At 49.8% G+C, this 144,179-nt stretch overlaps 1 protein-coding gene and 1 long non-coding RNA gene across 9 annotated transcripts in view; both read left to right on the top strand.

Annotated features, from left to right (window-relative positions):
• Positions 1-62,397: 62,397 nt before the first annotated feature.
• Positions 62,398-117,088, top strand: LOC147121160 (uncharacterized). Its single transcript, XR_015077497.1, has 3 exons — positions 62,398-62,847; positions 84,050-84,133; positions 116,835-117,088. It is a non-coding gene; the product is annotated as an uncharacterized LOC147121160 (long non-coding RNA).
• A 15,362-nt stretch (positions 117,089-132,450) lies between these two features.
• The window catches only part of flvcr1 (FLVCR choline and heme transporter 1), a 49,455-nt gene continuing 37,726 nt past the window's right edge, over positions 132,451-144,179 (top strand). For 4 of the 8 annotated variants that reach the window (XR_015077476.1, XR_015077471.1, XR_015077496.1 and 1 more), the window contains exons 1-2: positions 132,451-133,274; positions 141,258-141,402. Coding sequence is in view for 2 of the 8 variants with exons in the window: in XM_085981243.1 (XP_085837369.1) it covers positions 132,642-133,274; positions 141,258-141,402 (778 nt within the window). In the remaining 6 variants the exon portion in view is untranslated. The remainder of the gene's footprint in view (positions 133,275-141,257; positions 141,403-144,179) is intronic. The other 4 variants (XR_015077494.1, XR_015077490.1, XR_015077493.1 and 1 more) reach the window with 1 other exon arrangement.

Raw genomic sequence — 144,179 nt, 5'->3', positions numbered from 1 at the left:
GGAAGAATGAGGAGCGGCAATAGAAACATAGAAAGGAGCAGGAGAAGGCCATTCGGCCCCTCGAGTCTGTTCCGCCATTTAATGAGATCATGGCTGATCATCCAAATTCAGTACCCTGTCCCTGCTTTCTCCCCATATCCCTTGATCCCTTTAGCCTTAAGAAATATATCTAACTCCTTCTTGAATATATTTAATGAATTGGCCTGAACTGCCTTCTGTGGTAGAGAATTCCACAGGTCCACCACTCTCTGGGTGAAGGAATTCCTCCTCATCTCAGTCCGAGTTGTTGGCCTTCATAGTGAGAGGATTCGAGTACAGGAGCAAGGATGCCTTGCTGTAGTTGTACAGGGCCTTGGTGAGACCACACCTTGATTATTGTGTGCAGTTTTGGTCGCCTTATCTGAGGAAGGATGTTCTTGCCATGGAGGGAGTGCAGCGAAGATTCACCAGACTGATACCTGGGATGGCAGGAATGACGTATGAAGAGAGATTAGGTCGATTGGGCTTGTATTCACTAGAGTTTAAAAGAATGAGAGGGGATCTCATTGAAACATACAATTCTAACAGGACTAGACAGACTAGATGCAGGAAGGATGTGCCCGATGGCGGGGGAGTCCAGAACCAGGGGTCACAGTCTAAGGATAAGGGGTAAGCCATTCAGGACTGAGATGAGGAATTTCTTCACCCAGAGAGTGGTGAACCTGTGGAATTCTCTACCACAGAAGGCAGTTGAGGCCAATTCATTAAATATACTCAAGAAGGAGGTAGATATATTTCTTAAGGCTAAAGGGATATGGTGAGAAGGCAGGGACAGGGTACTGAATTTGGATGATCAGCCATGATCTCATTAAAAGGCGGAACAGGCTCGAGGGGCCGAATGGCCTACTCCTGCTCCTATCTTCTATGTTTCTATGAAATGGCTTACTCCTTATCCTTAGACTGTGACCCCTGGTTCTGGACACCCTGCCATTGGGAACATCCTGCATCTAGTCTGTCTAGTCCTGTTAGAATTTTATAAGTTTCAATGAGATCCCCTCTCATTCTTCTAAACTCTAGCGAATATAAGCCTAATCGACCCAATCTCTCTTCATACGTCATTCCTGCCATCCCAGGTATCAGTCTGGTGAATCTTCGCTGCACTCCCTCCATGGCAAGAACATCCTTCCTCAGATAAGGCGACCAAAACTGCACACAATACTCAAGATGTGGTCTCACCAAGGCCCTGTACAACTGCAGCAAGACATCCTTGCTCCTGTACTTGAATCTTCTCGCTATGAAGGCCAACATACCATTTGCCTTCTTAACCGCCTGCTGCACCTGCATGCTTACCTTCAGCGACTGGTGCACAAGGACACCCAGGTCTCCTTGCACTTCCCCTTTTCCCAATCTATTACCGTTCAGATAATTGCCTTCCTGTTTTTGCCACCAAAGTGGATAACCTCGCATTTATCCACATTATACAGCATCTGCCCAATCACCCAACCTGTCCAAATCATACTGGAGTTTCTCTGCATCCTCCTCACAGCACACACGCCCACCCAGCTTTGTGTCGTCTGCAAACTTGCAGTTATTACATCTCGTTCCCTCTTCTAGATCATTAATATATATTGTGAATAACTGGGGTCCTAGCACTGATCCCTGTGGTACCCCATTAGTCACTGCCTGACACTCGGAAAAAGACCTGTTTATTCCAACTCTTTGCTTCCGATCTGCCAACCAGTTCTCTATCCAAGTCAGTATCTTACCCCCAATCCCATGTGCTTTAACTTTGCACGCTAATCTCTTATGCAAGATCTTATCGAAAGCCTTCTGAAAGTCCAAATACACCATATCCACTGGTTCTCCCTTTACCTATTCTACCAGTTACGTCCTCAAAAAATTCCAGTAGATTATCAAGCATGATTTATCTTTTGTAAATCCATGTTGACTTTGTCTGATCACAATATATATTATTGATCTGGACGAGGGAATTGGATGTAATATCTCCAAATTTGCAGACGACACAAAGCTGGGTGGGAGGGTATGCTGTGAGGAGGATGTCATGAAACTCCAGTACGATTTGAACAGGTTGAGTGATTGGGCAGAAACATGGCAAATGCACTATAATGTGGATAAATGTGAGGTTATCCACTTTGGTGGCAAAAACAGGAAGGCAGATTATTATTTGAATGGCAATAGATTGGGAGAAGGGGAAGTGCAAAGAGACCTAGGTGTTGTTGTGCACCAGTCGCTGAAGGTAAGCATGCAGGTGCAGCAGGCGGTTAAGAAGGCAAATGGTATGTTGGCCTTCGTAGCAAGAGGGTTCGAGTACAAGAACAAGGATGTCTTGCTACAGTTGTACAGGGCCTTGGTGAGACCGCACCTTGAGTATTGTGTGCAGTTTTGGTCACCTTACCTGAGGAAGGACGTTCTTGCTATGGAGGGAGTGCAGCGAAGATTCACCAGGCTGATACCTGGGATAGCAGGAATGACGTACGAGGAGAGATTGGGTCTATTGGGCTTATACTCACTGGAGTTTAGAAGATTGAGAGGGGATCTCATCGAAACCTATAAAATTCTGTCAGGTCTGGACAGACTAGATGCAGAAAGGATGTTTCTGATGGCCGGGTAGTCCAGAACCAGGGGTCATAGTCTAAGGATAAGGGGTAAGCCACTTAGGACTGAAATGAGGAGGAATTTCTTCACCCAGAGAGTGGTGAACCTGTGGAATTCTCTGCCACAGAGGGCGGTGGAGGCCAGTTCATTAAATATATTCAAGAAAGAGTTGGATATATTTCTTGAGGCTAAAGGGATCAAGGGATATGGGGAGAAGGCAGGGACAGGGTACTGAATTTGGATGATCAGCCATGATCTCATTGAATGGCGGAGCAGGCTCGAAGGGCCGAATGGCCTACTCCTGCTCCTATCTTCTATGTTTCTATCCTGTCACTGTTTTCCAAGTGCTCTGTTATTACATCTTTTATAATGGACTCTAGCATTTTCCCCACTCCCGATGTCAGGCTTACCGGTCTATAATTTCCCATTTTATCTCTACCACCTCTAGTGGGGTTACATTAGCTACCCTCCAATCCATGGTCTATAGAATTTTGGAAGTTGACCAGCAATGTATCTTCTATTTCAAGGGCCACTTCCTTAAGTACCCTAGGATGTAGATTATCAGGCCCTGGGGATTTATCAGCCTTCAATCCCGTCAATTTCCATAACACCATTTCCCTACAAATACTGATTTAAATTAATTCATCCCTGCTATTAGACCCTATGTTCCCCGACATCTCTGGGAGGTTATTTGTGTGCTCCTTTGTGAAGACAGAACCAAAGTATGTATTTAATTGGCCAGCCATTTCTTTGTTCCCCATTATAAATTCCCCTGATTCTGACTGCAAGGGACCTACGTTTGACTTCACCAATCTTTTTCTCTTCACATATCTATAGAAGCTTTTACAGTCAGTTTTTATGTTCCCTGCAAGCTTACTCTCATTCTATTTTCCCCCTCTTAATTAATCCCTTTGTCCTCCTTTGCTGAATCTGAAACTGCTCACAATCCTCAGGTTTGCCGGTTTTTCTGGCCAATTTATATGTCGTCTACTTGGATCTTATGCTATCCCTAATTTCCCTTGTTAGCCACGGTTGAGTCACCTTTTTTTAATTTTTATGCCAAAGAGGGATGAACAAATTCTGTAGTTCATCCATGCGATCCTTAAATGTTTGCCATTGCCTATCCACCATCAACCCTTTAAGTAATGCTCCCCAATTCATCCTAGCCAACTCGCACCTCATACCATCGTAGTTTCCTTTATTTAAATTCAGGACCCTAGTCTCTGAGTCAACTACTTAGAATTCTTCATTAAGATGGAGAATTATCATATTATGATCGCTCCTCCCCAAGGGGCCTCGCACAACAAGATTGCTAATTAATCCTTTCTCAATACATAATACCCAGTCTAAGATGGCCTGATCTCTAGTTGGTTCCTCGACATATTGGCCTAGGAAACCATCCCGTATACACTCTACGAATTCCTCCTCCACAGTATTGTTACTAATTTGGTTAGCCCAATCTATATGTAGATTAAAGTCACCCATGATAACTGCTGTGCCCTTATTGCATGTGTCTCTAATTTCCCATTTAATGCCATCCCCAACTTCAGCTTTACTGTTTGGGGGTCTGCATACAACTCCCACTAACGTTTTCTGCCCCATGGTATTTCTCAGCTCTACCCATACAGATTCCACATCATCAGAGCTAATATCCTTCCTTACTATTGTGTTATTCTCCTCTTTAACCAGCAATGCTACCCCTTCTCCTTTTCCTTTTTTCCTGTCCTTCCTGAATATTGAATACCCCTGGATGTTGAATTTGCAGCCTTGGTCACCCTGGAGCCATGTCTCCGCAGTCCCAATTATATCATATCCGTTTACATCTATTTGCGCAGCTAAGTCATCCACCTTATTACGAATGCTCCTCGCATTAAGACACAAAGCCTTCAGGCTTGTTGTTTTAACACTCTTAGTCCTTTTAGAATTATTATTTACTGTACCCCTGTTTGATTTACACCCTTGACTTCTCTGCCTTCCACTTTTGCTTTTCTCCTTCCTGTCTTTTGTTTCTATCCTTGCTTCCCTTTCCTCTATCTCCCTGCACAGGTTCCCAACCCCCTGCCATTTTAGTTTAAACCCTCCCCAACAGCAGTGGCAAACACTCCCCCGCTAGGATATTGGTCCCGGTCCCGCCCAGGTGCAAACCGTCCAGTTTGTACTGGTCCCACCTCCCCCAGAACCGGTTCCAATGTCCCAGGAATTTGAATCCCTCCCCCTTGCACCATTTCTCTAGCCACAGATTCATCTGTAATATCCTTCTATTTCCACTCTGACTAGCACGTGGCACTGATAGCAACCCTGAGATTACTACCTTTTGAGGTCCTATTTTTAAATTTACCTCCTAACTCCCTATATTCAGCTTTTAGGACCTCATCCCATTTTTTACCTATATCGTTGGTACCTATATGCACCACAACAACTGGGTGTTCACCCTCCCCCTCCAGAATGCCCTGCAGCCACCCCAAGACATCCTTGACCCTTGCACCAGGGAGGCAACATACCATCCTGGAGTCTAATTTGCTGCCGCAGAAATGCCTATCTGTTCCCCTTCCAATAGAATCCCCTATCACTATAGCTCTCCCGCTCTTTTTCCTCCCTTCCTGTGCAGCAGAACCACACATGGTCCCAGGAAGTTGGCTGCTGCTGCCTTTCCCTGATAAGCCATCTCCCTCAACAATATCCAAAGTGGTATATCTGTTTGAGAGGGGGATGGCCACAGGGGACCCCTGCACTACCTGCCTGCGCCTACTACTTTCCCTGGCGGTCACCCATTCCTTTCCTGCCTGTGCAGCTTTTACCTGCGGTGTGACCAACACATTAAACGTGATAGCCACGATGTCCTCAGCATCGTGAATGCTCCAGTATGTATCTATTCGCAGCTCCAGCACCGCAATGTGTTCTCCAGTAGCTGCAGCTGGATACACTTCCCGCACACATGGTCGTCAGGGACACAGGAATTGTCCCTGATTTCCCACATAGTGCAGGAGGAGCATGCCACGGGACCGAACTGTGCTGCCATGACTTACCCTTTAATTAATTTAAATTAAATCAAATCAATACCACTAATTACACTACAATTAAATGATATACTCAAGGGCCCTTGTTTACTAGCACTCCCTTCTACACAACAGAGACCTTAGAAAGTATAACCACAAAATTAAGACCTTCTAAACTTTATAAACTATTAACCTTAACTGTCAAACTTATAGAGTAGTATAAATACTCACCTGGCCGTACTCAATCAGTTGCTTCCTCTTGCCCACGTCACTTTTTGAATCATGACGTGGCTCTGGAATGCTGCCGCCGGTCTGCGAGATTGGTAAGCCTCTGAGGAAAAAAGCCCGCGAAAGTGAGTTTAAATCCTGACTGTACTGCCGCTCTCGACACCGGCCTCTGTAAAAAAAAAAATTTTAAAAGCCCGCAAAAGTGAGTTTAAATACTCACTGTTCTCTCCTGTTGCTCCCGACACCAGCCTCTGGGGGAAAAAAAGCCTGCGAAAGTGAGTTTAAATACTCACTGCACTGCCGCTCCCGACACCGGCCTCTAAATGGTATACTTTTAAAGGGAATGTAGAAACAGAGAGACCTGGGGGTGTACGTACACAAATCTTTCAAAGTGACAGGACACATTGAGATGGCTGTTAAAAAAGCATACGGGATCCTTGGCTTTATAAACAGAGGCATAGGGCAGGAATTTAACTCAGGTGTCGGGTGGGAGGTGGGACTACAACTTTCGGGGTTGTAGTCCCACCTCCATCGAGATGCGGCTAATCCACGCGATTTTAACTTGATTGACCTTGTTGAGCCCACCCAGCAGGCTCAGCAGGCCAATTAAGGGTCACCTGGCAACAGGTGAGGTCACAGACTGAAATTTCATCTGTCAAGAGCTTTTGACAGATGAAATATCAGTGTTTCACAGCTGTTTGAAGCTGTCAAACACTGACAGTCTTACTTCCAACCTGAGTCCTTCTCCACAGACTCAGTTAGAAATCTCTCCTGCACAGTAAGCTGAAGGCTGTCACTTTTGACAGTTCGCAGCCATTCTGCTTTCTGTGCCGGTGAGATGAGGGACTCCCAGAACCTAAAGGAAGGAAGGCTGAAAAGGTAAGAAAAGGTATGTAAAACTTATTTAATCACTTTAGGCACACCAAACACACTTACCTTTGCACTCATGCACCTATCACTCACCTGAACACTGACATCTCGACCCCTCCAAGTCCTTCAACCCGACGGCCTGCCTCCTCTAACTTGGCGTGATTTGGAGCTGTCGGGAATCCCACACTTCAACTTCAAAAATAGGGATTAGGCTAAAAACTGCCTGTTAACTACCTGTTAACAAGCAGTTAATTGGCACTAATCCCTTCCCGCCTCGGGTCGGCGGGTCCCAGTGCGGGGCGGGTACCCGCCTCCTTTGACACTGGCATGGAGGTGGGTTTGGGTGCGGGAAGGGGTCGGGACCCCTGATTTCGGGATTTTAACCTCACCCCGCGCCTCCAATCCCGACTCCACGGCACAATGAAAATCCTGCCCATAGAGTACAAAAGCAAGGAAGTTATGCTAAACCTTTATAAACCACTGGTTAGGCCCCAGCTGGAGTATTGGGGGCGATTTTCCCATTTGGAAGCGGGTTGGGAGCGGGTTCGGGGGTGGGCATGTTCCAAACCTGCCTCCACTGTCAGGTGGGAAAAAGTTGCGATTTTCCCCTAATTGCCCAATTAATTCCAGGCGTGTGGGTTCCCCGTTTTTGGACTGAAACTCGCCCCTGCTGACGTCACTTATTCAGCTTTATTTAAGGGCTGCTTGCTGCCTTGGCTCATTTCACTGCTGTTTTGTGGCTGCTGAACACTTCGCTGAGGAGAGATGGCCAACTTGAGAGCCAAGGCCTCCCCGAGGTTCTCCGATGAGTCTCTGAGTATTCTGGTTGAGGGGGTGAGAGGAGGTGCTCTTCCCCTCATCTGGGAAGAAGAAGCCTCCCAATCAAACCAAGGATGTCTGGGTGCAGCTGGCACGGGATGTAACCTCCAGATCGGTGTGCAGCAGAATATGGCTGCAGTACCGCAAGAGGCTCAATGACCTTGTAAGATCAGCCAAAGTGAGTAGACCATCAGCCTGACCCTCATTCAGCTCCCCTTCTCCTCTTATCATCGGCACTCTGCATTGTCAACCTCCTCCTACACATCCCACTTTACCCTTACAACCCTTGCACCCTTCACCATCCCTCTCGCTCTATGAACACAATCACTTCACTATTCAACTATGCTGTCCTCACACTCCCTAACAATGTTATGCAATGACAGCGATTAACATAGAAGATAGGAGCAGGAGTAGGCCATTCGGCCCCTTGAGCCTGCTCCGCCATTCAATGCGATCATGGCTGATCATCCAAATTCAGTACCCGGTCCCTGCTTTCACCCCATACCCCTTGATCCCTTTAGCCTTAAGAAATATATCCAACTCCTTCTTGAATATATTTAATGAATTGGCCTCTACTGCCTTCTGTGGTAGAGAATTCCACAGGTTCACCACTCTCTGGGTGAAGAAATTCCTCCTCATTTCTGTCCTAAATGACCTACCCCTTATCCTTAGACTGTGACCCCTGGTTCTGGACTCCCCGACTATCGGGAACATCCTTCCTGCATCTAGTCTGTCCAGTCCTGTCAGAATTTTATAAGTTTCAATGAAATCCCCTCTCTTCTAAACTCCAGCGAGTACAAGCCCAATCGACCCAATCTCTCCTCATACGTCATTCCTGCCATCCCAAGTATCAGCCTGGTGAATCTTCGCTGAACTCCTTCCATGGCAAGAACATCCTTCCTCAGATAAGGTGACCAAAACTGCACACAATACTCAAGATGTGGTCTCACCAAGGCCCTGTACAACTGCAGCAAGACATCCTTGTTCCTGTACTCAAACCCTATCGCTACGAAGGCCAACATACCATTTGCCTTCTTAACCGCCTGCTGCACCTGCATGCTTACCTTCAGCGATTGGTGCACAAGGACACCCAGGTCTCTTTGCACTTCCCCTTCTCCCAATCTATTGCCATTCAGATAATAATCTGCCTTCCTGTTTTTGACACCAAAGTGGATAACCTCACATTTATCCATGTTATATTGCATCTGCCATGCTTCTTCCCAATCACCAAACCTGTCCAAATCATCCTGGAGTTTCTCGGCATCCTCCTCACAGCACACACGCCCACCCAGCTGTGTGTCATCTGCAAATTTGGAGATATTACATCTAGTTCCCTTTTCTAGATCATTAATATATATTGTGAATAGCTGGGGTCCAAGGACCGATCCCTGCGGTACCCCACTAGTCACTGCCTGCCACTCGGAAAAAGACCCGTTTATTCCAACTCTTTGCTTTCTGTCTGCCAACCAGTTCTCTATCCAAGTCAATACCTTGCCCCCAATCCCATGTGCCTTAACTTTACATGCTAATCTCTTATGCGGGACTTTATCAAAAGCCTTCTGAAAGTCCAAATACACCACATCCACTGGTTCTCCCTTATCTATTTTACCAGTTACATCCTCAAAAAATTCCAGTAGATTAGTCAAGCACGATTTACCTTTTGTAAATCCATGTTGACTTTGTCCGATCCTGTCACTGTTTTCCAAGTGCTCTGCTATTACATCTTTTTTCATGGACTCTAGCATTTTCCCCACTACCGATGTCAGGCTTACCGGTCTGTAATTCCCCGGTTTCTCTCTACCACCTTTTTTGAGTAGTGGGGTAACATTAGCTACCCTCCAATCCATGGGTACTGTTCCAGATTCCATCGAATGTTGGAAGATGATCAGCAATGCATCTACTATTTCTAGGGCCACTCTATACAGCACACAGGGAGGGCCCTTGGAAATGGAACCTCACTCCATCTTTGTCTCCTTCTAAGCATCTATGCTCTGGACTCTCTACACTCACTCCATCATTCTCACTCAAACTCCACTTGTCTCCCTCATTGCAGGAAAAGAGAGCCCACAATAAAAGGGAAAGGGCAATGATTGGAGGAGGGCCACCTTCCCTCGCCCATTTGACCCAAGCTGAAGAGGCGGCCCTGGAAATTATTGGCGTGGAAGTGGGGGACGGACAGATGGGCACAGCAGAGCAAGCTGGTGACACAATAGTTTTGCCTCTCTTACATTGCAGGAGTCACTAAAATGGCTGCTGATGTACATTTATAGAATGGCAATTGATCATCTGCGCTATTGCATGTGCATGCCACACTACTGTAACATCTCTAACTCATTCCTTTGCTCCCCCACAGGACCATCGACCGCCCCCCTCTCCACTGTCCAGGAGGAAGAGCCTGAGGCGGAAGACTCCTCGGAGGAACCTGCAACCTCTGAGAACGCAGCGTCAGCAGATGGAAGCGCACCCAGCACCAGCGCAGATACGCATACCTTGGGGGGACCTTCGGGAGATAGAGTAGTGTCACTTGGTGTATCAGAGCTCACAAGTGAGCATCAGCAGGTGGTGGAGACAGGGACAGCAGTGGAGAGTCCTCATCGGAGGTCGCAGGACTCTCCTAGCTCTGCTCAGCTGCATGTGGACCCTGTGCCTCCAGGTCCATCCAGAAGGAGAGCGGTGCTGGAACTCCAGGAACAGGTGCAGGAGTCTCTGGCAGGCTTTGTCTCCAGGGTCACTGTGTGTGTGGAGAGGATGGAGGAGTCCAACTCGAATATGAGCAGAGCCTTCGTGGAGTCATTGGCGCATGAGCGCATCTCCTCGGAAAGGTTGGCTACCTCTGTGGTATTGATGGCTGCCTCTCTGCAGACGATGGCCAGGGCCATGGAGGAGATAAGTCGCCAGAGTGTTGAAAACATGGTCAATGTTCAGAATAGACTGCCATCTCTGGAGGAGTGATGGCCAGCTATTGATCAGAGAGACCAGAGCTTCATGGAAGTCCTCAGTAGTAGGACTGCCAGTGCAGACATGGGTCCTCATGGCCCCCCTGATGTGCAGCAAGGTGCTGTCAAGCCACTTGCTAGCGCTGAGGTGGGGCTGACTAGAGTGATGTTGGTGGCAGAGAACTAGGAAGTGGGGGCTCCTCTCCAAGCGCTCACACTTCCATGCCACTGCATTGCCCTCGGTCAGAGCCCCACCAGAGTCCTCACCCAACTGAGATGGGCATCTCAGCCCCTGCACAGCCACAGGAGGAGCAGACTTTTGGCGAGCTCTCAGGCTCGCAACCCCAGAGGACGCCAGCCAAAGGTGTCAAAGCAGGAACAGCATGAAAGTGAGCATGGGGCCTCCACTTCTGCTGAAGCCACAGGGGAAGCACCACATAGGAGCACGTGTAAGAGGAAGATAAAGCACAATTAGTCACATGGGCAGTCACTTGGGTGTTTTTTTGTGTTTAATAATTAAATGCCATCCCTTTGTGAATGTATTAAACTCTGGTGATGGCAAACTGTTGACATTATGGCCTCTGTGATTTTGGTTTTGGAAGTTCCACATTGCGGCCTCAGCGAGACTTGCTTGGTCAGGTTGGTGGTCAGAGTGAGAAGAAGCCAGAGAGTCCTGTCCGTTGTGTATCTTGTGCTAAGAAGGAGCCAAGTACATGAGCTAGAATGGGCAACCTAAGCAAATATGGCCAAGATGAGTGCATCCCTTGTATTCCGGCTAGCAATATGCTCGCATGCTGCTGCTGCTGCTGGTTGATGCGCCTTCGCTCGGTCATATTCTCCTCTTGCTCCTCCTCAGCCTCCTCAGATGATGATGATGATGCCACTTGCTCCTCAGGAAGCTGCAAGCCATGATGCTGTGCGATGTTGTGCAGCGCACAGCAGACCACGACCATTCTGGAGACCCTGGCTGCTGAGTATTGCAGGGCTCCACCTGATCTGTCAAGGCATCTGAATCGCATCTTCAGTAAGCTGATGGTTTGTTTGATGATGGACCTGGTCGAAATGTGGCTGGCGTTGTAGCGCTCCTCAGCTTCGTTCACTGGCCTCCTGATCGGCGTCATTAGCCACTTCTTCAGGGCTAGCCCTTGTCTCCAAGTAGCCATCCGTTAAGTTGGTTTGGTGGCTTGAAGAGCGGAGGCACACTCGACTGCCGCAGGATGAAGGAGTCATGGCAACTGCCACAGTACTTGGCGCAAACATGCAAAATCTCCTTCTTGTGGTTACACACCAGCTGTACATTGAGGGAGTGGAAGCCCTTGCAGTTGACAAAAATAGCTGGGTTGTGATGGGGTGCCCTAAGGGCCACATGTGTGCAGTCTATGACACCCTGCACCATTGGCAAGCCTGCCATATTTGTGAATCCAACCGCACGCGCGGTTATACTTGCTTGATCAGTTGAAAAGTTGATGTAATTGTGCGCCTTTGCGAAGAGGGCATTGGTAAATTGCATGATGCAACTGCGGCCGACTGGGAGATGCCGCTGATGTCTGCTGATGATCCCTGGAAGGAGTCTGAAGCAAAAAAGTTGTGTGGTGGTGACTTTGACAGCCACTGGTAAGGGGTAGCCACCGGATCCTCTGGGCTCCAGGTGTTGGTGCAGAATTGCGCAGATGTCTCTGACAACCTCTCGCGAAAGTCTAAGCCTCCTTTGGCATTGCTGCTCACTCATGTTGAGGCAGCTCATCCTCTGTCTGTAAACCCTGAGAGGGGGGTATCTCCTGTGGCGACTTGCTGTCATGCGCTGGCGTCTTCTGCCCTATGCACCATCAGGTGGGTGAGCAGGAGGCTGGCGCTCCTGCTGCTGTTCTGCCTGGTTCTGCTGCTGCCTTGGCTGCTCCTCGTCCGAATCTGAGGTCCATGATGAAAGGAAATAAATGTTTCCCATGCTGCTGGTAGATACCTCCGTTGGGGAAGCGGTCAGTCCAAGTGGGGAGAGGGTTTTCCCAAGAGGTCCCAAAGTAGATAGATCTCAGCTGCACCACCTCCGACTTCAGTAGGCCTGGAAAAAGTGCTCAAAGACCTGTGCAACAAAAGTCCTACCACCTGCAACTCATCCCTGTTGAACACTCCGTTTTTATATTGGAGCTGCAGCTGGGAGGAGGCCAGCCACTTGTCAACCTGCCAGGATTAGCTCATGTGGTTTAGGAGCGGCGTGCAACACGCTGTAAATGTGTCAAAATAACAAAGGCCTGGCAAAATAGGATTATAGAGGCCCTTAAGCGGTTGTTAAGGGTCTTAACTGCCTATCCCGCCTCTTGGAGGCGGGGCCGAATCGCACTCCTGAAGCCCGCCTCCAGCAAAGTTGCATGGAGGCGGGTTCCGAACCCGCACTCAATTTTTGCAATTTTGCCAACTGTCCCACCTCCAAAACCACTTCCTCAGGGCTGGGAAAATCACCCCCATTATGTTCAATTCAGGGCACCACACTTTAGGAAGGATGTCAAGACCTCAGAGAGAGTTCAGAGAAGATTTACTAGAATGGTGATTCCAGGGATGAGGGACTTCAGTTATGAGGAGAGATTAGAGAAGCTGGGTTTGTTCTCCTTAGAGCAGAGAAGGTTAAGGGGAGATTTAATAGAGGTGTTCAAAATCATGAAGGGTTTTGAAGAGTAAATAAGGAGAAACTCTAGTGGCAGAAGAATTGGTATCCAGAGATTTAAGGTAATTGGCAAAAGAACCAGAGGCGAGATGAGGAAAATCTTTTTAGAAATGCGCATTCCCATTCTGCTAGAAGATAGACCATCAGCTTCCTCAAAGGTCATGGTACAGTAGAAGCTCTTTATAATGCTGTGTTTGGAAACCATATAAATGGGATGCTTTATGCAGGCTCTCTGCTAAAGAGGTAGCAACAAAAACATGCATTGTACTAGAGGCCACAGTTAAGACAGCCCTATTGGTTCAGTGGACAAGTGCTATGGTGGCAGTGGGACATCACAATTGGCTTCAGTCCAAGGAGGGGAAAAACAACTATTCCTGATTACTATCCAGTGACTCAGATTGGAAATTGTATGTGTGGATACGATCAGGCTTGGCTATAGTTCATCCATGGTTGAATACCCTGTCACCATTCATTAACTAGATTCACAGATGAATAATATCCACTTTGACAAGATACTGGAGAACCCATGGAACCATGTACATGTCATTGCTTTCAGGAGAAGGGGAGAAAATAGAAGGAAAAGGCTTTAAGAGGGTGTTCACTTTTACTTTCCAAATAATTTTCATAGAATCATAGAAATTTACAGCATAGAAGGGGGCCATTTGGCCCATTGTGTTTGTGCAGGCCGAAAAAGAGCTATCCAGTCTAATCCCACTTTTCAGCTCTTGGTCCATAGCATTGTAGGTTACAGCACTTCAAGTGCATATCCAAGTACTTTTTTAATGTGATGAGGGGCCCCAGCTATTCACAATATATATTAATGATCTAGACAAGGGAACTAGATGTAATATCTCCAAATTTGCAGACGACACAAAGCTGGGTGGGCGTGTGTGCTGTGAGGAGGATGCCGAGAAACTCCAGGATGATTTGGACAGGTTGGGTGATTGGGCAGAAGCATGGCAGATGCACTATAATGTGGATAAATGTGAGGTTGTCCACTTTGGTAGCAAAAACAGGAAGGCAGATTATTATCTGAATGGCAATAGATTGGGAGAAGGGGAAGTGCAACGAGACCTGGGTGTCCTTGTGCACCAGTCACTGAAGGTAAGCATGCAGGTGCAGCAGGCGGTTAAGAAAGCAAATGGTATGTTGGCCTTCGTAGCAATAGGGTTTGAGTACAGGAACAAGGATGTCTTGCTGCAGTTGTACAGGGCCTTGGTGAGACCACATCTTGAGTATTGTGTGCAGTTTTGGTCACCTTATCTGAGGAAGGATGTTCTTGCCATGGAAGGAGTTCAGCGAAGATTCACCAGGCTGATACCTGGGATGGCAGGAATGACGTATGAGGAGAGATTGGGTCGATTGGGCTTGTACTCGCTGGAGTTTAGAAGAATGAGAGGGGATTTCATTGAAACTTATAAAATTCTGACAGGACTGGACAGACTAGATGCAGGAAGAATGTTCCCGATAGAAACATAGAAGATAGGAGCCATTTAGGCCATTCGGCCCTTCGAGCCTGCTCTGCCATTCAATGAGATCATGGCTGATCATTCAAATTCAGTACGCTGTCTCTGCCTTCTCCCCATATCCCTTGATGCCTTTAGCCTTAAGAAATATATCCAACTCTTTCTTGAATATATTTAATGAACTGGCCTCCACTGCCCTCTGTGGCAGAGAATTCCACAGGTTCACCACTCTCTGGGTGAAGAAAGTCCTCCTCATTTCAGTCCTAAATGTCCTACCCCTTATCCTTAGACTATGACCCCTGGTTCTGGACTCCCCGACCATCGGGAACATCCTTCCAGCATCTAGTCTGTCCAGGCCTGACAGAATTTTATAGGTTTCGATGAGATCCCCTCACAATCTTCTAAACTCCAGTGAGTATAAGCCCAATCGACACAATCTCTCCTCATACGTCTTTCCTGCCATCCCAGGTATCAGCCTGGTGAATCTTCGCTGCACTCCTTCCATGGCAAGAACGTCCTTCCTCAGATAAGGTGACCAAAACTGCACACTATACTCAAGGTGCGGTCTCACAAAGGCCCTGTACAACTGTAGCAAGACATCCTTGTTCCTGTACTCGAACCCTCTTGCTACGAAGGCCAGCATACCATTTGCCTTCTTAACCGCCTGCTGCACCTGCATGCTTACCTTCAGCGACCGGTGCACAAGAACACCCAGGTCTCTTTGCACTTCCCCTTCTCCCAATCTATTGCCATTCAAATAATAATGTGCCTTCCTGTTTTGCCACCAAAGTGGATAACCTCACATTTATCCACATTATAGTGCATTTGCCATGTTTCTGCCCAATCACCTAACCTGTCCAAATCGTACTGGAGTTTCATGACATCCTCCTCACAGCATACCCTCCCACCCAGCTTTGTGTCTGCAAATTTGGAGATATTACATCCAATTCCCTCGTCCAGATCATTAATATATATTGTGAACAGCTGGGATCCTAGGACCGATCCTTGCGGTACCACACTAGTCACTGCCTGCCACTTGGAAAACGACCCGTTTATTCCAACTCTTTGCTTTCTGTCCGCCAACCAGTTCTCTATCCAAGTCAATACCTTGCCCCCAATCCCATGTGCCTTAATTTTGCACGCTAATCTCTCATGCGGGACCTTATCGAAAGCCTTCTGAAAGTCCAAATATACCACATCCACTGGTTCTCCCTTATCTATTTTACCAGTTACATCCTCAAAAAATTCCAGTAGATTAGTCAAGCATGATTTACCTTTTGTAAATCCATGTTGACTTTGTCCGATCCTGTCACTGCTTTCCAAGTGCTCTGCTATTACATCTTTTATAATGGACTCTAGCATTTTCCCCACTACTGATGTCAGGCTTACCGGTCTATAATTCCCCGCTTTTTCTCTGCCACCTTTTTGAAAAGTGGGGTAACATTAGCTACCCTCCAATCCATGGGTACTGTTCCAGAGTCTATCGAGTTCTGGAAGATGACCAGCAATGCATCTACTATTTCTAGGGCCACTTCCTTAAGTACCCTGGGATGTAGATTATCAGGCCTTGGGGATTTATCGGCTTTCGGTCCCATCAATTTTCCTAACACCATTTCCCTACAAATACTGATTTCTTTCAGTTACACCCTTTCATCAGACCCTATGTTCCCCGGTATTTCTGGGAGGTTATTTGTGTCCTCCTTTGTGAAGACAGAACCAAAATATGTATTTAGTTGGTCTGCCATTTCTTTGTTCCCCATTATAAATTCCCCCGATTCTGACTGCAAGGGACCTACGCTTGACTTCACCAATCTTTTTCTCTTCACATATCTATAGAAGCTTTTACAGTCAGTTTTTATGTTCCCTGAAAGCTTACTATCATATTCTATTTTCCCTTTCTTAATTAATCCCTTTGTCCTCCTTTGTTGAATCCTGAACTGCTTCCAATCCTCAGGATTATTGCTTTTTCTGGCCAATTTGTATGTCCTCTCCTTGGATCTTATGCTATCCCTAATTTCCCTTGTTACCCACAGTTGAGTCACCTTTTTTGTTTTATTTTTATGCCAAACTGGGATGAACAACTTCTGTAGTTCATCCATTCGGTCTTTGAATGTTTGCCATTGCCTATCCAGCGTCACCCCTTTGAGTGCCATTCCCCAATCAATCCTACCCAACTCGCTCCTCAGACCATCGTAGTTTCCTTTATTTAAATTGAGGACCCTTGTTTCTGAGTCAACTACTTCATTCTCCATCTTAATGAAGAATTCGATCATATTATGATCGCTCCGACCCAAGGGGCCTCGTACAACAAGATTGCTAATTAATCCTTTCTCGTTACATAATACCCAGTCTAAGATGGCCTGATCTGTGGTTGGTTCCTCGACATATTGGTCCAGGAAACCATCCCGTAAACACTCCAGGAATTCCTCCTCCACAGTATTGTTACCAATTTGGTTAGCCCAATCTATATGTAGATTAAAGTCACCCATGATGACTGCTGTGCCCTTATTGCACGCTTCTTTAATTTCCCTTTTAATGCCATCCCCAACCTCTGCCTTACTGTTTGGAGGTCTATATACCACTCCCACTAATGTTTTTTTACCCCTTATTATTTACCGATGGTCGGGGAGTCCAGAACCAGGGGTCACAGTCTAAGGATAAGGGGTAGGCCATTTAGGACAGAAATGAAGAGGAATTTCTTCACCCAGAGAGTGGTGAACCTGTGGAATTCTCTACCACAGAAGGCAGTAGAGGCCAATTCATTAAATATATTCAAGAAGGAGTTGGATATATTTCTTAAGGCTAAAGGGATCAAGGGGTATGGGGAGAAAGCAGGGACCGGGTACTGAGTTTGGATGATCAGCCATGATTGCATTGAATGGCGGAGCAGGCTCGAGGGGCCGAATGGCCTACTGCTGCTCCTATCTTCTATGTTTCTATGTTTCTACCTCTACCACCCTTTCAGGCAGTGAGTTCCAGACACCCACCACCCTCTGGGTGAAGAAAGTTCTCCTCAAATCCCCTCTAATCCTTCTACCAATTACTTTGAATCTATGCCTCCTGGTTATTGACCTCTCTGCTAAGGGAAATAGGTCCTTGCTATCCACTCTATCTAGACAACACATAATTTTATACACCTCAGTCAAATCTCCCCTCAGCCTCTTCTGTTCCAAAGAAAAAAAAAACAGCCTATCCGATCTTTCCTTATAGCTAAAATTCTCAAGTCCTGGCAAAATCCTCGTAAATCTCCTCTGTACCCTCTCTATCTATATATATAAAGCGGCTCTTCTGTCCCGATGTCTGTCTGTCTGTCTGTCCGTTCTCTATACGTTTGAAAGTTACAGAGCGTACCGACGCGCGCGTCGCCTCAAAAGAAAGCTTGCGATTCCGGACCGGTCATAGGCGTATTTACGTTTCGGCTGCACAAAAATCCCGCCCGCGGTATCCGAAAAACGTTCAGCCTTCCGCTCATTAGCATCTCATTAGCGACCGTGTGACGTTGAGGTCGACCAATCGGACGGCGGGTTCCTTCCTACAGTTGAGTGTCGAGTGACTCGACGATTGACCAATCCTACGCTTCGGTGGCCTGACCGGTCGACCAATCGGTGCGTGTGTGGGCGGGCCTTATCCTTCTGAACCGAGGTGAGTGGCCGCCATCTTGATTTTTCACGATTTTTTCCCCACACTTTCAGTGTGTTAGGGAAGTAAGGTAAATATTTGAATTATGTGTTAGGGAATTAATTAACAATTTATTTGAGTTTTATATTGTGTTTAGCAACCCCCCCCCCCCTCCTCACCCTCGCGCAGGGGGGACTCGGGGCCTGAAGCTCAAAAAATTTCTCTCTCTCTCTCTCTTTCTTCCCTCTCTCTCCTTCTCCTCTTCCCTCTCTCTCCTTCTCCTCTTCCCTCTCTCCTCTTCCCTCTCTCTCCTTCTCCTCTTCCCTCTCTGTCTCTCTCTACTTCCCCCTCTCAGGTTTCACGGTGTCGCGGACGGAGCGCGGGCGGGCCGCCCGAAGTTTCCCGCTCGCTAACGGCCGCCAAGCCGCCCTTGCCTGCTCCCCGCGGGCCGCCCCGCGCCGCCCGCACTGACCGCGCATGCACCGCCTGCACTGACCGAGCATGCGCCGCCCGCACTGACCGCGCATGCGCCGCCCGCCCGCAGCGGCTGTCCATCAGCCGCGTGATACGCGGGGGACCTCAGCTCCGGTCCGTCCCGGCCTCAGAACCGACCGCGCCTTAAGCGCTAGGCCCCGCACGGCCGCTATCGCAACGGCACCGGACCTCAGGCGCTAGGCAGGGGGAGGGGCCGGAGAGAGGGACAGAGGGGAGTGGGGGAGGGGAGGGGTGGGCGAGGGGAGGGGAGGGGGTGGGGGGAAGGAGGGAGGGAGACGGGAGGGAGGGAGAGGAGGGGAGGGAGTGGAGGGGAGGGAGAGAGGGGAGGGGAGGGAGGGATAGGACAGGGAGAGGACATGACAGGGAGAGGGGGGACACACAGGGGCAGGGAGACCAAGCGCCCCAAAATTGCCCTCGCAACACGGGGCTCCCCAGCTCGTATATTATAGATTAAATTGCTTTACATGCTGCAGTGTTAAAAACAAATGAGTTGATCCATGTTCTGCTGGCCTCCTCTGCACTGCATAATCTTTTCAATAAATATCAGTTAGGGGTTAGTTATGTGGAAATGTTGTAGCTTATGAAAAGAATTCTTGGTATCTGTTCCTCCAGGCATAATATTGTTTACAATGGCCCGGATTTTGTGCTGGTAATGACGACGAAACAGTCCCCTCTGAAACTGACTGCAACTTCAGGATTTAGCACATGTGCAGATAAACTTGGAAATCCAGAAGTTGCGGTCAGTTGGTCGCTGCTCCGCCACAGGTTGCGCTGTGGAACTCCCCAGAGCCAGCAATCAATTTAAATCACTGGAACTGCTGAAAACCTTCCCTTTTACGCTGTTTAAACCCCCCCAACCAAAGTGTTAAGCCTTGTTGAAAGAGGTATGACTGCTGAACAACCATTCTGGCCCTGAAAAACTAATTTTATATTTGTGGAATGTCACATTTTCCATTAATATGATTAAGAATTACAAGTTTTTGATATTTTTTAAAGTTTGTTTTTAATATTTCAGCTTCTACCTTAATCCTATGTGTATGTCCCAATCTTTATTTTGCTCTCTAAAATTTATTAAAAGTAAATTATAATCTGTGCATTTTACTTCTTGATTTGCTTTCTGCGAGTATTTTTTAATGTGATTGATTGCTTAGCCAGCTTGGCGACATCACTATTACAGGACGCTGGCGATTTGCTTGATTTGCCCCAGATTAAAACTAAGGTCGGGAGAGATGAAATTGATGCGACAGAGATCATTAGATATTTGTGGGCAGCTTTCTTCGAGGTCAGTGGCGAGCCGCTGCCCGCAAATTCCGGGCCAATCTTTCCCATCTGATCATCCAAGGCCTACTCCTGTTCCTACATTTCTCCCGGTCTCTAACTCAATCTCTAGCTCAATGACTCTGAACCAGAGTGATTCAAGACGTAGACATTTCCAACAGGTGTGGTCATCCAGGACTGTCTCATTGACCACAAATTCCCACATTCTGCTGTCCCAACACACTGCCTGTGCCATTATCTGTTTGTTTATTTATCTATCTATCTATTTCTAGAGGTAACTGATTCACCTCCAATACTAAATTATAATTATCAGATGGATTTAATTTGATTTCTTTTAGTTATTGCTGTTGCTCAGTTTAGTTGATTTAGCTGGTTCTGTTGCTTGTTGATGTCAATTTTTATTACTTGTTAAAACTGCTAGTTAGGTTTTATCCCTTGCCTCTTATTTTTAATTGTTATTTTTTTTAAGTTTAGTATATCTACAATATAGTTAATTTATTAAAGTGTGAATAAATAATTGAACACTTAGATTTTGTTCCTTAGTTAATTTATTTAGCACCTCCTTCCTCCTCTGCACCGAATTCCCACTCTCACCAAAGGCTACTGTTTGGGGAAGTGGTCACTGAATAGAGGCTAAGTACATTTTACTGGCTGACTTTCTCTGCACTTCAAAAAGTACCTAATTGGCTGTAGAACGCTTTGGGGCGTCCTGTGGTCATGAAAGGCGTGATAAAAAGCAAGACCTTTCTTTAGGAGCACCAAAGCCAATTGGCACTCCAGCTGAGTAGGAGTTGAACCTGGGACCTTGCTGATCTGAATGGCCTGAATTTTAATCTGGAAGAGCGTGTGGGTTTGGGGAGGTTAAAACTGGACAGAATGTTAGTCTGTCGGGAAGCTGGCTCCAAGCCGACTTCCAAATTTAACTCAAGGGCATTAGGCTGCGTGCATGCAACCCCCTCGGGTGAGGCGGGTTGTCAATTACCATATGTTAATCACTCAATTAGAGCAATATTGACACACACTTTTTGACTTTAACGTTGGGTCCACAGGTTTCCCAGGCTTCCTGAAATTTGCCAGTGAAAGCAAGGTGAGTACACTGCGGCAGTTGAGGGGGCTGAATCAGTCTCAGAGAAATATGCCAATAAATACTCACTACTCAGCTGCTTTCTTACCTGCTTGTGGGAAAGTGTTTGTTCACAGTATTTGTGCTGAGAGATTACTCTCTACACTTTGGAGGTTACTTTCTGCACTTTGGAGGTTTGCTCTATCACAGCAGGATGGGTGCCACTTATGCTCCCTTATATTGGACCTCAAATGATGCTCACAGACCTGTAGCTCCACAGGAGAGAGGGGACCAGCAGAGAGGTGCAGCTTGCAGGAGGCAATACCCATGAAACAGGGTCTACAGGCAGAAGCTGAGTTTCCTTGACATGTCTGAACACCAGTGTCTCAAGAGGCTCAGGCTGTCATGTCAGGTGGTGGCAAACATTGTAAAGGAATGAGCCATACCTGTTCAGAAAAATACACCATCCTATGAACAGAATTCTGACTTTATTAAAACATGAAAAACTGGATTTAAAAATCTAAAAGCCTCAACGACACAAGCTGTAAACAGAATACAGGCTTTTGAGATAAGATAAGTTGTTAACACAAAGCTGTAAATACCATACAAGCTTTTGAGATAAAATCAGTTGTTGGCACTGAAACAATGGCCTTATTGAAGAGGGTTGGAGCTTCCAGAAAGTCTGAGCTTTATAAAAAACACAATAAGATTTACCCAGTAAAATTGTTTTAAACAAACACTTTGTAAACAGGCACATGAAAGAGCACAATGGTATAATGTTAAGGTGTCATAAAACCAACACTTTGGGAAACAGAAACACAGACCATTAAAGAACCATATGCCTTCATAAATATGACATCAAATGAAAGACAGGAGACAAGTCTGTAATACAACCAATTGAGGTAGCTAGGAAGACAATCATGTACTCGGTTGAAGTGTTTTTAATTTACATGTAAAAAGATACAAACAGAAGACTTTTTAGATATGACATCAATAGATGCACCAAGCAATCACACGGTTTTTGTATTGAACTTGGAACACATAGGAGATGCAAAGTTTGCTTACAACCAGCTAAGGTGATTTAAGAATTGAATAGAAGACCTTAGTAAAAATGGCATCAAATAGATACAGCTGTTATAACCGTTTTTTATAAGTTTTGAACACCTACACAGCAGACAGAATTCTGCAAGCTAACAGCTGAATTGACAGTAAGAATAGAAAGAAGTCAACAGAAAGATGACTAGAGATAATTAGCTTACATCAGCAGAAAACTTCAAAGGATATACTACTGAAAAAAGGGTATAAAATATAGAACTTTCAAATAGGAAGTCAGAAGTCGCTGGAAGGGGCAAGTGATTCTCGGCTTCAGAGAACCACTCTGTAAGCCTACAACTCTTTGAGTCTCGGGTAATCAAGGTATTTGATTTTGGTGGCTATCCTGGATTAAGAATAAGAAGTAGAAATGTAAAAATGTAACGAAGTTAAGATGTGAGAATAAGGATCTCTGAGAATAAGAATTGTAAGCTATTTGTATTTTGAACTGTTAATGTTGCGACTGAATCACCAGCTGTTAACTACATGTCGGTTCTTTAATAAATCTATATATTTTTAGAATTGTCTCACAGAGTACTTCTGTATCAAACTCGTGAACTGAATCTCTGTACACTCTTTGGTGAGGAGTTGCAGAATTCTGGAGGAGTTTTCCAGACCCTCATAATATCCGGAAGGTTACAGTCTAGTTAAACTTATTTAAAGTGCAATCTGGAGGATGGTATCATCTTCAAGTCATTCCTTTCCTTTAGGGAGAGATAGTCTGGACCTTTAGACCCAATTAAGTATCTTATAGGATTCGGCTATCTCTAACTTTAGTTGAAGGTGAATGTCTGGGGAGTATGCCTGATCTGGGGTAGCCCAAAAAGGGCTAGGACTAGTAATTATCCCTTCAACATCTGCAGCCTCCTAGAATAAGACCTGCTGCCTGCTGGACCTGGTGGCCACACGTTACCAGTGGCTCTCAAAGTCACCACCGCCCTAAACTTTTTTGCCTCCAGAACCTTCTAGGTCCTCTGCTGCAGACATATCCAGGATCTACTAGTCAGCCTCCCACAAATGCATAAGACAGCTTGTTTGCCAGGGCTGGCAATTATGTCAACTTTCCTAGTGATGATGCCAGTCAGAATGAGCGGCTGCTCGGCTTTGCAGTTCTAGCTGGCTTCCCACAGGTGCAGGCTGCCATTGACTGCACACACATGGCAATCCGGGCCCCCCCAGAACAACCAGGAGTATTCGCCAACCACAAAGGCTTCCACTTCATCAATGTGCAGCTAGTGTGCAACCACAAAAAGATGTTTATGCAGGTGTGTGCAAGATTCCCGGGCAGCTGCCATGATGCTTTCATCCTGGGCAGTCCAAGCTCCCTGATCTCTTCGGATCTGGAAGCAGACTTAAGGGGTGGCTGCTAGGTGATAAGCAATACACACTGCCAACTTGGCTCATGACGCCAGTCAGAAGCCTGACCACTGAAGCCCAACAGTGCTACAATGAATGCCATATCACCACCAGATTTGCAGCTGACACCAAATTGGGGGCAGGCGAGCGGGGTAGTCGATACTGAGGAGGACTGCAACAAATTACAAGAAGACATTAATAAACTTGCAGAATGGGCATATAATTGGCAAATGAATTTCAACACAGATAAATGTGAGGTATTACATTTTGATAAGAAAAATAAGGAGGTCACATATTAACAGAGACCAAAACTGTGCAAAGTTCTCCAGGTGTGGCCTCACCAAAGCCCTGTACAATTGAGGCAATACTTCCTTACTGTTGTACTCCAATGCTCTTGCAATAAAGGCCAACACACCGTTTGCCTTCTTAATTGCTTGCTGTACCTGCATGTTAACTTTTTGTGTTTCATGTACAAGTACACCCAAATCCCATCTGAGCATCTACATTTAATAATTTCTCACCATTTAAAAAATACTGGCCTAGAAATTGGACCACTTACCACCACAAGTCACTGCTGTGATCTGGTTGAAAAATGGCGGCCGCCACTTTGGCGCGGGACTCGGTGGTCGCCATTTTTGTCGATATTTTATTGAAGCAGTGGCTTGGTGCAATACATATTAAAAGTTTTTTAGGTGTGCAGAGAGTGCTGCTGGATGTTTGCAAGGTCTCGGATGGTAAAGGAAGGCCTCGGAGAAGACAGAAAATGCTAGAAATGCACAGCAGGTCAGGCAGCATCCGTCAAGAGAGAAAGAGAGTTCACATCTCCGGTCCAGATGCTGCCTGCCCTGCTGAGTATTTCTAGCATTTTATGCTTTTATTTCAGATTTACAGTATCCACACACAGAGGGAAGAGGAAGACGCAGAAGAGGAGGAAGCAGAAGGGAGGATGCAACCCAAACAGCTCCTTTGTGGCTGGGATATCTGGGATGGAATCATCCACCTGTGGTACCAGTGACCACAACCCCAATTCCCCTTTCAACATTTGTCCTACACCTTAACTTCCCTTTTACTGACCATCACAGAGTCCTCTTGGCCACAATGCTGAAATAAAAGCCACCACAAAGCCAACTTTCCAATTCAGCTTTATACAGCTATCCATCCAATATGACATCAAGAAATCAACTTCACCATTATGCATTCCCTTAGTTACTGTCTTGTGTGTGCCTTTGCCTATCCTACTGATGTCACGCAGTGCTACCCCAGTGGCTGCAGTATGGCTGGTGGAAGGCTGCTGACTTTCAGTGGGGGACACTGCAAATGGGCTTGCTGGTCGACCTTGAGGAGCTGGTGGTTGGGAGTGTGAAATCGAGTGATGGTGTTTCTTGTTTTTGTTCTTCACTCTCCTCTCCCTCCCACTCCAGTGCAGTGCCGAGGGAGTACTGCACTGTTGGAGGTGCCGTCTTTCAGATGAGACATTAAACCGAGGTCCCATCTGCTCTCTCAGGTGGATGTAAAATACCCCATGGCACTATTTCGAAGAAGAGCAGGGGAGTTATCCCCGGTGTCCTGGCCAATATTTATCCCTCAACCAGCATCACTAAAACAGATTATCTGGTCATTATCACATTGCTGTTTGTGGGAGTGTGCTGAGCGCAAATTGGCTGCCGCATTTCCCACATTACAACAGTGACTCCACTTCAAAAGTGCTTCATTGGCTGTAAAGCGCTTTGAGGTCATGAAAGGCGCTATATAAATACAAATCTTTCTTCTTGGTCACCCACTAGCTGGGCAGGCTGCATTTCTTGGGTATGTGAAAGGAAGGCACAAGGGTGGAGCGGTGGTGAAAGGGCGGGAAAGCAAGAGGTGCATGCGAGAAGGAGGATGACCTAAGAGGATTCCATCATCCCTTTAGTCATTTAATCTCTCCTGCCTTCCACCCTATCAGAGACCTTCCCTTTTGTTCTTTCCTCCCCTCCCCCCTCTCCCTGCCTCTGTATTTGCTTAAAACCTGTTACATCTCTAACCTTTTCCAGTTCTGACGGAAGGTCATTGACCTGAAACGTTAACTCTGTTTCTCTCTCCACAGATGCTGCCTGACCTGCTGAGTATTTCCAGCATTTTCTGTTGGATACATTGCACTCATTCCCTTCATTCAAGTCATTATTATAGATTGTAAATAGCTGAGGCCCCAGCACTGATCCTTGCAGCACCCCCCTAGTAACAGCCTGCCAACCTGAAAATGACCCGTTTATTCCTACTCTCTGTTTTCTGTCCTTTAACCAATCCTCTATCCATATTACCCCCAACTCCATGAGCCCTTATCATGTGCAACAACCTTTTGTGTGGCACCTTACCGAATGCCTTTTGAAAATCCAAATATGCTACATCTACTGGTTCCCCTTTATCTACCCAGCTAGTTACATCCTCAAAAAACTAATAGATTTGTCAAACACAATTTCCCTTTCATAAAACCATGTTGACTCTGCCTAAGCATATTATGATTTTCTAAGTGCCCTGTTACTACTTCCTTAATAATGGATTCCAGCATTTTCCCGATGACTGATGTCAGGCTAACTGGCCTGTAGTCAAAATTGGGGATGTTCGCTGATGACTGCACAGTGTTCAGTGCCATTCACAACTCCTCAGATAATGAAGCAGTCCATGCCCACATGCAACAAAACCTGGATGACGTTCAGGCTTGGGCTGATAATTGGCAGGTAACATTCGCGCCACACAAGTGCCAGGCAATGACTATCTCCAACAAGTGAGAGTCTAACCACCACCCCTTGACATTCAACAGCATTACCATCGCTGAATCCCCCACCATCAACATCCTGGGGGTCACCATTGACCAGAAACTTAACTGGACCAGCCACATAAATACTGTGGCTACAAGAGCAGGTCAGAGGCTATCTATTCTACACCGAGTATCTCACCTCCTGACTCCCCAAAACCTTTCCACCATCTACAAGGCACAAGTAAGGTGTGTAATGGAATACTCTCCACTTGCCTGGATGAGTGCAGCTGCAACAACACTCAAGAAGCTCGACACCATCCAGGACAAAGCAGCGCACTTGATTGGCACCCTATCCACCACCATAAACATTCACTCCCTCCACCACTGGCGTACCGTGGCTGCAGTGTGCACCATCTACAAGATGCACTGCAGCAACTCGCCAAGGCTTCTTCGGCAGCACCTCCCAAACCCGTGACCTCTTCCACCTAGAAGGACAAGGGCAGTAGGCGCATAAGAACACCACCACCTCCAAGTTCCCCTCCAAGTCGCACACCATCCTGACTTGGAAGTATATCGCTGTTCCTTCATCGTTGCTGGGTCAAAATCTTGGAACTCCCTCCCTAACAGCACTGTGGGAGTACCTTCACCACACGGACTGCAGTGGTCCAAGAAGGCAGCTCACCACCACCTTCTCAAGGGCGATTAGGGATGGGCAATAAATGCTTGCCTTACCAGCGACGCCCAGATCCCATAAATGAATAAAAAAAAGTTCCCTGTTTTCTCTCTCCCTCCTTTCTTGAATAGCGGTGTTACATTCACTACCTTCCAATCCACTGGGACAGTTCCAGAATCTAGAGAATTTTAGAAGATCAAAACCAATGCATCCACTACCTCTGCAGCCACCTCTTTTAGAACTCTAAGATATACTCCATCAGGTCCAGGAGATTTGTTGGCTTTTAGTCCCATTAATTTCTCCAGTACTTTTTCTTTACTAATATTAATTACTTTAAGCTCCTCTCATTAGACCCTTGGCTCCCTACTATTTCTGGTATGTACATCACGCCATATCCACATCACACCCGCTGCTGCTGATTGGATGGGAAACCTGGAAGGAAAATAATAATGAGGTGGCTGAGTTAAAAATCCACTGACAGATGCGCTTAACATATTTTCGGGTTTCCCAAGCACTATTGGAGCCCCCCCCCCCCGTGTCTGCACATTAAAATCCAGTCCTATATTTCAGTATAACATCATTTACCCATTGAGCCATTGGAGAAACTAGTAGAAAAAGCTCTTAAAGAAAGATGAACTTGTAATTTTCATTATTTTATGATAGACCTATCCTAATGTATTTGGAGAATTCAACCAAGGAATAATGAAGATCATACTGTACTGGCAAGTAAACTAACTTCACTGCTATATATTAGAACTATGCCTACATGATATACTTTAAATGGAAGACTTGGGGTGTGATTTTCCGGATGGAGGCGGGTTTCGGTTTTGGTGGGTTCCAAACCCGCCTCCGCTATGAGGTGGGAAAAATTTGCGATTTTCCCCTAATTGGCCAGTTAATTTCAGAGGAGTGGGTTCCCTGGGACCAATTAGTCTTTTGGGATTGAAACTCGCCTCTGCTGACGTCACTTATCCAGCTTCATTTAAGGGCTGCTTGCTGCCTTGGCTCTTCCACTGTTTTTTGGTCGATGGTGCACCACCCCCAAATTTTTATCTCCTTGAAGAATGGCCAGCTCCAAGGCAAGGGCCTCACCGAGGTTCTTGGATGAGGCACTGGGTATGCTGTTTGAGGGGGCGAGAGCTAGCAGGGAGGTGCTCTTCCCCTCATCTGGGAGGAAGAGGCCTCCCAAAGAAACCAAGGCTGTGTGGGTCCAGCTGGCAAGGGATATAACCTCCAGATCTGTGTGCAGATTGGGTGATTGTTTCTGTTTATTGATGAAATGCCATTCCTGTGTGAATGTATTAAAATTAGTTGATGGCAAACTGTTGGTGTGATGGCATCTGTTACTTCAGCTTAGGCAGCTCCACATTGCAGGCTCCGTGACACTTGTGTGGTCAGGTTGGTGCTCAGAGTGAAAGGAGGCCAGAAAGTCATGACCATTGTCTATCATGTGTTAAGAGGGAGCCAAGCACATGTGTCACAATGGGCAACCTATGCAAATCTGGCCAGGATGAGTGCATCCCTTGCATCACGGGCAGCCATGTGCTCGTGTGCTGCCGCTGCTGCTGGTCGACACGCCGTCGCTTGGTCCTCCTCCTCCTCATCTGAGGAGGCTATGAACTGAGCCACTTGCTCATCAGGAAGCTGCAAGCCACAACACTGTGCCATGATGTGCAGTGCACAGCAAACCACGACCATTCTGGAGACCCTGGCTGCTGAATACTGCAGGGCTCCACCTGATCTGTCAAGGCATCGGAATCGCATCTTCAGCAAGCCAATGGTTTGCTCGATGATGGACCTGGTCGAAATGTGGCTGGCGTTGTAGCGCTCTTCAGCCTCGTTAGCTGGCCTCCTGATCGGCGTCATTAGCCACTTCTTCAAGGGGTAGCCCTTGTCACCAAGGGGCCATCTGTTAAGTTGGTTTGGTGGATTGAAGAGCGGAGGAACACGAGAGTTCCACAGGATGAAAGAGCCTTGGCAACTACCACAGAACTTAGCGCAAACATGCAAAATCTCCTTCTTGTAGTTACACACCAGCTGTACGTTGAGGGAGTGGAAGCCCTTGCGGTTGACAAAGATAGCTGGGTTTTGATGGGGTGCCCTACGTGCTACATGTGTGCAGTCTATGACGCCCTGCACCATTGGCAAGCCTGCCATATTTGCAAAGCCAACTGAACGCGCGGTTACACTTGCTTGATCCCTTGAGAAGTGGATGTAATTGTGCACCTTTGCGAAAAGGGCATCGGTAACCTGCATGATACAACTGTGGGCGGCCAACTGGGAGATGCTGCTGATGATTTCTGGAAGGAGCCTGAGGCAAAAAAATTGAGGGTGGTGGTGACTTTGACAGCCACTGGCAAGGGGTGTCCACCTGCTCCTCTGGGCTCCAGGTGTTGGTGCAGCAGTGTGCAGATGTCTCCGAAAACCTGTCGCGAAAGTCTCAGCCTCCTTTGGCACTGCTGCTCACTCATGTTGAGGAAGCTGATCCTCTGTCTGTAAACCCTGAGAGGGGGGTATCTCCTGAGGCAACGTGCTGCCATGCGCTGGTGCCTTCTGCCCTGTGTACCATCAGGTGGGTGAGCAGGGGGTTGGGGCTCCTGCTGCTGTTGCTGCTGAGCTGTTTGGTTCTGCTGCTGCCGTGGCTGCTCCTCATCCAAATCTGAGGTCCATGGTGAAAGGAAATAAATGGTTCCCATGCTGCTGGCAGATACCTCCGTTGGGGAAGTGCTCAGTCCAAGCGGGAAGAGGGTCTTCTAAGGAGGTCCCACGGTTGAGAGATAGTAGCTGCAGCACCTCCGACTTCGGTCGGCCTGCTAAAAGTGCTGAAAGACCTTTGGAACAAAAGTTCTGCCACCTGCAACTGCTCCCTGATGAAAGCTCCGTTTTAATGGTGGAGCTGCAGCTGTGAGGAGGCCACCCACTTGTCAACCCGCCAGGATTAGCTGGCATGGTTTAGGAGGGTCGTGCAACACGCTGAAAATGTGGCAAAATAACAAAGGCCTGTCAAAATAGGATTATAGAGGCCCTTAACTACTATTTAAGGGTCTTAACTACCTCTCTCGACTGATGGAGGCTGGTCCGAATCGCACCCATCAAGCCCGCCTGCGACAAAATTGCATGGAGGCGGGTTGGAGGCAGATTCCGAACCCGCCCTCAGGTTTTGCGATTTTGCCAACTGTCCCGCCTCCAAACCCGCCTCCTCAGGGCTGGGAAAATCGTCCCCTTGTATTCCGTCCAAATGGTATTACTAAAATTAGCTTATTGATGCTAATCCTACTAATCAGTTTCCTTTTTCAGATATGTTAGAGTAGGAACGATTGAGCAGTTTTTCCTCAGTTTTCTTTGTTTATTTTAAGAACAGGCCTAAGTTTGTCCTTAATTCTGTACATTAAGTTTATGAAGGATGTAAAGTGACCATATCTTTTTTGTTTTCCAAAAATTTTATATGATGCAAATCTAACTTTTTTGGCATTATTTTTCCTTGCAAGTATGAGAAACTAGTGAAACAGTCGCCCTTTGACTGGAGACAGACTTTCCTGTGTTAGGTCCAGAGAAACAAGTATTTTTATTATGCAATGAAACCTATATAAACGGACACTCCTAAACAACGGACACCTGCAAAAAATGGACACTTCATGACAGTCCCAAATAATTTGCATTGTAAAAGATAGAAGAATAAAAGATGAATCGACGGATACTTGTAAATTACAAACTAAGAACAACCTTCAATGTACCAAGCCTTATTTACTCAGTGTATTTTACACCTCAAAACATGGAACACTGGTCATAGCCTGATGTCACACTTTAAAATGTTCAAAGTACTGTACCTTTATCTGAGTCAGAAGATTGTGGTCACTGAATTGTAAGGTTTCCCTGCCGGAGTTTGAATCCCCCTGATAAACACTCCAAGGGTAATCTGTTCCATCTACAGCGCTCTCTCAAACAATGGCACTATTGTACACAGTTCTTAAAACTCACACATTTAACTCATTGCAATTTAAAAAAGATATGAGGCCAGTCCCCGGGGTTTGAATTAGCCTGAGGCCGTTGTTCCTGCCAGTCCACCGGGGTTTGAATCACTCTGCAACCGGTGTCTGCCAATCCCCAGTATGTGACGCACCTCACGACCCGCTGTCACTGCCGATTCCTGCGGTTTGAATTCCCCGTGACCCGCTGTCACTGCCAATCCCTGGGGTTTGAATTCCCTGCCCACCATGGCTTCTGTCTCTGCTGATCACGGGTATCCGACTCCCATCGCGATCGCTGTCGCTCCCGATCACCGCGGTTTGAATTCCCTGCCCACCACAGCTTCTTTCTCTGCCGATCCCCGGTGTGTGACTCCCCTCGCGATCGCTGTCACTCCCGATCTCTGGTGTGTGACTCCCCTCACGATCGCTGTCACTCCCGATCCCCAGTGTGTGACTCCCCTCACGATCACTGTCTCTCCCGATCCCCAGTGTGTGACTCCCCTCGCGATCGCTGTCACTCCCGATCTCTGGTGTGTGACTCCCCTCACGATCGCTGTCACTCACGATCTCTGGTGTGTGACTCCCCTCACGATCGCTGTCACTCCCGATCCCCAGTGTGTGACTCCCCTCACGATCACTGTCTCTCCCGATCCCGTGTGTGACTCCCCTCGCGATCGCTGTCTCTCCCGATCCCCGGTGTGTGACTCCCCTCCCGATCGCTGTCTCTGCCGATCCCCGGTGTGTGACTCCCCTCGCGATCGCTGTCTCTCCCGATCCCCGGTGTGTGACTCCCCTCGCGATCGCTGTCACTCCCGATCTCTGGTGTGTGACTCCCCTCACGATCACTGTCTCTCCCGATCCCCAGTGTGTGACTCCCCTCACGATCGCTGTCACTCCCGATCCCCAGTGTGTGACTCCCCTCACGATCACTGTCTCTCCCGATCCCCAGTGTGTGACTCCCCTCGCGATCGCTGTCACTCCCGATCTCTGGTGTGTGACTCCCCTCACGATCACTGTCTCTCCCGATCCCCAGTGTGTGACTCCCCTCGCGATCGCTGTCGCTCCCGATCCCCAGTGTGTGACTCCCCTCACGATCACTGTCTCTCCCGATCCCCAGTGTGTGACTCCCCTCGCGATCACTGTCTCTCCCGATCCCCGGTGTGTGACTCCCCTCGTGATCGCTGTCTCTCCCGATCCCCAGTGTGTGACTCTCCTAACGATCACTGTCGCTCCCGATCCCTCGGTGTGTGACTCCCCTCGCGATCACTGTCTCTGCCGATCCCCGGTGTGTGACTCCCCTCGCGATCACTGTCTCTCCCGATCCCCGGTGTGTGACTCCCCTCACGATCACTGTCTCTCCCGATCCCCAGTGTGTGACTCCCCTCGCGATCGCTGTCTCTCCCGATCCCCGGTGTGTGACTCCCCTCGCGATCGCTGTCTCTCCCGATCCCCGGTGTGTGACTCCCCTCGCGATCACTGTCACTCCCGATCCCCGGTGTGTGACTCCCCTCGCGATCACTGTCGCTCCCGATCCCCGGTGTGTGACTCCCCTCCCGATCGCTGTCTCTGCCGATCCCCAGTGTGTGACTCCCCTCACGATCACTGTCTCTCCCGATCCCCAGTGTGTGACTCCCCTCCCGATCGCTGTCTCTCCCGATCCCCGGTGTGTGACTCCCCTCGCGATCGCTGTCTCTCCCGATCCCCGGTGTGTGACTCCCCTCGCGATCGCTGTCTCTCCCGATCCCCGGTGTGTGACTCCCCTCGCGATCGCTGTCTCTCCCGATCCCCGGTGTGTGACTCCCCTCGCGATCGCTGTCTCTCCCGATCCCCAGTGTGTGACTCCCCTCACGATCACTGTCTCTCCCGATCCCCAGTGTGTGACTCCCCTCGCGATCGCTGTCTCTCCCGATCCCCAGTGTGTGACTCCCCTCGCGATCGCTGTCTCTCCCGATCCCCGGTGTGTGACTCCCCTCGCGATCACTGTCACTCCCGATCCCCGGTGTGTGACTCCCCTCGCGATCACTGTCGCTCCCGATCCCCAGTGTGTGACTCCCCTCGCGATCGCTGTCTCTGCCGATCCCCAGTGTGTGACTCCCCTCACGATCACTGTCTCTCCCGATCCCCAGTGTGTGACTCCCCTCCCGATCGCTGTCTCTCCCGATCCCCGGTGTGTGACTCCCCTCGCGATCGCTGTCTCTCCCGATCCCCGGTGTGTGACTCCCCTCGCGATCGCTGTCTCTCCCGATCCCCGGTGTGTGACTCCCCTCGCGATCGCTGTCTCTCCCGATCCCCGGTGTGTGACTCCCCTCACGATCGCTGTCTCTCCCGATCCCCGGTGTGTGACTCCCCTCGCGATCGCTGTCTCTCCCGATCCCCGGTGTGTGACTCCCCTCACGATCGCTGTCTCTCCTGATCCCCAGTGTGTGACTCCCCTCACGATCACTGTCTCTCCCAATCCCAGATGTGTGACTCCCCTCGCGATCGCTGTCACTCCCGATCCCCAGTGTGTGACTCCCCTCGCGATCGCTGTCTCTCCCGATCCCCGGTGTGTGACTCCCCTCACGATCGCTGTCTCTCCCGATCCCCAGTGTGTGACTCCCCTCGCGATCACTGTCTCTCCCGATCCCCAGTGTGTGACTCCCCTCGCGATCGCTGTCTCTCCCGATCCCCGGTGTGTGACTCCCCTCGCGATCGCTGTCTCTCCCGATCCCCGGTGTGTGACTCCCCTCGCGATCGCTGTCGCTCCCGATCCCCGGTGTGTGACTCCCCTCGCGATCACTGTCTCTGCCGATCCCCAGTGTGTGACTCCCCTCACGATCGCTGTCTCTGCCGATCCCCAGTGTGTGACTCCCCTCCCGATCGCTGTCTCTCCCGATCCCCAGTGTGTGACTCCCCTCGCGATCGCTGTCTCTCCCGATCCCCGGTGTGTGACTCCCCTCACGATCGCTGTCTCTCCCGATCCCCAGTGTGTGACTCCCCTCCCGATCGCTGTCTCTCCCGATCCCCGGTGTGTGACTCCCCTCGCGATCGCTGTCTCTCCCGATCCCCGGTGTGTGACTCCCCTCGCGATCGCTGTCTCTCCCGATCCCCGGTGTGTGACTCCCCTCGCGATCACTGTCTCTCCCGATCCCCGGTGTGTGACTCCCCTCGCGATCACTGTCACTCCCGATCCCCGGTGTGTGACTCCCCTCGCGATCACTGTCGCTCCCGATCCCCAGTGTGTGACTCCCCTCCCGATCGCTGTCTCTGCCGATCCCCAGTGTGTGACTCCCCTCACGATCACTGTCTCTCCCGATCCCCAGTGTGTGACTCCCCTCCCGATCGCTGTCTCTCCCGATCCCCGGTGTGTGACTCCCCTCGCGATCGCTGTCTCTCCCGATCCCCGGTGTGTGACTCCCCTCGCGATCGCTGTCTCTCCCGATCCCCGGTGTGTGACTCCCCTCGCGATCGCTGTCTCTCCCGATCCCCGGTGTGTGACTCCCCTCACGATCGCTGTCTCTCCCAATCCCAGGTGTGTGACACCCCTCGCGATCGCTGTCACTCCCGATCCCCAGTGTGTGACTCCCCTCGCGATCGCTGTCTCTCCCGATCCCCGGTGTGTGACTCCCCTCACGATCGCTGTCTCTCCCGATCCCCAGTGTGTGACTCCCCTCGCGATCACTGTCTCTCCCGATCCCCAGTGTGTGACTCCCCTCGCGATCGCTGTCTCTCCCGATCCCCGGTGTGTGACTCCCCTCGCGATCGCTGTCTCTCCCGATCCCCGGTGTGTGACTCCCCTCGCGATCGCTGTCTCTCCCGATCCCCGGTGTGTGACTCCCCTCACGATCGCTGTCTCTCCCGATCCCCAGTGTGTGACTCCCCTCGCGATCACTGTCTCTCCCGATCCCCAGTGTGTGACTCCCCTCGCGATCGCTGTCACTCCCGATCTCTGGTGTGTGACTCCCCTCACGATCACTGTCTCTCCCGATCCCCAGTGTGTGACTCCCCTCACGATCGCTGTCACTCCCGATCCCCAGTGTGTGACTCCCCTCACGATCACTGTCTCTCCCGATCCCCAGTGTGTGACTCCCCTCGCGATCGCTGTCACTCCCGATCTCTGGTGTGTGACTCCCCTCACGATCACTGTCTCTCCCGATCCCCAGTGTGTGACTCCCCTCGCGATCGCTGTCGCTCCCGATCCCCAGTGTGTGACTCCCCTCACGATCACTGTCTCTCCCGATCCCCAGTGTGTGACTCCCCTCGCGATCACTGTCTCTCCCGATCCCCGGTGTGTGACTCCCCTCGTGATCGCTGTCTCTCCCGATCCCCAGTGTGTGACTCTCCTAACGATCACTGTCGCTCCCGATCCCTCGGTGTGTGACTCCCCTCGCGATCACTGTCTCTGCCGATCCCCGGTGTGTGACTCCCCTCGCGATCACTGTCTCTCCCGATCCCCGGTGTGTGACTCCCCTCACGATCACTGTCTCTCCCGATCCCCAGTGTGTGACTCCCCTCGCGATCGCTGTCTCTCCCGATCCCCGGTGTGTGACTCCCCTCGCGATCACTGTCACTCCCGATCCCCGGTGTGTGACTCCCCTCGCGATCACTGTCGCTCCCGATCCCCGGTGTGTGACTCCCCTCCCGATCGCTGTCTCTGCCGATCCCCAGTGTGTGACTCCCCTCACGATCACTGTCTCTCCCGATCCCCAGTGTGTGACTCCCCTCCCGATCGCTGTCTCTCCCGATCCCCGGTGTGTGACTCCCCTCGCGATCGCTGTCTCTCCCGATCCCCGGTGTGTGACTCCCCTCGCGATCGCTGTCTCTCCCGATCCCCGGTGTGTGACTCCCCTCGCGATCACTGTCTCTCCCGATCCCCAGTGTGTGACTCCCCTCGCGATCGCTGTCACTCCCGATCTCTGGTGTGTGACTCCCCTCACGATCACTGTCTCTCCCGATCCCCAGTGTGTGACTCCCCTCGCGATCGCTGTCGCTCCCGATCCCCAGTGTGTGACTCCCCTCACGATCACTGTCTCTCCCGATCCCCAGTGTGTGACTCCCCTCGCGATCACTGTCTCTCCCGATCCCCGGTGTGTGACTCCCCTCGTGATCGCTGTCTCTCCCGATCCCCAGTGTGTGACTCTCCTAACGATCACTGTCGCTCCCGATCCCTCGGTGTGTGACTCCCCTCGCGATCACTGTCTCTGCCGATCCCCGGTGTGTGACTCCCCTCGCGATCACTGTCTCTCCCGATCCCCGGTGTGTGACTCCCCTCACGATCACTGTCTCTCCCGATCCCCAGTGTGTGACTCCCCTCGCGATCGCTGTCTCTCCCGATCCCCGGTGTGTGACTCCCCTCGCGATCGCTGTCTCTCCCGATCCCCGGTGTGTGACTCCCCTCGCGATCGCTGTCTCTCCCGATCCCCGGTGTGTGACTCCCCTCACGATCGCTGTCTCTCCCGATCCCCAGTGTGTGACTCCCCTCGCGATCACTGTCTCTCCCGATCCCCAGTGTGTGACTCCCCTCGCGATCGCTGTCACTCCCGATCTCTGGTGTGTGACTCCCCTCACGATCACTGTCTCTCCCGATCCCCAGTGTGTGACTCCCCTCACGATCGCTGTCACTCCCGATCCCCAGTGTGTGACTCCCCTCACGATCACTGTCTCTCCCGATCCCCAGTGTGTGACTCCCCTCGCGATCGCTGTCACTCCCGATCTCTGGTGTGTGACTCCCCTCACGATCACTGTCTCTCCCGATCCCCAGTGTGTGACTCCCCTCGCGATCGCTGTCGCTCCCGATCCCCAGTGTGTGACTCCCCTCACGATCACTGTCTCTCCCGATCCCCAGTGTGTGACTCCCCTCGCGATCACTGTCTCTCCCGATCCCCGGTGTGTGACTCCCCTCGTGATCGCTGTCTCTCCCGATCCCCAGTGTGTGACTCTCCTAACGATCACTGTCGCTCCCGATCCCTCGGTGTGTGACTCCCCTCGCGATCACTGTCTCTGCCGATCCCCGGTGTGTGACTCCCCTCGCGATCACTGTCTCTCCCGATCCCCGGTGTGTGACTCCCCTCACGATCACTGTCTCTCCCGATCCCCAGTGTGTGACTCCCCTCGCGATCGCTGTCTCTCCCGATCCCCGGTGTGTGACTCCCCTCGCGATCGCTGTCTCTCCCGATCCCCGGTGTGTGACTCCCCTCGCGATCACTGTCACTCCCGATCCCCGGTGTGTGACTCCCCTCGCGATCACTGTCGCTCCCGATCCCCGGTGTGTGACTCCCCTCCCGATCGCTGTCTCTGCCGATCCCCAGTGTGTGACTCCCCTCACGATCACTGTCTCTCCCGATCCCCAGTGTGTGACTCCCCTCCCGATCGCTGTCTCTCCCGATCCCCGGTGTGTGACTCCCCTCGCGATCGCTGTCTCTCCCGATCCCCGGTGTGTGACTCCCCTCGCGATCGCTGTCTCTCCCGATCCCCGGTGTGTGACTCCCCTCGCGATCACTGTCTCTCCCGATCCCCAGTGTGTGACTCCCCTCGCGATCGCTGTCACTCCCGATCTCTGGTGTGTGACTCCCCTCACGATCACTGTCTCTCCCGATCCCCAGTGTGTGACTCCCCTCGCGATCGCTGTCGCTCCCGATCCCCAGTGTGTGACTCCCCTCACGATCACTGTCTCTCCCGATCCCCAGTGTGTGACTCCCCTCGCGATCACTGTCTCTCCCGATCCCCGGTGTGTGACTCCCCTCGTGATCGCTGTCTCTCCCGATCCCCGGTGTGTGACTCTCCTAACGATCACTGTCGCTCCCGATCCCTCGGTGTGTGACTCCCCTCGCGATCACTGTCTCTGCCGATCCCCGGTGTGTGACTCCCCTCGCGATCACTGTCTCTCCCGATCCCCGGTGTGTGACTCCCCTCACGATCACTGTCTCTCCCGATCCCCAGTGTGTGACTCCCCTCGCGATCGCTGTCTCTCCCGATCCCCGGTGTGTGACTCCCCTCGCGATCGCTGTCTCTCCCGATCCCCGGTGTGTGACTCCCCTCGCGATCACTGTCACTCCCGATCCCCGGTGTGTGACTCCCCTCGCGATCACTGTCGCTCCCGATCCCCGGTGTGTGACTCCCCTCCCGATCGCTGTCTCTGCCGATCCCCAGTGTGTGACTCCCCTCACGATCACTGTCTCTCCCGATCCCCAGTGTGTGACTCCCCTCCCGATCGCTGTCTCTCCCGATCCCCGGTGTGTGACTCCCCTCGCGATCGCTGTCTCTCCCGATCCCCGGTGTGTGACTCCCCTCGCGATCGCTGTCTCTCCCGATCCCCGGTGTGTGACTCCCCTCGCGATCGCTGTCTCTCCCGATCCCCGGTGTGTGACTCCCCTCGCGATCGCTGTCTCTCCCGATCCCCAGTGTGTGACTCCCCTCACGATCACTGTCTCTCCCGATCCTCAGTGTGTGACTCCCCTCGCGATCGCTGTCTCTCCCGATCCCCAGTGTGTGACTCCCCTCGCGATCGCTGTCTCTCCCGATCCCCGGTGTGTGACTCCCCTCGCGATCACTGTCACTCCCGATCCCCGGTGTGTGACTCCCCTCGCGATCACTGTCGCTCCCGATCCCCAGTGTGTGACTCCCCTCGCGATCGCTGTCTCTGCCGATCCCCAGTGTGTGACTCCCCTCACGATCACTGTCTCTCCCGATCCCCAGTGTGTGACTCCCCTCCCGATCGCTGTCTCTCCCGATCCCCGGTGTGTGACTCCCCTCGCGATCGCTGTCTCTCCCGATCCCCGGTGTGTGACTCCCCTCGCGATCGCTGTCTCTCCCGATCCCCGGTGTGTGACTCCCCTCGCGATCGCTGTCTCTCCCGATCCCCGGTGTGTGACTCCCCTCACGATCGCTGTCTCTCCCAATCCCAGATGTGTGACTCCCCTCGCGATCGCTGTCACTCCCGATCCCCAGTGTGTGACTCCCCTCGCGATCGCTGTCTCTCCCGATCCCCGGTGTGTGACTCCCCTCACGATCGCTGTCTCTCCCGATCCCCAGTGTGTGACTCCCCTCGCGATCACTGTCTCTCCCGATCCCCAGTGTGTGACTCCCCTCGCGATTGCTGTCTCTCCCGATCCCCGGTGTGTGACTCCCCTCGCGATCGCTGTCTCTCCCGATCCCCGGTGTGTGACTCCCCTCGCGATCGCTGTCGCTCCCGATCCCCAGTGTGTGACTCCCCTCACGATCGCTGTCTCTGCCGATCCCCAGTGTGTGACTCCCCTCACGATCGCTGTCTCTCCCGATCCCCAGTGTGTGACTCCCCTCCCGATCGCTGTCTCTCCCGATCCCCGGTGTGTGACTCCCCTCGCGATCGCTGTCTCTCCCGATCCCCGGTGTGTGACTCCCCTCGCGATCGCTGTCTCTCCCGATCCCCGGTGTGTGACTCCCCTCGCGATCACTGTCTCTCCCGATCCCCGGTGTGTGACTCCCCTCGCGATCACTGTCACTCCCGATCCCCGGTGTGTGACTCCCCTCGCGATCACTGTCGCTCCCGATCCCCAGTGTGTGACTCCCCTCCCGATCGCTGTCTCTGCCGATCCCCAGTGTGTGACTCCCCTCACGATCACTGTCTCTCCCGATCCCCAGTGTGTGACTCCCCTCCCGATCGCTGTCTCTCCCGATCCCCGGTGTGTGACTCCCCTCGCGATCGCTGTCTCTCCCGATCCCCGGTGTGTGACTCCCCTCGCGATCGCTGTCTCTCCCGATCCCCGGTGTGTGACTCCCCTCGCGATCGCTGTCTCTCCCGATCCCCGGTGTGTGACTCCCCTCACGATCGCTGTCTCTCCCAATCCCAGGTGTGTGACACCCCTCGCGATCGCTGTCACTCCCGATCCCCAGTGTGTGACTCCCCTCGCGATCGCTGTCTCTCCCGATCCCCGGTGTGTGACTCCCCTCACGATCGCTGTCTCTCCCGATCCCCAGTGTGTGACTCCCCTCGCGATCACTGTCTCTCCCGATCCCCAGTGTGTGACTCCCCTCGCGATCGCTGTCTCTCCCGATCCCCGGTGTGTGACTCCCCTCGCGATCGCTGTCTCTCCCGATCCCCGGTGTGTGACTCCCCTCGCGATCGCTGTCTCTCCCGATCCCCGGTGTGTGACTCCCCTCACGATCGCTGTCTCTCCCGATCCCCAGTGTGTGACTCCCCTCGCGATCACTGTCTCTCCCGATCCCCAGTGTGTGACTCCCCTCGCGATCGCTGTCTCTCCCGATCCCCGGTGTGTGACTCCCCTCGCGATCACTGTCTCTCCCGATCCCCGGTGTGTGACTCCCCTCGCGATCGCTGTCGCTCCCGATCCCCGGTGTGTGACTCCCCTCGCGATCACTGTCGCTCCCGATCCCCGGTGTGTGACTCCCCTCGCGATCACTGTCGCTCCCGATCCCCGGTGTGTGACTCCCCTCGCGATCACTGTCGCTCCCGATCCCCGGTGTGTGACTCCCCTCCCGATCGCTGTCTCTGCCGATCCCCAGTGTGTGACTCCCCTCACGATCACTGTCTCTCCCGATCCCCAGTGTGTGACTCCCCTCCCGATCGCTGTCTCTCCCGATCTCTGGTGTGTGACTCCCCTCGCGATCGCTGTCTCTCCCGATCCCCGGTGTGTGACTCCCCTCGCGATCGCTGTCTCTCCCGATCCCCGGTGTGTGACTCCCCTCGCGATCGCTGTCACTCCCGATCCCCGGTGTGTGACTCCCCTCGCGATCGCTGTCACTCCCGATCCCCGGTGTGTGACTCCCCTCGCGATCGCTGTCACTCCCGATCCCCGGTGTGTGACTCCCCTCGCGATCGCTGTCTCTCCCGATCCCCGGTGTGTGACTCCCCTCGCGATCGCTGTCACTCCCGATCCCCGGTGTGTGACTCCCCTCGTGATCGCTGTCTCTCCTGATCCCCGGTGTGTGACTCCCCTCGCGATCACTGTCTCTCCCAATCCCAGGTGTGTGACTCCCCTCGCGATCGCAGTCTCTCCCGATCCCTGGTGTGTGACTCCCCTCACGATCGCTGTCTCTCCCGATCCCTGGTGTGTGACTCCCCTCGCGATCGCTGTCACTCCCGATCCCCGGTGTGTGACTCCCCTCGCGATCACTGTCTCTCCCGATCCCCGGTGTGTGACTCCCCTCGCAATCGCAGTCTCTCCCGATCCCTGGTGCATGACTCCCCTCGTGATCGCTGTCTCTCCTGATCCCCGGTGTGTGACTCCCCTCGCGATCACTGTCTCTCCCGATCCCCGGTGTGTGACTCCCCTCGCGATCGCTGTCACTCCCGATCCCCAGTGTGTGACTCCCCTCCCGATCACTGTCTCTCCCGATCCCCGGTGTGTGACTCCCCTCGCGATCACTGTCGCTCCCGATCCCCGGTGTGTGACTCCCCTCGCGATCACTGTCTCTCCCGATCCCCAGTGTGTGACTCCCCTCGCGATCACTGTCTCTCCCAATCCCAGGTGTGTGACTCCCCTCGCGATCACTGTCTCTCCCGATCCCCGGTGTGTGACTCCCCTCGCGATCACTGTCTCTCCCGATCCCCGGTGTGTGACTCCCCTCGCGATCACTGTCTCTCCCGATCCCCAGTGTGTGACTCCCCTCGCGATCGCAGTCTCTGCCGATCCCCGGTGTGTGACTCCCCTCGCGATCACTGTCTCTCCCGATCCCCGGTGTGTGACTCCCCTCGCGATCACCGTCTCTCCCGATCCCCGGTGTGTGACTCCCCTCGCGATCACTGTCTCTCCCAATCCCAGGTGTGTGACTCCCCTCGCGATCGCAGTCTCTCCCGATCCCCAGTGTGTGACTCCCCTCGCGATCACTGTCTCTCCCAATCCCAGGTGTGTGACTCCCCTCGCGATCACTGTCTCTCCCAATCCCAGGTGTGTGACTCCCCTCGCGATCACTGTCTCTCCCAATCCCCAGTGTGTGACTCCCCTCGCGATCGCAGTCTGTCCCGATCCCCAGTGTGTGACTCCCCTCGCGATCACTGTCTCTCCCGATCCCCAGTGTGTGACTCCCCTCGCGATCGCAGTCTCTCCCGATCCCCAGTGTGTGACTCCCCTCGCGATCACTGTCTCTCCCGATCCCCAGTGTGTGACTCCCCTCGCAATCGCTGTCACTCCCGATCCCCGGTGTGTGACTCCACTCGCGATCACTGTCACTCCCGATCCCCGGTGTGTGACTCCCCTCACGATCGCTTTCGCTCCCGATCCCTGGTGTGTGACTCCCCTCACGATCACTGTCTCTCCCAATCCCAGGTGTGTGACTCCCCTCGCGATCGCTGTCACTCCCGATCCCCGGTGTGTGACTCCCCTCGCGATCGCTGTCTCTCCCGATCCCCGGTGTGTGACTCCCCTCGCGATCACTGTCTCTCCCAGTCCCCGGTGTGTGACTCCCCTCGTGATCGCTGTCTCTCCCGATCCCCGGTGTGTGACTCCCCTCGCGATCACTGTCTCTCCCGATCCCCGGTGTGTGACTCCCCTCGCGATCGCTGTCTCTCCCGATCCCAGGTGTGTGACTCCCCTCGCGATCGCTGTCTCTCCCGATCCCCGGTGTGTGACTCCCCTCGTGATCGCTGTCTCTCCTGATCCCCGGTGTGTGACTCCCCTCGCGATCACTGTCTCTCCCGATCCCCGGTGTGTGACTCCCCTCGCGATCGCTGTCTCTCCCGATCCCCGGTGTGTGACTCCCCTCGCGATCGCTGTCTCTCCCGATCCCCGGTGTGTGACTCCCCTCGCGATCGCTGTCTCTCCCGATCCCTGGTGTATGACTCCCCTCGTGATCGCTGTCTCTCCTGATCCCCGGTGTGTGACTCCCCTCGCGATCACTGTCTCTCCCGATCCCCGGTGTGTGACTCCCCTCGCGATCGCTGTCTCTCCCGATCCCCGGTGTGTGACTCCCCTCGCGATCACTGTCTCTCCCAATCCCAGGTGTGTGACTCCCCTCGCGATCGCTGTCACTCCCGATCCCCGGTGTGTGACTCCCCTCACGATCGCTGTCGCTCCCGATCCCTGGTGTGTGACTCCCCTCTCGATCACTCCCGATCCCCAGTGTGTGACTCCCCTCGCGATCACTCCCGATCCCCGGTGTGTGACTCCCCTCACGATCACTCCCGATCCCCGGTGTGTGACTCCCCTCGTGATCGCTGTCTCTCCTGATCCCCGGTGTGTGACTCCCCTCCCGATCGCTGTCGCTCCCGATCCCCGGTGTGTGACTCCCCTCGCGATCACTGTCTCTCCCAATCCCAGGTGTGTGACTCCCCTCGCGATCACTGTCACTCCCGATCCCCGGTGTGTGACTCCCCTCACGATCGCTGTCTCTCCCGATCCCTGGTGTGTGACTCCCCTCACGATCGCTCCCGATCCCCGGTGTGTGACTCCCCTCACGATTGCTGTCTCTCCCGATCCCCAGTTGTAATGATCAGTAACATGTCATTCTAGAATGGTACACTAGGTGGAGCTGTATGTTTAGTAGTGGGCTACCCACAAGGCAGTAGTCAAGGTGGATGCCTGTACACTAGTCCACATGGCTGAATAAATGACTAGCTCAAGCTAGCTGTTCATAATGAAAACGTCTATTTATTTATGAACATAACATTGGTACCAGGATTGGTAATATCTGCTGAATATTGCGAAACGCGACATGGAGAATTTAAAGCCACCGGAGGGTTTGAAACTCACGGGGAATGTCGACTGCAATTGGTGGACTTTCAAACAACAATTCGAACTCTACATTGCTACCATCGGGTTCGGTACAATGCCAGATGCAAGGAAAATAGCGTTGCTGCTCACGGTTGCAGGCCCGCAGGCGATAGAGGTATTTAATACATTTGTATTTGATCAAGAGGAGGACAGAGAAAAAATGGACGATGTGCTAAAGAAGTTTGATACACATTGTTCTCCAAAAAAGAACGAGACCTATGAGAGGTACGTGTTCCGTTCACGGACACAGCAGCAGCTGTCACTCCCGATCTCTGGTGTGTGACTCCCCTCACGATCGCTGTCACTCCCGATCTCTGGTGTGTGACTCCCCTCATGATCGCTGTCACTCCTGATCCCCAGTGTGTGACTCCCCTCACGATCACTGTCTCTCCCGATCCCGTGTGTGACTCCCCTCGCGATCGCTGTCTCTCCCGATCCCCGGTGTGTGACTCCCCTCCTGATCGCTGTCTCTGCCGATCCCCGGTGTGTGACTCCCCTCGCGATCGCTGTCTCTCCCGATCCCCGGTGTGTGACTCCCCTCGCGATCGCTGTCACTCCCGATCTCTGGTGTGTGACTCCCCTCACGATCACTGTCTCTCCCGATCCCCAGTGTGTGACCCCCTCGCGATCGCTGTCGCTCCCGATCCCCAGTGTGTGACTCCCCTCACGATCACTGTCTCTCCCGATCCCCAGTGTGTGACTCCCCTCGCGATCACTGTCTCTCCCGATCCCCGGTGTGTGACTCCCCTCGCGATCACTGTCGCTCCCGATCCCCGGTGTGTGACTCCCCTCGCGATCGCTGTCTCTGCCGATCCCCAGTGTGTGACTCCCCTCACGATCACTGTCTCTCCCGATCCCCACTGTGTGACTCCCCTCGCGATCGCTGTCTCTCCCGATCCCCGGTGTGTGACTCCCCTCGCGATCGCTGTCTCTCCCGATCCCCGGTGTGTGACTCCCCTCGCGATCACTGTAGCTCCCGATCCCCGGTGTGTGACTCCCCTCGCGATCACTGTCGCTCCCGATCCCCGGTGTGTGACTCCCCTCCCGATCGCTGTCTCTGCCGATCCCCAGTGTGTGACTCCCCTCACGATCACTGTGTCTCCCGATCCCCGGTGTGTGACTCCCCTCGCGATCGCTGTCTCTCCCGATCCCCGGTGTGTGACTCCCCTCGCGATCGCTGTCTCTCCCGATCCCCGGTGTGTGACTCCCCTCGCGATCGCTGTCTCTCCCGATCCCCGGTGTGTGACTCCCCTCGCGATCGCTGTCTCTCCCGATCCCCGGTGTGTGACTCCCCTCGCGATCGCTGTCACTCCCGATCCCCAGTGTGTGACTCCCCTCGCGATCACTGTCTCTCCCGATCCCCACTGTGTGACTCCCCTCGCGATCGCTGTCTCTCCCGATCCCCGGTGTGTGACTCCCCTCGCGATCGCTGTCTCTCCCGATCCCCGGTGTGTGACTCCCCTCGCGATCGCTGTCGCTCCCGATCCCCGGTGTGTGACTCCCCTCGCGATCACTGTCGCTCCCGATCCCCGGTGTGTGACTCCCCTCCCGATCGCTGTCTCTGCCGATCCCCAGTGTGTGACTCCCCTCACGATCACTGTCTCTCCCGATCCCCGGTGTGTGACTCCCCACGCGATCGCTGTCGCTCCCGATCCCCGGTGTGTGACTCCCCTCGCGATCGCTGTCTCTCCCGATCCCCGGTGTGTGACTCCCCTCGCGATCGCTGTCTCTCCCGATCCCCGGTGTGTGACTCCCCTCGCGATCGCTGTCTCTCCCGATCCCCGGTGTGTGACTCCCCTCGCGATCGCTGTCGCTCCCGATCCCCGGTGTGTGACTCCCCTCGCGATCGCTGTCGCTCCCGATCCCCGGTGTGTGACTCCCCTCGCGATCACTGTCGCTCCCGATCCCCGGTGTGTGACTCCCCTCCCGATCGCTGTCGCTCCCGATCCCCGGTGTGTGACTCCCCTCGCGATCGCTGTCGCTCCCGATCCCCGGTGTGTGACTCCCCTCGCGATCACTGTCGCTCCCGATCCCCGGTGTGTGACTCCCCTCCCGATCGCTGTCTCTCCCGATCCCCAGTGTGTGACTCCCCTCCCGATCGCTGTCTCTCCCGATCCCCGGTGTGTGACTCCCCTCGCGATCGCTGTCTCTCCCGATCCCCGGTGTGTGACTCCCCTCGCGATCGCTGTCTCTCCCGATCCCCGGTGTGTGACTCCCCTCGCGATCACTGTCTCTCCCGATCCCCGGTGTGTGACTCCCCTCGCGATCACTGTCACTCCCGATCCCCGGTGTGTGACTCCCCTCACGATCACTGTCTCTCCCGATCCCCGGTGTGTGACTCCCCTCGCGATCACTGTCTCTCCCGATCCCCGGTGTGTGACTCCCCTCGCGATCACTGTCGCTCCCGATCCCCGGTGTGTGACTCCCCTCGCGATCACTGTCGCTCCCGATCCCCGGTGTGTGACTCCCCTCCCGATCGCTGTCTCTGCCGATCCCCGGTGTGTGACTCCCCTCACGATCACTGTCTCTCCCGATCCCCAGTGTGTGACTCCCCTCCCGATCGCTGTCTCTCCCGATCCATGGTGTGTGACTCCCCTCGCGATCGCTGTCTCTCCCGATCCCCGGTGTGTGACTCCCCTCACGATCACTGTCTCTCCCGATCCCCAGTGTGTGACTCCCCTCGCGATCGCTGTCTCTCCCGATCCCCAGTGTGTGACTCCCCTCGCGATCGCTGTCTCTCCCGATCCCCGGTGTGTGACTCCCCTCACGATCGCTGTCTCTCCCAATCCCAGGTGTGTGACTCCCCTCGCGATCGCTGTCACTCCCGATCCCCAGTGTGTGACTCCCCTCGCGATCGCTGTCTCTCCCGATCCCCGGTGTGTGACTCCCCTCACGATCGCTGTCTCTCCCGATCCCCAGTGTGTGACTCCCCTCGCGATCACTGTCTCTCCCGATCCCCAGTGTGTGACTCCCCTCGCGATCGCTGTCTCTCCCGATCCCCGGTGTGTGACTCCCCTCGCGATCGCTGTCTCTCCCGATCCCCGGTGTGTGACTCCCCTCGCGATCGCTGTCGCTCCCGATCCCCGGTGTGTGACTCCCCTCGCGATCACTGTCGCTCCCGATCCCCGGTGTGTGACTCCCCTCGCGATCGCTGTCGCTCCCGATCCCCGGTGTGTGACTCCCCTCGCGATCGCTGTCTCTGCCGATCCCCAGTGTGTGACTCCCCTCACGATCGCTGTCTCTGCCGATCCCCAGTGTGTGACTCCCCTCGCGATCACTGTCGCTCCCGATCCCCAGTGTGTGACTCCCCTCCCGATCGCTGTCTCTCCCGATCCCCGGTGTGTGACTCCCCTCACGATCACTGTCTCTCCCGATCCCCAGTGCGTGACTCCCCTCCCGATCGCTGTCTCTCCCGATCCCCGGTGTGTGACTCCCCTCCCGATCACTGTCTCTCCCGATCCCCGGTGTGTGACTCCCCTCGCGATCACTGTCTCTCCCGATCCCCAGTGTGTGACTCCCCTCGCGATCACTGTCGCTCCCGATCCCCGGTGTGTGACTCCCCTCGCGATCACTGTCGCTCCCGATCCCCGGTGTGTGACTCCCCTCCCGATCACTGTCTCTCCCGATCCCCGGTGTGTGACTCCCCTCGCGATCGCTGTCTCTCCCGATCCCCGGTGTGTGACTCCCCTCGCGATCGCTGTCACTCCCGATCCCCGGTGTGTGACTCCCCTCGCGATCGCTGTCACTCCCGATCCCCGGTGTGTGACTCCCCTCGCGATCGCTGTCTCTCCCGATCCCCGGTGTGTGACTCCCCTCACGATCGCTGTCTCTCCCGATCCCCAGTGTGTGACTCCCCTCGCGATCGCTGTCTCTCCCGATCCCCGGTGTGTGACTCCCCTCGCGATCGCTGTCTCTCCCGATCCCCGGTGTGTGACTCCCCTCGCGATCGCTGTCTCTCCCGATCCCCGGTGTGTGACTCCCCTCGCGATCGCTGTCACTCCCGATCCCCGGTGTGTGACTCCCCTCGTGATCGCTGTCTCTCCTGATCCCCGATGTATGACTCCCCTCGTGATCGCTGTCTCTCCTGATCCCCGATGTGTGACTCCCCTCGTGATCGCTGTCTCTCCTGATCCCCGATGTGTGACTCCCCTCGCGATCGCTGTCACTCCCGATCCCCGGTGTGTGACTCCCCTCGTGATCGCTGTCTCTCCCGATCCCCGGTGTGTGACTCCCCTCGCGATCACTGTCACTCCCGATCCCCGGTGTGTGACTCCCCTCGCGATCACTGTCTCTCCCAATCCCAGGTGTGTGACTCCCCTCGCGATCGCAGTCTCTCCCGATCCCTGGTGTGTGACTCCCCTCACGATCGCTGTCTCTCCCGATCCCTGGTGTGTGACTCCCCTCGCGATCGCTGTCACTCCCGATCCCCGGTGTGTGACTCCCCTCGCGATCACTGTCTCTCCCGATCCCCGGTGTGTGACTCCCCTCGCGATCGCAGTCTCTCCCGATCCCTGGTGCATGACTCCCCTCGTGATCGCTGTCTCTCCTGATCCCCGGTGTGTGACTCCCCTCGCGATCACTGTCTCTCCCGATCCCCGGTGTGTGACTCCCCTCGCGATCGCTGTCACTCCCGATCCCCAGTGTGTGACTCCCCTCCCGATCACTGTCTCTCCCGATCCCCGGTGTGTGACTCCCCTCGCGATCACTGTCGCTCCCGATCCCCGGTGTGTGACTCCCCTCGCGATCACTGTCTCTCCCAATCCCAGGTGTGTGACTCCCCTCGCGATCACTGTCTCTCCCGATCCCCAGTGTGTGACTCCCCTCGCGATCACTGTCTCTCCCGATCCCCGGTGTGTGACTCCCCTCGCGATCAGTGTCTCTCCCGATCCCCGGTGTGTGACTCCCCTCGCGATCGCAGTCTCTCCCGATCCCCGGTGTGTGACTCCCCTCGCGATCACTGTCTCTCCCGATCCCCGGTGTGTGACTCCCCTCGCGATCACCGTCTCTCCCGATCCCCGGTGTGTGACTCCCCTCGCGATCGCTGTCTCTCCCAATCCCAGGTGTGTGACTCCCCTCGCGATCACTGTCTCTCCCAATCCCAGGTGTGTGACTCCCCTCGCGATCACTGTCTCTCCCAATCCCAGGTGTGTGACTCCCCTCGCGATCGCAGTCTCTCCCGATCCCCAGTGTGTGACTCCCCTCGCGATCACTGTCTCTCCCAATCCCAGGTGTGTGACTCCCCTCGCGATCACTGTCTCTCCCAATCCCAGGTGTGTGACTCCCCTCGCGATCACTGTCTCTCCCAATCCCCAGTGTGTGACTCCCCTCGCGATCGCAGTCTCTCCCGATCCCCAGTGTGTGACTCCCCTCGCGATCACTGTCTCTCCCGATCCCCAGTGTGTGACTCCCCTCGCGTTCGCAGTCTCTCCCGATCCCCAGTGTGTGACTCCCCTCGCGATCACTGTCTCTCCCGATCCCCAGTGTGTGACTCCCCTCGCAATCGCTGTCACTCCCGATCCCCGGTGTGTGACTCCCCTCGCGATCACTGTCACTCCCGATCCCCGGTGTGTGACTCCCCTCACGATCGCTGTCGCTCCCGATCCCTGGTGTGTGACTCCCCTCACGATCACTGTCTCTCCCAATCCCAGGTGTGTGACTCCCCTCGCGATCGCTGTCACTCCCGATCCCCGGTGTGTGACTCCCCTCGCGATCGCTGTCTCTCCCGATCCCCGGTGTGTGACTCCCCTCGCGATCACTGTCTCTCCCAATCCCCGGTGTGTGACTCCCCTCGTGATTGCTGTCTCTCCCGATCCCCGGTGTGTGACTCCCCTCGCGATCACTGTCTCTCCCGATCCCCGGTGTGTGACTCCCCTCGCGATCGCTGTCTCTCCCGATCCCAGGTGTGTGACTCCCCTCGCGATCGCTGTCTCTCCCGATCCCCGGTGTGTGACTCCCCTCGTGATCGCTGTCTCTCCTGATCCCCGGTGTGTGACTCCCCTCGCGATCACTGTCTCTCCCGATCCCCGGTGTGTGACTCCCCTCGCGATCGCTGTCTCTCCCGATCCCCGGTGTGTGACTCCCCTCGCGATCGCTGTCTCTCCCGATCCCCGGTGTGTGACTCCCCTCGCGATCGCTGTCTCTCCCGATCCCTGGTGTATGACTCCCCTCGTGATCGCTGTCTCTCCTGATCCCCGGTGTGTGACTCCCCTCGCGATCACTGTCTCTCCCGATCCCCGGTGTGTGACTCCCCTCGCGATCGCTGTCTCTCCCGATCCCCGGTGTGTGACTCCCCTCGCGATCACTGTCTCTCCCAATCCCAGGTGTGTGACTCCCCTCGCGATCGCTGTCACTCCCGATCCCCGGTGTGTGACTCCCCTCACGATCGCTGTCGCTCCCGATCCCTGGTGTGTGACTCCCCTCTCGATCACTCCCGATCCCCAGTGTGTGACTCCCCTCGCGATCACTCCCGATCCCCGGTGTGTGACTCCCCTCACGATCACTCCCGATCCCCGGTGTGTGACTCCCCTCGTGATCGCTGTCTCTCCTGATCCCCGGTGTGTGACTCCCCTCCCGATCGCTGTCGCTCCCGATCCCCGGTGTGTGACTCCCCTCGCGATCACTGTCTCTCCCAATCCCAGGTGTGTGACTCCCCTCGCGATCGCTGTCACTCCCGATCCCCGGTGTGTGACTCCCCTCACGATCGCTGTCTCTCCCGATCCCTGGTGTGTGACTCCCCTCACGATCGCTCCCGATCCCCGGTGTGTGACTCCCCTCACGATTGCTGTCTCTCCCGATCCCCAGTTGTAATGATCAGTAACATGTCATTCTAGAATGGTACACTAGGTGGAGCTGTATGTTTAGTAGTGGGCTACCCACAAGGCAGTAGTCAAGGTGGATGCCTGTACACTAGTCCACATGGCTGAATAAATGACTAGCTCAAGCTAGCTGTTCATAATGAAAACGTCTATTTATTTATGAACATAACATTGGTACCAGGATTGGTAATATCTGCTGAATATTGCGAAACGCGACATGGAGAATTTAAAGCCACCGGAGGGTTTGAAACTCACGGGGAATGTCGACTGCAATTGGTGGACTTTCAAACAACAATTCGAACTCTACATTGCTACCATCGGGTTCGGTACAATGCCAGATGCAAGGAAAATAGCGTTGCTGCTCACGGTTGCAGGCCCGCAGGCGATAGAGGTATTTAATACATTTGTATTTGATCAAGAGGAGGACAGAGAAAAAATGGACGATGTGCTAAAGAAGTTTGATACACATTGTTCTCCAAAAAAGAACGAGACCTATGAGAGGTACGTGTTCCGTTCACGGACACAGCAGCAGCTGTCACTCCCGATCTCTGGTGTGTGACTCCCCTCACGATCGCTGTCACTCCCGATCTCTGGTGTGTGACTCCCCTCATGATCGCTGTCACTCCCGATCCCCAGTGTGTGACTCCCCTCACGATCACTGTCTCTCCCGATCCCGTGTGTGACTCCCCTCGCGATCGCTGTCTCTCCCGATCCCCGGTGTGTGACTCCCCTCCCGATCGCTGTCTCTGCCGATCCCCGGTGTGTGACTCCCCTCGCGATCGCTGTCTCTCCCGATCCCCGGTGTGTGACTCCCCTCGCGATCGCTGTCACTCCCGATCTCTGGTGTGTGACTCCCCTCACAATCACTGTCTCTCCCGATCCCCAGTGTGTGACCCCCTCGCGATCGCTGTCGCTCCCGATCCCCAGTGTGTGACTCCCCTCACGATCACTGTCTCTCCCGATCCCCAGTGTGTGACTCCCCTCGCGATCACTGTCTCTCCCGATCCCCGGTGTGTGACTCCCCTCGCGATCACTGTCGCTCCCGATCCCCGGTGTGTGACTCCCCTCGCGATCGCTGTCTCTGCCGATCCCCAGTGTGTGACTCCCCTCACGATCACTGTCTCTCCCGATCCCCACTGTGTGACTCCCCTCGCGATCGCTGTCTCTCCCGATCCCCGGTGTGTGACTCCCCTCGCGATCGCTGTCTCTCCCGATCCCCGGTGTGTGACTCCCCTCGCGATCACTGTAGCTCCCGATCCCCGGTGTGTGACTCCCCTCGCGATCACTGTCGCTCCCGATCCCCGGTGTGTGACTCCCCTCCCGATCGCTGTCTCTGCCGATCCCCAGTGTGTGACTCCCCTCACGATCACTGTGTCTCCCGATCCCCAGTGTGTGACTCCCCTCCCGATCGCTGTCTCTCCCGATCCCCGGAGTGTGACTCCCCTCGCGATCGCTGTCTCTCCCGATCCCCGGTGTGTGACTCCCCTCGCGATCGCTGTCTCTCCCGATCCCCGGTGTGTGACTCCCCTCGCGATCGCTGTCTCTCCCGATCCCCGGTGTGTGACTCCCCTCGCGATCGCTGTCTCTCCCGATCCCCGGTGTGTGACTCCCCTCGCGATCGCTGTCACTCCCGATCCCCAGTGTGTGACTCCCCTCGCGATCGCTGTCTCTCCCGATCCCCGGTGTGTGACTCCCCTCACGATCACTGTCTCTCCCGATCCCCAGTGTGTGACTCCCCTCGCGATCGCTGTCTCTCCCGATCCCCGGTGTGTGACTCCCCTCGCGATCGCTGTCTCTCCCGATCCCCGGTGTGTGACTCCCCACGCGATCACTGTCGCTCCCGATCCCCGGTGTGTGACTCCCCTCGCGATCACTGTCGCTCCCGATCCCCGGTGTGTGACTCCCCTCGCGATCACTGTCGCTCCCGATCCCCGGTGTGTGACTCCCCTCCCGATCGCTGTCTCTGCCGATCCCCAGTGTGTGACTCCCCTCACGATCACTGTCTCTCCCGATCCCCAGTGTGTGACTCCCCTCCCGATCGCTGTCTCTCCCGATCCCCGGTGTGTGACTCCCCTCGCGATCGCTGTCTCTCCCGATCCCCGGTGTGTGACTCCCCTCGCGATCGCTGTCTCTCCCGATCCCCGGTGTGTGACTCCCCTCGCGATCGCTGTCTCTCCCGATCCCCGGTGTGTGACTCCCCTCGCGATCGCTGTCACTCCCGATCCCCGGTGTGTGACTCCCCTCGCGATCGCTGTCACTCCCGATCCCCGGTGTGTGACTCCCCTCGCGATCGCTGTCACTCCCGATCCCCGGTGTGTGACTCCCCTCGCGATCGCTGTCTCTCCCGATCCCCGGTGTGTGACTCCCCTCGCGATCGCTGTCACTCCCGATCCCCGGTGTGTGACTCCCCTCGCGATCGCTGTCTCTCCCGATCCTCGGTGTGTGACTCCCCTCGCGATCGCTGTCACTCCCGATCCCCGGTGTGTGACTCCCCTCGCGATCGCTGTCACTCCCGATCCCCGGTGTGTGACTCCCCTCGCGATCGCTGTCACTCCCGATCCCCGGTGTGTGACTCCCCTCGCGATCGCTGTCTCTCCCGATCCCCGGTGTGTGACTCCCCTCGCGATCACTGTCACTCCCGATCCCCGGTGTGTGACTCCCCTCGCGATCACTGTCTCTCCCAATCCCAGGTGTGTGACTCCCCTCGCGATCGCAGTCTCTCCCGATCCCTGGTGTATGACTCCCCTCGTGATCGCTGTCTCTCCTGATCCCCGGTGTGTGACTCCCCTCGTGATCGCTGTCTCTCCTGATCCCCGGTGTGTGACTCCCCTCGTGATCACTGTCTCTCCTGATCCCCGGTGTGTGACTCCCCTCGCGATCACTGTCTCTCCCGATCCCCGGTGTGTGACTCCCCTCGCGATCGCTGTCACTCCCGATCCCCAGTGTGTGACTCCCCTCCCGATCACTGTCTCTCCCGATCCCCGGTGTGTGACTCCCCTCGCGATCACTGTCGCTCCCGATCCCCGGTGTGTGACTCCCCTCGCGATCACTGTCTCTGCCGATCCCCGGTGTGTGACTCCCCTCGCGATCACTGTCTCTCCCGATCCCCGGTGTGTGACTCCCCTCGCGATCACTGTCGCTCCCGATCCCCGGTGTGTGACTCCCCTCGCGATCACTGTCTCTCCCGATCCCCGGTGTGTGACTCCCCTCGCGATCACTGTCTCTCCCAATCCCAGGTGTGTGACTCCCCTCGCGATCACTGTCTCTCCCGATCCCCAGTGTGTGACTCCCCTCGCGATCACTGTCTCTCCCGATCCCCAGTGTGTGACTCCCCTCGCGATCACTGTCTCTCCCGATCCCCAGTGTGTGACTCCCCTCGCGTTCGCAGTCTCTCCCGATCCCCAGTGTGTGACTCCCCTCGCGATCACTGTCGCTCCCGATCCCCGGTGTGTGACTCCCCTCGCGATCACTGTCTCTCCCAATCCCAGGTGTGTGACTCCCCTCGCGATCACTGTCTCTCCCAATCCCAGGTGTGTGACTCCCCTCGCGATCACTGTCTCTCCCGATCCCCAGTGTGTGACTCCCCTCGCGATCACTGTCTCTCCCGATCCCCGGTGTGTGACTCCCCTCGCGATCACTGTCTCTCCCGATCCCAGGTGTGTGACTCCCCTCGCGATCACTGTCTCTCCCAATCCCAGGTGTGTGACTCCCCTCGCGATCGCTGTCTCTCCCGATCCCCGGTGTGTGACTCCCCTCGTGATCGCTGTCTCTCCCGATCCCCTGTGTGTGACTCCCCTCGCGATCACTGTCTCTCCCGATCCCCGGTGTGTGACTCCCCTCGCGATCGCTGTCTCTCCCGATCCCCGGTGTGTGACTCCCCTCGCGATCGCTGTCTCTCCCGATCCCCGGTGTGTGACTCCCCTCGCGATCGCTGTCTCTCCCGATCCCTGGTGTATGACTCCCCTCGTGATCGCTGTCTCTCCTGATCCCCGGTGTGTGACTCCCCTCGCGATCACTGTCTCTCCCGATCCCCGGTGTGTGACTCCCCTCGCGATCACTGTCGCTCCCGATCCCCGGTGTGTGACTCCCCTCGCGATCACTGTCTCTCCCGATCCCCGGTGTGTGACTCCCCTCGCGATCACTGTCGCTCCCGATCCCCGGTGTGTGACTCCCCTCGCGATCACTGTCTCTCCCGATCCCCGGTGTGTGACTCCCCTCGCGATCGCTGTCTCTCCCGATCCCCGGTGTGTGACTCCCCTCGCGATCACTGTCTCTCCCAATCCCAGGTGTGTGACTCCCCTCGCGATCGCTGTCACTCCCGATCCCCGGTGTGTGACTCCCCTCACGATCGCTGTCGCTCCCGATCCCTGGTGTGTGACTCCCCTCTCGATCACTCCCGATCCCCAGTGTGTGACTCCCCTCGCGATCACTCCCGATCCCCGGTGTGTGACTCCCCTCACGATCACTCCCGATCCCCGGTGTGTGACTCCCCTCGTGATCGCTGTCTCTCCTGATCCCCGGTGTGTGACTCCCCTCCCGATCGCTGTCGCTCCCGATCCCCGGTGTGTGACTCCCCTCGCGATCACTGTCTCTCCCAATCCCAGGTGTGTGACTCCCCTCGCGATCGCTGTCACTCCCGATCCCCGGTGTGTGACTCCCCTCACGATCGCTGTCTCTCCCGATCCCTGGTGTGTGACTCCCCTCACGATCGCTCCCGATCCCCGGTGTGTGACTCCCCTCACGATTGCTGTCTCTCCCGATCCCCAGTTGTAATGATCAGTAACATGTCATTCTAGAATGGTACACTAGGTGGAGCTGTATGTTTAGTAGTGGGCTACCCACAAGGCAGTAGTCAAGGTGGATGCCTGTACACTAGTCCACATGGCTGAATAAATGACTAGCTCAAGCTAGCTGTTCATAATGAAAACGTCTATTTATTTATGAACATAACATTGGTACCAGGATTGGTAATATCTGCTGAATATTGCGAAACGCGACATGGAGAATTTAAAGCCACCGGAGGGTTTGAAACTCACGGGGAATGTCGACTGCAATTGGTGGACTTTCAAACAACAATTCGAACTCTACATTGCTACCATCGGGTTCGGTACAATGCCAGATGCAAGGAAAATAGCGTTGCTGCTCACGGTTGCAGGCCCGCAGGCGATAGAGGTATTTAATACATTTGTATTTGATCAAGAGGAGGACAGAGAAAAAATGGACGATGTGCTAAAGAAGTTTGATACACATTGTTCTCCAAAAAAGAACGAGACCTATGAGAGGTACGTGTTCCGTTCACGGACACAGCAGCAGCTGTCACTCCCGATCTCTGGTGTGTGACTCCCCTCACGATCGCTGTCACTCCCGATCTCTGGTGTGTGACTCCCCTCATGATCGCTGTCACTCCCGATCCCCAGTGTGTGACTCCCCTCACGATCACTGTCTCTCCCGATCCCGTGTGTGACTCCCCTCGCGATCGCTGTCTCTCCCGATCCCCGGTGTGTGACTCCCCTCCCGATCGCTGTCTCTGCCGATCCCCGGTGTGTGACTCCCCTCGCGATCGCTGTCTCTCCCGATCCCCGGTGTGTGACTCCCCTCGCGATCGCTGTCACTCCCGATCTCTGGTGTGTGACTCCCCTCACAATCACTGTCTCTCCCGATCCCCAGTGTGTGACCCCCTCGCGATCGCTGTCGCTCCCGATCCCCAGTGTGTGACTCCCCTCACGATCACTGTCTCTCCCGATCCCCAGTGTGTGACTCCCCTCGCGATCACTGTCTCTCCCGATCCCCGGTGTGTGACTCCCCTCGCGATCACTGTCGCTCCCGATCCCCGGTGTGTGACTCCCCTCGCGATCGCTGTCTCTGCCGATCCCCAGTGTGTGACTCCCCTCACGATCACTGTCTCTCCCGATCCCCACTGTGTGACTCCCCTCGCGATCGCTGTCTCTCCCGATCCCCGGTGTGTGACTCCCCTCGCGATCGCTGTCTCTCCCGATCCCCGGTGTGTGACTCCCCTCGCGATCACTGTAGCTCCCGATCCCCGGTGTGTGACTCCCCTCGCGATCACTGTCGCTCCCGATCCCCGGTGTGTGACTCCCCTCCCGATCGCTGTCTCTGCCGATCCCCAGTGTGTGACTCCCCTCACGATCACTGTGTCTCCCGATCCCCAGTGTGTGACTCCCCTCCCGATCGCTGTCTCTCCCGATCCCCGGTGTGTGACTCCCCTCGCGATCGCTGTCTCTCCCGATCCCCGGTGTGTGACTCCCCTCGCGATCGCTGTCTCTCCCGATCCCCGGTGTGTGACTCCCCTCGCGATCGCTGTCTCTCCCGATCCCCGGTGTGTGACTCCCCTCGCGATCGCTGTCTCTCCCGATCCCCGGTGTGTGACTCCCCTCGCGATCGCTGTCACTCCCGATCCCCAGTGTGTGACTCCCCTCGCGATCGCTGTCTCTCCCGATCCCCGGTGTGTGACTCCCCTCACGATCACTGTCTCTCCCGATCCCCAGTGTGTGACTCCCCTCGCGATCGCTGTCTCTCCCGATCCCCGGTGTGTGACTCCCCTCGCGATCGCTGTCTCTCCCGATCCCCGGTGTGTGACTCCCCACGCGATCACTGTCGCTCCCGATCCCCGGTGTGTGACTCCCCTCGCGATCACTGTCGCTCCCGATCCCCGGTGTGTGACTCCCCTCGCGATCACTGTCGCTCCCGATCCCCGGTGTGTGACTCCCCTCCCGATCGCTGTCTCTGCCGATCCCCAGTGTGTGACTCCCCTCACGATCACTGTCTCTCCCGATCCCCAGTGTGTGACTCCCCTCGCGATCGCTGTCTCTCCCGATCCCCGGTGTGTGACTCCCCTCGCGATCGCTGTCTCTCCCGATCCCCGGTGTGTGACTCCCCTCCCGATCGCTGTCTCTGCCGATCCCCAGTGTGTGACTCCCCTCGCGATCGCTGTCTCTCCCGATCCCCGGTGTGTGACTCCCCTCGCGATCGCTGTCTCTCCCGATCCCCGGTGTGTGACTCCCCTCGCGATCGCTGTCTCTCCCGATCCCCGGTGTGTGACTCCCCTCGCGATCGCTGTCTCTCCCGATCCCCGGTGTGTGACTCCCCTCGCGATCGCTGTCACTCCCGATCCCCGGTGTGTGACTCCCCTCGCGATCGCTGTCACTCCCGATCCCCGGTGTGTGACTCCCCTCGCGATCGCTGTCACTCCCGATCCCCGGTGTGTGACTCCCCTCGCGATCGCTGTCTCTCCCGATCCCCGGTGTGTGACTCCCCTCGCGATCGCTGTCACTCCCGATCCCCGGTGTGTGACTCCCCTCGCGATCGCTGTCTCTCCCGATCCTCGGTGTGTGACTCCCCTCGCGATCGCTGTCACTCCCGATCCCCGGTGTGTGACTCCCCTCGCGATCGCTGTCACTCCCGATCCCCGGTGTGTGACTCCCCTCGCGATCGCTGTCACTCCCGATCCCCGGTGTGTGACTCCCCTCGCGATCGCTGTCTCTCCCGATCCCCGGTGTGTGACTCCCCTCGCGATCACTGTCACTCCCGATCCCCGGTGTGTGACTCCCCTCGCGATCACTGTCTCTCCCAATCCCACGTGTGTGACTCCCCTCGCGATCGCAGTCTCTCCCGATCCCTGGTGTATGACTCCCCTCGTGATCGCTGTCTCTCCTGATCCCCGGTGTGTGACTCCCCTCGTGATCGCTGTCTCTCCTGATCCCCGGTGTGTGACTCCCCTCGTGATCGCTGTCTCTCCTGATCCCCGGTGTGTGACTCCCCTCGCGATCACTGTCTCTCCCGATCCTCGGTGTGTGACTCCCCTCGTGATCGCTGTCTCTCCTGATCCCCGGTGTGTGACTCCCCTCGCGATCACTGTCTCTCCCGATCCCCGGTGTGTGACTCCCCTCGCGATCGCTGTCACTCCCGATCCCCAGTGTGTGACTCCCCTCCCGATCACTGTCTCTCCCGATCCCCGGTGTGTGACTCCCCTCGCGATCACTGTCGCTCCCGATCCCCGGTGTGTGACTCCCCTCGCGATCACTGTCGCTCCCGATCCCCGGTGTGTGACTCCCCTCGCGATCACTGTCTCTCCCGATCCCCGGTGTGTGACTCCCCTCACGATCACTGTCTCTCCCAATCCCAGGTGTGTGACTCCCCTCGCGATCACTGTCTCTCCCAATCCCAGGTGTGTGACTCCCCTCGCGATCACTGTCTCTCCCGATCCCCAGTGTGTGACTCCCCTCGCGATCACTGTCTCTCCCGATCCCCGGTGTGTGACTCCCCTCGCGATCACTGTCTCTCCCAATCCCAGGTGTGTGACTCCCCTCGCGATCACTGTCTCTCCCAATCCCAGGTGTGTGACTCCCCTCGCGATCACTGTCTCTCCCGATCCCCAGTGTGTGACTCCCCTCACGATCGCTGTCTCTCCCGATCCCCGGTGTGTGACTCCCCTCGCGATCACTGTCTCTCCTGATCCCCGGTGTGTGACTCCCCTCGCGATCACTGTCTCTCCCGATCCCCGGTGTGTGACTCCCCTCGCGATCACTGTCTCTCCCGATCCCCGGTGTGTGACTCCCCTCACGATCACTGTCTCTCCCAATCCCAGGTGTGTGACTCCCCTCGCGATCACTGTCTCTCCCAATCCCAGGTGTGTGACTCCCCTCGCGATCACTGTCTCTCCCAATCCCAGGTGTGTGACTCCCCTCGCGATCGCTGTCTCTCCCAATCCCAGGTGTGTGACTCCCCTCGCGATCGCAGTCTCTCCCGATCCCCGGTGTGTGACTCCCCTCGCGATCACTGTCTCTCCCAATCCCAGGTGTGTGACTCCCCTCGCGATCACTGTCTCTCCCAATCCCAGGTGTGTGACTCCCCTCGCGATCACTGTCGCTCCCGATCCCCGGTGTGTGACTCCCCTCGCGATCACTGTCTCTCCCAATCCCAGGTGTGTGACTCCCCTCGCGATCACTGTCTCTCCCGATCCCCGGTGTGTGACTCCCCTCGCGATCACTGTCACTCCCGATCCCCGGTGTGTGAATCCCCTCGCGATCGCTGTCTCTCCCGATCCCCGGTGTGTGACTCCCCTCGCGATCACTGTCTCTCCCGATCCCAGGTGTGTGACTCCCCTCGCGATCGCTGTCGCTCCCGATCCCCAGTGTGTGACTCCCCTCGCGATCACTGTCTCTCCCGATCCCCGGTGTGTGACTCCCCTCGCGATCGCTGTCGCTCCCGATCCCCAGTGTGTGACTCCCCTCGCGATCACTGTCTCTCCCGATCCCCGGTGTGTGACTCCCCTCGCGATCGCTGTCTCTCCCGATCCCCGGTGTGTGACTCCCCTCACGATCACTGTCTCTCCCGATCCCCAGTGTGTGACTCCCCTCACGATCACTGTCTCTCCCGATCCCCGGTGTGTGACTCCCCTCGCGATCGCTGTCTCTCCCGATCCCCGGTGTGTGACTCCCCTCGCGATCGCTGTCTCTCCCGATCCCCGGTGTGTGACTCCCCTCGCGATCGCTGTCTCTCCCGATCCCTGTTGTATGACTCCCCTCGTGATCGCTGTCTCTCCTGATCCCCGGTGTGTGACTCCCCTCGCGATCGCTGTCTCTCCCGATCCCCGGTGTGTGACTCCCCTCGCGATCACTGTCTCTCCCAATCCCAGGTGTGTGACTCCCCTCGCGATCGCTGTCACTCCCGATCCCCGGTGTGTGACTCCCCTCACGATCGCTGTCGCTCCCGATCCCTGGTGTGTGACTCCCCTCACGATCACTCCCGATCCCCGGTGTGTGACTCCCCTCGCGATCACTCCCGATCCCCGGTGTGTGACTCCCCTCACGATCACTCCCGATCCCCGGTGTGTGACTCCCCTCGTGATCGCTGTCTCTCCTGATCCCCGGTGTGTGACTCCCCTCCCGATCGCTGTCGCTCCCGATCCCCGGTGTGTGACTCCCCTCGCGATCACTGTCTCTCCCAATCCCAGGTGTGTGACTCCCCTCGCGATCGCTGTCACTCCCGATCCCCGGTGTGTGACTCCCCTCACGATCGCTGTCTCTCCCGATCCCTGGTGTGTGACTCCCCTCACGATCACTCCCGATCCCCGGTGTGTGACTCCCCTCGTGATCGCTGTCTCTCCTGATCCCCGGTGTGTGACTCCCCTCCCGATCGCTGTCGCTCGCGATCCCCGGTGTGTGACTCCCCTCGCGATCACTGTCTCTCCCAATCCCAGGTGTGTGACTCCCCTCGCGATCGCTGTCACTCCCGATCCCCGGTGTGTGACTCCCCTCACGATCGCTGTCGCTCCCGATCCCTGATGTGTGACTCCCCTCACGATCACTCCCGATCCCCGGTGTGTGACTCCCCTCGCGATCACTCCCGATCCCCGGTGTGTGACTCCCCTCACGATCACTCCCGATCCCCGGTGTGTGACTCCCCTCGTGATCGCTGTCTCTCCTGATCCCCGGTGTGTGACTCCCCTCCCGATCGCTGTCACTCCCGATCCCCGGTGTGTGACTCCCCTCACGATCGCTGTCTCTCCCGATCCCTGGTGTGTGACTCCCCTCACGATCACTCCCGATCCCCGGTGTGTGACTCCCCTCGTGATCGCTGTCTCTCCTGATCCCCGGTGTGTGACTCCCCTCCCGATCGCTGTCGCTCCCGATCCCCGGTGTGTGACTCCCCTCGCGATCACTGTCTCTCCCAATCCCAGGTGTGTGACTCCCCTCGCGATCGCTGTCACTCCCGATCCCCGGTGTGTGACTCCCCTCACGATCGCTGTCTCTCCCGATCCCTGGTGTGTGACTCCCCTCACGATCGCTCCCGATCCCCGGTGTGTGACTCCCCTCGCGATTGCTGTCTCTCCCGATCCCCAGTTGTAATGATCAGTAACATGTCATTCTAGAATGGTACACTAGGTGGAGCTGTATGTTTAGTAGTGGGCTACCCACAAGGCAGTAGTCAAGGTGGATGCCTGTACACTAGTCCACATGGCTGAATAAATGACTAGCTCAAGCTAGCTGTTCATAATGAAAACGTCTATTTATTTATGAACATAACATTGGTACCAGGATTGGTAATATCTGCTGAATATTGCGAAACGCGACATGGAGAATTTAAAGCCACCGGAGGGTTTGAAACTCACGGGGAATGTCGACTGCAATTGGTGGACTTTCAAACAACAATTCGAACTCTACATTGCTACCATCGGGTTCGGTACAATGCCAGATGCAAGGAAAATAGCGTTGCTGCTCACGGTTGCAGGCCCGCAGGCGATAGAGGTATTTAATACATTTGTATTTGATCAAGAGGAGGACAGAGAAAAAATGGACGATGTGCTAAAGAAGTTTGATACACATTGTTCTCCAAAAAAGAACGAGACCTATGAGAGGTACGTGTTCCGTTCACGGACACAGCAGCAGCTGTCACTCCCGATCTCTGGTGTGTGACTCCCCTCACGATCGCTGTCACTCCCGATCTCTGGTGTGTGACTCCCCTCACGATCGCTGTCACTCCCGATCCCCAGTGTGTGACTCCCCTCACGATCACTGTCTCTCCCGATCCCGTGTGTGACTCCCCTCGCGATCGCTGTCTCTCCCGATCCCCGGTGTGTGACTCCCCTCCCGATCGCTGTCTCTGCCGATCCCCGGTGTGTGACTCCCCTCGCGATCGCTGTCTCTCCCGATCCCCGGTGTGTGACTCCCCTCACGATCGCTGTCTCTCCCGATCCCCGGTGTGTGACTCCCCTCGCGATCGCTGTCTCTCCCGATCCCCGGTGTGTGACTCCCCTCGCGATCGCTGTCTCTCCCGATCCCCGGTGTGTGACTCCCCTCGCGATCGCTGTCACTCCCGATCCCCGGTGTGTGACTCCCCTCGCGATCGCTGTCACTCCCGATCCCCGGTGTGTGACTCCCCTCGCGATCGCTGTCACTCCCGATCCCCGGTGTGTGACTCCCCTCGCGATCGCTGTCTCTCCCGATCCCCGGTGTGTGACTCCCCTCACGATCGCTGTCTCTCCCGATCCCTGGTGTGTGACTCCCCTCACGATCGCTCCCGATCCCCGGTGTGTGACTCCCCTCGCGATTGCTGTCTCTCCCGATCCCCAGTTGTAATGATCAGTAACATGTCATTCTAGAATGGTACACTAGGTGGAGCTGTATGTTTAGTAGTGGGCTACCCACAAGGCAGTAGTCAAGGTGGATGCCTGTACACTAGTCCACATGGCTGAATAAATGACTAGCTCAAGCTAGCTGTTCATAATGAAAACGTCTATTTATTTATGAACATAACATTGGTACCAGGATTGGTAATATCTGCTGAATATTGCGAAACGCGACATGGAGAATTTAAAGCCACCGGAGGGTTTGAAACTCACGGGGAATGTCGACTGCAATTGGTGGACTTTCAGACAAGAATTCGAACTCTACATTGCTACCATCGGGTTCGGTACAATGCCAGATGCAAGGAAAATAGCGTTGCTGCTCACGGTTGCAGGCCCGCAGGCGATAGAGGTATTTAATACATTTGTATTTGATCAAGAGGAGGACAGAGAAAAAATGGACGATGTGCTAAAGAAGTTTGATACACATTGTTCTCCAAAAAAGAACGAGACCTATGAGAGGTACGTGTTCCGTTCACGGACACAGTAGCAAAATGAGACTTTTGATAGCTTTGTGACCGATCTGAAACTGAAAGCCCAGACATGTAATTTCTCTGAACTGAAATCATCCATGATTCGTGACCAGATTGTGTTTGGTATTCATGATAAGAAAGTCAGGGAACTTTTGTTGAGAGAAACCGAACTAACATTGGAGGATGCTGTGAAAATATGCCATGCCAGTGAGCTAGCTCAGCAGCACGCAAAGACTTTCAGTGAAATTAATAGTGGTGCGACTGTAGGAATGGACAGTGCTGCTATCGGTGCTGTGTCCTACAAGGGGAAGAAACGTGGGCAGAACAGAAATGCAAAGCAATCGGAGGATGGAACTTTTAATTGTAAACGCTGTGGTTACCAGCACCAGTCAAGACAATGCCCAGCATTTGGGAAAATGTGCACAAAATGTAATGGAATGAATCACTTTGCCAAACAATGCTTTTCAAAAGTAAAAACAAAGAAAGGGCAACAAGTCAATGTGATTGAGGACACTGATTTAAGTGAGACATTTTTTATAGGAATGGTGTCATGTGACAATATAGAAAAGGATACAGAAAATGTGCAGCCCTCAGGAATGGACAATGCTGAACATAAAGTTAATGCAGTAAAAGAGGACAAATGGATGATGCCACTGCAGGTAAATGGAGCATTAGTTACATTGAAACTAGACACTGGGGCAAAAGCAAACTTAATCAGTATGAGTGACATTACAAATATGAAAGAAAAGCCCAAAATACAGAAAAAGTCAGTACTACTGAAGAACTATAATGGACAGAAAATAGATAGCTTAGGTGTATGCAGACTTAAAGTGACAGTCAAAGACAAAGTGCATCATCTCATGTTTTCTGTTGTGGCTGAAGGACTGGATTCACTACTGGGTGACAAAGCTTGTGAGGACTTAGAACTGGTCAAGTGAGTCTACCATATAAACTGTGCCATAAGCAGACCAGATGACTCAGTGGATTCTGTAGTGAGTAATTTCCAGGATGTGTTCAAAGGATTTGGAGTTCTACCATTCACTTACAAGATCCAGCTAAAGGAGGATGCTCAGCCAGTGGTACATGCTCCACGGAGAGTTCCAGCACCCCTGCGTGATCGGCTCAAGAAAGAACTGGACAGAATGACCACACTAGGATTCATCAGGAAAGTCAAAGAGCCAACAGACTGAGTTAACTCCATGGTATGTGTAAAGAAAAAGAACAATGATCTAAGAGTATGCATGGATCCAAAGGACTTAAATGCAAACATAAAACGTGAACACTACCAGATTCCCAAGCGAGAAGAAATCACCAGTGAAATGTCAGGTGCCAGATACTTCACGAAGCTCGATGCCTCACAAGGATTTTGGCAACTAAAACTGGATGAACAGAGCACCAAATACTGTACCTTCAATACACCATTTGGCAGGTATTGTTTCCTCAGAATGCCTTTCGGGATAATATCTGCATCTGAAATCTTTCATAGAGCGATGGAACACATAATAGAAGGTCTGGAATGAGTTCGGGTCTATGTTGATGACATCATCATCTGGGGCTCCACACTGAAAGAACACAATGAGAGACTGACTAAAGTGCTACAGAGCATACGCCGGAATGGACTGATGCTCAACAAAGCCAAGTGTCAGTTTGGCGTCCAGGAAGTCACTTTCCTAGGAGATAATCTATCTGGTAAAGGAATAGAGCCAGATATGGAAAAAGTAAACGCCATACTCAAAATGCCCCGACCCACTGACAAAAAAGGAGTGCTACGCATCATGGGGATGATAAACTTCATTGGAAAGTTCATTCCTAACTTGTCAGCCAAGACAGCCTGTCTGCGAGACCTGCTACATAAAACAAATGAGTTCGCATGGACAGAAAGACATGAACAAGAGTGGATGAACCTCAAAACAGTGCTGACAACCACACCTGTACTCACCTTCTTTGACCCAGAAAAGAGAATCAAAGTGTCAACGGATGCATCAAAAGATGGCCTAGGCGCGGTCTTGCTACAAGCAGAGGGTGAAGATTGGAAGCCTGTTGCCTATGCCTCCAGGTCTATGACTGACTCTGAGTGTCGATACGCCCAGATTGAAAAGGAATGTCTAGGCTTGGTAGTTGGACTAGAAAAGTTCCATGGCTACATATATGGACTTCCCACCTTCACAGTTGAGACAGACCACTGCCCATTGGTTGCCATCATAAAAAGAAATCTGAATCAGATGTCTCCAAGGATTCAACGACTCATGATGAAGCTGCAAAGATATGACTTTGAACTGATCTACACACCAGGCAAACACATAGGCCCCGATTTTCGGCTTGTGTGGGAAACGGTCGGATTTCCCTGAATGTGGGGTTTCTGACACACATACAAAAGTGTCAGCCAGCTCCACGCAATTTTCCCTCAAGTGGCCAATTAATTCCCAGCATGTGGGAAGCCTTTCTAATTGTCCAATTCGAGTCAGAAATCCCCAAACTATGATGTCATCATTCGTGGTGCTTTCAAAGTGTCCAGTAAGCTTCTCCACCTCGGCAGGCTTCTCAACCACTCTTGCACAATGGCAGAGGAGCCTGCACCAGCTGCTGCCAGCGGCAGAGGCCGAGCTGCCTTCAAATTCGACGAGGCTTCACTGCAGGCATTATTGGATGGGGTTAGGGCCCACAGGGAGGTCCTCTTTGTTGTGTATGTACCTTTAAGAGAATAACTGGTCTCAGACTGCAGTACCGGCAGTGACCACCCCTGTATAAAAGGCGCTAGAGAGCCTCTGTTGGTTAGATTTGTTTATGCCTTTCAACAGTAAAGACTTGTTTGTTTCTCTCCTGCTAGTCCGTGTCTCAATCATTCACGGACTTAACACTGGCGACGAGTTAGAAACGAACTTACCTGCAACTCAGCAGCAGCTCCAATGACGTGTTGGAGGTCGGAGCCAGAAGAAAGAAGAATTTTTTTTTTAAAAAAAATAGGCCATTGAAACTCGAGCAACGGGCGTCGACCGTCAATCATCGATTTCAAAACTCGCAGGAGAGACTGTCCAGAGCCAGGCTGGGTTCCTCGGTCCGTGGTTTCCCAGCTAATCGGGCTGGTGGCAGGTAGTGCTCTGATCCTTCCTGGGCTGCAACGGAGCCGGGCAGCGAGTCAGGAAGCAAGGAGAGAGAGAGAGGGTGGAGCACACAGGGCGCGGCCGGTGTTTCGAAGCTGGGCAGCGTTCGGACCTCAGAAGAGGGAGGGAAGTGTCCCAGAGGGTCCACTCCCTGACGGGAAAATAATAAAAGAAAAAGAATACGCGCAAGAAACCGTGGAAAGCAGCGCTAACAACAGCGGGGAAGAAGGAAAAGCGCGGGAGGCGCCATTTTGTTAAATTGGAGAAGAAGGCAAAGCGCGGGAGGCGCCATTTTAGATTTGCAAGATGCCGAAGACTGGCTGTATCACTGCTTTTGATAATACATTAGAGGACTGGACCACGTATGTGGAAAGAGTCGAGGTATATTTCAAGGCAAATGAAATAGCGGAGGGGAAAAAGGCATCAATATTGCTAAACGTAATGGGCGCTAGAACGTACGGCCTATTGCGGAACCTGATTACTCCAGCCAAACCGAAGGCGAAGAGTTTTAACGAAATTGTTGCTGTTCTACAGGAGCACTTAAACCCTGCACCGCTGTTGATAGCAGAAAGATTTAAATTCCACAGGAGAACTCAGCACAAAGATGAGAGCAATGCTGAGTATCTTACGGAACTACGCAAGCTATCAAAGCACTGCCAGTTCGGAGCAGGACTGGCAGACACCCTACGGGACAAATTTGTCAGTGGACTCCTGAGTGAAGGAACACAGAAGAAGTTACTCGCAGAAAAAGAGCTGACGCTAGATAAGGCTTTCAGCGTGGCAGTATCGTATGAAGCAGCAGCCAGGGGAGCTGCAGAAATTCAACAAAAACCACAGGAATACAGCACCCACGAAATGACATGGGGATTTGCAAAATGTTATCGCTGCGGCAGAACTAACCATGACCAGAAGGACTGCTGGTCCAAAGACAAAATATGCAGACAATGCGGGAAGATTGGACACATTGCACGAGTTTGTAGGTCTGGGAAGAAGACCAGCGACAACAAAAAGGCTACTAAGGAACCGTACAAGAAAGTACAAAAGATGACGGACAGTAGTTCCGAAGACCAGATGAGCGATAGTGAATCCAAGAACAGGAGATTAAGCTGTCTCAAACTTCACAATGTAATCGCAAAAGAGGATCACCGAACCATTTGGGTCACCCTCACGATAGCAGGGTCCCAAGTTAAAATGGAATTGGATACAGGATCAGCGCTAACCGTCATGAATCGACGAGACTATGAGCGGCTGTTTTCACACATACCCTTGAGAGAGACATCCATCATCTTGACGACGTATACGGGGCAAAAAGTATACCCCAGAGGAAAAATAAGGGTGCCTGTCGAATACAATGGCAAGAAAATACGGAAATTGTATCTCTACATACTGCCAAATGGTGGACCACCGTTATTGGGACGGGAATGGATCAGGAAGATAAACTTAGATTGGCATTCCATTCATGCAATGACGATGGACGGTAAAAAAGATGAAGACGTCACTCCTGGACGATTGTCAACAATCTTAGCTAACGCCAAAGAGGTATTTCAACAAGAACTGGGCACGCTTAAAGGCGTAACCGCCTCGTTAAAAATTGAAGAGAATGCAGTTCCCAAGTTTTTCAAAGCGAGACCGGTACCATATGCAATTCGTCCAGCCGTCGAGGCAGAGCTGGAGAATCTAGAGAAGGCGGGCGTGTTGTATAAGGTCGACTGGAGTGAGTGGGCGACACCCATCGTTCCTGTCATGAAGAAAACGTTAACCAATAAGTCCGGAGAGCCAAGGAAGATTCGCATCTGTGGGGATTTCAAGGTGATGGTGAACCCTGTCCTTCACACAGTACAATATCCTCTTCCAAGGATAGAAGACATCTTCGCCTCACTGTCTGGAGGGAAGCGTTTTACAAAAATTGACCTAGCACAAGCATATTTGCAGATGGAGGTTGAAGAGTCCTCGAGGAAGTATCTCACGATAAACACTCACAAAGGTCTTTACCAGTATCACCGATTGGTATTCGGAGTAGCATCGGCTCCGGCGATATGGCAAAGAGCGATGGAACAAGTCCTGCAAGGGATTCCGGGGACTCAGTGTTACTTGGACGACATCCTTGTAACAGGTGCAGATGACAGTGAACACCTTAACAACCTAGAACAGGTGCTCACTAGACTACGGGAACATGGGCTGCGAGCCAACCGCCCCAAGTGCGAATTTTTTAAGAAACAGATATCGTATTGTGGCCACGTGATTGATGAAGAGGAGTTACATAAGTCCCCTGACAAAATTGAAGCGGTTGTTAAGGCCCCAGCGCCTGAAAATGTGTCGCAACTGAGGTCATTCCTCGGGTTGGTGAATTACTATCATAAGTTTTTGCCGAATTTGTCGACAATTCTGCATCCACTGAACGCCCTGCTACGAATGGGGGTAGCATGGAAATGGAGCGATGATTGTAAACGTGCTTTTCAGAAGAGTAAGGACTTAATCACTTCGAAGGAAGTATTGGCTCACTACAACCCAGCACTGCCAATCAGGCTGGCGTGTGATGCATCTCCCTACGGCATTGGGGCGGTACTGTCACATAAATTCCTTGATGGTTTGGAGAGGCCGATAGCTTTTGCGTCATGCTCGTTAACTTCTGCCGAGCGTAACTATGCCCAGATTGACAGAGAGGCCCTCAGCCTAGTGTGGGGGGTGAAGAAGTTCAATCACTATCTGCACGGTCAAAAATTTACTCTACTAACCGATCATCAACCTCTTGTCTCTATTTTCAACCCTCAGAAGGGCGTACCGATAATGACAGCACAACGGCTGCAGAGATGGTCCCTTTTCCTAGGGGCACACCAATATGACATCGAGTACAGGGGAACTAAACAGCATGGAAATGCTGATGGATTGTCACGTCTACCGTTGCCGACGGTGGAAGAAGAAGACCTTGCAGTGGATCCAATGGAGTTATTCCACTCGACCATAGTCGAATGTCTCCCTGTGACGAATGCAAACATAGAAAAGGAAACACGGAATGACCCGACACTATCACGGGTCTATGATTTAACGGTGAAGGGATGGCCAGCACATGGCGAACCACTGCTGCCAGCATTTTCGCCAAGAAGAGAGCAGCTGTCAGTGTGCAGAGGAACCTTGATGTGTGGATCCAGAGTAGTAATTCCACCTAAGTTGACGGATAGAGTGCTCAATGAGCTTCATGAGGGTCATCTGGGTGGGGTAAAAATGAAGAGCTTAGCCAGAGCGTTTGTGTGGTGGCCGGGAATCGATAGAGAAATCGAAGAGATGACCAAGAGCTGTGCAGGATGCCAGAAGGTCCAAAACGCCCCACCACAAGCTCCTCTGCATCCATGGGAGTGGCCCTCATCTCCATGGCAAAGGGTGCACATTGATTTTGCTGGTCCCTTCATGGACTCGATGTTTTTAATTGCGGTGGATGCACATTCAAAGTGGCCAGAGGTAATAAAAATGTCCTCAACCACCACGGAAAAAACTATCGCAGTTTTACGAACCATATTCACCAGGAATGGGCTGCCTGAACAGATTTGCTCTGACAATGGACCACAGTTTGTGTCTGAAGAGTTCCGGAGGTTCTTAAAGAACAATGGTGTTAAGCATTACACATCTGCCCCATATCATCCAGCCACTAATGGATTGGCCGAGAGGTTTGTCCAAACATTCAAGAAGGCTATCAAGGCAATGTGTAATGAAGATATACCCCTACAACACAAGGTGGACAACTTCTTGTTTGCCTACCGGAATGCGACACATGCGGTTACCAACCAAACTCCAGCCATGATGTTCTTCAGTCGAAGACTACGATGCCGCTTGGATTTGGTTAAGCCAAACGTCCAAAGAGATGTGGAGAACAGGCAGTTTCAGAATATGAATGAAAGGCCGACCAGGAGTTTTAAGATAGGTCAACCAGTTTTGGCCCGGGACTACCGCACTGAGAAATGGCAGCCAGGAACGATTTGTACACGACAAGGACCTCTCATGTATACCGTGGACGTTGGGGAGAGCATTGTAAGACGCCATGCTGACCAGATTCTAGAGTCACTGGAGAACGTCAACTCCACACCACGATCTGATACACCTGGTAATGAAATCGACGTTCCAATTGCAGCTACCGCAGAACCGGTAATATTGGAAGCAGATGAACCAAACAACGACATTGATTCTGACTCAACATTGCCAGAAGAACCTGATACTCCAAAGAGGCGTTATCCAGACAGAATCAGGAAGCCTCCTGAAAGACTGAACTTATAATTGCTTAAACTTAACCAATGTATCTAGCAACAGTAATTGTGATTGTAATTCGTTATCATTAGTTGTTAAATGAATGTTATGTACTGTTTATCTAAAAGGGGAGGAATTGTTGTGTATGTACCTTTAAGAGAATAACTGGTCTCAGACTGCAGTACCGGCAGTGACCACCCCTGTATAAAAGGCGCTAGAGAGCCTCTGTTGGTTAGATTCGTTTATGCCTTTCAACAGTAAAGACTTGTTTGTTTCTCTCCTGCTAGTCCGTGTCTCAATCATTCACGGACTTAACACTCTTCCCTAGGTCAGGGAGGAAGAGGCCTCCCACTGAGACCAATGCTGCATGAATGCAGGTGTCAGCAGATGCCAACTCGCTGGGAGTCACCAGAAGAACCTTGGCATTACATCTCTACCTTCTTCCTTTACTCCCCCACAGTACCATCCAGAGCCCCTGTCCTCACTGTGGAGGAGGAAGAGGCTGTGCAGCCAGACTCCTCAGAGGAAGCTCCAACCTCTGAGGGCGCAGCATCAGCAGAAGTAAGCGCACCCAGCACCAGCACAGACACTCACACCTCGGGGGGACCTTCGGGACATAGAGTAGTGTTGTCACCTGGTGTTTCACAGCTCACAAGTGAGCCTCAGCAGATTCTGGAGACAGGAACAGCAGTGGAGAGTCCTCGTCAGAGGGCGCAGGACTCAGCTCAGCTGTGCTGCATGACGACCCTTTGCCTCTGGGTCCATCCGCAAGAGAAGAGGTGATGGATCTCCATGCACAGATGCAGGAGTCTCTGGCAGGTTTTGTCTCCAGGGTCGCTGCGAGTGCTGAGCAAATGGAGGAGTCCATAGCGACCATGAGCAGAGCCTTTGTGGAGTCATTGGCGCATGAACGCATCACATGGAAAGGTTGGCAACCTCAATGCAGGAGATAACTCGCCAGGGTACGGAAAACATGGTGAGTGCTCATAAGAGAATGACATCTCTTGAGGAGCGTTGGCCATCTGTTGAACAGAGAAACCAGATCTTCATGGAAGTCCTTCTGAGTAGGACTGCCAGTGCAGAAACGGGTCCCACTGGCCCCCTAAAGCGCAGCAAGGTGCTCTCAAGCCACTTCCAAGCGCTGGCCCCTTCTGGCCTGTGCAGCTTCAGGTGAGTGAGCAGCAGCCTGGTGCTCCTGGTGCTCATCCTGCTGTTCCTGGTTCTGCTGCTGCCGCCTCTGCTGTTGGAGATCCTCTAATGCCAGGAAGGGAACATCCCAAAGGCCTCCCATGCTTCTGGCAGATGTCTCCGTTGAGGTGGCGCTGAGTTATGGTGGTGAGAGGGGCTTCCCAGGAGCTCACACTGGAGAAGTGTGTAAGGCTCCAACTTTCTGCAGCTGCTCCTAAGGCTTCAAAAAGTTCCCCCAAGCCTTGATCAACAAGGTCCTGCAGCCTGCAAATGCTGCCTATTTAAATCTCTTCAGCCCTCAGCGACCTGCTGCTGCAAGCAAGCAAGCCAGCTGTTTTCACGCCAGCTCTCAGCAGCGGGGTTCCCTGCAGGCGGGTTTCAGGTGGGGAAAGCCCCAAAGTCACAACGGCACGGGAAAATCCACTTCAACAAGCAGATAATTGCTTGTTAGTGCTCCGGCGGCCGGGACTGAAGCGGGGCGCGCAGAAACGGCAGTCCGAAAGTCGGACGGGGCAGGGAATCAGGTGGGGGGGTGGTCCCGACCCACTTTTTCGCCGATTTTCGGCCTCCGGCCGCATTAAAAGCCACCCGACAGCGGCCAGAAAATCGGGGCCATAGTGTTAGCAGATGCACTATCCCGAGCACCCAGAATGAGTCATGTGAGCTATACTGAGGAAGACGTGGATGTTCATATGAGTATGGTCACTGCTGCGCTGCCCGTGTCAGACACAAAATCAAAGCAAATAGCAGAAGAAACAGTAAAAGATACAGAGTTACAAACAGTAATAGAGAACATTAATCATGGTTGGCCAAAAGGTTCCTGTCCAGAGTACTATCACATCAGGTCAGAGTTGAGTGTCGCAAGTGGACTATTACTAAAACAGAACAGAATAGTCCTTCCACAGGCTCTACGTCGAGGCATGCTCAAAAGGGTTCATGAGGGACACCTCAGAATTGAAAAATGCAAAAGGAGAGCAAGAGACACTGTTTATTGGCCTGGCATAAATAAGGACATTGAGAACATGATAGGCATACGTGAGACATGTCAGAAACACCAAAACAAACAAGCAAAGGAACCAATGATAGTAGCTGACTTACCAACAGCACCATGGCAAAAGGTTGGTATGGACCTTTTTCATTTGAATGGTAAAGACTATCTAATAGTGATTGACTACTATTCTAACTATCCTGAGATGGCGCTGCTCTCAAGCACATCAGCAAGCAGTGTCATAATGCATGTTAAATCCATCTTCATCAGACATGGAATTCCCAGGATTGCCATTAGCGACAATGGTCCGTGCTTCAACTGTAAGGAGTGGCAACAGTTTGCAGCACATTATGACTTTCAACACATCACATCCAGTCCTCTGTATGCTCAATCGAATGGTAAGGCAGAGAAAGGTGTTCAAGTTCTCAAACAGCTACTGAAGAAAGCAACAGAAAGCAAGTCTGATCCTTATCTCGCCCTGCTGAGCTACCGAGCCTCCCCTTTAGACTTTGGTTCTTCACCTGCTGAACTCCTAATGGGTCGCAAGTTGCGCACCACGCTACCCTGCTGTGCACAAGAAAAGCAGAGTAAGGAACTGAGACAGAGACTTCAACTGTTAAAGCTGAAACAGAAATCACACTATGACAAGTCATCCAAAACTCTGAAACCATTGACAAGGGATGATGTTGTCAGGATTGAGGATCCAGATGCATGGAACAGGAAAGCTACAGTTCTTGAGGAAGTAGGACCAAGGTCATACATCGTTAGAACTGAGGAAGGACAGATTCTCAGGAGGAACCGCCGTTCCCTCCTGAAAACACAAGAAACTATCCAAGAGCAAATCGATGACAATGCTACAACTGAATCTTGTCACTCACCACCAGAACAATCTAACATAAACACACATACAGGCTCTCATGAAAACACATCAGACTTACCTGTGCTGAGAAGATCCACACGTGAAGTAAAAAAGCCTGATAGACTTAACCTTTGAGTACAAAGGAAACAAAAATGTTACTGATATCATCTTTATCATTGTTCTTGAAAGTTGATTGATATTGATTTTGTTTAACCTCAAAGAAAGGGGGATGTAATGATCAGTAACATGTCATTCTAGAATGGTACACTAGGTGGAGCTATATGTTTAGTAGTGGGCTACCCACAAGGCAGTAGTCAAGATGGATGCCTGTACACTAGTCCACATGGCTGAATAAATGACTAGCTCAAGCTAGCTGTTCATAATGAAAACGTCTATTTATTTATGAACATAACACCGGTGTGTGACTCCCCTCATGATCGCTGTCTTTCCCGATCCCTGGTGTGTGACTCCCCTCGCGATCGCTGCCACTCCCGATCCTCGGTGTGTGATTCCCCTCGCGATCTCTGTCTCTCCCGATCCCCGGTGTGTGACTCCCCTCGCGATCGCTGTCGCTCCCGATCCCCCGGTGTGTGACTCCCCTCGCGATCGCTGTCACTTCTGATACCCGGTGTGTGACTCCCCTCGTGATTGCTGTCACTCCCGATCCCCGGTGTGTGACTCCCCTCGCGATCGCTGTCACTCCCGATCCTCGGTGTGTGACTCCCCTCACGATCGCTGTCGCTCCCGATCCCCGGTGTGTGATTCCCCTCGCAATCACTGTCACTCCCGATCCCCGGTGTGTGACTCCCCTCGCGATCGCTGTCTCTCCCGATCCCCGGTGTGTGACTCCCTCGCGATCGCTGTCGCTCCCGATCCCCGGTGTGTGACTCCCCTCGCGATCGCTATCGCTCCCGATCCCCGGAGTGTGACTCCCCTCGCGATCGCTGTCTCTGCCGATCCGTGGTGTGTGACTCCCCTCGTGATCACTGTCACTCCCGATCCCCGGTGTGTGACTCCCCTCGTGATCGCTGTCACTCCCGATCCCCGGTGTGTGAATCCCCTCGCGATCGCTGTCTCTGCCGATCCCCGGTGTATAACTCCCCTCGCGATCGCAGTCACTCCCGATCCCCAGTGTGTGACTCCCGTCACGATTGCTGTCTCTGCCGATCCCCAGTGTGTGACTCCCCTCGTGATCGCTGTCTCTGCCGATCCCCGGTGTGTGACTCCCCTCGCGATTGCTGTCGGTGCCAATCCCCGGTGTGTGAATCCCCTTGTGATCGCTGTCACTCCCGATCCCCGGTGTGTGACTCCCCTCACGATCGCTTTTGCTGCCGATCCCCGGTGTGTGACTCCCCTCGCGATCGCTGTTACTCCCGATCCCCGGTGTGTGACTCCCCTTGCGATCGCTGTCGCTGCCAATCCCCGGTGTGTGGCTCCCCTCGCGATCGCTGTCACTCCCGATCCCCGGTGTGTGACTCCCCTCACGATCGCTGTCTCTGCCGATCCCCGGTGTGTGACTCCTCTCGTGATCGCTGTCTCTGCCGATCCCCGGTGTGTGACTCCCCTCGCGATCGCTGTCTCTGCCGATCCCCGGTGTGTGACTCCCCTCGCGATCGCTGTCACTCCCGATCCCCAGTGTGTGACTCCCCTCGCGATCGCTGTCGCTCCCGATCCCCAGTGTGTGACTCCCCTCACGATCGCTGTCGCTCCCGATCCCCAGTGTGTGACTCCTCTCACAATCGCTGTCGCTGCCGATCCCCGGTGTGTGACTCCCCTCGAGATCACTGTCTCTGCCGATCCCCAGTGTGTGACTCCCCTCGCGATCACTGTCTCTGCTGATCCCTGGGTTTTGAAATTACACCCCCTCCCCACCCTGGCCCCCCGCCGCGGTCCCTGTCCTTGCTGCTAAGCTTCTAATTCACACTGTTCCCAAAGACAGCTCATCATCATTTTTCTGCCTCATATAAACACAGAGATCAAGAAAATGTCCTTCACAGCAGAGTTAGTCTTGGTTTTAGCAAGTTGTTTTGATAAACACTCCAAGGGCAATCTGTTCCATCTGCAGTGCTCTCTCAGAGAATGGCACAGTTCTTAAAACTAACACAACATCTAAGTCATTGCAATTTAAAAAGATATGAGGCCGGTCCCCGGGGTTTGAATAAAAATGGGTTAGATATTCAGAGGCTGGCTGTTGCCTATGGATCTGTGACCCAGCAGAGTTTAATGCCGTTAGGAGGGGAGGGAGACAAAGAAGTTAGTAAACAAAAGAAAGGCCTCTGTCCACTTCATGTTGGGATGCAGCAACAGGTTTATGTTAATAGAGAAGGTAACAGCATGCTTCTCGGTTTGAATCACTCTGCAACCGCTGTCGCTGCCAGTCCCCGGGATTTGACTCCCCTCACGACTGCTGTCCCTGCCGGTCCCCTGGATTTGACTCCCCTCACTGAAGGGATAATTGCTAGTCCTAGCCCCTTTAGGGCTACCCCGGATCAGGCGTATTCCTCAGACCTTCACTTTCAACTAAAGTTTGAGGTAGCCGAATCCTAAAGATGCTTAATTGGGTCTAAAGGTCCGAACTATTTCTCCCTAAAGGAAAGGAACAACCTGAAAATGTTACCGTCCTCCAGATAGCACTTTTAATAAGTTTAGCTAGACTGTAACATTCCGGATATTATGAGGGTCTGGAAAACACCCCCAGAATTCTGCAACTCCTCACCAAAGAGTGTACAGAGATTGAGTTTGTAAGTTTGATACAGAAGTATTATGTGAGACAATTCTAAAAATATATAGATTTATTAAAGAACCGACATGTAATTTACAGTTGGTGAGTCAATTGCAACATTAACAGTTCCAAAAAGAGAAAGCTTTACAATCTTATCAGAGATCCTTACTCTCAAATCTTAACTTCACTACAGTTTTACAGTTCTCAGTTTTATTCAGGATATCAAATACAGTACCTTTGATCCCCGAGGTACAAAGAGTTGTAAACTTACAGAGCTGTCTCTGAAGCTGAGAATTGCTTTGCCCCTTTACACGAGTCTACTATCCCATTTGAGAGTTCAATATTTATACCCTTTTCCAGTGGTATTTCCTTTAAGGTTTTCTGCTGATGTAAGCTAATTATCTCTAGTCATTTTTCTGCTGACTTCTGCAATTCTTAGTCACCTCAGCTGGTAGCATTACAGAATCGTGTCTCTCCTCTAGGTATTCTAAGTTTACCATAAAAAACGGTGTAACAGCAGGTGCTTTTTATTTGATGCCATCTTTACTAAGGCATATATTTGTGCTTCTTTACTAAGTGTATATTAGAACACCTTATACAGGGTGAACTATTGTCTTGTTCCCAAATGTTCAGACTGTTAGGAGCCTTTAATCTTCTGTTTCAACAAGGTTATTGATTCAGTGTCAACAACAATCTTATCTCAATAGCCAGAATGCTGTCACAGTTTTTCCATAGTTTGGGTTTCCCAGTTTGTCATGTTTCTAATAAGGCCAGAATTCTTTCAGAGAATGGTGTACTTTTCTGAATAGGTTATATGGCTTATTCCTTCACATCATGACCGCTGTCCCTTCAGGTCCCCGAGATTTGACTCCCCTCACGACCGCTGTCCCTGTCAGTTCCTGAGATTTGGACTCCCCTCGCAGCCATTGTCTCTGCCGGTCTCCAGGATTTGACTCCCCTCACAACCGCTGTCTCTGCCAGTCCCCGGGACTTGACTCTCCTCACGACTGCTGTCCCTTCAGGTCCCCGGGATTTGATTCCCCTCACAGCCGCTGTCCCTGCCGGTCCCCGGGATTTGACTCTCCTCACGACTGCTGTCCCTTCAGGTCCCCGGGATTTGATTCCCCTCACAGCCGCTGTCCCTTCAGGTCCCCGGGATTTGACTCCCCTCACAACCGCTGTCCCTTCAGGTCCCCGGGATTTGACTCCCCTCACGATCGCTGTCCCTGCTGGTCCCCGGGATTTGACTCCCCTCACGATCGCTGTCCCTTCAGGTCCCCGGGATTTGACTCCCCTCACAACCGCTGTCCCTTCAGGTCCCCGGGATTTGACTCCCCTCACGATCGCTGTCCCTGCTGGTCCCCGGGATTTGACTCCCCTCACGACCACTGTCCCTTCAGGTCCCCGGGATTTGACTCCCCTCACGATCGCTGTCCCTGCTGGTCCCCGGGATTTGACTCCCCTCACGACCACTGTCCCTTCAGGTCCCCGGGATTTGACTCCCCTCACGACCACTGTCCCTGCCGGTCCCCGGGATTTGACTCCCCTCACAACCGCTGTCCCTGCTGGTCCCCGGGATTTGACTCCCCTCACGACCACTGTCCCTGCCGGTCCCCGGGATTTGACTCCCCTCACAACCGCTGTCCCTGCTGGTCCCCGGGATTTGACTCCCCTCACAACCACTGTCCCTGCCGGTCCCCGGGATTTGACTCCCCTCACGACCACTGTCCCTGCTGGTCCCCGGGATTTGACTCCCCTCACGACCACTGTCCCTGCTGGTCCCCGGGATTTGACTCCCCTCACGACCACTGTCCCTGCTGGTCCCCGGGATTTGACTCCCCTCACGACCACTGTCCCTGCCGGTCCCCGGGATTTGACTCCCCTCACAACCGCTGTCCCTGCCGGTCCCTGGGATTTGACTCCCCTCATGATCGCTGTCCCTGCCGGTCCCCGGGATTTGACTCCCCTCACGACCACTGTCCCTGCTGGTCCCCGGGATTTGACTCCCCTCACGACCACTGTCCCTGCCGGTCCCCGGGATTTGACTCCCCTCACAACCGCTGTCCCTGCCGGTCCCTGGGATTTGACTCCCCTCACGACCACTGTCCCTGCCGGTCCCCGGGATTTGACTCCCCTCACAACCGCTGTCCCTGCCGGTCCCCGGGATTTGACTCCCCTCACGGCCGCTGTCCCTGCCGGTCCCCGGGATTTGACTCCCCTCACGACCGCTGTCTCTGCCGGTCCCCGGGATTTGACTCCCCTCACGACCACTGTCCCTGCCGGTCCCCGGGATTTGACTCCCCTCACGACCGCTGTCCCTGCCGGTCCCCGGGATTTGACTCCCCTCACGACCGCTGTCTCTGCCGGTCCCTGGGATTTGACTCCCCTCATGATCGCTGTCCCTGCCGGTCCCCGGGATTTGACTCCCCTCACGACCGCTGTCCCTGCCGGTCCCCGGGATTTGACTCCCCTCACGACCGCTGTCCCTGCCGGTCCCCGGGATTTGACTCCCCTCACGACCGCTGTCTCTGCCGGTCCCTGGGATTTGACTCCCCTCATGATCGCTGTCCCTGCCGGTCCCCGGGATTTGACTCCCCTCACAACCGCTGTCCCTTCAGGTCCCCGGGATTTGACTCCCCTCACGGCCGCTGTCTCTGCCGGTCCCCGGGATTTGACTCCCCTCACGACCGCTGTCTCTGCCGGTCCCCGGGATTTGACTCCCCTCACGGCCGCTGTCTCTGCCGGTCCCTGGGATTTGACTCCCCTCACGACCGCTGTCTCTGCCGGTCCCCGGGATTTGACTCCCCTCACGGCCGCTGTCTCTGCCGGTCCCTGGGATTTGACTCCCCTCACGACCGCTGTCTCTGCCGGTCCCCGGGATTTGACTCCCCTCACGGCCGCTGTCCCTGCCGGTCCCCGGGATTTGACTCCCCTCACGACCGCTGTCTCTGCCGGTCCCCGGGATTTGACTCCCCTCACGACCGCTGTCGCTACCAGTCTTCGGAATCTGAATCTCCCTGCGACCTCTGTCTCTGCCGGTTCTCTGGGGGTGGGTGCCGGGTTCGCTGATTCTGGGAACTGGTCGAACGGAGGTGGCGACTATCTTTGTGCAACCTGGCTAAAACTACATACATACTATGACCATTTTGAAAATGTGTACACCTGCAAAAAAAGGACAACTGATGCCAGTCCCTGAGGTGTTCACCTGCCCTAATTTATCCTTATGTGGATCGGTGTTAAATTTTTTGTCTTAAAATACTGTGCAGCACCATGGGACATTTTACTACATTAAAGGCACTATATAAATACAAGTTGTTGTTGTTGTTGCCTTCTTATTTGAAGATTTTATTCTCTTTTGCCCTCATGTTTCTATTGTACAGCTTCTTTGACGCTGTATGGAATCACTGAATTTCATTTCTCTAAGACTTGAATGTGAAAGTAAAACAATAATTTATGAATTTGCAACTTCAATTCAGAGACTTTTTATTAATAAATCATCTTCCCTTCATGCACAAAAGATAAAAATTGGTTATGTTTATGTGATAAAGTTGCTGCTTGAGAACATTTTAAAGAATATCTCATCCAGTGGTAAACTAGACAAAATAATCTACAGTTTTCAGACAAAACAAAAGTGAAATTTACTAACTTTTTTTGATTAAAGTGGCATATAGAATATGTATTTGAGATAACTTTAGAGGTTGTTGCCTAATCAGGGCACTAAGAACCTGCCCTGAAAACCACCCTGTATTGGTAAATTATACATACATAAGCACTAAACATTATGTATACTAGTAAATCTCATCGTATTGCTCATGGATCGTCTGGGTCATGGGCTGGAATTGGAGCAGCCAGTAAGGGAATAGAGCACACAATGAAGAATGCAGCAGTTAAGTGGGAAATGTAACACATGCCAGGGAGTAGAAGAGTTGGATAGGTGGAAATTGGTTGGAATGGAGCAGAACAAAGGGCCTGAGTTGAAGCAGGGATGGAATGAGTTGGGTTTCTTGTTAATTTGGCAACTAGAAACAGCAAAGCCCAAGACCTGAGATGGGCAAAAGACTTCCCGGGGCTGAGGCCAGGTGCAAAAGTGTTCCTGGAGCTGAGGTCAGGACTAGAGGTGTTTCTGGTGATGATGTTTGGATGATGGATTCTGGGGCTAAGGCTGGGATGGAGACTGATGGAGCAGCAGAGCCAGTTTGGTATAACATATAGCACGATTATTATTTGTTATATATGACAAGCTGTTGTGTGTGTGTGTATATATATATATATATATATATACACATGCTTTTCTGTCAGAGTTATTTAAGTTTAAAAATGTAATGCTTTATTCTCCTTTGCTTTTATACAAAGAATGTTTACAGTTACCTTAAAGTATGTACCAGTAATCCAAACAATGTCCAGAATTTTTTATGTATCCCAGCTAGTGTCCTAACTCTGGTTGGACGTATTCCTGGAGATTTCATCCCATGATCTCCCATCTCCAACTGCTCTGCCTAGTACAACAACCTTTTCCCCCATATCCACTAGTTTTATATAATTAATAAATGAAAGTGTTCAAAGAAATTGAAAAAATATTTTCAATGCCCCTCTGATTTTTCTCCTGAGTTGCTTGCAGCAGTGTCCAGGAAATCACTCTTCAATTCCTGGAGACCCCAGGGTAATCCTTGAGGGTTTGCAACCCTAATCTCAGCAGATCCCCCATGGTATTGCTCATGGTGAATCATGGATATGCTATTATATAACAGAGGTGTAATGCCACGTAATGCACAATGTATTATTGTCAGGGCCACTGATTTATGATGACTGGAAAAGTCAAATTGTGTTTTTATTACATAGCATTAAGGGATTTTTTTTCCCAGTGTTCTGGGAATTTAATTTAAACGGACTCTGTCCATTTTTCTGTTAAAATTGTAAATCAGTAGCCTAATTACTATTATGATTATATCTTCCTTTACCTACATACTCCTTTTCTATATCTCACTTTTTTTTAAAAGCGAGATGGTAGACAAACTGTAAATCCAGTCTAGTGTTAAACCTGAAATAACAACAGAAAATGCTGGAAATACTCAGCAGGCCAGGCAGCTTCCGTGGAGAGAGAAACAGAGTTAACGTTTCAGGCCTGTGACCTTTCGTCAGAACTGGAAACAGTTAGAGATGTATCAGGTTTTAAGCAGGAATATATATTCATTATTATGTGAAGAAGCTCATGACTTCATCTTTTGAGAATTTATTAAATCTTTACTCGTGGAAAGATCACATGAGAAAGACATTCCCTATTCACAGATGACTTTGATACTTGAGCGTTATTAGGTCCACCTCACGTGGAGTAAATTCAATATTCCAAATTCCTATGGAAAATATCATTTATTTTTAATGTGTTTAAATTAGATTATTTTATTGCACAATATTTCTTTACTACATTTCTCCAGAATATCATTGAAGCAAATCTAAAATTATCATCAAATGTAAATAGTTTTATAGTGTAATAAAACAGAGTTTTTACATTCATTTTTACTTGATTTGTTTATAGTGTACTGCAGGGCCAGGAGTTACATTTTAACAGCCTGTTTTAAGGTGGATGGATAACTGTGGATTTAAAAAAATATTTATTGAGGGTGATACAACTTGTTGGAGCTATAATATGTAGTGGCATTGAGTAATAGATTCAGGTCTGTGACTCCCCACATTATGAGATGTGATGATAATCCTGGGAACTCTAGGCACCTCTTCACAAGAAGGGAAAATCAGGAGCCACACTGAGCCACTCAAGCAGCCAAAAATAGAGTAGCGTAGCCAGAGGCTTGGGAGCATGCCATAACACATCTATATATATAAAAGAGTTTGTCTGTCTGTTTGTCTGTCTGTTTGTCTGTCTGTCTGTCTGTCTGTCTGTCTGGCTATACAATCAAAAGTTATAGAGCGTACCTACACATAGGTTATATCAAATGAAAGCATATCATTAGGGGAGCCTAATAGGTGTATTTACATTTTGGTCAGACAAAAATTGTTCCGACAGTATACAAAAAAGGTTAAAAAAACGGCAAAATTCCGCTCATTAGCGTTGAGTGACGTGATGGTTGACCAATCGGTGCATCACCGGGGGGGGGGGGTTCATTGTGTGTGTGGGCGGGCCTAATCCTTCTGAGCTGAGGTGAGTGGCCGCCATCTTGATTTCAAACTATTGATTTATTTTTCCCACTTTCTGTGTGTTTATTTTTCCCACTTTCTGTGTGTGTGGAGGGGAAATTGTTTTTAAAAAAAGTAAATTAATTTGTAAATATTTTTTCTAAGCTGATTAATTTTCCTACCTTTCACCCTTTTTTTCCTCTTGACTCGCTGCCTCCGCCGGGCGCCACAACCTTGGAGGGTTACCCCACCTGCAGGCCTCAAAGCATCGGCCTCTCCTCACCAGCCATGCCCGAGCTAGGCACCGCCCATCCCGCTGGGCCCGCCCCGCGATCGCCACCATCTTGGTAAAGGCTGGCGGCGCGGGACTGAGCCGAGCGTAGCCATCGGCGCCATCTTAGTAAAGGCTGGCGGGGCGGGAGTCAGCGCGCGCGTCAACGTCGGCGGCGGCCCGGAGCGCGACCTCAGCTAAGGTGAGTCCGGCCGGGCCCTCACGCGCTAGGCCGCGCACCGGCCAGCCCTGAGCCGCTGATCCGCACACAGGGGCTTCGGCTCACCGCGGCCGGCCTCTCAGGAAAGGCAGACAGAGAGGGGGAGGAGGGACAGAGAGGAAATCAGGGAGAGACAGAGGGAAAGAGAGGAGAGGGGGAGCGAGAGGAGAGGGGGGAGCGAGAGGAGAGGGGGGGAGGGAGAGGAGGGGGGAGGGAGAAGAGAGCGGGGGAGGGAGAGGAGAGGGGGGAGGGAGAGGAGGGGGGAGGGAGAGGAGGTGGGGAGGGAGGGGGGCAGAGGAGTGGGGGGAGGGAGAGGAGAAGGGGGGAGGGAGAGGAGAGGGGGAGGGAGAGGAGAGGGAGAGGGGGAGGGGGAGGGGGAGGGGGAGGGAGAGGAGAGGAGGAGGGGGAAGGAGAGGAGGAGGGGGAGGGAGAGGAGAGGGGGAGGGAGAGGAGAGGGGGAGGGAGGGAGAGGAGGGGGGGAGGGAGGGAGAGGAGAGGGGGAGGAGGGGGAGGGAGGGTGAGGAGAGGGGGAGGGAGGGTGAGTAGAGGGGGATGGAGAGCGAGGAGAGGGGGAGGGAGGGAGAGGAGAGGGGGGAGGGAGAGGAGAGGGAGGGAGGGAGAGGAGAGAGGGAGGGAGGGAGAGGAGAGGGGGAGGGAGGGGGAGGAGAGGGGGATGGAGGGTGAGGAGAGGGGGAGGGAGGGTGAGGAGAGGGGAAGGGAGGGTGAGGAGAGGGGAAGGGAGGGGGAGGAAGAGGGGGAGGGAGGGAGAGGAGAGGGGAGGGAGGGAGAGGAGAGGGGGAGGGAGGGAGAGAGAGTAAAGCAGGGAGAGACAGGGGGAGGGAGAGAGAGAGGGTGAGGGAGGGAAAGAGTGAGGGGGTGGGAGAGGGAGGGAGAGCTCGCCTTCTTCCTTCCTTCCTTCCTTCGCAGGGGTCCATCGGGCCAGTCCTGAGGTGCTCCTTCCCCCCCTCTCTCTCCAGGCTAATCGCGAACTAAATCCAGCAGTCTCTCTCTCTCTCTTCCCCCCCTCTCTGTCTTCTCCCCCCCCCATCTCTCTCTTCTCCCCCCAGTCTCTCTCTCTCTCTCTCCCTCCCCCTCTCTCTTTCCCTCTCTCTCTCCCCCAGTCTCTCTCTCTCTCTCTTCCCCCCAGTCGCTCTCACCCTTCCCCCCAGTCGCTCTCTCCCCCCAGTCGCTCTCTCCCCCCCAGTCTCTCTCTTCTCCCCCCAGTCTCTCTCTCTCTCTCTTCCAACAACAACATGCCCTCAAAAAACCCTCGGCACCGCCGGGCACTGCAGCTAGTATGTTAATGTTACATATTAAATGTTACATGTTAAATGTTAATGTTACATATTAACATTTTTTTATTACAGCTTTTTTAAAAATTCTGCCGTGCAGAGATAGGAATTACACAGTGCACTTCACACAAGCTACCAGGTGCACAAGAATGACCTGAGGTGAGTAACCCTCCCTCCTTGTCACTTGTCTTCTACATGCTTCCCCTGGTAGCTGACATCAGGGACTCTCCATATGGGTAATCTCAATTGCATATCATGCCACTCTGTGGCATAGTGGATGTTCCAAGGATGTGAGCCACTGTGACAACCTATGGACGAGGGACTTTTTGAAAATAAGAACATAAGAAATAGGAGCAGGAGTAGGCCAATCGGCCCCTCGAGCCTGCTCCACCACTCAATAAGATCACGGCCGATCTGATCCTAACCTCAAATCTTCTATCACTCTGCATCCACCCGAACCCATGTGATCTCCCGGGAGAGGCGAAAAACCAGATAAAGACCCAATGGCCAATTTGGGAGAAAAAAATCTGGGAAATTCCTCTCCGACCCATCTAGGCGATCGAAATTCTTCCAGGAGATCACTCTGTCCCTATATTTGTTACAGTACTTACCTTCTGTAAAGGCGATCTCCACCCCAGCCAGGAACAGGAATAAAACCATCTCCTGAAATCTAACAGAATTAGAACACAGTAGGAGCAGAACAAGGCTACACGGCCCCTGGGCCCGCTCCACTACCCACAGGGCCATGACCATTCCGAACCCAGACTCATGTCCAATTTCCTGCCCGCTCCCCGTAACCCTTTATTCCCTTTACTTCTAGGAAACTATCTATTTCTGTTTTAAATTTATTTAATGATGTAGCTTCCACAGCTTTCTGGGGCAGCAAATTCCACAAACCTACCACCCTCTGAGTGAAGAAGTTTCTCCTCATCTCAGTTTTGAATGAGCAGCCCCTTATTTTAAGATTATGCCTCCTAGTTCTAGTTTCACCCATCATTGGGAACATCCTCACCGCATCCACCCGATCAAGCCCCTTCACAATCTTATATGTTTCAATAAGATCGCCTCTCATTCTTCTGAACTCCAATGAGTAGAGTCCCAATCTACTTAACCTCTCCTCATATGACCACCCCCTCATCCCCGGGATTAACCGAGTGAACCTTCTTTGTACTGACTCGAGAGCAAGTATGTCTTTTCTTAAGTATGGACACCAAAACTGTATGCAGTATTCCAGGTGCGGCCTCACCAATACCTTGTACAACTGCAGCAATACCTCCCTGTTTTTATATTCCAACCCCCTAGCAATAAAAGCCAACATTCCATTGGCCTTCTTGATCACTTGCTGCACCTGCATACTAACTTTTTGAGTTTCGTGCACCAGGACCCCCAGATCCCTTTGTACTACAGTACTTTCCAGTTTCTTGCCATTAAGATAATAACTTGCTCTATGATTTTTCCTGCCAAAGTGCATAACCTCACACTTTCCAGTATTGTATTCCATCTGCCAAATCTCTGCCCACTTACTTAGCCTGTCTATGTCCCTTTGCAGGTTTTTTATGTCCTCCTCACTCACTACTTTCCGTCCCATCTTTGTATCATCTGCAAACTTTGATATGTTACACTCGGTCCCCTCCTCCAAATCGTTAATGTAGATTGTAAAGAGTTGGGGACCCAGCACTGACCCCTGCGGAACACCACTAGTTACTGGTTGCCAATCTGAGAACGAACCATTTATCCCAACTCTCTGCTTTCTGTTAGAGAGCCAATCCTCCACCCATGCCAGAATATTACCCCCAATCCCGTGATTTTTTATCTTGAGCAATAATCTTTTGTGTGGCACCTTGTCAAATGCCTTTTGGAAGTCTAAATACACTACGTCCACTGGTTCCCCTTTATCCACCCTGTATGTTACTTCCTCAAAAAACTCAAGCAAATTTGTTAAACATGATTTCCCCTTCATGAAACCATGCTGAGTTTGTCCTATTAAATTATGTTTATCCAAATGTCCCGTTACTGTCTCCTTAATAATGGACTCTAACATTTTACCAACCACAGATGTTAGGCTAACAGGTCTATAGTTTCCAGCCTTCTGCCTACTACCCTTTTTAAATAAGGGTGTTACATTAGCAGTTTTCCAATCTGCCGGGACCTTTGCTGAGTCCAGTGAGTTTTGGAAAATTATTACCAATGCATCCACAATCCCTACCGCTACTTCCCTCAAGACCCTGGGATGCAAGCCATCAGGTCCAGGGGATTTATCCGCCTTGAGTCCCATTATTTTACCAAGTACCACTTCCTTAGTGATTTTAATTGTATTTAGTTCCTCCCCCCCTAGAGCTCCCTGTTTGTCCAGTGTTGGGATATTCTTAGTGTCCTCTACTGTAAAGACTGATACAAAATAATTGTTCAGTGTTTTTGCCATCTCCATGTTTCCCACCATTAATTTCCCGGTCTCATCCTCTAAGGGACCAACATTTACTTTAGCCACCCTTTTTCTTTTTATATAACTATAGAAACTTTTACTGTCTGTTTTTATATTTTTTGCTAATTTACTTTCATAATCTATCTTCCCTTTCTTAATCAATCTTTTTGTTATTTTTTGCTGTCTTTTAAAGACTTCCCAATCTTCCATCCTCCCACTAGATTTGGCTACCTTATATGCCCTTGTTTTTAGTCGGATACTATCCTTAATTACTTTACTTAGCCACGGATGGCTATCTTTTCTTTTACACCCTTTTTTCCTCAGTGGAATATATTTTTCTTGGAAGTTGTAAAATAACTCCTTAAATGTACACCACTGGTCATGTACCGTCTTACCCTTTAATCTATTTTCCCAGTCCACTCTAATTAATTCCGCTCTCATACCTTCATAGTCTCCTTTATTCAAGCTCAGCACGCTTGTTTGAGATCCAACCTTCTCACCCTCTAATTGAATATGGAACTCAACCATGTTATGGTCACTCATTCCAAGGGGATCCTTTACTAGGACATTTTTAATTAATCCTGTCTCATTACACAGGACCAAATCTAAGGTTGCTTGCCCCCTGGTCGGTTCAGTTACATACTGCTCAAGAAACCCATCCCTAATACACTCAATGAACTCTTCCTCAAGGCTGCTCTGCCCAATTTGATTTGTCCAGTTAATATGATAATTAAAATCCCCCATAATTATAGCTGTTCCCTTATTACAAGCCTCAACTATTTCCTGATTAATACTCCGTCCAACAGAGTTGCAACTGTTCGGAGGCCTATAGACTACACCCACTAGTGTTTTTTTCCCCTTATTATTCCTTACCTCCACCCAAACTGTTTCACTATCCTGCTCCTTTGACCCAATATCATTTCTCTGTATTATAGTGATTCCTTCCTTTATTAACATAGCCACCCCACCTCCTCTCCCTTCCTGCCTGTCCTTCCTGATTGTTAAATAACCTGGTATGTTTAATTCCCAGTCATGGTCACCCTGCAGCCATGTTTCTGTAATGGCCACAAGATCATACCCATATGTCATTATTTGTGCCGTTAACTCATTCATTTTGTTACGAATGCTACGTGCATTCAGATAAAGAACTTTCAAATATGTTTTGTAACACTTAGTTCCTGTTTTTTCCCTTTTTAGTACTTTACTTTTTACTGCATACCTTCTGTCCCTTCCTGACACATTCTGTTTTTTAATTCCCCCACTGCTACCTAAGTCTATGACCTTCTCTGTTGTCATTTCTATGATTTGCTCTCTAGAAACCTCCCCCCCACTAATTAGTTTAAAGCCCTCTCTACAGCCCTAGTTATATGATTCGCCAGGACTCTAGTCCCAGCACTGGCCAAGTGGAGTCCGTCCCAACAGAACAGCTCCCTCCTGTCCCAGTACTGGTGCCAGTGTCCCAAGAAGCAAAACCCATTTCTCCCACACCAGTCTTTGAGCCACGCATTTAACTCTTTAATTTTATTTATCCTAGCCAAATTCGCTCGTGGCTCAGGTAATAACCCAGAGATTATTACCCTTGAGGTTCTGTTTTTTAATTTGACCCCTAGCTGCTCATACTCCTTTAACAGAACCGTCTTCCTTGTCCTATCTACGTCGTTTGTACCAACATGGACCACGACAACTGGATCCTCCCCCTCCCACTGCAAGTTTCTTTCCAGCCCAGAAGAGATGTCCTTAACCCTGGCACCAGGCAGGCAACACAGCCTTTGGGACTCCCGCTCTTGACTGCAGAGAACCCTATCTATCCCCCTAATGATACTATCCCCTACCACTACAACATTTCTTTTTACTCCCTCCACTTGAATGGCCCCCTGTACCACGGTGCTGTGGCCAGGTTGCTCATCCTCCCTGCAGTCCCCGCTCCCGCCCTCACAGGGAGTAAGAACCTCGATCCTGCTGGACAAGAACAAGGGCTGCGTCTCCTTCAACACTACATCCTGGATCCCTGTACCTTCCTCACTCGTAGTCACACCGTCCTGTCCCTGACCACGGACTACATCTGCAGTAATTAACTTCATAGGTGTGACCATCTCCTGAAACATAGAGTCCAGGAACTTCTCCCCCTCCCTGATGTGTCGCAGTGTCCGAAGCTCGGTCTCAAGCTCCATAACATGGAACTTGAGTTCCTCTAGCAGCAAACACTTGTCGCAGATGTAATCACCGTTAGCCTCAATGGGGTTCAACGGCTCCCACATCTCGCAACAGTAACACATCACCTGCTCCATTCTATATAATTAATTTAATTTCTTATTATTAGTTATGAAGACCCTGCCTGGATATATATGATAATATCACACCACTATTCAATAGGACTTACCAACTTAAAGGTATGAAAGAGAAGAGAAGGAAGAAAACCAACCAACCAGCTGATCACCAACCTCCTCCTTGAATACTGTCTGTGGAGCCTGTTTGGTTGACTCGTCTCGCTGCTCCGCCTCCGCAGTGATGTCTAAGCCTGGGAGTGGGGAAGAAAACAGAGCAAAAAACACACCCTCACCTGCCACTTACCCGAACTCTCCCACTTAGCAAAACTCCAACAGCACTCAATGCACAAAGCACTCCGTGCACCGCACTAGCCCCTCCCCTTTTATACCCGGATTCTACTTCCTGTTTAAACTGCCCAAGAGTTTAAAAAACCCTTAAAAAATTAAACTTACTTCAAATAATTGACTTCTTAACACACTAAAATTCACAAAATACACTTAAATGATTTTTCTCCCACTTAGCAAAACTCCAACAGCACTCAATGCACAAAACTGAAAAATAGTGTTTCTTTTGTATGCTACTAACATAAATATGTCAACTCAAGTACATAGCACTAATATCCAAAATATTACTAATATTACATTTTAAACTGTGTTGCATGGAAGCAAGAGGCAAAGTAAATACTAAGGGAAATATTGTGAAAGAAAATTAAAAGAAAACGCAATTTAATAAAATAAAATAAATTGGGGGAACAAAAGCACAGATAGCAAAGCAGATTCAAAAGAGGAACACTGTAATCAATATAAAAAAGCTTTAAAAAGTCTGAAAACTAGACATGAAAATAAAATAAATGTAACTAGCCATCCAGTGAGAGAAAATAATTTGCAGTATTTTCCAATAATGATTTCTGACAGTAATATATCAGTGAGTAAGATCAGATGGTAAACTGAAACTATTAATAATCAATGTCACAAGGCGCAGGCCCAAAGTGGGTAAAAATGATTTTCTAAATGAAAAATTTCAGTTTTAACAAATAGCTTTTTTATACATAAGTGGAATAGATTTCTTACAAAAGATGGGCTATAGATGCATGATAACCTGTTCATTCTCTGTCATTGGTTATCACAATGTCTTTTTTAAATAATTCTCATGAGGCGGAGTTTGTGTATAGGAACATAGAAGATAGGAGCAGGAGTAGGCCATTCGGCCCCTCGAGCCTGCTCCGCCATTCAATGAGATCATGGCTGATCATCCAAATTCAGTACCCTGTCCCTGCCTTCCCTCCATATCCCTTGATCCCTTTAGCCTTAAGAAATATATCTAACTCCTTCTTGAATATATTTAATGAATTGGTCTCTACGGCCTTCTGTGGTAGAGAATTCCACAGGTTCACCACTCTCTGGGTGAAGAAATTCTTCCTCATCTCTGTCTTAAATGGCTTACCCCTTATCCTTAGACTGTGACCCCTGGTTCTGGACTCCCCGACCATCGGGAACATCCTTCCCGCATCTAGTCTGTCTAGTCCTTTTAGAATTTTATAAGTTTCAATGAGATCCCCTCTCATTCTTCTAAACTCCAGCGAGTATAAGCCCAATCGACCCAATCTCTCCTCATACGTCATTCCTGCCATCCCAGGTATTAGCCTGGTGAATCTTCGCTGCACTCCCTCCATGGCAAGAACATCCTTCCTCAGATAAGGCGACCAAAACTGCACACAATACTCAAAATGTGGTCTCACCAAGGCCCTGTACAACTGCAGCAAGACATCCTTGTTCCTGTACTCAAACCCTCTCGCTACAAAGGCCAATATACCATTTGCCTTCTTAACCGCCTGCTGCACCTGCATGCTTACCTTCAGCGACTGGTGCACAAGGACACCCAGGTCTCGTTGCACTTCCCCTTCTCCCAATCTATTGCCATTCAGATAATAATCTGCCTTCCTGTTTTTGACACCAAAGTGGATAACCTCACATTTATCCACGTTATATTGCATCTGCCATGCTTCTGCCCAATCACCCAACCTGTCCAAATCATACTGGAGTTTCTCGGCATCCTCCTCACAGCACACACGCCTACCCAGCTTTGTGTCTTCTGCAAACTTGGAGATATTACATCTAGTTCCCTCGTCTAGATCATTAATATATATTGTGAATAGCTGGGGTCCAAGGACCGATCCCTGCGGTACCCCGCTAGTCACTGCCTGCCACTCAGAAAAAGACCCGTTTATTCCAACTCTTTGCTTTCTGTCTGCCAACCAGTTCTCTATCCAAGTCAATACCTTGCCCCCAATCCCATGTGCCTTAACTTTACACGCTAATCTCTTATGCGGGACCTTATCAAACGCCTTTTGAAAGTCCAAATACACCACATCCACTGGTTCTCCCTTATCTATTTTACCAGTTACATCATCAAAAAATTCCAGTGGATTAGTCAAGCATGATTTACCCTTTGTAAATCCATGTTGACTTTGTCCGATCCGGTCACTGTTTTCCAAGTGGTCTGCTATTACACCTTTTATAATGGACTCTAGCATTTTCCCCACTACCGATGTCAGGCTTACCGGTCTGTAATTCCCCGTTTTCTCTCTACCACCTTTTTTGAATAGTGGGGTAACATTAGCTAACCTCCAGTCCAGAGTCTATCGAATTTTGGAAGATGACCAACAATGCATCTACTATTTCTAGGGCCACTTCCTTAAGTACCCTAGGATGTAGATTATCAGGCCCTGGAGATTTATTGGCCTTCAATCCCGTCAATTTCCCTAACACCATTTCCCTACAAATACTGATTTCTTTCAGTTCCTCCCTTTCATTAGGCCCTATGTTCCCCGACATCTCTGGGAGGTTATTTGTGTCCTCCTTTGTGAAGACAGAACCAAAATATGCATTTAATTGGTCTGCCATTTCTTTGTTCCCCATTATAAATTCCCATGATTCTGACTGGTAGAGCTTTGCAGAATTTCAAGGAGAATGTTAAAAAAAATCAAGCTTGGAGGTGACAAAGGTGTGAATATGGATTATTCACATAATCACCGGTGGTTGGGGGCAAGATGGAGTAAAGGTAGGCAATATTGCAAGGGTAGAACTAAGCAATCTTGGTGATTGATGGCATGTGAAGTGTGAAGCTCAGTTCAACATCAAACAGTATACCAAGCTTGCGCAATGTTGGGTTCAGCTTGAGTGAGCAACCAGGTTGGAGGGTGGATTTGGGCTAAAATGTGAAGTTTCTGTCAATGACAAAAAGGATTGGTTCTGTCTTGCCAAAGTTGAACTGGAGAATGTTCACTTTATCCACAACTTCATGTTGGACAGCACAAGTGTCATGGAGTCAAACGCATCATCAGCATAAATATGGAAGCTGATCCCATGTTTGTGTATAATGTCAAGAGGCAACATGTATATGAGAGAGAGGAGGAAGTCAAGGATGAAACTTTGGGTTTACTTAAGGTAAGCATGCAGGCTTGGGGGAGAAGGAATTGTAGTAGAGAGGCAAGCTAGATTCAGTTAGGAAGTAACGGAACTATGAAAGGTTGGTGCCACAGAGGAGAAGCAGTGGACGTAAATTGAGTGGTCAACCACATTGAAAGCTGTGGATAGAAATGAAGTATCACATTTGCAGGTTACTATTGGTGATGACCAGAGTGATTAGGTTGCTGAGGATACGATAAATGACATACCGCAGCAATTCAAATGGAATGATGCAATAGATGGGTGTAAAATTGAGCAGAACAGCTCAAGTAGTAAAGGCAATAAATTTCTAAAATGTATTTAGGACAGTTTTCTACAACAATATGTTTCAGAATCAACAAGGGAACAGGCTATACAGGTAGACTATCCTTTATCCGAAAACCTCGGGACCAGCCGTGTTTCGGTTTTCGGAAAATTTCGGATTTCAGAAGGTATTTTATAAGACTGGGAAATTTGTCGGGGGTGGGGGTCGGCGGGGGGTCGGGGGTGGGGGTCGGCGGGGGTCGGCGTCGGCGGGGGGGTCGTCGGGGGTGGGGGTCGGCGGGGGTCGGCGTTGGCGGGGGGGTCAGCGGGGGGTCGGGGGCGGGGGTCGGCGTCGTGCGCACGACTTACGCTGAACGAAAAAACTTTCGGTTTTTAGAGGTTTTCGGTTTTCGGAAGTTCGGATAAAGGATAGTCTACCTGTACTGCATTTAGTGGAGTAACAAACCAGAATTATTAACAATCTGATGGTAAGGAAACATCTTGCAAATAGTGATCAGAATTTGATTGAATTTGATATTAGGTTTGAGAGGGAGAAGGGAGAATCACGAACCAAGATTTAAAATTTAGTTACGGCAAAGTTTGAAGTGATGAGAAATAAATTGACCACATTAAACCGGGTATAACTGTTATAGAGTCATAGGGGGAGAAATTCAGTATCGCCCCGTTTGGGGCGCGATTATCGGCCGGGTGCAAAGTTTAGCGCCTGCCGCTAATTATCACCTCCGACTGCAAACTTGGCATTTATCGCCCCTGGAGGTGATTGGAACGCTAAATCAGGCACTGCACACCTGTCTTAAGGCGCAAAGGCCGAGGAGCGAGGTGATGTCAGTTAGTGATGGAACACAGATACACTGGTGCCGGACAGTTCTTAAAGGGGAAGGTCGATCTTGCTCTCCAGCCACATCCTGCTCATTGGAGCCTTGAATCGCGGCCTGGAGAGACCTGTGACTACATTTTCCAGCCAAGGACTATGGAGAGGGTGAGAGAACGAGCTCAGCACTTCAGCGAGCAGGCCTTGGAGGCTCTGGTTGGCGCGGTGGGGCGCAGAAGATCTTCCCTGAGAGTGGCAGAAGGCCTTTGCCGCGCGACTACAGAAGAGTGTGGAGGGAGGTGGCTCAGCACGTCTCCTCAAGGAGCATGGTGACCAGGACCCATATACAATGTCGCAAAAAGTTCAACGACCTCACTCGGGTTGTCAGGGTGAGTGGCTTTTTTTCAATACCTTTCCATCCCTCCAACTCAACCTCACCCTATGGCCAGAGGGTCTTAAAACCCCAATGCCCAACAATCATCCAACACCTATGGACCTCTCATGAAACACACACGCACATTCCACACTTTGCATACAGTAAGGGCTATTCAACTATGGGAGGCACATCAGGCAAGATCATGGCTGCTTACATTAAGGGCTATTCAATTATGGCAGGCACATCAGGCAAGACCATGGCTGTATATTTACTCAGACGCCGTCCTTTTTATTGCAGGCCAAGCTATCTCATAATAGGAGACAGCAGCAATGAATGGGTGGAGGGCTGCCTCAGCTGCAACCCCTCAGCGATCTTGAGGCGCACGTCCACAGGATTGTGGCAAGCTGGGTGATCGGTCCCGTCGCCCCTGGAGAGGCCGACCCCGTTCTGGACAGCAATGGTAAGGTCATCACCTTTTTCTCCTCTCTCATTCCACCAGCCTTTGACACTTTCAATCCAACTTACTAAATCGCTGCACTCCTTCCACCCTTACTGCCCCCCTGTCCTCACGCTAAAGCCACTCTTGTACCTCCCTGCTTTCAGATGGCGATTCACCAGCTGAGGAGACGGGCCCTCAAGCTGTCAGTGGGAGTGAAGCTCCAGGTGAGGAGGAAGAGGAAGCAAGAGCATCAGCGCCACCCTCTCCCGAGGCAGCCCATGCCTACACTGGGAACATGCCTTCCCTGGAGGGGAGCAGGGGGGAATGGTCTGATGAGGGTGAAGCTCCGGGACCTAGCGGGCTGCAGCAACGCGATGGGGGTAGGGAAGCTCAGGAGCCTTCTCCCTGGAGGGAGAGTAGGCCAGTGAGTCCTGCTGCACTGGACGCAGAGGAGGAGCGGCTCATCGCTGAAATGAATACCCAGGCGGTGGACATGCACACTCAGCTCATGGGTGCAGTGGGAAGGGTGCCCGAATGCACTGATGCACTGGCAAGGAGTGTGGAGCACTTCGCTGTAGCACAGGCAGATGCCACGCTAAAGCTTAGTGCTGCAATTCAGTCACTGGCTGACGTGATCCCATCTCAGACTGCTCTCATGCAGACTCAGATTGAGGTCACGCAAGCACTGACTGCTGCCATTGTCGCTGGTTCGGACACATTTCCCTGGGGCTCTCACCGCGCCGCAGCAGGCCAGCAATCTGTGCTCCACAGATTGCTCTGGATGCTGATGTGCTGCCCCGTGGGAGTGCCAGTGTGTCGGCTGAGCAGGGAGTTGCTGTCTTCTCTCAAGATGACAGCATTCCTGCTGCCACCACTGTCACTTCCCCATTGCACTTGCCACCGCCTGTAGCCCAGACTGCTGCCGCCCATGCAGAGTTGGTGCAGTCTGCAGCTGGGCCCACCAGACCCAGAGTGTTATGTATTTTGTGTTCTCCTCCCACCTGTGGTGGCGCTGTCACAGGAGATAAATGGTTGGGTGTTCTCTGTTAAGTTTAGCTCTCTTTGTTCGGAACTTGTCAGAACTTCCTTTCCTTCCAATAAAGCACGTCATGTTTGAATCTCTGAGTTCTGAGTCCTAAATTGTGTCTAGGTAGAAAGGTACCGACACAACAAGTGGCAACGAGGAGCGGATGAATCTGTGTACGTTACGGGTACAGTGAGTAAACAGAAATTTTAATTTGAAACGTGAGATGGCTACTATATTAGGAAACATCGGTGATCTTAATGAAAATGTGGAGCAATGGAGTGCATATACGGAACGTTTTGAGTATTTTGTATTGGCGAATGCGGTGGCAAATGAAAAGGTCGTGCCTACCTTTTTGAGTGTAATCGGGCCGAAGACATTCAATTTACTTCTCAGCCTCATGCAGCCAGATAAGCCAGGAACTAAAACATATAAGCAACTAGTGGAAATTCTTGGAGCACATTTTTCACCAAAACCTCTGGTTATTGCTGAGAGATTTAGATTTCACAAACGGAATCAAGAGGAGGGGGAATCAGTGACGATGTTTATTGCTGCTTTAAAAAGGTTATCAGAACACTGCGAGTTCAAGGAGGTGCTGAAGGACACCATTAGAGACAGACTCGTGTGTGGTCTGCAAAATGCAGCCACACAGAAGCGCCTTCTTACTGAGGACAACCTTACTCTTGAAAAGGCCATTGAAGTTAGTGTCTCCATGGAGATGGTGGAAAAGGAGGCTCACCAGTTGAGTTCAACAGGGAGAGTTCACAAGGTGTCGTCTGAGCCTAAAGGTGCGCGGAACGGCACATGTTACCGTTGTGGGAAAACGGGCCATCACGCTAATGACTGCTGGTGTACGGAGCTGGAATGCTGAAATTGTGGCAAAAAGGGTCACATTGAACGCGCCTGTAGAGGTAAAAAAAGAACAGACAGAGCTGGGAAGCATGGAAGTAAAATGTCTGTATTTGGACAGGAGAGGAAAAAGAGTGTTCATTCAGTGCAGTATGATGGAACAAGCAAAACAGAGGGGAGCGACACCTCTGAGGAGGAAGAGGTGCACATACTGACGGTTACAGGTGATTCAAATGGCTACTGGGTGTCACCACTGGTGGAGGGACAATCAGTGCGGATGGAGGTGGACACAGGCGCGGCTGTGTCCCTTGTTTCAGACACTGTCTACAAAAAATGATAAAGCATCTTACCCTTCAGCCAACAAACATTGTGCTAAAGACGTATACTGGCGAACCTGTGGCCATGAGAGGCGTCATTGGGGTGACAGTTAAATTGAACGGACAGACTGCAAAACTGCCACTATATGTGGTAAAGCGAAATTACCCATCGCTACTGGGACGTGCGTGGCTAGAGAAAATCACGCTGGACTGGCCTGCAGTCCGCATGATGTCAAAAGGGGAGTCAGGTCTGATTGCAGTGTTAAACAAACATGCAGAACTCTTCAATGGGGAACTTGGGAGCATGAAAAAGATCAGCGTGAGACTGGACATTAAACCTGACAGCAAGCCGAAGTTTCACAAAGCCTGACCTGTACCCTATGCAATTAGGCCAAAAGTTGAGGCTAACTTGGAGGCCTTAGTCGAGAATGGAGTCCTGGAGCCTGTGAGCGTGAGCAAATGGGCCACACCCATTGTTCCTGTCCTGAAAAAGGATGGATCTGTTCGAATCTGCGGGGATTTTAAAGTGACTATTAACCCGGTGCTGTCTGCGGAACAGTACCCTCTTCCCCTCATTGATGATCTTTTTACAGGCCTGGCCGGAGGGCAAAAGTTCAGCAAAATAGACTTATGCCAGGCTTATCTACAAATGCATGTCGATGACAAATCAAAGGAGCTGCTGACAATTGTGACACACAAGGGGCTATACAGGTACTGCCGCCTTCTGTTTGGAATTACGTCGGCCCCTGCTCTATTCCAAAGGGCAATGGATCAGATTTTGAGTGGACTGCCAGGAGTCCAGTGCTACCTGGACGACATCCTTGTCACTGGAACAAATGAGGAGGATCATCTTCTGAACTTGGATGCAACACTACAACGACTGAAAGAGTACGGACTCAGAGTTCGTAAAGACAAATGTGAATTCTTTCAGTCTTCAGTTGAGCACCTGGGGCATGTGATTGACACTACTGGCCTGCATAAGGCACCGTCAAAGGTCAAGGCGATCGTGGAGGCCCCAGCACCCCAGAATGTGAGCCAGTTACGTTCATTTCTGGGGCTACTTAACTACTATGGGAAGTTTATTCCAGACTTAGCAACATTGCTGAAGCCGTTACATCAGTTGTTATGTCAAGGCAAAACATGGAAATGGACTGAACTGTGCAACGAAGCTTTCGCCCAAGCAAAGAAAGCATTGCTGAAATCGGAGGTCCTGACACACTTCGACCCAAAGCTACTCGTGCAGCTAGCATGTGATGCATCACCATATGGTGTGGGAGCAGTCATATCCCACATCATGCCTTCGGGTGAAGAGAAACCTATCGCCTTCGCATCACGCACCTTGAACAAGGCCGAGAGTAACTATGCGCAGATTGAGCGCGAGGCCTTGGGAATCGTGTTTGGAATTCAAAACTTTCATCAGTACCTGTTTGGGAGAAGGTTCACACTCCTGACGGACCACCGTCCATTGACTTCAATCTTCGGGCCCCACACCGGAATTCCGTCTCTCGCTGCAAGCAGGGTGCAAAGGTGGGCTTTACTGTTGTCAGGACACACATATGACATCAAATATCGCAAATCAGACTTGCACAGCAACGCAGACGGTCTCTCGAGGCTACCCTTGCCTGTTACTCCCCCAGAGCCTCGTCAGATAAACATCTTCTACTTTAGACAAGTGGAGGGAGCACCTGTCACTGCAGTTCAGGTGCGAAGGTACACCCGCAACGATCCAGTCCTGTCTGAGGTAATGGACGATGTCATTCGAGGGAGAGCTATAGGAGATTCTCCTAGTTTGAAACCTTACGTTTCAAAAAGAAATGAGCTCTCCATCCAGGCAGGTTGTCTTCTTTGGGGACGCCGTGTCATCATTCCACCACCTCTGAGGGAACCTATACTGCAACAACTTCATACAGGCTACAGTGGGATGGTTCGGATGAAGGAAATGGCAAGAAGCTACTTCTGGTGGCCAGGTCTCGATGGGAATATTGAGGAGAAAGCCAAAACATGTTCCCCATGTCAACGGGTCTGGAATGTTCCACAGCTGGCAACCCTACACCCCTGGAATTGGCCTGCAGAAGTGTGGCAGCGAGTACATGTGGACTTCGCCGGTCCTTTCGAAGAGATGTTTATGGTGGTTGTAGACGCTCGTAGCAAGTGGCCGGAGGTCGCTGTGATGAGGTCTACCATGGCAGAGAAAACAATTGAGAAACTTGGTGAGATGTTCAGCCGTTATGGCTCACCGGAACAACTCGTAAGTGACAACGGTCCACAATTTGTATCACAGGAGTTTGCAACCTTCCTGCATGTGAATGGTGTCCAACACATCAGGTCTGCACCCTATCATCCCTCTACTAACGGCCAGGCAGAAAGGTTCGTGCAAACTTTGAAGCACGCCTTGAAGGCATCGCAAGGTCAGGGCTCAATCCACCAACGTCTGAACAGCTTCCTGTTGTCCTACAGGAACGAGCCGCATGCCACAACCAAAACGTCCCCCGCTTCGCTCATGATGAAGAGGCAGTTGCGGACAAGTTTTGACTTACTCAAACCTCCAAGGGCAGAGCAGGTTGTCCATCGTCAACAACAAGCTCAAGTTGAAAAGAGAGAGAAAAGAGCCAAGGAGAGACGGTTTCATCCAGGAGAGCACGTCCTAGCTCGAAACTACAACACTGGACCAAAATGGGTTCCTGCTACGGTGATCGCACAGACGGGCCCTGTGTCTTACATGGTTGAGACTGCTGAGGACGTCGTCTGGAGAAGACACACAGATCAACTGTTGCTAGGAGCAGAGACAGCCACAGAGGCTCCAACGGCTGGTTGGCCTGAACTGTTTCCGGATGATACCGCAAACCAGCATCCTTTGCCACAGTGCTCTTCTCCAACACAGGAAGTCAAAGAGGCTGTTCCACCTGTGCAAACTCCTGACTTTCGACTAACACAGGCACCTTCTCCATCCAGGCCTGTGTCAATGCCTACTGCTGTGGAAGCCAGCGATGGCCGCCGGTATCCTGTCAGAGAGCGGCGGCCTCCAAGACGCTTGGATCTGTAGGCTTAGTGACTTACCCACAAGACTGGGGCAGAATAAACCCCAGGGTAAAGTCAGGGGTTGAGGCAGTCTACCTCTACCCTAGGTTCGTTGAGTGCATTGAAAGTAACTTACCTGTTGAGGAATAATGTGGACCTTCCATTTAAGAGGGGAGGAAATGTTATGTATTTTGTGTTCTCCTCCCACCTGTGGTGGCGCTGTCACAGGAGATAAATAGTTGGGTGTTCTCTGTTAAGTTTAGCTCTCTTTGTTCGGAACTTGCCAGAACTTCCTTTCCTTCCAATAAAGCACTTCATGTTTGAATCTCTGAGTTCTGAGTCCTAAATTGTGTCTAGGTAGAAAGGTACCGACACAACACAGAGCTGGTCGAGGCCGTCCTTCAAGGGCATCTGCAGTCTCAGGATCTGACAATCAGCAGCCTTCCAACAGCCTTGCTGCAGCCACTGGGGCCCTATTACGGAGGAGCAGTAGGGTGGGAAGGGGGGAAGTGCGCAATGGAAGGAGATCACCCTCGAAGGGCAAAAAGTAGGAGGTGTGACAAAATGTTGGTCAATTTTTTATTAAAGGCCGAGGTTTGCGTTCAAACTTTTGTTTAGTGTTTTGGACATTATCTCCAGGTTGTGAGAACCAGTTATGTTAATGAATGATTTTTTGTGTTTGATTCTATTAGTTTGTCATGAAGAAATGACACACACAGAGTTTGTAAAATAAATGTATTCAAAATGTATATGTTTGGTCTTTGGACTCATTGCTGCCTTGGCCGGCTTAGGGGTTGTGGGTTGGTTTCATTCAGGTTGTTCTCAATGGCAGAAGCCATTGCCTCAGCAGGGGCCTAGAAGCGGCTTGCTATCAGCCGCTGACGAACGGCCCTTGCAGTTTCAACATTGTGGGCCTCCCTCCCGCCTTGGTGCTGCTGAAGATCATCCTCCTCCTCTTCCTCCTCCTCTTCCTCCTCCTCCTCCGGTGGTGCTCCAAGGCCTGGTGGCATTGGCTGGGTCCTGAGGATTGCCAGGTTATGAAGCATGCAGCACACAACTATGAAGAGGGCGACTCGCTCAGGCGAGTACTGCGGGGCTCCTCCTGAGTGGTTCAGACAGCGGAACCGTTGCTTGAGCACGCCAATCATCTGCTCAACGATGTTCCTGGTGGCAAGATGGCTCTCATTGTACCGCAGCTCAGCAGGGGTGTTGGGGTTACGGAGCGGTGTCATTAGCCAGGTGCACAGTGGATAACCCTTGTCCCTGAGGAGCCAAACACTTGGCTTATGCGGTGCCTGGAATCGTTCTGGCACAGCAGTCTGGCGCAGGATGAATGCATCGTGGCTGCTGCCAGGATAGTAGGCATTGACAGCGAGTATCAGCTGTCTGTGGTCACAGACCAACTGGACGTTTAAGGAGTGGAACCACTTGTGGTTGCGGAAATCCTTTGCATTCTCATGCGGTGCACGCAATGCCACATGCATGCAGTCAATGGCACCCTGCACCATGGGGAAGCCCGCTATCCTCGCAAAACCCAATGCGTGTTCATGCTGTTTGGCCTGGGTCATCGGGATAGAGATGTACTGGCGTCTCCTTTTATAGAGGGCATTTGTGACCTGACAGATGCAGCAATGGACCGCGAACTGGGAGATATTGGCGATGTCCCCAGTAGCTGCTTGAAAGGAGCCGGTGGCATAAAAGTTCAGAGCCACTGTGACCTTCACTGCCACCGACAGAGACGTCCTGGTCCTCAGTAGAGGCTGCAGATCTGGCTGCAGCAGGTGGCAGAGCTCAGTGACTACCTCCTTGCTGAAGCGCAGCCTGCACAAACACTGCTCCTCAGACAAATTACTGTAGGAGAATTGTTGGCAAAATACCCTGGGAGGGTAAGGTCTCCTGTACAGAGGCCTGGTGGCCCACCTCCATCTGGCCATGATTGCCACTCTCTCTCTGCGTCTATGTTGCCTCTGATTCTGCAGGTGCAGGACGACGCCCCAAATCAGTGCAGCCCCCATAGCCTCTTGGTAATCAAAGTAATGAAGGTCAAATCCAAAAGTACCTGCAAAGTGATGCTCAGTAGCCTAAACTACTTCACACAGCATTGACTCTATGCAGAAGTCTCTTCTTCTCTCTCTCAGAATCTCTCTCTCTGTCAGAATGAGTGGTGCAAAAATGTCTACCACAGAAAAAGCCAGGAAGAGGCCACCTTTAAATAGCGCCCCCCCAGCCCCACACCGACTGGGAAACATTCCAGTCTACCTGTCGTTGCTTGCGCCAGGCAGAAAGGAGGGGGGGCGCCAGTCAATATCCGGTCTGGGACGCCACAAGGGCATTGCACGCTCAACTGACGTCAAGATCTGCGGGCGCAGGAGATCGGGGCGGTATTGTTTAGCACCGCCGCAAAATGTCTGGTCAATTTTGCGAGCGGCACGGACACCACCGCGCCCAGGCGCTAGTTGCTTTCTGCCTCATTAGCGCCCTCTTAAGGCACTAACGGGAGGTGCAAACCAACCGAATATTTCTCCCATAGAGTCATAGAGTTATACAGCACAGAAAGAGGCCCTTCGGCCCATTGTGTCTGCGCCGGTCATCAAGCCCTATCTATTCTAATCCCATTTTCCAGCACTTGTTCCATAGCCTTGTATGCTATGGCGTTTCAAGTGCTCATCTAAATGCTTCTTGAATGTTGTGAGGATTCCTGCCACTACCACCCTTTCAGGCAGTGAGTTCCAGATTCCAACCACCCTCTGGGTGAAAAAGTTTTTCCTCAAATCCCCTTTAAACCTCCTGCCCCTTACCTTGAAACTATGCCCCCTGGTTATTGACCCCTCTACTAAGGGGAAAAGTTCCTTTCTATCTACCCTATCTATGCCCCTCATAATTTTGTACACCTCAATCAGGTCCCCCCTCAGCCTTCTCTGCTCTAAGGAAAACAACCCCAGCCTGGCCAGTCTCTCTTCATAGCTGAAGCGCTCCAGCCCAGGTAACATCCTGGTGAATCTCCTCTGCACCCTCTCCAATGCAATCACATCCTTCCTATAGTGTGGCAACCAGAACTGCACACAGTATTCCAGCTGTGGCCTAACTAGCGTTTTGTACAGCTCCATCATAATCTCCCTGCTCTTATATTCTATGCCTCGTCTAATGAAGGCAAGTATCCCATATGCCTTCTTAACCACCTTATCTATCTGTCCTGCTGCCTTCAGGGATCTATGTACATGCTCACCAAGGTCCCTCCGACCCTTTGTCCTTCCTAGTGTCCTACCATTCATTGTGTATTCCCTTGCCTTGTTAGTCCTCCCAAAATGCATCACCTCACACTTTTCAGGGTTATATTCCATTTGCCACTGTTCTGCCCATCTGACCAACCCGTCTATATTGTCCTGTAGCCCAAGGCTTCCCTCCTCGCTATTTAACACTCCACCAATTTTCGTGTCATCTGCGAACTTACTGATCATATCTCCTACATTCATATCTAAATCATTAATGTACACTACAAACAGCAAGGGACCCAGCACCGATCCCTGCGGTACACCACTGGACACAGGCTTCCAGTCACAAAAACAACCTTCGACCATCACCCTCTGCCTCCTGCCACTAAGCCAATTTTGGATCCAATGAGCCAAATTTCCCTGGATCCCATGGGCTTTTACCTTCTTGACCAGTCTCCCATGCGGGACTTTGTCAAAAGCCTTACTGAAGTCCATGTAGACTACATCAACTGCACTACCCTCATCCACACACCTAGTCACCCCCTCAAAAAATTCAATCAAATTGGTTAGACATGATCTCCCGCTGCCAAAGCCATGCTGACTATTCTTGATTAATCCTTGCGTCTCCAAGTGGAGACTAATTCTATCCCTCAGAATTTTTTCCAATAATTTCCCTACCACTGATGTTAGGCTCACTGGCCTGTAATTCCCTGGTTTATCCCTACTACCCTTCTTGAATAATGGTACTACATTAGCTATCCTCCAGTCCTCTGGCACCTCCCCTGTGGCCAGAGAGGTTCTGAAAATTTGTGTCAGAGCTCCTGCAATCTCCTCCCTTGCCTCAAACAGTAGCCTGGGATACATCTCATCTGGGCCTGGGGATTTATCCACTTTTAAGCCTGCTAAAACCGCTAGTACCTCCTCCTTCTCAATGCTAATTTGTTCAAGTATATCACAATCCCCTTGCCTGATTTCTAAGCCTACATCATCCTTCTCCATAGTGAACACAGATGCAAAATATTCATTTAAAACCTCACCTACATCTTCCGGCTCTACACACAGATTGCCACTTTGGTCCCTAATGGGCCCTACTCTTTCCCTGGTTATCCTCTTGCCCTTAATATACTTATAAAACACCTTGGGATTTTCCTTTATTTTGCCCACTAGTGTTTTTTCATGCCCCCTCTTCGCTCTCCTAATTTCTTTTTTAAGTACCCCCCTGCACTTTCTATACTCCTCTAGGGCTTCCACTGTTTTTAGTCCTTTGTATCTGCCAAAAGCCTCCCTTTTTTTTCCTAATCCATTCTTGTATATCCCTTGACATCCAGGGTTCCCTGGACTTGTTGGTCCTGCCCTTGACCTTTACGGGAGCATGTTGGTGCTGTACTCTATTTCCTTTCTGAATGACTCCCACTGCTCTGATGTGGATTTTCCTACAAGTAGCTGATCCCAGTCCACTTTGGTCAGATCCTTCCTTATCATATTAAAATCGTCCTTCCCCCAATTTAGAACCTTTATTTCCGGTCCATCTTTGTCCTTTTCCATGACTGCCTTAAATCTCACCGAATTATGGTCACTGTCACCAAAATGCTCTCCTACTGACACTTCTACCACTTGCCCGGCTACATTCCCCAGAATTAGGTCCAGTACCGCCCCCTCTCTTGTAGGACTTTCTACATGCTGGCTCAAAAAGCTCTCCTGGATGCATTTTAAGGATTCTGCACCCTCTAAGCCTTTCACACTCTGACTATCCCAGTTAATATTGGGGAAGCTGAAATCCCCTACTATTATTACCTTATTATTTCTACACTTCTCTGAGATTTGCCTACATATCTGTTCCTCTATCTTCCCCTGACTGTTTGGGGGCCTATAGTACATGCCCAGCAAAGTGCTTGCCCCCTTTTTGTTTTTAAGTTCTATCCATATAGCCTCATTAGAGGAACCTGCTAAGATATCATTCCTCCTTACTGCAGTAATTGACTCCTTGATTAATATGGCAACACCCCCTCCTCTTTTACACCCCCCCTCTGTCTCGCCTGAAGATTCAATACCCCGGAATACTGAGCTGCCAGTCCTGCCGCTCCCTCAACCATGTCTCTGTGATAGCAACAATATCATACTCCCATGTGTTCATCAACACCTTCAATTCATCTGCCTTACTCACAAGACTCCTTGCATTAAAATAAATGCCATCCAGCCTTGCCATACTCCCTTGTGCCGTTACATATTTGCTCTGCCTTCCAGTTAATGGGTAAACCTGTAGTCGGAAGTATTCGGTACAATACAAAACCAGTGCATACGCATTAAAGGCGTTAAGTAACCATGGTCAATAAATGAGGTAAGAGACAGTAGCAAGTTAAAAGAAAAGGCTTGCACAACTACAAGGAAAAGTGAAAATCCAGCAGGCCAGGAGAGCTTCAAAAAGGAACAAAGGGATGAAAAGAAAGTTATGAGGTACAAAAAGGAATATGAAAAAAAAACTTACAAGGGATATCAAAGCTAAAAGCAAAAGTTTATACAAATATATTAAGAGAAAGAGAATGGTAAGAACAAATGTGGGCCCATTTGATGCAGGTGAGACTATAATGAGTAATTAGGAAATGGCCAACTTGTTCAATGAGTGCTTTGTGTCAGCTGCCTGTGCCTTGTGACATTGATTATTAATAGTTTCACTTTGTGTCTGTTTTCACAGTAGAGTAAGAGGACAAAATACCAGACATACAAGGGAACCTAGATATAAGTCAAGGGGAGGAACTTAATGGATTTAATATAAGTGAAAAAATGGTAACTGAGAAAATAATGGGACTTCAGACAGACAAATCAACCTGATAGTTTCCACCTCAATTTTAAAAGAAATGGGTGAGGAAATTGCAGATGTATTAGTCATAATTTTCCAAAGGTCTCTAGATTCAGGAATTGAAGTAGGGATAAAGGATTTGTTCTCTGATTGGTGGGATGTGACAAGTGGTGTTCCCCAGGGATCTGTACTGGAGCCTCAGATTTTTACCAGATATCTTAATGACTTGAGTGAAGGAATAGAGATTTGTATATCAAAGTTTGCAGATGACACTAAGTTAGGAGGCACAGAAGTTTTGTGGATGGGAGCAGGAAGTTACAAAGGGACATGGACAACCTAAGTGAGTGGCTAAAACTATGGCAGATGGAGTTCAATGTGGGGAAGTGTGAGGTCATCTACCTTGGATCTGCGAAAGACAAATTGGAATATTTTCTTAATGATGAGAGACTAGGAACTGTGGAGGAGAAAAGGGATTTAGGTGTCCATGTACACTAATTATCTGTCTTTCGGATGAGACGTTAAATGTGAAAGGCGCTATATAAATGCAAGTCTTTCTTTTTAAAAGCTAGTGCACAGCTACAAAAGTAATAGAAAGAGCTTGTATTTCTAAAACGCTTTTCACGACCTCAGGACGTCCCAAAACACTTTACAGCCAATGAAGTACTTTTGAAGTGTAGTCACTGTTGCAATGTGGGAAATGCGGCAGCCAATTTGCGCACAGCAAGCTCCCACAAACAACAATATGATAATGACCGGATAATCTGTTTTTTTTAATGATGTTGTTTGAGGGATAACTATTGGCCAGGAGACTGGGGAGAACGCCCCTGCTTTTCTTTGAATTTTTACATCCACCTGAGAGGGCAGGCGGGGCCTCAGATTAACATCTCATCTGAAAATCTCACCCGAAAGTCTCATTAAAAAGTCTAATGGAATGTTGGGCTTTACCTAAGTGAGGAAATGATGCTTCAGTTATACAGAGCATTGGCCAGACCCCATCTGGAGAACTGCGTTCAGTTTTGGGCACCAATCCTCAGAAAATATATATAGGCCTTGGAAGAGGTACAGCGCATATTCACCAGAATTATACCACAACTTAAAGGGGTTAAATTTTAAGGACAGCTTGCATAACCTTGGTTTGTATTCCCTTGAGTTTAGAAGGTTGAGGGGTGATCTAATCGTGGAGTTTAAAATGATAAAGGGATTTGATAGGGTAGATACAGATAAATTATTTTCTTTGGTGGGGAAATCCAGAACAAGAAGGCATAAACTTAAAATTAGATCTAGGCCATTTAGGAGTCAATTCAATTCAAATTGCTTTATTGGCATGATAAGGTACATCTTATGTTGCCAAAGCATCGAAAAACATTTATGGTTGAACACATAAACGCAGATCTATTCATACAGTGTATAAACAGATATATCCCTGAGTGTATAAATATACATTCGTATAATTTGTATATACTCTTTTCTTAGGTTTACTATCAGAAAGCATTTTTTCACTCAATGGGTAATGGAAATCTGGAACTCGCTCTCCCAGCAGGCTATGGATTCTGGGTCAATTGAATTTTTTAAGATTGAGATTGATAGATTTTTGTTGGGTGAGGGAATCACGGGATCTGGAACAAAAGTGGGTAAATGGAATTGAGGTACAGATCAGCCATGAGCTAACTGAATGGCAGAACAGGCTTGAGGGGCTGAATGGGTTACTTCTATTCTTATGCTCCTGTGTGACTTGGTAATGTGTTGTTGCAGAGGGTAGAGGGGTCCTGAATGGAACTTCTAAGGGTTGATAAGAGCAGTTTTGAAGGGTGGAGGGATAATGGCAGAGGAGATGAAGCAGTTAATTATGTTGCAAGCACTGGGCCGAAGAGAACTAGATGAGCTGAAAGGTTATGCAAGTAGGTTACATACAGGTCTTGACGTGAACTATGTATTCTTGGTCAATTCTGCTTTCTTCTGTGCAGTCAATATTTGTACACTGTTTGTTTCTGAATCTTCCACTGTTTTAACTGACCTTTGCTCAAGCAATCTGGCATTCTCCATTGCAGCAGTCGAGGGAGAGAAATTGGCTAACCTCCGAAAACAGGCGTAGGGATCGCGGTACGCGATTAACCCGTGCCCATTCATTGTGTTGCAGGCAGCATGTTAAATTTGTGCTGTCTGCTGCTTTACATGATTACTGCATGCAGCCAGCGCTACCCGTGCTGATCATTAGTTGCATTTGTCAGCAGGGGGCCCGATATCCCGAGTGGCTAGCGCTACTTAAAGGAAGCCTGCACCTCTTAAAGCAGAGGTGCATTTTGGCTGCAAGAAGTGGTGGGAGTCTTTTGAAAATGGAATCTATGCTGTGATACTTTGTGGAATGGCTGAACATGTGAGAGAGCGTGCACCAAGGTTTTCAGGCACTGCACTGGAGGTGGAAAAAAGAAACCTCCTGTACTGGCAGGAGGCCCTCCAGACAAATGCTCAGGAGGCAGTGGGAATAAGTAGTGGTGGAGGTCAATGCCAGGAGTGTTGCTCCAAGAACATGGAGGAAGAAGTTTAATGATCTCACAGGGCAGGGAGAGGGGGGAGGGGAGGAAAGAACAAAAGGTAAAGTCTGTGATAGGATGGAAGGCAGGAAAGATTAAGAGACAAAAGGGATGATGGTGCAAGGCAAAAGGAGATGGTATTGGGACAAGTTAAGAAACAAAAGATGACTCTAGATGAAGTGTAAATGGCAGTGGCAGAATGATCGACAGCTGCCATGTGAGAGAGAGAAAAAAAAATGATAGGGGCAGAGGTTATGGTCTGAAATTGTTGAATTCGATGTTGAGGCCAGAAGGCTGTAAAGTGCCTAATCGAAAGATGAGGTGCTGTTCCTCGAGCTTACGCTGAGCTTCGTTGGAACAGTGTGAGAGGCCAAGGACGGCGCAGTCAGAGTGGGAGTGGAGCAGAGAATTAAAGTGACAGGCGACCGGAAGCTCAGGGTCACCCATCCATCCAACAATCCATCTGATGTTTAAAAATATTGCTTACCAGGAAACTCATGATCAAAAGGTTCACTCTGCTCATGTGTAATCAGTAGTACTGGTCACTGATGAGCTATGTTTGGAGTTTAAACTTCTGGCTGATAAAGAGAATCATGTTTTGCAGCAAAGCACAATTGTATAGTTAAGGATACAAAGATTTTGAAATCATTCATTAACATTGGCTAAGCGGACATCCACTTCCCTTTTAATCATAGGCCCAAGATGACTTTTAAGTCAATAAGTAAAATCTTTGTATTCTGAAATAATTTTTTATAATTCTATGTAATTTAGTTAAGAAAGAATTTTTATTTATATAGCACATACTATATCCCCAGGATATCCCAAAGCACTTTATAACTAATGAATTACTTCTGCAGTCATTGTTGTTATTTTGGTTAAAAACACATTAAATACAACAGGTTTTTTTTAATTTGCATCAGAAACTGGCCATAAATCCATCTGATGTTTAAAAATTTTGCTTACCAGGAAACTCATGACCAAGAGGTTCACTCTGCTCATGTTTTCTTTTTGGGTGAATAATCTGCCATGTTTTTACCTGATTTTATGGAATGAAAGAACTATTATGCATTTATATAGCACCTTTCAAGTCCTCCCGGTGTCCCAAAATCTTTCACATCCAATGAAGTACTTTTGAAATGCGGTCACTATTGTTAAACATGCAAATGGGCATCCAATTTGCACACAGCAAGATCCCACAAACAGCAATGTTAATCTGTTTTTCAGGGTGTTGGATGAGAGATAAATGTCAGCCAGGACAAATCCCCTTCTTCAAATAGTGTCATAGGATCTTCTACAACTACCTGAGAGGGAACATAAGAACATAAGAAATAGGAGCAGGAGTAGACCATTTAGCCCCTCGAGCCTAAATCTCAGTCCTAAATGGCTGACCCCTTATTCTGAGACTGTGACCCCTGGTTCTAGACTCCCCAGCCAGGGGAAACATCCTCCCTGCATCTACCCTGTCAAGTCCTGTAAGAATTTTCTATGTTTCAATGACTCGGGGGGGATTTTGCTGGCGCTCAGGGGGCGGGTTTGTAGGCGGGACTGCTGGCAAAATTTCAAAGATTGACAGCGGGTCCTGAAACCGCTGTCAACCCATCTCCATACAATCTTCCCAAGTGTCGGGTCTCCAATTTGCGCAGGGACCCAACACCTAGCGGCAGGAAGAGGATTATAAGCACTTAACTGCCTGTTAACAGGTAGTTAACAGGCAGTTAAGAGGCTTTTTTCAATTTTGCCAGGTCGACTGCAGGCTTCCCAATGTCCCGACACCACGCCAGGGTAAGTGTGGTGTGCTGTGGGTCTACTGTAATGTTTCTTCATTGATGACAGCTGCAGAAGCGGTGTGAAGGATCCAATGGTACACTGGTGAGTTTCAGAGGTAAGAAAATGTGGGGAAAATCATTTTTAATGTATTTAGACTTTTCTGTAGGTAATAAGGTTTGAAGTGTTTGTGTAGTCCCACCTCATTGGGAGAACCTCTCCCACCAGTGACAGATCACTTCTGTAACATCACCTGCAGCTGCCATCTGTTTTATCCTAAGGAGAGAGTCTCTGGAGAGCCTGGGTGCAAGGGCTTACCTTTGTACAGTGATTGGCAGTGTTTGCAGCACCTCAATGCTGTCAAACACTGAAAAATCATCTGTCAAAAAAAATGAGCATGTCCCCTTTAAGAAAACTGGCAGATGATGCGTCATCAACTGATGTCATCTGACACCGGCTTTCTCTTAATTGACCGGCAAGCCTGCAGGGCGGGCTTAACAAGGCCAATTGACGTAAAATTACATTTGTGCGTCGTGCGTCGTTGGGGGCGGGATCGGAACCCGCAAGTCAGCTGACCCACTCCCAACTCGCACCAAAAGGTAAGATCGCGCCCATCACCTCTCATTCTTCTAGACTCTAGAGAATATAGGCCTAGTCTACTCAATCTCCCCTCATAGGACAATCCCCCCATCCCAGGAATCAGTCTGCTGAACCTTTGTTGCACTCCCTCTGTGGCAAGTATATCCTTCCTTAGGTAAGGAGACCAAAACTGTACACAATACTCCAGGTGTGGTCTCACCAAGGACCTATATAATTGCAGTAAGATGTCTTTACTCTTATACTCAAATCCTCTCGTAATAAAGGCCAATATACCATTTGTTTTCCTAATTGCTTGCTGTACCTGAATGTTAACTTTCAGTGATTCTTGTACAAGGACACTCAGGTCCCTCTGAACACCAACATTTCCCAATCTCTCACCATTTAAAAAATACTCTGCTTTTCTATTTTTCCTACCATAGTGGATAACTTCACAATTCTGCACATTATATTCCATTTGCCATGTTCTAGACCACTCACTTAGCTTGTCTATATCCCCTTGAAACCTCTTTGCATCCTCCTCACAATTTACATTCCCAGCCAACTTTGTATCATCAGCAAACTTGGATATATTACATTTGGTCCCCTCATCCAAATCATTGATGTAGATTGTGAATAGCTGAGGCCCAAGCACTGATCCTTGCAGTACCCCACCAGTTACAGCCTGCCAACCCGAAAATGACCTGTTTATTCCTACTCTCTGTTTTCTGTCCATTAACCAATCCTCAATCCATGCTAGTATATTACCCCCAATCCCATGAGCCCTAATTTTGTTTAATAACCTCTTGAGTGGCACCTTATGGAATGCCTTCTGAAAATCCAAATACACCACATCCACTGGTTCGCCCTTATCTATTCTGCTAGTTACAACCTCAAAAAACTCTAACAGATTTGTCAAACACGATTTCTCTTTCATAAATCCGTGTTGACTCTGCCCAATCCTGTTATTATTTTCAAAGTGCCCTGTTACCACGTCCTTAATAATAGATTCTAGCATTTTCCCTATTACTGATATCAGGCTAACTGGTCTGTAGTTCCCCGTTTTCTCTCTCCCTCTTTTCTTAAATAGTGGGGTTACATTTGCTACCTTCCAATCCGTGGGAACCGTTCTAGAATCTATGGAATTTTGGAAAATGACAACCAATGCATCCACTATATCTATAGCCACCTTTTTCAAATCCCTAGGATGTAGTCCATCAGGTCATGGGGATTTATCGGCTTTCAGTCCCATTAATTTCTCCAGTGCTATTTTTTTACTAATACTAATTTCTTTCAGTTCCTCAATCTCGCTAGACCCTTGGTTCTCCACTATTTCCGGGAAGTTTTTTATGTCTTCTTCCGTGAAGACAGACACAAAGCATTTGTTTAATTTCTCTGCCATTTCCTTATTCCCTATTATAATTTCTCCTGTCGCAGCCTGTAAGGGACCCACATTTACTTTCGCTAATCTTTTCCTTTTTACATACCTATAGAAGCTTTTATTGTCTGTTTTTATGTCTCTCGATAGTTTACTCTCATATTCTATTTTCCCTTTCTTTATCAATTTCTTGGTCCTCCTTTGCTGAATTCTAAAATCCTCCCAATCCTCGGGCTTACTACTCTTTTTGGCAACATTATAAGCCTCTTCCTAATCTAATACTGATAAAGTACTACTTAATAGACTAGTTAGCAAAATTGAAGCCCATGGGATTAAAAAGGCAGTGGCTGCATAGATTCGTAATTAGCTAAGGGACAGAAAGCAGAGAGTAGTGGTGAGCGGTTGTTTTTCAGACTGGTGGAAAGTGTGCAGTGGCATCCCTCAAGAGTTGGTGTTGGGACCATTTCTCTTTTTGATATTTATTAATGATCTGGACTTGGGTATACAGGGTAAAATGTTAAAGTTTGCAGATGACACAAAACTTGGAAATGTAGTTAACAGTGAGGAGGATAGTAACAGACATCAGGAGGGCACTGGTGAAATGGGCAGACACATGGCAGATGAAAATTAATGCAGAGAAGCGTGAAGTGGTTCATTTTGGTAGGAAGAATGAGGAGAGGCAATATAAACTAAATGATACAATTTTAAAGTGGGTTCAGGAACAGAGAGACCTGAGGGTGTAGTACACAAATCTTTGAAAGTGGCAGGACAAGTTGAGAAGGATTATAAAAGGCATACAGGATCCTTGGCATTATAAATAGAGGCAGAGAGTACAAAAGCAAGGAAGTTATGCTAAATCTTTATAAAACACTTATTAGGCCCAGCTGGAGTACTGTGGCCAATTCTGTGCCGCACACCACGCTTTAGGATGGATGTCAAGGCCTTAGCGAGGGTGCAGAGGAGATTTAGTAGAATGGTACCAGGGATGAAAGACTTCAGTTACATGGAGAGACTAGAAAACTGGGGTTGTTCCCCTTAGAGCAGTTGAGGTTAAGGAAAGAATTGATAGAGGTGTGCAAAATCATGAAGGGTTTTTTGATAGAGTAAACAAGGAGAAACTGTTTCCAGTGGCAGAAGGGTCAGTAACCAGTGGACACAGATTTAAGATAATTAACAAAAGAACCAGAAGTGACATGAGGGAAAAAAAATTTGCGCAGCGAGTTGTAATGATCTGGAATGCGCTGCCTGAACAGGAGATGGAAGCAGATTCAATAATAACTTTCAATAAGAAATTGGATAAATACTTGAAGGGAGTAAATCTGCAGGGCTATGCGGAAAGAGCAGGTGGAGTGGGACTAATTGTATAGCTATTTCAAAGAGCCGACAAAGGCATGATAGGCCGAATGGCTTACTTCTGTGTTGTATCATTCTATGATTCTAATAATTGATACTAAGGAGTATCACAGCATGTATATCGGACATCCTGAAAGCCCGTAGAGTACTCAGAAAGGAAGAGACTGGATTCTGCTCTTGTGAGGGAGAGGTAGTATTGTTTGTAGCTTTATTATAGATCACAGTATTGGAAGTTGCAAAGAAAATCCATTTACACTGCTTTCATCATTACTTGCGTGGCTTTCCGCCTAGTGCCTCATGCAGCCCTGATGACGAAGATGGGAGCTATGGGAGTGCACAGCTAAATCTTGCATTATATTGGGATGTGTACCTTAGCTCCAAAATTTGTATAAAGGTAGATGATGCAATTACTCAAACCATCTCCCTCGATAGGTTGTCCACTGTCCTTCATTCTATTTGACGTATTCATTAACAATGTGTTGCATGACACCATTAAGAGATGAATTTAGGACTAGCTGTTCCAAGTATTTCTGAAAATATTGCAGCCCTCCTTTCCACAGATAATATTGTGTTTTTCATGGACTCCACTGGGGATTTTTTGCTGTCTACTAATCATCTTGAACAACAGGCTAACCATTGGGATATGGTGGTGACTATCCCCAAATCGGTATTATGGTCTTTCATGGCCCAAGAGAGTGGCCAGAATTTTCCAGCGTGGTAGCGGGCATGATCGGTGGCGGATCGGGTGGGAAAGTTGTTATTTTTGACAGTGGGTCAGGAACCCGCTGTCATCTTGCTCCCACACACCTTTCCCCCAGGCGCGTCTGTCACCACGGACCCAACCCGACCAGCAGAGACGTGCGACCCAATTTAATCAATTATTAGCTTGTTGTCAGACCCTTGAGAATTTTTAACCTTACCTTTTAAATTTAACTGGATGCCCACGGGGACCACGCTGCTTGGGAAGCACGTCTGTAAACCTGAGGCGGGAGTTGTACTATAAAAGATCCCACCTGACAGCTGATCACTTTCCTCAGGCAGAAGCTGTTTCTCACTGCATTTGCAACACAGATTGAGCTTTCTGCAGGCTGCAAGTCTTTCAAGCAAAGTCTCCATCCAGTGTCACCTCATTGTAAGAACCTCTCCCACCATTGACAGATTGCTTCTGTCATCTCTACTTCACCTGCCATCTATTCCATCAACATGGGTGCCGTTTATACTGTCTCACCTTGGTCCTCAGAATCTAACCACGATCAGCCCCAACACCAACAGAACCAGGCACACCAACAACTACACCAACCTTCTCCGCAATCACCTGATGCTGCACAGTACAGAGTGCATCAGCACCCGAGCACATTGTTGCCCGGGAGGCCAGGGATGGCCTCATCATGGCCACATTTAGTCAACTTGACGCTGTACACCCTAGCTGCCACATGATGTGCCAGGTTGGCACCACCCCACACCAACACCATAAAGGATCCCTACAATGTCCAAGCCATTCCTTTCACACTCATCACCATGGCGGGGGGTATCGTTATGTCTCACCATTCACTGCAACTCACTAAGCCACTTCCAAAGGTGCATACAAATCCCTCCAAGACCGGAAAGTGTTTAAAATAAAGATTTTTATGTTTGACACCACATTAACAGAAATTTAACATAAACATTGGATAAAACACCCCAGTGGCTCCCCTTGTGTGTTGTTAGTTGTTATGTTTGCACTAGGATGAGGGTGTGTGTGAGGGGTGGCTAGTGAGATGGGGATGTGATAATGTAGATAGAGAGAGAGGGTGGGTGGAGGTGCAAGGTATGTTGGTGTGAGTAAAGATGTGCAGGAGTAAGGTAGGGAAGGCAGAGTGATGGGGATGTGATGAGAGGCGCAGCAGGATGAAGTTGAGTGTGACTTTGTACTAACATTTCCTGATCTACTGAGATCATTGAAATGTTTGCAGCACTGCACTCAGGTCCTCCTGACCACATCCCTGCTTGTGACCTCCTCTGCAATCTGCAACCAGGCTCTCTTCCACCCATGGGAAGGGAAGAGGACCTCCCTGCGTGCTCTGACTCCCTCCATAAGCACAAGTTGTGGGTTCAAGTCCCACTCCAGAGACTTGAGCACATAAAGCTAGGTTGACACTCCAGTGCAGTACTGAGGGAGTGCTGCACTGTCGGAGGTGCCGTCTTTTGGATGAGACTTTAAACCGGGGCCCTGTCTGCTCTCTCAGGTGGACGTAAAAGATCCCACGGCACTATTTCAAAGAAGAGCAGGGGAGTTATCCCCGGTGTCCTGGCCAATATTTATCCCTCAACCAACATAACAAAAACAGATTATCTGGTCATTAGCACATTGCTGTTTGTGGGACCTTGCTGCGTGCAAATTGGCTGCCGCGTTTCCCACATTACCACAGTGACTCCACTTCAAAAGTACTTCATTGGCTGTAAAGCGCTTTGAGACGTCTGGTGGTCGTGGAAGGTGCTATATAAATGCAAGTCTTTCTTTCTTTCTTTGATATTGGTGTCTGGGGGTCCTGCTAAATGCCACCTTCAGCTTGGACAGTATTTTGGGATTATGTGGAAAATAGGCAAAGGGTATTTTGGTCTCTCTTTCTTTCTTTTTTCAATAAGAAGAAAGTCCCAACACAGGTTAAATTGTGGTCTGTGAGAGTTCTGAACTCCTAAGCATGCAATGGAAGGCTTCCTCTGGTCCATGTGTGAAATCATGGACAAAACCGTGAGATGAATCTGCGACAAAAAGGGGAAGCAACTGAAGGGAGTGAGGTCTCTGGCCTACAATGGACTTGAGCACATAATCTAGGCTCACACTGAAGTGCAGTACTGAGGGAGAGCTGAATTATCTTTTAGCCATCGTCTTTCAGACACAACGTTAAACCAAGGTCCCATCCACCTATTCAAATGGATGTAAAAAATCCAGTGGCACTATTTGAAGATGTATGAGCCAACATTTACCCCTCAACAAACACCACCAAAAAACAGATTAGGGTAGAAATTCATTATGGCCAGTTTTCAGATATATACCTGACAGTGCGCTAGTCACACCTTCAGAAGCAGCACATCCGTTTGGCTGGATCCAATTTGGGCGACTTGCCTTGCCAGCAGTGGTCCTAAGGTAAGTCATAGGGGCGGGGGAGGAGAATGGGAGAGGGGCTAGCTGGTTTTAGCTGGTTAAACTCCAGCAGTAACCCCTATGCATACTAGGGTACCCCCAAACCTTGGCTTTGCCAAACTGGCTGTAAGCTCTTTGGATTTATGTAAATGGAGGCTGTGCCAAAGGAGATAGCGTGTGCACACTGTATTAGGCAAAGAGAAATTCTACATGTAGATCTATCAGTAGTTCATTACATAGTTTTCAGCACATGGTAGATACCCAGGTTGATCAAAATAAACTTTAATAGGAAACTGGAGTCAATTTTAACTGTTGCTGCCAGGCAGTGTATCGGCCATCCATTTTACATCCCCCACGATTTTCGTTTCCTTTGATTTCAGTAGAAAAGAAAATCGGACGGGGTGTAAATTCATTTCCCACCTGGCAGGAACAGTCAAAATCAACCCCATTATTTTGTCCATAAATGACTTTCAAGGATCTTGAAATAAGCAACAAATAAACACCAGAGAACAATATATCAGGAAAATGGTTACATCAAATAATTGTGCACAAGGAAGTTCCTATGAGAGTACAGCAGGATTCAATGCTAGGGATTCTAACTGTCATTCAAAGAATGATAACTACTACAAATGGGGGTAGATAATTCACCTTCTGCGTGTTATTGCAATTAATTATTGTCATCTTTCCTCTAGGAATATTCCAGAGGGAGAATTAAAATGATCACACATTACTGTAATTTTCCTACTAATTCTACTGATTAGTACAAGCAAAAATATAAAGTCTAATGTGGCGGTACCACTAGTTGTCCCTTACGTTGAGATACATAATTCCCTTTAACTTACCTTTAAATGTATCTGTTACTGCACTCAGGCTTCATTCCTGTACTCTGCGTAATGACGTCATGACGTCAGAGCTCAGAACCTGCTAACAGTTGAGTTCGGAACCTGCTGGCAGTTGAGCTCGGAACCTGCTAGCAGTTGAGCTTGGAAACTTCTAGTCAGTCCTCGTGGCGTCCCCGATGGGGAAAGACCTACACCACGGTGCTCCTACAGTCAGCCGTCTTACCTGCTACCTTACCTGTTGTATTTAACCTGTTCCTGTAAATAAACAACTTATTTATAGTTCGTCGAAGTCGAACTCGATTATTTAGTGGCGATGCACATGAATCGCTACACTACATTATTTAAAGCAAACCAGATTTCTCATCTGTTTTTATACTGAGGTACAATTTCATGGGTAGTAAAAACAGAAAATGCTGGAGATACTCAGCAGGTCAGGCAGCATCTGTGAAGAGAGAAACAGAGTTAAAGTTTCAGGTTGATGACCTTTCGTCAGAACTGGAATAAAGCAGGAAATGGAACAGACAAATGAAACAACGTTAACTCTGTTTCTCTCTTCACAGATGCTGCCTGACCTGCTGAGTATCTTCAGCATTTTCTGTTTTTATTTCAGATTTCCAGCATCTGCAGTATTTTCTTTTTGTATTCATGGGTAGTAACTTGGCTAAGTGATAAATCTTCATGTGTGAGTCTAAACACTGAGTATTGACAGATTATTAACTGTGGCAGACATTCCAGCCAAACCTGATGCTATCCTCAGCAGATATTCGCATTCATGTGTTTTAGGAGTCATTAAATAGCAATCAGGAGCAGGCTGACCTCTTCCCCCTCACACCACCAATGTGGGGGCATTAGGAACAATTGTAGTGCTCCATGCCAGCTGAGAATAGCTACTCAGCATAGACCAAGGGTTAAATTTAGTAGTTTCCTGTTTTTTGTCTATTTTATGTTTGCGTTTCTATTACTGAGAACTCGGCGTGCCTGCGGCCAGAAAATGACAGATAAGATAGCAAGCAGCACCAGTAGTAGGCATTTACCTCGCAAGGCAGCCCTATAACATGAATGGGGTGTAAAAAGTCAGTCACCCAGCAAACCTATCACTATGTATTTTAACAGTTAATCTTTTTCCCCATAAGATTATCTAAATTAAAACCAGGCCTGTCACCCCTGCCTGCAGCAAAAGGAACTCATATGATCTGGTGGTTTCACACACACACTGCCACATCTCCATTATTTTCTCACTATGAATATCTTAAGGAAACTGCTGAACTTCCAATTTTGATTGAATGCAGCCATCTTAATGTTGCTCCCTATTTTTCTATGGTTTTATAGCTGTTGTTACTGCTTTCTGCATGGTCTGCAATTGTTTAACACTTCCAGTAATCACTTCCCCTTTGTGAACCAAGTTGTAATAGAGGCCTTTTAGTGTGACAATTTAACTTTGACCCACTTTTTGTTAACTTCTTCAATGGACTACTGAAACATAAAGGGGTCGATTTTCATTGACCCGTGGAGTCGGGATTGGGGGGGTTAAAGTCCCGAATTTGGGGGTCCCGATACCATCCCGCCCCCAACCCGCCTCCATGTAAGTTTCAAAGGAGGTGGGTACCCGCCCCACACTGGGACCCACCTACCCGAGGCGGGAAGGGATTAGTGCCAATTAACTGCCTGTTAACAGGTAGTTAACAGGCAGTTTTTAGCCTAATCCCTATTTTAAAGCTTGAAGTGTGGGATTCCCGACGGCTCCAAACCATGCCAAGTTAGTGGAGTCGGGCTGTCGGATTGAAGGACTTGGAAGGGTCGAAATTTCGGTGTTCAGGTGAGTGATGGGTGCATGAGTGCAAAGGTAAGTGTGTTTGGTGTGTCTAAAGTGATTAAAGAAGTTTAAATTACTTGTACTTACCTTTTTAGTCTTCCTTCCTCTAGGTTTCGGGAGTCCATCATCTAACCGGCACAGAAAGCAGAATGGCTGCGAACTGTCAAAAGTGACAGCCTGCAGCTTTCAGTGCCGGCGAGTTTTCTAACTGAATCTGTGTAGAAGGACTCAGGTTAGAAGTAAGACTGTCAGTGTTTGACAGCTTCAAACAGCTGTGAAACACTGATATTTCATCTGTCAAAAACGTCTTGACAGATGAAATTTCAGTCTGTGACGTCACCTGTTGCCGGGTGGCCCTTAATTGGCCTGCTGAGCCCGCTGGGCGGGCTCAACAAGGTCAATCAAGTTAAAATTGCGTGGATTGGCCGCATCTCGATGGAGGTGGGACTACAACCCCGAAAGTTGTAGTCCCACCTCCTTCCCAACTTCTGAATGAAAATCACCCCCAGTTTACTAAGACACTGGGAGTGATTGTCCCTCTACCCACCTGGCAGAAGCCAGGCGGATGGGCAGTTAAAATTGGCCAAAGCCAGCGGGACCCTTCCTTCCATATGCATGCCAGGTCTTGATGATGTCGTCAGACCCGACAGCAGTTGGATCTTAAGTCTGAGCAGGAAAGCCGCTGCAGCTGGCCCGGCAAGGTGACCCATGTTGGAAGAGAAACAGCCCCAGAAGAAACCGAAAAAGGTAAGATTTCTTTCTTTCCATAGTGGAGCCAGGAGGAACAAGAGTGCACCTCCAGGCGCCACAAGGAAAGCTTAGGCCTCCCCCTGCGCCAGCCTCCCCACCCACTTCCCAAATGCGACTTTGTGTCAGCAGGTGACCTCCAGCCCGTGCGATTTTTCCACCATTTCACGCCCTTTCCATGCAATATCTTAACTAGTGGGATTTAAATGGGGCCTGGGACTTAAAATAGTCCAGGCCTAATTTCTGCAGCAGGGGATGAGTTTTCAACTCACCTTGCCACCCACCCAAAGCCCACCTGGAGTTAAAATTGGGGGCAAATAGGCTAGCTGTTAACATGCCACATAGCACAATACAAACACATTCATCAAAGCATGCATTAACATTAATGACTTGGTGCCAATGCAGTTGGGGGCACTGTAACCTTTTTTGGTAAGGGGCTTTACTGACTGCCTCCGATGGCAAAGTGCGGAAGAGGCTAAATTAAATGATCACCTTCATAAGCACTTTTGTTGCATCAGCCATTTTGGGTCTTGCTGTAGGCTTGCTCAGCTCTTTGCCTTTGCTTCTAATATATTCTTGAAACAACTATATAAGGTAGATGGGGCATAAGTTGTCTTTCTGAACTGTTTACTGAGTACAGCCTGCCAAAACAGGCCCAATGATTTGTTGAGTGTGATTGTAGAGTGCCGAGTGACATAGCACATTAAGTGCTTGCCTTTTTCTGTATCTCAGTAAACTGTTTTACTCAACTGTTACCCTGAATGACTTTCTTCCAATAACAGGGAGGGTCAACAGCCAGATAATTTAATGTAACTGCAGGCACAGATTTATGCCTGCAATAATCCACCCTAAAATATAAATTACAGATGGTAATTGGAAGCAGTTCCATAAGGTAAATGGGATAGAAACCAAATACTGCATTTCATACAGTGCAATATCTTAGGCTAATAATAGATAAAGGAACAAGAATAGGCCATTCAGCTCCTTGACCCTGTTCTGCCTTCAATTAGATGATGGCTGATCTGTACCTCAACTCCATTTACCCACCTTTGTTCCATATCCTAGATACCCTTACCTAACTAAAATCTATGGGCTCAATTTTGCCAGGCCCGAGGAGGTGAGATTGGAGGCGTGTGAGTTGTTAAAATCGCAAAAAATGTCGGGCGGGCCCCATCCCACCTCCATCCCGCCTCCGAGCAATTTTCCCACATGCGAGTTTTCTGACCCCGTTTCCATCCCGCCTCCAAGAGGTGGGATAGGCCCTTAAGGGCCTTAACAATCACGTAATTGCCTCTATAATCCCATTTTGAGAGGCCTTTCTGATTTAAACCCTTTTCCCACATTCTGCACGCCTCCTCTGGAACACGCCAGCGAATCCTGGCAGCACCACAAGTGGATTGCTTACTAACAGCTGCAGCTCCACCATTATAAAGGAGTTTTCACCAATCATCATTTGCAGGTGGCAGAACTTTGTTGTCTCATATCTGGGGGAACTTTTAGCAGGCATATTCATTGTTCTGGAAGTTTGGAGCCTGACACCCATCTCCAGTGTGACCTCCTGGGAAACCCCTCTCCCCACCTTGACTGAGCACTTCCTCAACTGAGGCATATACCAGAAGCATGGGAACCATTTATTTCCTTTCCTCCTGGACATCAGATTCGGACGAAGACCAGCCATGGCAGCAGCAGATACCTGACCAACAGCAGCAACAACAGCAGGAGCAACAGCAGGCGCTCCAAGCTGCTGCTCACCCACCTGAAGCTGCACAGGCCAGAAGGCACCAGTGCATGGAAGCACGTCGGCGCAGGAGATACCCCCAAAACAGGGTCTACAGACAGAGGATGAGCTACCTCAACATGTCTGAGCAGCAATGTCAAAGGAGGCTCAGACTTTCGCGAGAGGTAGTGGGTGACACCTGCGCAATGCTGCAGCAAGCCCTGCAGCCCAGAGGAGCAGGTGGACACCCCTTACCAGTGGCTGTCAAAGACACCACCGCACTCAACTTTTTTGCTTCAGGCTCATTCCAGGGATCAGCAGCAGACATCAGCGGCGTCACCCAGGCGGCCACACACACTTGCATCACGCAGTTAACCGATGCCCTTTTTGCCATCACGCACAATCACATCAATTTCTCCAAGGATCAAGCCAGTGTAACTGCGCATGCGGTTGGGTTTGACAATCTGGCAGGCTTTCCAAGGGTGCAGGGCGTCGTTGACTACACACATGTGGCCCTAAAGGCACCCCATCACAATCCAGGTATTTTTGTCAACCGCAAGGGATTCCACTCCCTCAACGTACAGCTGGTGTGTGACCACAAGAAGGAAATTTTGCATGTTTGTGCCATGTACCCTGGCAGGTGCCATGACTCCTTCATCCTGCGCCAGTCTAGTGTGCCTCCGCTCTTCAGTCCGCCAGACCAACTTTGCGGATAGCTACTTGAAGACAAGGGCTATCCCCTCAAGACGTGGCTAATGACGCCGTTGAGGAGCCCTTCCAACGAAGCAGAGGAGCACTACAACTCCAACCACATGTCCACCAGATCCATAATAGAGCAAACCATCGGCATATGCTGAAGATGCGCTTCAGATGCCTTGATAGATCAGGCGGAGCCCTGCAGTACTCAGCAGCCAGGGTCTCAAGAATGGTTGTGGTTTGCTGTGCACTTCACAACATGGCACAGCATCGTGGCTTGCAGATGCCTGAGGAACAAATAGCTCATCACATAGACTCTTCAGATGAGGAGGAGGAGGAGGAGGAGGAGGAGAGCGACAACGAACAGCTTGCAGAGGCGCATCAACCAGCGGCAGCAGTATGCGAGCACATTGCTGCCCAGGATGCAAGGCACGCACTCATCTTGGCCAGATTTGCTTAGCCTGCACAATCAAAGGACTAGACAGACTAGATGCAGGAAGGATGTTCCTGATGGCCGGGGAGTCCAGAACCAGGGGTCACAGTCTAAGGATAAGGGGTAAGCCATTTAGGACAGAGATGAGGAGGAATTTCTTCACCCAGAGAGTGGTGAACCTGTGGAATTCTCTACCACAGAAGGCAGTTGAGGCCAATTCATTAAATATATTCAAGAAGGAGTTAGATATATTTCTTAAGGCTAAAGGGATCAAGGAATATGGGGAGAAGGCAGGGACAGGGTACTGAGTTTGGATGATCAGCCATGATCCCATTGAATGGCAGAGCAGGCTCGAGGGGCCGAATGGCCTACTCCTGCTCCTATCTTCTATGTTTCTATGTTTCAAACACTTTTGCCTCGCACCTTCTTATCAGACCCTCGACAATAGCCAGGAATCTGCGGCTTCCTATCACTCTGACCACCATACTGACAATTGCAAGTAATCCTAAGCCCTCAATGTGGAAGTCCCATTAGCGACATGACACACGCCACAACTGCAACAGTTTGCCATCAGAATTTTTAATGGCAATAACCAACTGATGGCTTTTCAAAATTAAACATAACATTACACCCAAGTGACTACCCTTGTGACTACTTGTGCAGTATCTTCCTCTTATGCGTGCTTCCCCTGTGGCTTCAGCAGATGTGGAGGCCCCTTGCTCACTCTCCTGCTGCTCCTGTCTCGACACCTTTGGTGGGCGTCCTCTGGGGTTGCAAACCTGTGAGGGCTCGGCAACAGTCTGCTGCTCCTGCGGCTGTGCAGGGGTTGAGACGCCGATCTCAGTTGGGTGGGGACTCTGGTGGGGCTCTGACCGAGGGCTTTGCAGTGGCATGGTCGTGTGAGTGCTTGGAGAGGAGCCCCCACTTCCTTGCTGTCTGCCACCAACATCCCTCTCATGGGTCAGCCCCACTTCAGAGCTAGCAAGTGGCTTGACAGCACCTTGCTGCACTTCAGGGGGGCCATGAGGACCCGTTTCTGTACTGGAAGTCCTACTCCCGAGGACTTGCATGAATGTCTAGTTTGTATGTTCAATAGCTGACCATCGCTCCTCAAGAGATGTCAGTCTATTGTGAACAATGACCATGTTTTCACGACCCTGGCGACTAAGCTCCTCCATGGCCATAGCCATCCTCTCCTCTATGGTAGCCATCCTTTCCACGGAGATTGCTATCCTTTCCATGGTGATGCGTTCATGCGCCAACGCCTCCACAAAGGCTCTGCTCATGTTAGTGATGGACTCCTCCATTCGCTCTACACTCGCAGCAACCCTGGAGAGAAAACCTGCCAGAGACTCCTGCACCTGTTCCTGGAGTTCCAGCACCACTGTCCTTCTGGATGGACCCGGAGGCACAGGGTCGACATGCAGCGGAGCCGAGCTGGGAGAGTCCTGCGCCCTCCGACGAGGACTCTCCACTGCTGTCCCTGTCTCCACCATCTGCTGATGCTCACTTGTGAGCTGTGATACACCAGGTGACAACTCTACTCTATGTCCCGAAGGTCCCACCGAGGTGTGAGTGTCTGCGCTGGTGATGTGTGCGCTTAATTCTGCTGACGCAGCGCCCTCAGAGGTTGCAGCTTCCTCTGAGGAGTCTGGAAGCTCAGGCTGTTCCTCCTGGATAGTGGGGACAGAGGCTGTCGAAGGTCCTGTGGGGGAGTAAAGGAAAGAGTTAGAGATGTGAGATCAAGGTTACATGCACATTGAATAGTGCAGATGATCATAAGTCAATCTGTTAGAGCATCAGATTCATTATCGGTGACTCATGCAATGTCAATGAGAGAGATGCCAAACTATTCTGTCACCAGCTTGCTGTGATGCGCCTGCTTGTCCGTTCCCCGCTTGGGAATCGTCCTCGATCCCGGCAATTTCCAGGGCCGCTTCCTCCGAGGTGGTGAGCTGGGCTACTGAGGGTGGCCCTCCTCCTGTCCTTGCTCTTTCCCTCTTATTGTGGGCTCTCTTTTCCTGCAATGAGGGACACAAGTGGAGTTTGAGTGAGAATGAAGAAGTGAGTGTAGAGATTCCATAGCATAGATGCTTAGAAGGAGACAAAGGGCCCCCCCTGTGTGTTGTAAGTTGTCATTGCATCACATTGATAGGGAGTGTGAGGGCTGCATGGTCAAATAGTTAAGTGAATGTGACCATAGACAGAGGGAATGCGTAAGGGTGCAGGGATGTAAGTGTCAAGTGGGATGTGGAGGAAGAGGTTGGCAAAGCAGAGTGCTGGTGAGAACAGGTGATGGGGATCAGATTGAGGGTGAAGGGAAAGTCATACTCACTTTTCCAGTGCGCAGAAGGTCATGAAACCTCTTCCTGCACTGCAGCCAGGTTCTGCGGAACATAGAGATGGCATTGACCTCCCTGGCCACTTGCAGCCACACAGCTTTAGTCTGTTGTGGTGGCTTTTTTCTCCCTGAGGAAGGGAAGAGCAGCTCCTTATTAGATCTTGCTCCCTCCACCAGAGCTTGGAGGGAGGGCTCATCAAAGTGAGGTGCACACTTTTATTGCTGGTGGACATAGTCGGTAAATGAAGTCTTTCATACAATGTCCAAAGCGTTTCCAGTCTTCAGAAGAAGCAAGGCTGTTTGCAGGCCTTAAATCCAGCAGCACTGATGACGTCATCGGAGGTGACTTTCAGGATGGAAAGACTAATTGGGCCAAGGGTTCCCACACGCTGGAAATCAATTGCCCAATTAGGGGAAACTCGCTCTTTTTCCCCACATCACACTGAAGTCGGGTTCGCAACTCTAAAAACACCTGACATGCCCCAGCCCACCCACACTGGCAAAATCGAGCCCTATCTCTCAGTTTTGATATTTTCAATTCACCTAGCCTCAACAGCTTTTTGAGGGAGAAAGTTCCAGATTTCCACTACCCTTTGTGTGAAGAAATGCTTCCTGACATTTCTCCTGAATGGCCTAGCTTTAATTTTAATGATATGCCCCCTTTTTCTGGACTCCCTCATCAGTGGAAATAGTTTCCCTCTATCTACCCTATCAAATACTTTAAACATCTTAAACATCTCAATTAGATCACCTCTTAATCTTCTATACTCAAGGAATACAAACCTAGTCTATGTGACCTGTCCTTATAATTTAACCCTTTTAGCTCCGGTATAATTCTGGTGAATATACGCTGCACCCCGCTCCTCCCCCAGGCCAATATACTCTTCCTGAGGTGCGGTGCCCAGAATGAACACGGTACTGTGGTCTAACCAGAGCTCTATACAACTGTAGCATAACCACTTTGCATTCCAGCCCCCTTGAGATATTAGCCTTTTATATTATTATTTATATTTGTCCGTTAGCTTTTAGTGATTTCTGTACGTGGACCCCTAAATCTCTTTGCTCCTCCACAGTTTCTCGCTTCTCACCATTTTGAAAATACTTTGATCTAGCTTTCTTAGGTCCAAAGTGGATGGCCTCACACTTTCCCACATTGAACTCCATCTGCCAGTTTTGCCCAGTCACTTAACCAACCATGTCCCTTTGCAACTTTCTACTTCCATCTACACTACTTACTGTGCCACCTAACTTATCATCATCAAACGTGGATAGACGGCTCTCTATTCCTTCATCCTTACTTGTTATGGAATTGTGTGCTGCACCTGGTAATGAGATGTGTAGTTTTACTATTTGCTTAGGGTAGGAAAAGAGAAAAAACATGAGATAAAATACAAATGAGAATGGCATATTTTAGCTCATCTATCCAGAAGAAACTGCAGTTCCCCGCCATCACAGAGATAGAGTCATAGGGCTGGATTTTCATTGAGGAGGCGGGTAAGAGGCGGGACTACAGCTTTCGGGTTTGTAGTCCCGCCTCCACCGAGTTCTAGCCAACCCACGCGATTTTCACTTGATTGACCTTGTTGAGCCCGCCCAGCGGGCTCAGCAGGCCAATTAAGGGCCACCCGGCAACAGGTGATGTCACAGATTGATATTTCATCTGTCAAGACCTTTTGACAGATGAAATATCAGCGTTCGACAGCTGTTTGAAGCGGTTAAACACTGACAAGCTGTACTCTAAGTTAATTCCTTCCTCTCAGGATGATTTAGAGATCTCTCCAGAACAGAAAGCTGAATGCTGCAATTTTTGACAGCTCGCGGCCATTCTGCTTTCTGTGCCGATGAGATGAGGGACTCCCGAGACCTGAAGGAAGGAAGGCTGTAAAGGTAAGTACATGTAAGTAAAACTTCTTTAAACACTTTACACACACCAAACACACTTACCTCTGCACTCATGCACCCATCACTCACCTGAACACCGGACATCTCGACCCCTCCAAGCCCTTCATCCCGACGACCCGCCTCGCTAACTTGGCGTGGTTTGGAGCCGTCGGGAATCCCACACTTCACCAATAAAAATAGGGATTAGGCTAAAAACTGCCTGTTAACTACCTGTTAACAGGCAGTTAATTGGCACTAATCCCCTTCCTGCCTCGGGGAGGCGGGTCCCAGCGTGGGTCGGGTACCCGCCTCCTTTGAAACTGGCATGGAGGCGGGTTGGGGGCAGGATGGGTTCGTGCCCCCCGATTTCAAGATTTTAACCCCCCACACGCCTCCAATCCTGCCTCTACGGCTCAATGAAAATCCTGCCGATAGAGTCATAATGGCACAGAAGGAGGCCATTCGGCCCATCAAGTCCGTGCCGGCCCTCTGTAGAGCAATCCGGTCAGTCCCATTCCCCCGCTCTATCCCTGTAGCCCAGCAAGTTTATTTCCCTCAAGTGCCTATCCAGTCTCCACTTGAAAACATTGAGTGTCTCCGCTTCCACCACTTCCATCGGCAGCAAATTCCTGGTCATCACCACTCGCTTCCTCACATCCCCCCTGTATCTCTTGCCCAAAACCTTAAATCTGTGTCCCCTAGTCCTTGTACCATCAACTAGTGGGGACAGCCTTACCCCGTCTAGCCTACCCAAACCCGTCATAATCTTGTACACCTCTATCAAATCACCCCTCAACCTCCTTTGCTCTAACGAAAACAAATTTAGCTTCTCTAACCTGTCCTTGTAGCTAAGATCCCCCATCCCCAGAACCATTCTGGTAAATCTCCTCTGCACCCTCTCAAGGGCCTTCACATCCTTCCTAAAGTGTGGTGACCAGAACTGGACGCAGTACTCCAGTTGTGGCCTAACCAGCGCTTTATAAAGGTTCAGCATAACTTCTCTACTTTTGTACTCAATACCTCTATTTATGAAGCCCAAGATCCCATATGCTTTGTTAACCACTCTCTCAATATGTCCTGCCACCTTCAGGGTCCTATGCATATTAACTCCCAGGTCCCTCTGTCCCTGCACACTCTTTAAAACTGTGCAATTAAGTGTATATTGCCTCTCCCTGTTCCTTTGCCAAAATGCATCACCTCACACTTCTCTGTATTAAATTCCATCAGCCACTTGTCTGCCCATTCTGCTAGCCTTTCTATGTCCTGTTGCAGTCGACTGGTGTCATCGGCAAATTTAGAAATTCTACTCTGTATCCCAATATCCAGGTCATTTATATATATCAATAAAAGCAGTGGCCCCAGCACTGACCCTTGGGAAACACCACTGTCTACTATTCTCCAGTCTGAAAAACAGCTATTTACCACAACTCACTGTTTTCTGTCCTTAAGCCAATTCCTTATCCAAGCTGCCACTGACCCACCTATTCCATGAGCCTCAATTTTGTTAACCAGCCTTCTATGTGGTGCTTTGTCAAACGCCTTCTGAAAATCCATGTAGACAACATCCATTGCATTCCTTTCATCAATCCTCTCTGTTACTTCATCAAAAAATTCAATTAGATTAGTCAAACACGATCTGCCTTTTACAAATCTGTGTTGGCTCTCCTTAATTAGCTTAAACCTCTCCAAGTGCCCGTTAATTTATCCTTGATTATTGTTTCTAAAACTTTACTCACCACTGACTGGCTTGTAGTTACTAGGATTGTCCTTACATCCTTTCTTGAACAATGGTGTCACATTTGCCACTTTCCAATCCTCACACACCTCCCCCGCATCTAGGGAAGATTGGAAAATTATGGCAAGCCCTTCCACTATTTCCTCTCCCAATTCTCTTAGCAACCTGGGATGCAAGCCATCTGGACTAGGTGACTTGTCCACTCTAAGCATACCCAGCCTTTCAATACATTCTGTCTATCAACTTTCACCCCTTCCATTGCTTCTACCTTTTCCACTTCTACCGATATTTTGTCAGCATCCACCTCCTTAGTAAACACCGATACAAAGTACTCTAGTCTTGCCCTGCGTCTCTAAGCATGTATCACCTTCTTTGTCTCTAGTAGGCCCCACCCTGCCTCTAACTACCCGCTTACTGTTTACATGCCGGTAGAAGATTTTTGGGTTCCCTTTTATGTTAACCGCCATTCTACTCTCATATTCTCTCTTTGCCAATCTTATTTTCATCTTCACATCCCCTCTCAACTTATAGTATTTGGTCTGGTTCTCCCTTGAAGAATTCACCTGACATGCATCATACACCCTCTTTTATTGTTTCATCATCTTCTCCATCTCCCTTGTCATCCAAGGAGCCCTTGCTTTGGTTTCCTTACCCTTCCCTCTTGTTGGAATGTAGCTAGCCTGTACTTGGAACATCTCCTTAAAGATTACCCATTGTTCCGTTACAGTTTTCCCTGTCAGTCTTTGGTTCCATTTTACCCTGGCTAGATCCTTTCACATCTCATTGAAGTTAGCCCTATTCCAGTTTAGAAGTTCCACTCTAGATTGTTCCTTGCTCCTCTCCATTGCTAATCTAAATCTTATGATACGATGATCACTCGTACCCAAGTGTTCTTCCACAGACACTCGGTCGACCTGGCCCACCTCATTCCCCAGCACCAGATCCAGCAATGCCTCCTTCCTAGTTGGGCCAAGAACATACTGGTCAAGGAAATTCTCCTGAACACATTTCAGAAATTCCTCCCCCTCCTTTCCCTTTACCCTAGCATTATCCCAATCTATATTTGGGTAATTAAAGTCCCCCACTCTATAGCTCTTGCATATCTCTGCGATTTCCCTGCTAATTTGCTCCTCTACTTCCCCATCACTATTTGGAGGCCTGTAGAATACCCCCAATAGTGTGATCATACCCTTTTTGCTCCTCAACTCTAACCAAATGGATTCTGTCCTTGTCCTTATTGTTTGTGATCTACATAAATGATTTGGATGAGAATGTAAAAGGTATGATCAGTAAGTTCGCAGATGACACGAAAATTGGTGGGGTGGTAAATTGCGAGGAGGAAAGCCTCCGGCTACAGGACGATATAAACGGGTTGGTCAGATGGGCGGAAAAGTGGCAAATGGAATTTAACCCTGAAAAGTGCGAGGTGATGCATTTTGGACGGACAAATAAGGCAAGGGAATACACAATGAGTGGTAGGACCCTAGGAAGTACAGAGGGTCAGAGGGACCTTGGTGTACATGTACATAGATCCCTGAAGGCAGCGGAGCAGGTAGATAAGGTGGTTAAAAAGGCATATGGGATACTTGCCTTCATTAGCCGAGGCATAGAATATAAGAGCAGGGAGGTTATGATGGAGCTGTACAAAACGCTGGTGAGGCCACAGCTGGAGTACTGTGTGCAGTTCTGGTCGCCTCACTATAGGAAGGATGTGATTGCTTTGGAGAGGGTGCAGAGAAGATTCACCAGGATGTTACCTGGGATGGAGCGCCTCAGCTATGAAGAGAGGCTGGACAGGCTGGAGTTGTTTTCCTTGGAGCAGAGAAGGCTGAGGGGGGACCTGATTGAGGTGTACAAAATAATGAGGGGCATAGATAGGGTAGATAAAGAGGAACTTTTCCCCTTAGTGGGGGGGTCAATAACAAGGGGGCATAGATTCAGGATAAGGGGCAGGAGATTTAGAGGGGATTTGAGGAGGAACTTTTTCACCCAGAGGGTGGTTGGAATGTGGAACTCAATGCCTGAAAGGGTGGTGGAGGCAGGAACCCTCACAACATTCAAGAAGCATTTGGATGAGCACTTGAAATGCCATTGCATACAAGGCTATGGACCAAATGCTGGAAAATGGGATTAGACTGGACAGGGATGGATGGGCGGCGCAGACACGATGGGCCGAAGGGCCTCTTTCTGTGCTGTAAAACTCTATGACTCTATGACTCTATGACTCCCCTCAAGAACATCCTCCCTTTCCAACACTACAATGTCTTCCTTAATCAGCACTGCCACCCCACCTCCCTTTTTTCCTTAGCAAAATACTGCGGATGCTGGAAATCCGAAATAACAACAGAAAACACTGGAAAAACTCAGCAGGCCAGGCAACATCCGTGGAGAGAGAAACAGAGTCAACGTTTCAGGTCAATGACCTTTCGTCAGAACTGGAATAAAGCAGGAAATCGAAAGCAGTTTTAGGGGCTTTTTTCCAGTTCTGACGAAAGGTCATCGACCTGAAACGCTGACTCTGTTTCTCTCTCCATGGATGCTGCCGTGGCCGGCTGAGTTTTTCCAGCGTGTTCTGTTGTTATTTCCCTTTTTTCCTTCCCTATTTTTTCTGAACACCTTGTACCCTTGAATATTAAGTGCCCTGTCCTCACCGTTTTTAAGCCACGTTTCCGTTATTGCCACATCATATTGCCACACGGCTAATTGTGCTTGTAGCTCACCAACCTTATTCACCACACTTTGTGTGTTTACATACATGCATTCTAAACTCATTTTTGAATTTTTTGTAGTGTTTCTTAGTCTGCTGCTAGCTAATATGGTACTACTACTGCCTCTAGTACTATCTTCTCTAGTACTATTCCACACAATCACTCTTTTATGCAACTTATTCCTCTTTTCTACTCCTATATGCTGGTGCCTATCCCCCTGCCAAGCTAGTTTAAACCCTCCCGAACAGCACTAACAAACCTCCTTGCGAGAATATTGGTCCCGGCTCTGTTGAGGTGTAAACTGTCTGGCTTGTACAGGTCCCACCTGTACAGATAGAAACATAGAAGATAGGAGCAGGAGTAGGCCATTCGGCCCCTCGAGCCTGCTCTGCCATTTAATGAGATCATGGCTGATCATCCAAACTCAGTACCCGGTCCCTGCCTTCTCCCCATATCCCTTGATCCCTTTAGCCTTAAGAAATATATCTAACGCCTTCTTGAATATATTTAATGAATTGGCCTCAACTGCCTTCTGTGGTAGAGAATTCCACAGGTTCACCACTCTCTGGGTGAGTGATGGCAAAGGAAGTTTGCTATTATTGCATGGCATAAGTTCTAATCCAAATATTCATCGACTTCTTGATTATGACCATCAGTATTCCAGAAATAATTACAGTACTTTTCATCAAAACTGTCATTCTAGGTCTTCATGTTTTGTTTCATGTTTCATTGCAAAAAAAACTTTGTAAAGTGAATTGCATTTTGCTTGTATTATATTTCTCAAACAAGTATTAATTGTTTTTTTGCCATTTGGGGTCACGGGATATGGTCGATGATACAGGCATATGATCCTAACAACCATTTTAAGAATAAATTTGGTGAAAGGGGCTTTAGATGTCGTCTATTTTAGAAAGCAAAATTTTTGTCATGAAACAGTGAATTTAAACGTGATTGCGTGAAAGATCCCTTTGCATTATTAGCAGGTATTATTATAAAAAACGTTAAAAATCCTGCATAGAATATTTATTTAAGAATTCTTTTTTCACAACTAACCACAGCGGAACAATGATGTCATATCAGCAGATTTTGCAATTGGCTTACTGAAAGCCGAGACACGAGCTCAATGCGCTTTTTATGTTTTCAAACCGAATTAAACTGGACATTTAGAAAAATCAAATTCTCTAATTAGCAAGCGGATTTATTCTTTCTCTTTGTTAATATTTTGGCATTTTCAAAAAAAATACCTTGCCAAGATTGCGCATTTGTCACATCAATGCAATTGCTAACAACCGATTGGCCAGATGCCATGTCAATCGCCTCGTATCCCCGCCCTACCAATGTATCTAATTGGTCAGATGTTTTGCTAATCGCGCCCTTTATCTCCCGAGCGGGCACCTGATTCGCTAATATTGTCCCCGGATTAATCCCTGCCCCGCCTTCCTTGGTAGCTGATTGATCAGGACCCGCGTCAATCATTTATCGCCCCGCCCACCGTGTCTTCAACTGGCCCAAAAGAGCTGTCAATCATCACCCCGCCCTCCGCAAGGCAGCGTCAGCGCTTGATAAACCGTTGCATCCCAGACCTGGTCTCATTCAGTTAGGAAGCATCTTCAAGAGGCAACTGAGTTAGATATTTATCGCACAGTACAGACTTCATTTTATATACAGATCGAACATACAGAAATATATTTTAGTTTCCAAACAGTTTATATAAGCTATATATTTTAGATACCGTCGAAATTGTTTTTAAAAAAATCACAAAAGATGACAATGGTGGACGCCGAGGGAACAGGATATCCCGCAGCGAAGACAACACCCACTGATTGTAGCAAGGAGGTGGTTATAAACGGCCTTAATAATGGCTATGTCGAGGCGGTGCAAGAGGGAAAGAGCGCGAAAGGTGCGCGGCCACCGGAGGAGAGGGAAGCTATGCTGACTGGCGATGTGAAACCCATCCAGACGCAGGTTTACTGGAGCAGGTTCCTGATCCTGATCGTGTTCAGCTTGTACTCCATGGTGAACGCCTTCCAGTGGATCCAGTACAGCATCATCTCCAACATATTCTGCACCTTCTACCAAGTCTCCTTCGAGCAGGTCGACTGGCTGTCGGTGGTCTACATGCTGGTCTACGTGCCGCTCATCTTCCCCGCTGCCTGGCTGCTGGACAAGAAAGGCTTGAGGATCGTGGCGCTGCTGGGCTCCGGCCTCAACTGCATCGGGGCTTGGATCAAAATCGCTAGCGTGAGGCAGGACCTGTTTGGGGTGACCATGTTCGCCCAAACGGTTTGTTCCATCGCGCAGATTTTTATCCTTGGGCTGCCCTCTAGAGTGGCATCAGTGTGGTTCGGGCCCAGAGAGGTATCGACAGCATGCGCCTCCGCCGTCTTAGGCAATCAGGTAAGGGACATCGAGTGTATCGGATTGAAGCGTCTCCCCGGCGACCATCCATCCCGCGGTGAGGAGGGAGGGGGTGGGGGATCTGCTGGGATTGCGCCAGCTCCTCCGCCGTAACTTCGGCGCAAAAAGGGCGTAATCGTTTGGGGGTGTCGGCGGCGGTACCGCCGAAGTTACGGCGGAAGACCTCTCTTCCCGCGATGTTTTATCTGCCTCGCCAACATGGCCGCGGATCGGTGTCGCCGGCTAGATTTGCGCTGCTGTTTTAGCGCCTCTTTCTCGGCAGTGGTTTCCGCCACCAGCGCCCTGCGAATGTTCGAGAAGGCGGGCGGTCCGATCCCACACTGAAGCGGTGGGGCTGCACTTTTCCTTTCTAAACGTCGCCGCCCCGCTCCTGTAACTTGAAGGAGGTTCCGCACGATCAACCGCCTTTAATTTATGTCCTCTTAAACCACCAGCACATGGAATTGTCCGTGGAGCGTGGTTATTGGGAATCCTCCACACCCCACCACCGCATTGGAAAAAGGATCGACGGAATTGGCATTCTCGATGGTTTTTAAGCGCAAATGTTTGAACTTGGTTAGCTTTATCTGAGTAGTTTCCAAGTCACTATCTTTAGTTGCATTCCCTTCCCAAATGCCAGCTTACCCAAGCGCACATTTACCGACCCTTCTCCGAGTTGGGGACACGTAGTGTAGTCATACACATGCATTTCTCAACTTAAGTGCAATCTATTCCATGTTCTGAGATAAATGCAATCACCTATGTGTTTGAAAGAAGATGGCATTTAAGAGCACATGGCAGAAGAAAACGGTGTCCTGAAAAGCATGCACTTTGTAGGAGTTGTAGCTGGTATCTTGTGTCCATTATTCATTACTTTGGCAATCTGAGGCCATCAACAATGTTGCACAAAGTGAGACTCTTAAAAGGAGTTTCACTGGAGGAAAATTCCATTCGAAGATCAGCCAGGAGCTGCATCCTAGCCCTCTGGCATCAGGCCACCCAGCTATTATGGGCAGCCTGGAACTGGCAGATCACGTGGAGCAAATTGTGTATTCTTTCCACTGTTACCAGGAGAAATGCCTGCAATTCTGGTCTTCATTATTGGAGCCAGTTTAGTCAGTGAACTTTCATCTGTTTGAATGATTGACTATTTGAGTCTGAGGTGTGATGATCTTTGACTTCCTTTCTCCTTTTTTGATCTTTCTTACTTTCTGATCTTTCCAGATTTCTTCCTCTTATCTACACTGTTTCAGATTATGGCATGGTTTGATGGATGTTATTTCAAGGGATTGATGAAGTTAGGTTGGCAAAGTCCCTCCCCATTCTGTTCGGGCAGTGGCAGTTTTGGCGCCCAGGGATGCCCTCTTTTTCGTACTCTTTTAATGATGGACACAGATTCAGAATTAAACAGTTCTGGCCTTATTTCTTGATTTTTCTTTTCACCCCCACTTTTGCCCATTTTGTTTTACTTATGGGGGTCTCTGACATCACTAAGGTATTTGTTTGAGCAGCCATTTTTGTTACTATTTGTGTATGCTTTAACATGTCTTCTATTTTCTCTTAAAATCTGACATAAAAAGTTTTTTTTTTAAAAAGGAAAATTTCTGAGCAGTACTGCAGAACTTTAAAATACTTTTATTAAAAAATCTCAAGGAATGGCCGACGAGGATTTCCATCATTTTCCCAGTTTGATACAGATGTTGATTAATTCTCTCGGACAGAAGAAGAAAATGGATTCCGACGTTTGAGAGTTTTCTAATTGCTTCAGACATTACAGACACAGCTAAAAAGTATGCCATTCTGTTTTTAATGTTTCAGTATCAGAAACAGGTGTGAGGCAAACTACTATGATACAGCTTGAGAAAACCTTATGCTGAAGAAAAACATAGAATGTTTAGACCAGCTAGACAGAAACCGAGTGAGGCACTAGACACGTATCTCAGCTTCGATCAATTAGCAGCTGCATGAGAATTCACAGATGTGACACCATCCATGATCATGCTGGGCATAGATCGAACATTGGAGACTTCTGACTTGCAAGCTTCAGGTATAGAGCAAACACAGCATTGTAATAGCACTCATAAACAGCATATCTCATGACAAACAGTACAAATAAGAGTTCCATGGAACAAAATAACATCTTCAAATAATTCTGGCAGTAATAACCCCTACAAGGAGGACAAGTATCCTGCCCTGCCAGAGGTAAACTCTGCAGATTATGCGGTACACAATCGCTTCGCAGGATGCTGTCGTTCTAAATCATTCAACAGTTCTACAGGAAGGACTGCAACCCAGGTCTTTGGAAGATGGTATACAAAGTAACACAGCTAGAGGGCGATAATTAGTCCGTACAAATCCCAATTCAACATAGGTGATGAATATGCCATGTCATCATGTAACAAAAATATCAAAAATTACTGGTGATTGAAGTGGCCATGCTGAACATCCCTGTGCAAGAAGTGATAGACACCGGGGTAAGTGTAAACTTACTCAACAAGAGTGCCTATAAACAAACAAGCATTACGATCTTTCGTTGGATGGCGGTCAGCTCTGGTTGAATAATGCATCTCACGGCTATTGACATACTGCAATTTGGAGCCAAAGTTTTTGAAACTTGACCTCATCACAGAATACCTAGAATCAGCTCCCGAATCCAGGTATATAATCTTTTATGCGGATGTTATGAGCGACGTAATAATGGAATTTCTTCAGCAACATTCCAAAACGCTATCCAACATACTTTATTGGCATACCTGGATATCAGTGCTCCACGCAGCCCAAGTGAGGTAAGAAGCCTACTGGGAATGGTAAATGATTGTGCCAGATTTATACCTGATTTCGCCACAATCACCCAACCCATTGCAGGAACTAACAAGAAAAGATGTTAGTTGGAGCTGGGAGCTGAAACAACAAACTGTTTGAGGTACTAAAGAACCAAATAGTGAGTAACAGTAATGGCATACTTACACCCAGCCAAGTTGGCTGAAAGTTATGGTAGAGGCAAGTCTAGTCAGCCCGGGAGCTGTCCTTTGTGTCCAAAGATGCTCATCTCATACAGCTGGTGTAGTAGATTATTTGATCAGGGCATTGATACCTGTTGAACAGCATTTATTCACAAGTACAACATGAAGCACTCATCACATGGAGCTCTGAACACTTTCTTTATACCTCTCTGGGGCTCAGTTTGCAATAATTGATTGCTGATCAATAAACTTCTGGAGCATATTTGACAACATAAAATCAAAACCACCAACTTGTAAAATGATGATTATAGAGTTTCATGGTAATCCACAGAGTAGATTAAAATGACCCATCACATTCCCAGCCAACTTTCACTTCTATCCTCACTGGGGTCAATCTGTGTCCCGGCACCAAAAATTATATTACTTCATCTGAGAACAGCTCCTTTCTTAAATCAGTCTTACGGGCTGAGGAGTTCGACACGTGTCATTTTTTTCTCTCCCCTTTAACCTCTGGAAAGGGCAACTCCTACTGGGGTGCAGTGCCATGTGCTGTGGTAGCCCTCTGGTACCTCACCAGTGGCTGTTCTTCAGGTGTGAACTTAGTGAGTTTGGTGGGCTATTTGACATTGGGGGACTTAAGTCATGTCCAACCCTGTCATCACCAGATTTTCTACATGTAGACATTCAGTATGGATTGTTGGATTAGAAGTGATAGTCTACTAATTTTTTTTCCTGTCCCTAACCACTGCACCCTGAAGTTAATTCTTGTGCACCTTGTACTGCCACCTCACTTGAGGTTGGCTGACTTGGCACAGATCAGAGTTCAGTCTTTAACTCTGGTGCATTTATCACAGAGCCATTTAGGTACTTATACATTTGCCATTTTAAGCACGGTACAATTCAGTCTGTTTCACTTTCATGCAAGATTTTATTTATCAACCTGGAGTTATGATTTATTTATCTTCAGTTGGGCACAAAAACATTGAGTGGAACTTTTTACATCGATGCAACCAATACAACATTATTTACTAGTAGCTTTTATTGCCATGTCGGGATGAGTTCTCTTCTACATCTGCATAGAGTTTTTGCTCCATTCATGTGCGATTGCATCATCTTCATATAATTGATCACAGGATATTGGAAGTTTCACAAGGGACTTTAGGAGTTTCTGGAAATTGTAGGAAATGGAGCCCTGCCCTTCCTATACATCACCCTGCTCCATCATAGATTTAATCAGATTAAACATTTTGAAAAGAATGGTAATTTGAGAGAGCAGCCAGTTAGAATAGGGATACAATACTGGAATGAATTTGTATTCGTGTCACTTTCTCTTCAAACCACAGAAAGCCTTATTGAATCTGAAACTGTATTTCATGGTTAGCTGTTTCCAATTACACTAGATTAAATTCAAATCCTTTGTTGTGATGTAGAAAGTTAGTTAACACTATTTCATATTTGGGATTATGGATTTTAATCCAATTTGGACTGGATGAAAGTCTCCTGAATGAATTGGAAGTTGGCAAGTTTTTAATCAAGTTCCTGATGTCTGAGTTAAGAACGTGTATTGCTACTAAGAAGACTTGATTAACTGGGGTGGTGTATTGATAGTATATGCTCACCACCTCGCCTTTCTCCTCTCCCCACCCAATTCTGCAATTGGTGAGTGTATCTCCACTCCTACAGAAATATCTCACTGGGTGGTGGGGACTCTTTTCTTGGCTGAGACTAATGCACGGTTTTGGGACACAAGTTTTATTGGGGATGGGGGATACCAATTTTCTCCCCTACGCTGCTGTCCTTTCCTGGAAGGTGTTCACTCCTTGTTGGCTTTTTAAATTCATTCTCTTGTGGGTATCGCATGGCATGGCTCACATTTCTTGCCCATCCTTAGTGATGGTGGGCTGCCTTCTTGAGTAGGGATTTGATATAGCTGAGTAGCTTGCTAGGCCACTTCAGAAGTCAGTTAAGAATCATCTATGCATATGATTCCATAGGTGCCAACCGCCCTCTGATACCTTACCAAAGTGACCATCATTCATGTGAGTCATTAAGGGGAATTTTGGCAAACTATTTTGCCACGTGTAGCACAGCTGAGAGCAATCCTGTCCTCCCAGGGGTTCACATGCATGCTTCCAACAGAGGTTAGTGGACATTCATGAGCAGAAATCCAAGCCACTCCCCCTGGCCCCCCCCCCCCCCCCCATCCCAAGAATGTTGGGGTCACTGTAGCACTATCGTGATTGCCACAGTTAGTTAGCTGTTGGGGTAGAACAAAGCAGCTTTACATTCCATCACACACCGCTGTACTTGTCCCAAGAGTGCTTGATGGTGCAAAAAAAGGACGTTGATGCCATTTTCTTGAGCACAAAATAATACTGTATCTTGTTCTTGATTCTCTTCAGAGTGATGTGTCCTGTTCTTTAGCCAATGGGGGGAGCAGGCAATCTTTACATAGGGGGTTAGCCTCTACTTAATCCTATTCCCCAGTTGCAAGAGTTAGATTAGGAAATTGATTGTGGATACACTTTTGTATCTTGCCACTCCATGGTGTAGCATGTCTAATTAGTATACCAGTGCACCATGTTATTGAGGTGCCTAAAAGTCATGTTTTTAATAATCTTTACAAAGTTTTTCTTTCATTGAGTTGAAGAGGAATACAGTTGGCATTTCCAGGAATGAGAAGTTCTGTTTGATTAGACCAAGTAAGAGTTTAGTTGTAAGGAATTTGAACTTTCGTTCCAGTACTGAATCCACGCCTGGGAGACAACACCAGAACGAATTATGATTTAGTTTGCAAAGTTATTAAAATTATAACTGGATTATTACTTGATCTCTCAAGCTTTCCCTTTTCAGTTTTAAGCTTTTGCTAATGGGCTTTATTGTAAGAATGCTATCTTTGCAAGTTTTATTTCTTTTGAACCTTGTAATAGTGAGTTTTTATAATACATTTACAGGAATTGTTCAGAAATGCAACTACTCAGATCTGTAGAGGAAAATGAAAGCTACCCAACAAAGCAATATCTTTCTATATTGGACATGTGTGGCAAAAATGGAGATGAAATGCTTCAAATAAAGCCAAATTATTATTCAAAACATGGTTTCAAATAGCATCTGCTTATTTGTGTTTCTGTCAGGTCCACAATTCAAATCAGTGTCTTGCTTGAATAGCAGCCCTCAGAAATGTTGCACCATGGAGTGATGGGTTAGTGAGTTTCTGATTTCAGTCATGTACAAAACAGTTGCCAAATGGTGGCTAGACACAGCTGTAGGAAGAGAAAATCTTTAGGACCAATAATTCTGTTTAATAGTTTATCCAAGAGAACCCCTTGGATAATGCCCACTAATAAAATTCCCTTGACTTCTTTTGCTAAAAATGGACGAAAATGAGAGGAAACCATAAAGAATATCGCTGTCTTCACCCATAGGCAGGCTGTGAAGGGAGACCCAAAGGCGCATGGAACAGCAGGCAATCAAAGGCTGCAGGTTTAGCGCATGCAGGCTTCAAATAGACTTTGGGCTGTGTTAGCCACTATAGTTCCACGATATAGCTATCTAATGGGAGTCCTAATCAGGGATTAATGCTTTGAAGTGATACTTAGCTTCTATAAATATCAGTAACTTCTATAAATAACACAAAATATAATTTGAAATCATCTTGGAAGTTTTTACGGAGATATTTTTCTTTTTGTTGATTGATGTTCAGTATAGTATCACAATGTGATGATCAGATCGTCCAATACCATAACCAGTAACTCATCAAATACAATAAGTAGCATGTAGTGCACATTATCACATATATCCTCCATTGTAGATTTTCCTGAATACAAAATAACACGCCAATTACATTTTGATTTGTTCACCTTTTATACTCTTGGATGGCGCAGACTTGAATTTCAGTTGATTTATTTTGAGAAAGTATAAGCAATTAAGGTGGCTCCAGGATTAAACTAAAACAAGAAAACTTGGCAAAAATAATAAATAACTAAATAGTATTTAGGCCGTGCACCACCAAAACTGACGTAGAATTTATAATAAGAAAAGCAGCGAGTGCGCTAGTTAAATTAAATGGCCTGGAGTTTACTCCTTGGGCACAACCTGGAAGTTAGACATGAAAATGTTGTTGCACTCATTTTGCCAATGTCAAGTTACACCAAAGTATCCTACCAATCCCATTAGGATATACCTAAATTTAAAATGGGCATAAATTAGCATGAACAATTGGGGGCTGAGAAAATGCCGAATCCGCAAGTTATTTTCTTGTTTGCGTCTTAACTAACCATTTGTGTACAATATAAGAACCTGCAATTAGGGAAGCTTTTCAACTTGTAATGTTGCTTATAATGTGCCATAATAATGCATTAAAGGAAACGGAAAATACAGATCAGGACTCGGTGAGGATAAATTAAACAAAACACATATAAAAAAATTTAAAAAAAATGTTTTTTAATGTTGCAATTGAATGAGCAGAAAAATTAGTTTGTTTCCTGCTTTGCCTGAAAATCTGGGCACAATATCGCGATGCCCCAACTCCACCCCCCCCCCCCCCCCAGGAAAAGTTTATTTGGAGGATATTTGCATTTGAGAGCCGGGTGGGGGATGCTGGGCAAGGGCCGTTTTGTGTTCAGAGATTAATTCGTAGCAGAGGGTTTACTGGACGGAAGTAAAGGATTGAAAAAACTTGGGCATATTGTAATTATGCAGGTAGCTCACTTACGCCCAAAACGCTGCAATCTTTTAAGCCACGTAATTAATTTGCACCCAGATTACAGGTGTATCTGGGCGCAAATGCGGTGGGAACTCTGATATTTGCAACCTTAACCTTGAGTTACCACACTGTTTGTATTCCAGATTTTCCCAGTTAAAGTCCTTGAGGGTAAAATGAAATGCAGGGTTTCGAGCTTTAAAATGAGTACTTGGACTCTTAAGAGTCTTGGTTATAACTCGGCCTACTGTAAATTATGAAAAAAGTTGCAAATGCCAAATTTTTATAATGTTTTGATTTGTTCCTTTTGTTTCACAGCTTGGTGTGGCTTTTGGTTTTCTTTTGCCTCCAATTTTGGTACCTAATACACCAGACGATCTTAATCTGATGGCAAGCAACATAAGCATATTGTTCTATGGGACAGCAACAGTAGCCACAGTGCTCTTCATCTTGGTTGTAGCAGGTATGTTTATTTTGTTCTAAGAATTTGGAAGTCAAATTGCAGTTTATATTCATGGCTGGGATCTGAAAGCATGTATCCACAGGCTTGGTATACAGATATAATGGGCCAGAACTTCGGGTCCCCACGGGTGAGTACGCGTTGGGTACTCACGCGTAGGCCCAACGAAACTGCCGGTTTCGTGCATGCACTGCACATGCGCGGGAATCCGGAACTTCCGTTCCCTTAAAGGAAGGGGTTCACAGGTCGCACGCGTGAGCCGGAGAGGCCGCGCGTACGCCTGGAACTTACGTTTTTTTTGCAGGTTTCTCCGGGAGGGTAAGTCTCCAGGAGCTACGCTTGTAAAAGGCAGTAGCAAGGCCTGCTTTTAACAAGGTAAGTGGTGAATTAAGTTAAATTAAAACATTTTTTCCACAGGTTTATTATTTTTAAATACTTTAAAAAAAAGTTTATTTTTAGCCCTGTTAGAAACTAATATTTTTCAAAAATTTAAATTATTGTTTAAAATAGTTATTTTATGTAATTTATAGTTATTTTAAAAATGTGATTTTTAAAAAATTTATTTGAAGTTTTAGTGATGTTTTGGGGCTGAATTGTGTTCATAGATTTGACAGCTCTTACTGTCAAATCTATAAATACAGATTCCCTGCTACCATTGGCTCTCCCTGGCCCATGTGATCCATGGGGACACTTCGAACTAACTGCGCCCCTGGGATACGCAAGCACTGCGCGCTGGCAGTTGGAGGAGGCCCAGGATCGGAATCCCACGCGGGCCCACAGCTCAACGACCGGCGCGCTAGGTAAGTGCAGGTCGGAGGCTTGCACCCGTGGGAAGCCCCCGACCCGAATTTCTGGGCCCATGTGTCACAGAATAGGGCATAGGACACTTTTAATTTGGAAAATGACATTCATTCCTGAATTGGAGTCAACAGCTGAATGCATGGGATAACAGGCTTTACTTGGAATAACGTTCTGAATCCATGCAATTTCTTGCCAAACATACTGGTTTAAATTTGTGCCCAGTAGTCCAGCCGGCTTGATTTGGCAACTATCCAGGTTCTAACTACATTCAAGAGTCAATTTGGACAGCACTGGTAAGGTATCAAAACTGCTGCCGAATTCTGCAGTGGATTTTCAGGACACGGGTGTGGCGCCAGAAATGCAGAACAGGGCATTACTACATGGTGCTTTGTTTCTAAAATGGTGTGACATATTTCCGAGCAGTGCTTGCGTATCCCAGGGGCACAGTTAGTTCGAAATGTCCCCATGGATCACATGGGCCATGGAGAGCCAATGGTAGCAGGGAATCTATTTATAGATTTGACAGGAAGAGCTGTCAAATCTATGGACTCGTGATGAAGCTATACTTGGAGTATTGTGTGTAGTTGTGGATATCCTACCTTCAAAAGAAACTTAGTACATTGTGGTCACATGGAAACAATCCATCGTGCATCTGCTAGCTTTGAAAGAACTATCCAATTAATGACACTTCCACAAGCTCTTTCCCCATAGGCCTGCAAATTTTTACTTATCAATTATATATCCAATTCCCTTTTGTCTGAATAAGAATTTATTTATAGTGCTGCACTGTCGGAGATGCCATCTTTCGGATGAGACAAACAGTGCTCTCAGGTGGACGTAAAAGATCCCATGGCACTATTTCGAAGAAGAGCGGAGGAGTTATCCCCGGTGTCCTGGCCAATATTTATCCCTCAACCAACATCAAAAGCAGATTATCTGGCCATTATCACATTGCTGTTTGTGGGAGTTTGCTGTGTGCAAATTGGCTGCCGCGTTTCCCACATTACAACAGTGACTACACTTCAAAAGTACTTCATTGGCTGTAAAACGCTTTGAGATGTCCGGTGGTCGTGAAAGGTGCTATATAAATGCAAGTTTTTTCTTAAATTCATGCCTAGTAGTAGTTTGAATTGAATGCAGCCACTTTTCCTGACTACTGCATACCTTTTCCAACTAGACTTGTCAGGAATGTGTGAGCCACTTGGATTATCAAGATTTTTTGGACTAGATATAGAATTAGACAGCCCAGTAAGAGGCCATTCATCCATCATGCCTCTCTGAAAGAACTATCCAATTAATCACACTCCCCCAAGCTCTTTTCCCATAGGCCTGCAAATTTTTACTTAGCCAATTTATATATCCAATTCCCTTTTGTCTGAATAAGAGTTCATTTATAAATTCAGTGTTAATCCTTTTAATCAGTATCTCAAATTAATAATATTTAATAGTAATTGATCTCAGTCCAGGTTTGAGCCGCCTGTAATCATCATTGAAAACCCGATCCTCATCAAGATTTGGACTGTCAAGTTGGGGTTTAGATCCACTGGAAGGTAAATTTATTCCATGCCCAGAGCAGGAGCAGGCCAACTGCAAAATAAGCCCTGTTTTTTCCAACAGCCCCAAAAAATTGATGCTATAAAACAATAGCAGAAATACCATAGAAAAAGAGAATTCATTAGTACATAGCATATAGACAAGTAACAGAGAAACAAGTGACTGGCCATATGCTTGGCTGCAATAGACATGATAGCCTTTTTTAATGAGGTTAAATTATAAATAAACTTTAGAGACTTCTTGCTGATCCTTTGACTATAAGTAGCTCTTGGAGTAAGTTATCTGGGTCAAGTGCTGTCTACTATTGAGATTTTTTTCCCCTTGGTAATACCTGCTGATGGAAGCAGCTGATGCCTGAGCAAGTATCTTCAGATCCAAGTAGATCCACTGGCTTAGTACCCGTTTTCCGATCTTTAAAACCCTCT

The sequence above is a fragment of the Somniosus microcephalus genome, chromosome 3 (assembly GCF_052327205.1).
Source record: "Somniosus microcephalus isolate GS21.2 chromosome 3, FLI_Smic_1.0, whole genome shotgun sequence".
In the NCBI taxonomy this organism is placed as follows: domain Eukaryota; kingdom Metazoa; phylum Chordata; class Chondrichthyes; order Squaliformes; family Somniosidae; genus Somniosus; species Somniosus microcephalus.
The sequence above is the reverse complement of the archived record's forward strand: the minus strand, read 5'-3'. Positions and strand labels throughout refer to the sequence as shown.